Source organism: Astatotilapia calliptera, chromosome 6, assembly GCF_964374335.1.
Source record: "Astatotilapia calliptera chromosome 6, fAstCal68.1, whole genome shotgun sequence".
NCBI classification, from domain to species: Eukaryota; Metazoa; Chordata; class Actinopteri; order Cichliformes; family Cichlidae; genus Astatotilapia; species Astatotilapia calliptera.
The window spans coordinates 32,039,375-32,180,997 of NC_137427.1; the positions used below are offsets into that span (position 1 = coordinate 32,039,375).

Consider the following 141,623-nt stretch of genomic DNA (forward strand, 5'->3'; position numbering starts at 1 on the left):
ACTGAGAGAATTTAAATGCAGATTGAATGTGTAACAAGTAGGTAGATGGAGCGAAAAATAAAAAATGATCAGTTGTTGAACAGTTATTCAAGTAATGTGATCAAAACACATGAATGATCCAAGATCTGGGACAAATATGGATTTACAAACAAACACTGGATCCCAAATTTAGAATCAGTCGTGTCCAGGTTACAGATTAACCCCAGGACACACTGACAACGGCTTTGATGAACTCAAGAGGGAGTTTAAATTAAAAAGTAAAGACTTTTAAAGACTTCAGATTTTATCAAATTAGATAACAACTAGAAATATCTCAAGAGGAAAATGCAGTAATAAATATCTTGATTGAAGCACACGAGCAGATCAACGTACCTCTAAATCATACCAGGGTCTTCACAAAGAGAAAGGTCGATCCAAATAGGGGGGAAAAAAGTCATCAACTTTTGGGAAATTTCAGGGGAAAAAAATCCTAGGATATGAAATCCCTAAACATGTACTAAAGCTTTGGATAATAAAAGATGATGTTTGTGTAAATTTTTAGTCATTGCTGGTCAAACAAAACAATCCAGAAATAAATAATACACTAATAACAAGAACCAACACAAACTTGACTCTAAATGTTAAACAGTGGATGAAGGAGCCATAACCTGAAGTAATCACTTATTACTACAATGATCAGAAAATGAAGGGATAAAACACACGGTCCGAGGCCAGAGCCAGATATGCCACAAGTCAGTTACACTTTACATGTTGACCAGTTAACAGGGATCAGCAGTTGTCCTCCATGACCCACCACCCTGTAAGTAGAAGGCTGGTAATCACTCCAGGCTCAGAAACCCAACTCTGCCTTTAGGCTGCAGCATACAGTAAGCCCTGGCCTCCACAGAGAGACTAAATATCACCGCATCTTCATTTTACAACTCACATAAATATATTTAAATATATTTCAATCAAGTCATCTTATATCTGGCTATATGACATACCTGCACAGAGACAAAATATCACAGCAGTGTTTGTAGTGTGAGCTATAAGTAGACCAGAGTATCAGTGCAATCAAATACACACACCTTCAATTAATCCAACCCCATCACAGCCATTGATGGAGCAAATGTGACACACAAAACCAGTCCCAAACCAGTGCCACTTCCACAACAAACATGGAGATGAATCAATGTAGTCAACATTAGTCCACTTTGTTACAGGGTCATTGCAACACTTTCTTTCATTTTTCAGCTGTTCCTCTGTAGATTTGCTGCTGTGCTTGGGATGGTTGCATGGTCTAATATAGGCAAAGCTTTAGTTGTTTGCACACATGGCCTCATAATTGCCTCTAGAATACTTTGGTATACAGAGGAGTTCATGGTCTACTGTGACTGGAAGGTGCCCAGGTCCTGTGACTCTATAATGAGCCCAAATTATCACCCTCCACCGTCGTGTTTGACAGTTGGTATGAGGTATTTGTGCTCATTGGTTTTCTGTTTCAGTGCATAATGGTCAAACATCAGCTTTTTGGTTGTTCCAGAAGTCTTGTGCCTTGTTCAGATACAAATTCACAAACCTAAATTTCTTCCAAACAAGCCGTACTTGTTCAAGGTTTCCTAATTAAGCTGTGACAGACTTTTTAAAAACTAATTTAACAATCTAAGCAGTGTTGGTCAAGTTACTTGAAAAAAGTAATCAGTAACTAATTACTGATTACTTCCCCAAAAAAGTAATCCAGTTACTTTACTGATTACTTATTTTCAAAAGTAATTAATTACTTAGTTACTTTTTAAAAACACGATTTACAACCTGAATAGGTGATAAAGCGATAGATCTTTCAGCCCAATTCTACTTTTTCTACATAATCCATCCTACAAAATGTAATCCAATGGAAAAGTCTCTTTTTTTAACTTGTTTTATCAGTTTTAATCTTTTAACTTTATGCATCAAGCAAAAATTTAATTATATGCAACATTCTCTGACTGGAAGAAATTTGTTTAATATTTAAACCTATTTTCTGCACATTCCAGCACATAAAATATTTTTTGTGTTTACACTCACTCTTTCAAATAGATGCAAGTAAAACACAGCAGAAAATAAATAAAGTCAAAGACTTAGCGGTCCTGTTGCTCTATTTTCACCTGTAAAGCAGGACTGGGGGTAGGCGGAGGTTTACCCTGGTGCAGGTGTGCCGCGGTCAGTTGAAGAATCCGCGACTTTCTCTGTGAGTTTCCCATTACGTCGTTGCGCACTCGGTGCTTGCTCGGACGTTTAGGGGTTTTTTTCGCTGTAAAAAGAAGTTTTCTTCCCACGCACAATGGACGCTAACGTTTTTGTCACTTTTTATGGAATCAAACTCAAAGTAAGGTCAGTACTTCCACGCTTTAAACACTGCACACTCATACTCTCTCCCACAATCTATATGTGATCCATTGTTGATCTGCACACAGCTGTTGTCACTAACGGCGCACTCGCTTACGTCACTGTCGTGAGACATTCTCGCAAAAAAATCACGGTTTTAGTAACGCAGTAACGCAGCGTTCCTACGGGAAAGTAACGGTAATCTAATTACCGTTTTTGCAATAGTAATCCCTTACTTTACTCGTTACTTGAAAAAAGTAATCAGATTACAGTAACGCGTTACTGCCCATCTCTGAATCTAAGCGACAGCTATAGTCTTAGATGAAGCTCATGGGGTGTTTTTTTTTTTTTAAAGCAGCTCCTTTTAATATTGCACTCTGACCATGGGCGAAGGTTGCTAGGATGTTCACTCTTGGGAAGACCAGTTGATTGTTTTCAATGCATAATGATGAACTACAGTTTGTTTGGAAAGTGCCTCACAACCCTCCCAGAATGCTGCAGACCGACAAACTGCCAGACGTTCAGCTTTCACAGAGGTGCTCACACCTGTTCATGATCAGTCAATCGAGCACCTTCTTATTTCCTATAGAAGCAGTAAGGATGAAGTTAGTTTCCCACACACTGCTTCTCAATCTTGGCCTGACACAGCATCACATGTCACGTGTTGTTGTTCATCTAACATTTTAAGTCCTACAAAGGACCACATTATTTTATTTATTATCATGTCCTTACATGTAAAAGCTGGTATATCAACTGTATCTCAACACAACACTGTGCTCAAACACAAAGACGCACATCAATACAAGAAGAGTTTTAATCAGTAAAAACCAGTGCAATATTTCACATGTAAACAATTGCAGCATGTTAATAATACCTGAATAGTTACATAGAAATATTTAGTGATTCAAGGATTCTTGTAAAAATAGATCAGTTTCACAAAACAACTGTGTCCCCTCAAAAACACACACAAAAAAAAAAAAAAAAAAATCTTACCGATTGTTTCGAGTCCACTTAATAGCTCCAAACAAAACGAGGGGAGCATGTATTCGGCATGAAATTACTTCTCAGTTTTATTAGTAGCCCTCTCCCTGCAGCCAAATTCTGCACCACCAGTACTGCAAATGCATTTTAAAGTAAACAATGGAGGAAAAACATAGCTGTGTTTTACAGATTTCCGGAGAATGTGATGAAAGCTACTCATAAATTCCTAAAAGTCAGCTAGCACTGAACTATAAATGCCAGATAGGAATTAAGATTCAGAGCTAGAGTTGTTATTCAGTGTAAAAGTATGTACTTTAAAGGAATTCCTACCAGTATGTTTTTATCATTTGGATGTTTCATAAAACACTAAGGAAGCCAATCTGTTCATCATGTACACACACACACACACACACACACACACACACACACACACACACACACACACACACACACACACACACACACACACACAACTTAAAAAGACAAGAACTACAAGTATGAAAATAAATCAGGCACATGAACGTGTCACATGAACTATAATGAATCAACGTGAGCCAATGCTGCTTGAATTTTAGGAATTAATGGGGAACGTTTCCAGGAGGTTAGTCATGTGACTCTCAGCTCACAGAACAGCAGGTGAGGTCATCCTGCGAGTTCTTGGAAAGTGCCCGGGGCCTTCTTTCAGAGCTTTATTTGTTTTCAAGTCCAGACTTCCTCAGTGTTTGATTACAATTTCCATTTATGCCTCCAAAGGTTAAATAGACAAATGTCACGAAGTCTGGGATTTTCACATTAAGAGTATCGTAGCCTCCCTTTCCAAGCGAGGTTTTCCATGCGAAACACTGCGTCATGGGTGAATCACTTAAACTCACACTGCAGAGTATATCACTGCTCTTCAAATGTACTAACCTTGACTTTTGGATACAGGTGAGTCCAGCCCATCCATGGTGTTTTTATTTTCTAATAAAGAAACTATCTTGCACTTGGTTTACAGTAATTAAAGGAAGCTTCATTTGGCTGCAGGGTGTGTCCAGATTCTCTTGTTATTCCTTCACAATTAACAGTCGATAAATCGTTGCAAGCGCAGCATCACAGCTGGGAAGTCTGAATTGGAAAGTTGGCACGGAACTTTAAAGAGTTGGACGAGCTCATATGATCACAGCACAAGAGCTGCGTGTTTTTTCTTTCACTGCCTTCCCACCTGTCCTACTCATCTCTCCTTATATTCCTGCCTGACTGAGTAGCAGTGTTTCTTGGAAGATGGTAACTGTCATCTTTTCTTTATTTTTGCTTGTGAGAAAATTTACTGGGCGTTGCCTTTTGCAGTTGAAGAGGATCTCCTCATGTCAGCCTTATTTTCTCACAGAAAATAAGGCTTGTGCTCAGGAGGCCAAATGGCTTCTTTTCTGCTCCGTCTCCTTCCTCTCCACCTCCGCCTGCTCTCTAGCCTCTGTCCTGTCCGTCAGCGCCCTCAGCAGGACCCTGAGCAGTGTGTTCTCATTCAGCAGATTTTCAGAGGCGTCTGCCAGCTCCTGCAGCCGCCTCACTGCCTCACTGAGCTGCCGGCTTTTCTCCCGGTGCTGCTCCTCTAAGCTCCGCCTCTCTCGCTGCAGCTCGGCGTTCTCGGTCTCTAAGGCGTGGGCCTCAAATTTCAGTCGTCGGTTGTCGCGCCATAGTTGCGCGAGCTGTTGGGAGAGACGCTCCCGGGCGTGATGCAGGGCTTGAACTTCACGCTGGAGTGTCAGAAACTCTGACCCAAGGAAAGGACTGTGTCCGGGACCTTCTGTCTCAACAGACGGTTTGTGCACGTGATGCAAAGAGCCAGAGTGCTGCAGGATGAAGCGGAGGAGGTTGGGTAATGTGATGGGAAGGTTGTCAGGAAACTTCACACTAAGGTGTTTTCTTAAAGGGAAGAGAAAAAGAACACAAGAGTGAAAAATATTCTGCTGAAATTCACTGATGAAAGTTTTTTTGTTGTTTTTTTAACTGAGGTGTCAAGAAAGACTAAGAATCAGACGGGTATTTGAATAGGTCTTAAACACATGAATGAAGCCACTTGAAAACTGTTTAAAAAATAAAGGCAACTTATTGCAATGTAATAATTACTAGCTACATTAACAGAGAGATATACAAAGTAAAGCAGCTAGCTTGTAGTAGGCCATAAACCTAATCACTCATATGTGGACTATGAGTAGGACTTCAATAAAATGTATTGTTTTACATTTAGAATGAACACTTTGGCATTTCAGTGTGTATCATTTAAGTTATATCATTATAGTTATATCATTTGCAGTTATAGTTCCACTGAGGCAGTGTGAAGATCAAAGCTCTCTGCATTTATTCTTACCTGTATCTGGGAAAGAAAAGAATAGAGGGAACATGATCCACCATGAACTCCCAGGGGAGGTCATTACGTGCAACATTCACCCTATGCAAAGGAAAAACAAAGCTGGCATCACTTTTTTTCTTCAAAAATGAGGGTCACACTGCTAATATTCTCTCGTATGCTTTACACGCTTAATAAAATAAATATATGGGAAACTGTGTTTAGGTCACCCGGTTTCCGAAATGTTTTTAAAATGTGCTTTTTGTTACATTTCAAAACACAGACACCTCAATCACACATTATACACTAACCTGACACTTTATTAGGTACACCTTGCCTTAATTCTTACTCAGGCTATCATCAAAGGTACACTTACAACCGGGACTGCAGAAAAACTGTAAACAGACAGTAACTGTACCTGGCCACTGTGATGGTGCCATTTCCCTGTAATAATCGGGCCAGCTGGATGATGATGTGGTTGAGAACAGAGCAAAATCCACACCACTGAGTGTAGTAGAACAGCAGCACGTCCTACAACACACAAATTGGCATCATCAGGAGTTTAGCAAACTACCTGCTTCCATAAGTAGAGCACGCAGCATACTAAGCCTCCATTAAAATCACGCTTGCAGCTGTAAAAAGCAGCTGTTTTTATATCTTAATGTTTTTATTTTTAGGTGCATGGAAGTTGCTTTACAGAAATTCTTAAAAGAAATTCAGAATTTCACAAACTGCCTTGATTTGCTGAGGGTGTTTCAGAACGCTTAGTCACCTTTTGAAGGTCCATGACGGAGGGCAGGAAGGAGGAAGTGGTCAACTCTGTGATGAGGAAGCGTGGAGGTGACTGCGTGTGTTCGTCTGAACGCGACGCCTCCTCTTCAGCTCCCTTCCTGTCCTCCTCTCCAACCAAGTGTCTCTGCAAGAGGCTGTAGGGAGCGCTGAAGTTCCTGATGAAGGCCTCTGCAATGAAACGCACAACATGAACACAGAATTAGCCCAAGAATACGATTCAAATGGTAAATGGCCTGTATTTGTATAGCGCTTTACTAGTCCCTAAGGACCCCAAAGCGCTCTACACATTCAGTCATCCACCCATTCACACACACTGGTGATGGCAAGCTACATTGTAGCCACAGCCACCCTGGGGAGCACTGACAGAGGCGAGAATCTTCACTAGAAGAAGCTGGAACTCGACCCAGCGCCCTCATTATACTTTTGATTTATCAGCCACTAAATGTTTGACTTTTGGTCATTAACCTGACTCGTCATGTGAGATAATATGACTTGTGATTTCTTTCAGTATTTCTAAATATCGGACATTGTAGTGAGAGAGCCGCTTGAGTCTATTTTGAGTAGAGTAAGGAAGAGGATCTTTTAAAGAAAGTGGTTTTTTTGGACGATTAAAACGTTGTTACAGGCCAACTTCCTGCAAACCAGACGGCCTGAATTCAATGATTTTTATAACTTTTATGCCAACTTCACACTGTATCTGGCCAGATGTGTGCATGCACCATCACAATGTCATCAAGGACAGATGACTCATCTTTACAAAGGCCCTAAAGACATTTGTAGAAACCAGTGACTGACTGATATATTGGAGGTGGATATTTTCGGCTAATATTAACTATTTGCCAGTGTCAGTATCACCATTTATGACGGCCAATGAATGAAAATTAAAAACGCCAAGGAGACTTGAACAACAACCTTCAACCATGTTATGAGTGTTGCCACTGTATAGTTTGTCTAACAGAGGGCACTCCTCCAGCAGCTTCCCTGTTGGCAACACACACAACAACCAGGTGACCTGAAAACAATTCAATTTTATTTATATGGTGCTAAATAACAACAGTCACCTCAAGGCGCTTTTTATTGCAAGGTAAAGACCCTACAATAACACAGAGAAAACCCCAACAATCAGACAACTCACTTTCAGCAAGCAATTGGCGATAGTGGGAGACTAATAATAACTAAAGATTGAATGCAGAGTGTTGTATAAACACACAGTGGGTGGAAAAGGGTGAGTAAAGAAAAACCACTCAGTGCATCATGGGAAACCCCCAGCAGCCTAGACCTGTTTGAGAAAAACTAAGGGAGGATTCGGGGTCACCTGATCAAGCTCTAACTACGTGCTTTATCAACAATCAAAGTTTTAAACCTTTTTAATCTTAAAATTAGAGAAGGTGTCTGTTGGCTGGATCCAAAGTGTGAGCTGGTTCCACAAAGAAGGGTCCAAAAACTGAAGGCTTTGCCTCCCATTCTACTTTTAAATATGCTGGGAACCACAAGTAACCCACTAGTCTGAGACCGAAGAGACACAATATGGGATTTTGAAATCACCAGATGTCTTAAAAATTGCAAATCGTTTGAGCTCCCAGCTTTTGGGACAAAACAAAACCAGCCCGTGTTACATGAATGAAAGTTGTCCATGTCTTACCCAGAGACTCTGTTAGTGTGGCTGCTGGAGTGTGCTGAAGAACATAATGAACTTCATCCTTCAGGTTCACAATAGCAGCAAACGACCCGTCACCGCCCCTATCATCTTCTTGCTCAAGAGAAGCACTTCTGTTGCCTGATGCTCCGAGCCTGACTGCCAGAGGCCAGTTCAGGGCAACATCCAGCACATAAAACCTGAGTGTCCTGTTGGTTTGACAACGGAGCCCGGTGATGCCGTCTCCCTCCGGCTGAGGGACAGAGAATGGAGGGATCAAGGAAGGAGGAACGCTTTGCATCTCTGACTCCTCTTTGGCTTGTGATTCATTGAGCTGAGGTTCTACTTTTCTGCAGCAGGCACTGTATTGACTAAATGGGCTGTAGCTGTCCAGAAAATTGCTACAGCCCATTGCGGTTGCACTATTAATGGACACGGGGGAAGGGAGCTGGTGGAGGCAGCAGCGTCTGAGAGAAGTCTGAAATATGTCTCCTCCCTGGATCGAGGGAGGGAACAAGCAGTGCAGAGGTGAGGTGGCGAAGCTTGGCCACGAAAGGCTGAGGCACACCTCACACACGCTTGTGCTCGACTGTGGGAGGACAACTGACTGGCAGCACAGTGAGTGGAAGGAGAAACTTTTGTCCCAGCTGGAGTGGTGGCTGTTGTCACAGGAGTGGTAACGCACAGCAATGTCTGCAACCTAGAAAAACAAAATGGGTTAAAAATGATTTAATCTGCAGAACTTAAGGAGAATAATACAGTGTTTAACAACACAATTACAGAATATACACATACAAAATAAGTTCTAATATAAAAAGCACCTGAGGAGGAGGAAGATGACGCTTAGACCCAGCAATATAGCCATCACCATGTCACCCTTTCAAACTCCCTCAAATCCTTATGCTTGCCCGTTTTCCTGCTTCTTACACTGTAAAAGTTCCCTTTACCAGCATACTTAATATTTATTTAAGTCTCAGTTACACGATCAGAGAAACTGACCTTTTTTATTTTTATTTTTTTAAATACAGGGCAGCTAAATGAAGATGGGTAAGCCAGATGACATTAGCTCAGTGTATAATAATAGTATAGCTGCAAATCAAATCTGTAAGAGAATAAAGCGTTTCTGTCATTTCGAAAATGATATTCGTCTGATTTTTTCTGCTCACCTGCTGTAGCGCAGGGCTGGGCTGTGATCCCAGAGGATCGTGCGGCACAAACAGCAGCAGTGCAGGGCCTTTAGTCAGCTCCTCTTCTAACAGGCGAGACTTCGTTCCCGGGGGCTGCAGCCACTGGAGGACCGTCTCACGGTTTTCAAACACCCATCTACAAATGGCCTCAGACGTAAAGTTAAGGTCGTTCCTGGGAAAAATCTTAAACAACAGATGAATAAACATACAGCATCATATACATCCACAGTTTTAAAGTCATTAGTGTTTAATTGCTTTTTCTAGAAGAACCACATCTACAACATGCGTTGACGCTGCTTACCAAAGAGGAGTTAAATCTTCTGTGGAGAAAAACCGTTTCATCCTCTGTTAGTGAGATGGCTCCTGCCACCTGCTTGTTGGTCACGACCCCAAAACGTACAACACCACGGAAATCTGCACCATAAAAAAGAGAAACTTGTGACTTCAACCATTTATGTTCCCTTTATCGTAAAATGCACATTTAGGTTCTCTCTGCTTCAACCACTGCTATCTTTTCGTCAACAGCAGCCTCTCCTCGAATTCTAATCCCATGCTTGACAAGCCAAAATGTTTATCATGTTAACAATCAGCCTTGAAGCTGCGTGATTACTTCTTACCCCTTTTTAGGACCTGCAGGGCAGAGGACAGAAATGTGATGTATCCTGGCGGCTGGGGGGAAGAGTTAAACTGGAAGAAACCCACCACTCGAGGCTAGAAACGCACAAGACGCAGATCATTACAGTTGGCTGCACTCTGTGGGTGATTCAGTGACAGAAGTATAAAGCTCAAATATACCTCGTGATAGGAGAGGAACTCTTCAACATGACCTCTTGATGGGAGGTAAGTCAGTGGTGTGATGACTCTGAGTACAAAACTTTCTATGTATGGAGCCAAAAATGGGCCTCTATACTCTATTGGCCCAAACCTGTGGAAAACACAGATGCTAATAAATATCAACAAATCATAATTAAATTACAATTAAGAAACAAAACATTCAAAGTGTTTCCCACAGTTTTGCATTAAAATACATCTTTAGCCTCTCTAAATATGCGCGTCTATGACTGAAGTTGTGTATGAACAGCCAAATACAAAAGTAAATAAAAAATTATTTCATTCATAAAAGAACAAACAAAACATACTGATTGCTTAAACTCATACATTTCATCATTTCTGGATATGAGCTCATTTTGAATTTGATGGCAGCAACAGGTCTCATATCAGTAGGGTGGGGTCAACAAGAAGCTGGAAAAGTAAGTGGTACTAAAAAAAACCCAACAACAACAAAAACATTTTGTAATCTGCTTAATTTACAATAGGTCAGCAACATGATTAGGTATAAAAGAAAGAGCATCTTCAAGAGGCAGAGTTACTATTCCTATGCTATTAAAACTTCTGAAATAATTTTTCTCTACATAATACTGTGAAGACTTTCACTAGCCCACCCTCTGCGGGACATGATACCCTCAAAAAATTCAAAGAATCTGGAGAAATCTCTGTGTGCAAGCGAAACAGCCAAAAATCAATATTGGATGCTCATGATCTTCAGGCCCTTGGGAGGCGCTGCATTAAAAACAGGCATGACTCTGTCAAAGAAATCACTTCATGGGCTCAGGAGCACTTCCAGAAATCACCGTCTGTGAACACAGTTCGGCTGTGCCATCTATCATGCAAAGAAGAAGCCACGTGCAAACATCGTCTTCTCTGAGCTAACGTTTATGGGGCTTCCCAATTCGTCTTTGTCTGCTAAAGCTATTGAAAGCAAATTCCCACCATAAGTGAAGAGAAGCCCACCGTCTCACCTTCTATAAAACAGATGGATGACGGGGTAGTGATAGAAGCGGTTTTGCTTCCTGCATTTCCCCTGACTCCACCAGCAGTTAACAGCCACAAACTGCACCTGTGTTTGTGTGTTTGAAGAGGCACATTAAGAAACAAAGATAAGCAAAATTATGTGTAGACTACACACAAAATGGTGTAAAATCACACACTGTAATGACTCATGTACTTAACAAACACGCCCATAACAAGTCGACTATGAATTTGCATTTGAGAGAGAGACACAAGCTAAAAATGTGTGAGTGTGTATTTAAGCTGAAGGGAACAGATTTTATTAACTCAACTATGTCAGAGTCACTCTTTACTGCAGTCTGTCAAGCTGCTCCTATAAACTCTTCCCAACACTTTGCGTCACAAGTGATAACATAACACGTGTCCACGTAAGAACAATCTCCAGCTTCCTTAGTCTTTGCCCAGTAAAGCACATCTAAATATTTGATGTTTAAACAATCCTGAGTGGTGGAGGTTCCGTTCACTTGTACCTGTTTGGCCAGCTTCTTAGCGACCTGCTGCACTTCCTGTCGCGCAGCCATAGAGTGAGCACACCATGGTGCATAGAAGAAAATAAAGGACACCTCGGCCACACTCCTGAGACGCTCCACCTGTGAAGAAAAAAACCCTTTCAATCTCACAGAGCACCACAAGTTTGATGACAACAATGCCAAAACATTTAACTGGAGCTTTAGAAACCCTCTTAGCTCTTTCCATTTGTTCTCTTTTACAATTTGAGCAAATGAAGTATCAAACAAAGGAAAATACAGTGAATGCCATCAAGTCTGAATCCTTGAATTTCACCTGGTCAAGCTGACCCAAGTAGAGATCCACCACCGGGGCGTCAGGAGAAAAGAAACGCACCGGAGGCCGAGCTGCTGCCACCACATTCTTAGCACGACTACAGAAATAAATGAGAAGAGTAACGCTGAGGGGTGCAAAGAGATCACGGTCACATAATAAGATCTTGCCAGGTTATTAAATCCATAAGCTATAACTCTGTGTCACTTCCGCGAGATTCGCTGATCATGGCAGTGTGTCCATCATCGGTTGATGTTAATGCTACAGGTAACCTCCAGCCTTGCATACTACTCTGAGTTGCACATATTGGAATATGCATGTGTTAAATTTGGAAAATGAGAGTAGAAGCAATGGTATTTGGAAATGGAGGGTATGCTAAGCTGCATACGAGGGGAGGAAAGGCTATATGTTTGCGTCCACAGAAAGCAATGTGAAAAACTGTGCTGTGTTAAACATTCTGCCTCCCCCAGAGGCTATGCAAAAATGTCTCTACATCGTTACAGGGGGAACAAAATTACCTCAACATGACGAGAAGCAGAATTTGCCTGGTATAATTTGCGTGGAGTCGGTTTCAAGTTTCAGTCTTTGTAGCAATTATCGTCTCAGCTGGGTTTTCGAGAGGACGACTGAGTAACTGCTTAGCCAACAAGTCAATCGTTCAGCAACAGTTGCTACACTTTAGGATTTCAGCACTTTCATTCACCATAACTGAATGACAAGTGGTATAAGCTTTGAAGAACCGTAAAGTTGCAGAGGCCAAAGCTGCAAGATGATGACAGCACAGTGTGTCAGGGCTGTAACCAGATATTACTATTTAAACATTAATAATCTCATTATGATCTCCCTGCAATCTTTTCTGGGTTTTATCTGAAAAAACTGTAAAAAACGCCCAACCTTTCCTTGAAAGATTAAGGCGATGTCCTTAGTTAATCTCATTGTCTACAGTACACGTCAGTTTTAGATTAGCAGCACTAATAATGAAGCCCTTGTTTGTAACTACTGTAGACAACGAGTACCGGTAGTTCATTCACGACCTAACACTGTTACAACGCCGCTCTTCGCTCACCTAAATAACCATTACACTTAGCTTTTGTGTTTTAAGGGGTCTCGTGTTAGCCTGGTCACACACAAGCAAGCTCACGCTGTCAGAGGATAAACAGAAGCTCGTGCCCATGTTTACCTGCACGTGAACTTGACGGCCAAAACGAGCAGGACGCCGAGCACGATAGCCCCGCAGAGCAGATCCGGTCTCCGGGCCATCAGAAACAGCACCTGCCGGAGAGACTGCCGCACCCGGCGCAACATTACAGCTTGTCGTCACCTCTCCGTCCCATTTATACGCCCCGACTACCGCTCAAAGCATCCATTTGCCTAACAGGGGGGGAGGAGGGATGGGTGAGGAAGACTGGTTCGACGGAAACAGCTAACCTGGATTGGACATGAGCAGTGCTGGTGTGTAAGGTGTTCAAATACGGTCAAGCCAACCTTTCTTCCACACGTAGACTTTTCACTTCCGCAACAACGACACCAGGGGCAGGAAGTAAAGTCCTCTACGCGAATAAAACGCGTAGTGCGTTTAACGCTTTAATGGCTGTCTGAGTTTAAAAAATGTCACTGACAGTTAGCTTACCGGATGTTAAAGAGGAACGACACTAGTCGTAATAATTACAATATTTAAACTGGTCCTCGGTAAGCGATTTTATTCCTTTTTCCGTATGGCGCAAAACGCGCTCTTTTCAGACCGTCCCTACGTTGTTATGGCGACAGCCGCTGCTGCTACGACAGTCGTAAAACACTAGGGGGAGGTTGTTTTAAAAATGAATCGATAAAACTTTATTTAAAAGCCGCTTATTTACATCTAGAGTAGAATTATTTAAAGTGCCCGGGACTTGTGACTGATTGTGAGACTGGAGAAAACTCTTTTCTCGTGTTACTTTGCTTCGTATAAAAATCACTGCATCAAACTGATTCAGTTTATCCTAAAATAACTGAACACTGGGTGTGTAAGATTTTTTTATTATTATTAAAAAGGGTCTCTATAGGTAAAACATCACCTGATAAAATGGGTTGTCTTAGTGTTAGAGCTACTTTCTTATTAATCTTCTGTTATTCATCCAAATATAGTAATGTTGTAAATTGTTAGACCATTTTATTACCTTATCACTACTTACTCTTAATTATTGTGATATAATTTTAAGACATTGGCTGTCTTAAATGTCAAATGCTCATAATACAACTAAAACAATACATGTAGGACATGAGCATCACAGTTCTCAGGCTGTGAGCTTGACATTTCATATCTGGGATATCATGTCTGTAGAATATCCGGATCTAGAGTACTGTGCAAATATCTCAAGCTACTACTCTTTTCATTATATTTTGCTATGAAAATGGGAAATGGGGACAGTGATTTATTGAAACATCCAGTATATAAAACAAAAACAGAGTTTGTACATTTCTAATGTATTTGGAAAAAAAAAATACTTGATTTTTTTAATGCAATGTCTCTTGTTCTGTTCTGGCTAAAGATGATCCCACACTCCTTCAATAATGTTGAGGTCTGGGCTCTGGGAAGACGAATAGAGGACTGATGGTGTTCCATTGTGTGTTTTTCCATCCATGTATGCTTTTACTGCACTGGAGCTGTGTGTGGGATCATTGTCACCATGAAAAATTAAGGCATTGCTAAGATCTGTTCCAGATGGAATTCATGGTGGATCAAAACGGTAGTTTTCTGTGTTCATAATTCACTCAATTTTGACAAGAACCCGAGTACCAAGGACTGAAATGCAGCTCCAAACCACGACAGAGGCCCCACCATGTGTTACTGATGGCTGTGCACACTTGCTTTATTTTATTAGGCCTGCCACTTCCTGTTTTTGTCTTCCACTTGTCCAGTTTTATCCAATAGCACACCACGCTAAGACATGCCAGGTATTTAACTAGTAGCTCTTTGATTCAGTTAGTTGGTGCACATGTACAACTCTCCTCCATATCTCTCAAAGTGGTGGGGTTTTTTTTTTTAAGCATTTTCACAGATTCAAGCAAAGAAAGGAAAATAAAGTACTTTTTTTTTTTAGGCAGGAAGTAACAAAGTGCCAAAACATACATACACAATTTAAGTTGTCTCTTATTCGTAGATGAAACACCGATTCATCATGCATTTTAAATCCTTGAATGGTTCCATAAGTGGTTTAACAAAAAAATCTATTCTCCTCTGAAAATGATCAGGTACATTGACTGGACTGCAAATAGGTTTTTGAAAGATCTTCAGAAAGCCTGGTGAATGACTGCTTAAGGTTCCTTTAAAAATTACAAGAAGGTGCCTTGAAAGCAAAATAAAGACATGAGTGAATCAAAACTTTTGCACAGTACTGTAAATTCAGTTATACCCCTAATGTTAATGGCAATTTATGGAATTATTTTTTAGCTTTTACTCACTGACTTTTGATAGTTGATTGTTGATACAGTCTGTGTCTGTATCAGAACTTTGATGACTAAAACAAAAGAAAATGAAAAAAAAACCAAAAAGCACTGAACTCAAAAGCATCAAATATATATATATTTATTTTTGAAAAGTGAATTTCTTCACTTTGATATATTCTGTTCATGTGATGAGAAATATTTTAAAGATTTTTAGATATTTGATTAACTTGTGTGTCATGAAAATCATAAACCTGTATCTCACATTATTAAAATATTTCCTAAGGTAGCAAAGGATTTTAAATCCAGACCCTTTAAAAATGTTGTTTTTGCACTCAGCAGTTGGTTGAGGCTCCTTTCAGAATGAATCAGAATTTAGAAAGTAATTTATATGTGGCTATGAATACTCCTTCAGATTTAATATAAATCTTTATTTTGTAAAGTCTCATTCAAAAACAAAAGAGCACAAATAATAATAATAATGATCATCACAGTGTAAGATTTTTCAGTGCAAATGAACATGTTTAAAAAAAACAAAAAGACCAAAACCTAATTTCTGATTAGCTTGGTCCACCCATGAAATGGAAACGTATACTGTAATTTACTTGAACAATTTTTAAAAAGTGCAACAATATTTCTCAGCAGTGTGAGAAAATAAAAACAATTTTTTTTATTTATTTATTTATTTATTTATTTATTTATTTATTTATTTATATATATATATATATATATATATATATATATATATATATATATATATATATATATATATATATATATATATATATATATATATATATATATATATATATATATATATATATATATATATATATATATATATATAAATAAAAGTATTTAAAAGTATTTAAAAAAAAAGTAGAAGTTTTATGCATTACCTAAACAAATAAAAATAAAAAAACCCCACAATATTAAAAATTTCAAATCTAAGCATCACAAATCTTGTGAAGGCAAATGCTGGAACCGCTGGAACAAACTTCATAGAACATTTGCTCCGCCAGACTGTCTCTGTTTGCACTTGGAAGGGTGCTAAAGCCTGAGAGGCCAAACAGACTGCTGAACTACAAACCTCATTTGACACTCAGTCATGTTACCAAACATCACAGAATGACTTCTCACACAGCTCTGTAGATCACAGAGATCACACTCACAGTGAAAATGTAAGAAATGCATCAGAATTTATGCAGAGTTATAAATACTGCTTCAGATTCTGGATGGATAATCCTGAAGCAGCCTGAGGTTATTTTTTCTAAAAGTAGATCACATGCCAGAATGATATTTGATAACAGATGCAAAAACATGTATCCTTACATGTCTTGTTCCAACTTCACTGACTCTGTATAAGCATAAAAACGCATGTTCTATTGGACTACAGCTATGCCAGGGCTACAAAGCTTTCAGCACCGCGTCGTGATTCCAATCTTTACTCCAGCGAGTGTTTAAACACATCTTATCATTCCGCTTACCACCCCGGACCGTTTAGGCATCGTGGTTTGTGAATGCACTGTTGATGCAAAAAGATCACTGCAGTGATCAACCCAAGTCAGACACTGTTACTCGTTTCTCACCTCATTGCTTTTGTTTCTCCTTCAGTAGTCCGGTGCCTCTATTGTTCAACACAGCAACCATCCGGCAGACAGAGAAACAAATCAAGAACCAAGATAAATTCCCCAACAGTAGATAAAGCCAGTCTTCAATGTGTTTACTGCTAAAAATAAACACTTCTCGTCAACTCATTTGCTGCAAATTGTCCCACATCAATTGGGCACCTCCTCATCCAGTGCAGTCTGTCACAATGCTACTGTTTCAGGGTGCATTAACTGCTGCACCACCAGGTCGATATTAATGATGGGACTGAAGTAGAGTGCCCAGTAGAAGAGGCAGTTGCACACAAACTGCGGGACAAAAGGCCAAAGAAGGGCAAATGCAAATCCCTGAGTTAGCATTTTCCACAAGTGGCTCCACATCATTTGTGGAAGAGTCCTACAAAGAGAGGGAGAAAACAAGTGTCATAAAACCACTACTCAACAGCTATCAACCCAAATCTTGTAATCTTGTACAGGAGATACCAAATCCAGTTCCAGGTAATACACAACAGACAGTATAAAACATGGTCGTAGTCTCTAGGTCTGAAATGTAAAGCCAAGGCAGAAGTGCCAGAAATCTTTCTAACAGCCAGCAGGGGGCGACTCTGGATACAAAAAGACTTGCAGTTGCAGAGAAGTCTGTGCTCCATTTGTTTTCATTAGCCAATAGGTGATGTCACCATCACTACATCCACCTTTTATACAGTCTATGCATACAATGCAGAAAACATGACATTAATACAATGGTTTGCACAGAACTGCAAGGAATGTTTAAGCAGGTCCTGTTTTCCTTCAGCGGGACGTACTGCATGTCTTTCAGATAAGATAATATTTACACTTAACCAGCATTTTAGGATAAAAAAATTGACTTTTGGAGCTGTTGAGTTTCAGTGTTTATATTCCTGACTGGCAGGAATATTCACTTACTGTGTCTGGGTCTTATCAGTCACTGAAATTAAGTAAAAACATTTTTATCTAGGTTCACATACCCATTAATTTGGCACCAGAAAATGTTCCGAGTAACACTAATATGCCTTGTGATGACCAAAGTATGCCACGTGACCACAGTATACACATCTTTTATTTCAACTATCACTTCCTTCTCAAAGTTAGTATAACAAAAGTACAATCTGATCTTACTTTTTGCCATAACACACATACCCAATGACCGTAACTGTATTAATAACTAGATTTTTATTAGAGAGTATTTATCAAACTGTGCAGAACTAATCTGGATTGAGACAGTTTAAAATCTATTTCAGTGTTTGCATAATAAAAACAAGAGCAAAAAGAAAATCACCCAACCCTCACACTGCATTTACCTGATCCTGGCTCTCATCCACAGTCTCCATAGGGCGCAACCTTCAAGGACAGACAGCAGCATGGCATTAACAATGATGAAACGGGATGTCCAGTAGTGAACGGCCAACCAGTCCCAAGCAAACTCTGCGATCAGCTGGTATGGAAGCAGACAGTATTTCACAAGAAACTCTGCCCATTGTTGCCAGCTGGGGTCCACCTAAATTAATAAGTTTTAAAAGAGAAAAAAAAAAAAAAAAAGGGGGGGGGGGGGCAGGAACAAAACATGTAACCTGAATAGTCATATGCATTGCACATGGAGCAAAGTTTAAAGAAGTCTAAACATCTTCATGCTCACAGCGCCGTCTTCATCTAATTACCAGAAGCAATCACAGCATGTAATTTACAAAAGGTCCCCAGTGTTTTCATTTTCAGCTCGTTACAGTATATTACAATTTATTATTCATGTGTCATTTCAGTGGGAAGTTTGTCTGGTTTGTACCTGTGAGCTGACAAAACTGCTCTCCACTGGTTGATCGCTCTCTGTGACGGCTGGACAACAAGTGTGCAGGAAGGGCAGGAAGGTCTCAGAGTAGTCGAACAAATACAAGTAAAAGATTGTGAGACGAGGGGAGCGCTTCAGTGCGTACAGCAAGAACAGAGACTTCCCCGCATTAGCCGCCTGACAGAAACAGTAAAGAGACGGTTCTTTAACTGTGGAAATGCAGATGTGCTGCTTTACCAGCAAAACACAATGTGCAACTTGTAAAGATGTTAATAATACTGAGCATCAGCCATTCTGACGCAGAAGTGTGGTCACCTTGTATTCCCAGAGGTTCTGGGGAGGTTTGACCCCAAGAGCTTTAACTCTTTCCAGTTCAGCCAGAATAACCCGTCTGTGAGCCGGATTTTCAATGCTGTAAGGCGATTTCAACAACTCTTCTTCCCCCAGCATCAACAGGAGCCTGAACCAGAGAAATTATCATATTGATTTTAAAAACATTAATGAATACATTTCTTTAAAAAATAAATAAATAATAATTCACCTTCCATTGACGTTCTCCTGCTGGAAGGGTTCTTTGTACAGCTGGGCCCAGGGACCCAGGTTTTCGAGCCAGGATACAACCTCTTCAGGTGTCCAGTGAGACACGGGCTTAGTGATCAGCAGGTCATGCTGATCCACTGGACCACTGCTCCAGTGATACACCAACACCATCACCTACAAACATACACAGGAACACTGGTCTGAATAGTTTAACCCAGGGGTGGGCAATCTCAGTCCACGAGGGCCGGTGTCCCTGCAGGTTTTAGATGTGTCCTTGAACCAACACAGCTGATTTAAATGGCTAAATTAGCTCCTCAACATGTCCTGCAGTTCTCCAGAGGCCTGGTAACGAACTAATCATGTGATTCAGGTGTGTTGACCTAAGGTGAGATCTAAAACCTGCAGGGACACCGGCCCTGGTGGACTGAGATTGCCCACCCCTGGTATAACCATTACCTCACCTTGCAATAATAATCCAACTTCACTAGATGTCGCTACATTTGTTTAACTTGAACCTGCAGCTGAGTTGGCCCAGTCTATATTTCCACAACAGATTGCCCAAAGCATCCAAAATAAACTGAGGCTTTGCAGAAATGACAACACTTGGTTCACCTAAGATGACCCAATAATCATCACCATGAACTGAGGTCAAAAACAGAACTATGTTGTAATCTGTTTACTTATTCCCTGCACCGTACACACTCAGACATACATTTTCAGCCACGTGGCAAAACACAGGGGGACGTTGTTCCCAAGTGCCTCAATATTACATAATTTTGATGCTTTGGTTAAAAGACAACAAACTAAACAATTACAGGCTTTGCAACATGTAGGGTTAGGAATGTAGTAATGTTTTGATTCTAAAGAGGTCCACAATTTAGAGATGGAAAATCAGGTTATATTCAAAGTAACTTGGCACTAGCAACTGAGACTGAGGAGGACATGCCCTCTGCTAGTCACTTAGGGTACTAGGAGACACATGTTCAACGAAAGCATAAGTAAGACACAAGGCACTTTCAAAACGAAGAGCCGTGTCTACCTTACACATACCGTTTATGAAATCAGCACAAATCCTAATAAAATGGGCAACTCATCATTGCCGTTGCAAGAAAATCCAGAAGGTAATGTTTAAGAGCAAGGAGGCATTTCTAACCTGCTTGTGTGTACTTACAGCCACACATGTGAGTGCAGTTAGGACTCCAGAGAAGAAAAAGCCTGCTCCTTTGTGCTGGGTTGTCTTGGATCTACCCAGGTTGTCACCATATCTAAGATGAGGAAGACAAACATGAAGGATGGGCTTTGTAAAGCTGGCCCAGTTTTATTAAAAACCCAAAATAAATGAAGTACGTGCAAATAAATACAAGTGAAAAATGAAGGAGACGTCAGGCAAGTTGGCAAAGATGAGATCAGTATGGCAAAGGGTCAGCGTTGAGTTTAAAGCTACTTAAAGTCAGTGCCAAACAATGGTGTGTGTGCAATGCTGTGTTTCAAGTCATCATCATCATCATCATCATCATCATCGTTTATTTTTATAGCACTTTAAGAACACACCAGGCAGACCAAAGTGCTGAACAACACAGATCAAAACAACTACCAAATTAAAAATACCATAAAATCATTACATACAATAAAATAAATAAGAAGGTGTCAGTTTCCTACAGAGTTAAACGCCAGGGAATAAAAATAGGTTTTCAATCTGGACTTAAAGACCTGCACTGATGACGCTTGTCTAATTTGGAGGGGAAGGTTATTCCAGAGCATCGGAGTACAGGGTAACCACAAGAAGGACAGACTATTGGAAGCTCTTTTTCCACATAAGCATTTTTCCCAGTTCACAGCCATTTTCTACGATTGGTTTGTGTGCTGAAGCAGCACTCACTCCTGTGACATTACGCAATCTGACCCACAGCCTGATTATGTGGATAAGTATGGCGTCACTGTGTGCAGTGCGATAACCACTAGGGCAAATTTGCTCTCTGTGGAAAATCTACAACACTGAAAATTCAATCCCAAAACATTCCAGTCATGAGTCTCATTCATTCCAGGGTTAATAGATCTCTTTGCAAAGCGTAACGCATGAAACTGCAGCATCTGGAACTTAGTTAAGAAACGAAGGTGTGAGGAGCAGACTGATGGATCATCCATGGCTAAACCTCCTGTTGTACGAGCTTCCTTTGAGTCAGTCAGCATCATACTGAAGGATGGAGGAATTAAATCACTGTATCTGGTAAAGACCCAGCAGACAACTCATGGCTGAGTTAGTGAGTCTGCTCCACAGCCAGTTGTGGCTAGTGTATATCTCAGGGTTAGCTCTTTGGGCTTCTGGAAAGCTGAATTTAAACCGGTCAGATTTCCCAGTGAGCATGATTAAGACCAGGTCACTGTCCACACCTCCAGATGTATCATCTTCCCTGTAGGATTTTCTTGGCAGTGTTTATTTGGATTTTTTGGCACCACCAGGCCATGTCAGCTTTGTAAATTAACAATTTATTCAGAATTGGTACTTCTTGGAGTTGCATTTACATTTACTCTCAGGGCTGCTTTAGCTTTGAGCCTCAGGAGAGCACCAGCTTGTATGTGCTGTCTTTGAAGCAGGCTGTGATGTCAGCAAAAAGGATTAGTGAATCAAATGCTTCACGTTTGTTTGCAGCTTTCCTCTGATTACAGGAAGGTGAGACTGAACCCAGTCTTTGGAAATCCCAGCTTTTCAACATGCATGCAATGTTAGACTGCCCATGGTGTGAAACGTTAGTTGCTAAATGGCTAGACTTGTTTTTAAATTGACAGTCTTCATGGACTTTACACCAATATATACATATATATACCAAAACATATTTGAGAATCAAAGTACCTCTGGAAAGCCAACAAGCTCCGGGAGATTTTGGGGTTTGCTTGGATTTCCGCTTTCCTCCGCTGTACGACCTCACCAAAAAGTTTGTCAGTTGCATCCCTAAAAAGAAGAGGATTACATATGATTATATCAGTTTGATATCTATATCAAACTAAGCAGGACTAACTTATCTCCGCGGAGCACATGAAGATAAACCATCTTGACACAGCAATGTCAAGGAAAATTTGTGGGCAAGCTGATAAATACTTCTTTTCTTTTTTAAATTCAATGGAGAGACGAGTGTCTGAACGACATCTTCGATCTTGGCAGCTGTTTTCAGCTGCATCTGAGCGAGAACATTTCCACATCTTAGGTTGAAACATCAGTATGTCAATCAGTTGTCATCCATTTCTTATAAACCGCACGTCCTTACCACAGATCATTAGTTCCTGGTTACTCTCATGTCAAAATATTTGTGTCTAACATTTGCTCTCGTGTCTTTCAGTAGAACAAAAAAACGGTCATGTGACTGCGAGCTGCGTGTATGAGAGAGAGTGAAAGTGAAACAAATCACAGATATTATTGTAAAAGTGTTCACCTCTAATGTGGATTTCGCTGTGGTGAAAACATCACCAAGCTTTTTTTTCTCCATGAAACATAATCCTAAAGAGATTAGAGTCTTGTCCTAGAACTGAAATGGGGATCTTCTACCACTAAGAAAAAGCATCAAACTTTAGGCTTAATGTACTCAATTTATTTTTAGGATTTACTAAATGACATATCAGCTAGCTTCTTCCCAATCTTATATTGTGCTTTGCTCTTCAATAAGAGGTTATGGTGAAACAATAATGAATGTCTGCTTCTGGTGTAACTGCACACATCATTACTGGTCATCCAAACTTTCCATTTCTTAATAAAGCTAACTAAGCAAGCTTAGTAGAAGTCGCCAGTAAGTCTCTGTGAGATGTGAATAAAGCAGCCAGAATATCAAACATTAACCCACTGATATGGCACAGCTATGAGAAGCATACCTCAGCAGTATGTTGATTTTAGGAAAGCCTTCCCACTTCTCCCGGCACTCTGGGCACTCATTCTTCTGCGAGGACTCCCACCATAGAGCGAGACAGTGCCGACAGAAGTTATGACCGCAGGTCAGGGTAGTAGGGTTGACCAAGATGTCATAGCAACAGTGACAAGAAAATTCATTTTCTGAGATGCCGCTCGCTGAAGACTTTAACTGAGGAGGGTCGGAAGACTCGGATAAGAGAGAAGACTCATCCATTAATTCCTCCACACTGTCATTTGCTGAATTCAACTTCATCTGCTGCAACATATCCAAGTCTGAAGGAGACACAAGGTTAATAAGCCTTAAATCAGAAACTATAACATTTTAGGTTTTAAGTAGGATATGGGTGCAAGCTGTAAATCAGCGGTCTCGAACTCAAGAAATATATTGTGCCCTTGAAGTTAAGTTTTTTTGTTAGGGAGGCCTGAGTTGTATAAACATGTACAAACATGTTGGATTGGCTGTGTTAGTTCAGTGAGAGAATTATTTGTAAAGAAAACAATTTTCACTAGCAGTCAAACACTAATGTGTACACTTATGTCTGCATTAAACACTACTTTTTTGGAAATAGGTGTCGGTGTTTTCTTGTTCGTACTACTTGAGCACTAAAGTGGCCCTCCAATGAGATGACAGTGCCAGCAGTGATCCACGGCTCATTTAAGTTTCAGACCCATGCTCTAAATGCGTCACGTAGAAAAATGTTTACTTTAAAAAAAAAAAAAAGAAGAAGAAAAAGAAAAAGAGATAGCAGTGCTTCCACCAAGCCTATCCTCGGCACTACAATCCAAATATATTTGCCAACAACAGTTCTTTTAACATTTCAAAACTGCATAACTGGATGGCCCTGTGCTTTGCTCGTGCTTGATTTAAGGGGTAAAGCGACCAGTCATGTTTTTGCTCAGTAAACAAATATTTTATAAACGAGAATGTGTTTTTCTGACATGACATCTCGAAACTCAAAACACTGTACAAACTGAAAACAGAAAGTAGTTGGCATTTTCACTGGATTTGACAGCTTTCGTTTCATTTCCATATCACGTTTTTAAATTCTTGCAAAAAAAGTGAACTTGAAAACTCAGTAAATGGCTAAAAATAAATATATCCCCACACATCTGAAATCTAAAGTAATACTGCAAGCATTTAAAAGCAAACATAACCATAATTAGTTGTGGCTGAGGAACTATGATTGAAATTAATTCAAAACTATGGTACTTGGGATAGGATGTCAGCAAGCAATTAAAGCGCGACTTCTGACTTAAAGGCAGCTAAATATGACAAGTACTTAAAAGTCACTTGATTTCCGTATACAAACAGGGGCTCGTGACAGCACTCTGTCAAACAGTGCAACTTATTTGATTTTCAAATAACAAAGGGTGAACCATTACCAAGTCTGAATACATAAACAAAACAGTTTGCTCACTTACTGTGACAGCACGCAGGTACAGTTTAACAGCCCTAGACGTTAGCTTCACTCTCTAATTAGCTAGCTAGTTGCTAGCTATGCGCTAGTTGCACATCGGTTACTGCTGATCTGCAAACATGGGTTAACTACAATTATTAGTACCAAACTGCGCTATCGTTAGCTTCAAGGCTTACATGCTAGTAAGCCAAACTTAGCTCAACAGTACGCGCTGATTGCTAAGTTACTAACTGCTAACTGGTGTGGTTCAGTTGGCTAACCTACAGTTGTTACTCGCCTCAGGACTGGTCTCTGACAGGTGACCGACTGCAGAGTGGCATGACTATCCGGCTAATAACTAGATTTCAGGCTCATTTCGCGAGTACAACTCAACGTATCCACACACAGTAGCAGTTCTCAAGCAGTTCTGCTCTTTCACAGCCTCCTCCTGCAGTGGAAACCCCCACATGCAAGCAACCACAACCACGCATGCGCCTGAATGCGTACCTGCCACCCGCCTACCTCACAATGTCGTCACCGGTCACCGGTGAGGAAGAGGTCCGGTGTCCTCCTCCTGGGTAGAGTGAGAGCTCAATCCAGCAGACGTGACTTTTTTTAACACCTGCGTCAGTTCAGCGCAGATCAGATCCTGAGGCTCATTTTTATTATTCCTCAGCACCACATTATAACATTAAAATACACACAAGCTTTTTACAGAGACCCTGTCGGGTTTACAGTGTGTTATGCTTCTTCATATTATCCTAAATCACCATCATGATGGCAGAGTGGCAGAAAGTACCTGGCACAGTGTAATCGGTTCATTTTATGCTGCTTTCACTCTTCTGCTTTACTACAGTAACCGGAAATAAATGTGCTTCTATTCCCTGGAAACACTGGTATTTTGCAGATTAATATGAATAATAGTGAATATAATCAGACGGCGAATAAGTTTTATAACTCGAACACAATCCGCGTCTAAAGTACTTCAAATTAGTCACAGCCTTTACTTGCTACTTTGAGTAGTAGTCAGTAACTACTTTCTTTTTGTGCTTTTACTTCAGACATCAATTGTGAGAGTTTTATTTCTACATTGTGATCATGTGTGGAAGCAAATGCATGTTTATTTTTTAGGCAATGTAATCTCTCGTGAATAATCTTTTTTCCTGTCCCATAGTTTTTTCTCATCAAAATTTGTCTTATTTCATTTTAGCTTCTGAACTGATTTGAATACTATTTGACTTTGTTTGAGATCTGAGACATTTTCAATAATGGATGCTTAAGTTTACTCCAGTTACTCCCAGAAAAAAGTTTAAATACAGTATTATCATAATGATAAAAAAAAATAATACCAGTTGATGGGAATACAAACTCTAGTCTAACTTTTATTTTAATTCTAATTATACTCAGCTTGAATCTGAGGAAAAAGGAGGAAAATAAAAAATACAGCTCTATTTTCAGTCTACATTGTAGAGGGTGGTTTCGCCTCTAAACAGGAAAATGTGTACAGTCAGGAGTTAAAGTGGGATTCAGCGGGTGGAGGGACCCTAAAATTGGATGTAATGACTCATGACTCAGTGTGTGTGTGTGTGTGTGGGGGGGGGGGGGGGGGGGATCACAAATCACAATCATTTCTATTGAGAGCTCAAGTACATTTTCTTATTGTACAAGCTGTGACCAGCTGATCTGCTCCTCTTTGTAGATGTTCAACCAGATGTCAGCAGATGTTAGTGGATCTCAGCATCAGGGTTAGGGTTAGTTAATTCATATCAATGATACTCTGCTACACTTGATGTAACTTAACTCTGACCATGAAACCACGATCACTGTGCATCAATCAATCAATCAATCAATCAATCAATCAATCAATCAATCAATCAATCAATCAATCAATCAATCAATCAATCAATCAATCTTTATTTATAAAGCACTTTTCATACAAAAAATGTAGCACAAAGTGCTTTACATAGTTAAAAGCAGCCCACCCCACCCTCCAACTCACTCCCCACACTCTCATTAACAGTCACAGACACTGTTCTTTACATTAAACCCATCACAGTACAAAAAACTAACCTGTTTATCCTGCACTAACCTGCAGAGGATTTTCATGTAGCCTTAAATATCACAGTTAGTCTACCTCAGTTTGTTTGGCAGCATATTGCCCCATGTACAGACACAGTAAATGGTTTAGACACATGAAGACTTTAAGTTTTTAATTTCCCTACCTTTAAATGTAACTTCTTATCTTCCTCTCCTGTCCTGTCTCTCTTATCTTTCTCCACCTCTGAGTGAAATACCCTGTGAAATACAGCTGGACCTTTAGCTAGCAACACACTGCACACAAACAGTTAGTATGTTTGCTGATGTTTATTGACCTGATAGAAACACTGCATTTAAAATCACCTGACACTTAAAAAAAAGTCACTCCCTTTATGCTCCTCGTCTTCTGTAGTCCTAGCTACAGTAGATGCTGAAGTATTGCAACCACAAGAAACAAAACAAAACGAAAAACACATCATTTGTTGCATTTTCTTTAGTGAAATCTACAAAAAACGCAAAAGATGGTAGTTTGAGAGGCATAAACGTGTTTTTGCACCAACACGCCCAAAGTCTGCTATCAGATTACAAATGAAATGCTAATGTTTTCAATGTTCTCTGATGAAGAAGATATGGGTGTATAGGATTTCTCAAATCTTTGTGTTCTGTTTTTATTTACATTTGACCCAGCATCCCAGCTTTTTAGGAATTGGGGGTCATAAAATATTATTGTCAAGTAGGAAAGCTTTTGGAAACAATCAGAAATATGGTTCGTCAGTGAACCAGGGAAAGGGTTTTACCTCACATATTTCAACAGGCTACATTTCAGTCTGCAAGTGTGCAGCAGGAAATAATAGTAATAAATTATCAGGAAAGAAGTAAATATGCATATTTGCATATCTATTTCACTTTCAGTGTGACTGCTTATGGTGATGGACAGGTTGATGAGATCAGGCAGGAGTTTCCATAGACTGTGATGTTTGCAGACAACATTGTGATCTATAATGAGTAGGGAGCAGAAGTGAAAGAGTTAAAAGGAAGGTTTTTAAGATGGTAATGAGACCTGCTATAATATACGGTTTGGAGACATTGACAAAAAAGCAGTAGGTGAAGCTGGTGGTGGCAGAGTTGAAGGTGCCCGAATTGTTACTGGGAGTGATGAGGATAGGCAGGATTAGACATCAGAGGGACAGCTCAGGCTGAGCGGTTTGGGGAAAAAGTTAGAGACGCAAGGATGGCATGCGCACAGGAGGGGATAGTGGATGCTGAAGATGGAGCTGCAGTCAGGAGGAATAAAAAGAAGGATGTGGTGAAGGGTTGGGGTATGTCGGATGTGACAGAGGAGGATGCTGGGGATAGGGTGAGATGGAGGCAGATGATCCGCTGTGGCGACCCCTAAAGGAAGCAGCCGGAAGAAGAATGAGAATAGGAAAGATGTCTGAAAAAGTGCAGGGCAGAAAATGGATATTTAATTTTGTCATCTGTCTGTAGAGATGCACACCTTGTAATCACGGGGAGGCAGTAATTCAGCAGCAGCAATTTCAGCGTCGAAGAAGAAGAGGAGGAGGCGGAGTAGAAGAAGAACCGCTGTTTAAAAGAAAAAAAGGGAAAAAAGTGGTGGCGCAACACAGTTTAGCTAGCACAGAGTGCACGGTTAGTTCATGACAGCTGCTCCCATCCGGAATAACGCTTGTACTTAACCCCGTGTGTAGCCCTGTTTCTCCTATGACATCCTTCACAGTCGGCTCCGACCTCGCACTATGTTTGAGGTAACGTGACAGCGTAGCTGCTTTCAGGCTGTTACTGTGCAGCTGGCTGCAGTTTGCTGTAGCTGCTGTAGTTAACCAGTTAGGTAAATGCACGTCGTAAACAGGTTATCCTCGTAGGTCAGGGACACCGTATTACTTGAGAGTGCACCGGTGTGGACTTGATGCTAACCTTCTTACGTTCATGCACAGAACCAATTATGTCATTATAGCTTTAAAGCTAGCTGGTTAGCAAACGGTAATTGTTATTAAACAAGGCAGAGCTGCATTCATTACGATAGTACAATGACTTATACACTGCGACTGACTGATGGAGACGTGGAGGCATATATTCAGCGGCCAAGTGAAATAGTCAAGAATATTTTCCTGCAGGGGATAACGCAAGAAAACGAGACAAAACAAGTTTATTTTGAAAGGCTGTTCAGGTTGCTGACTCTTGGAACCCAAGAAAGGTCTAAACAGAACTTGCTGCTAAACTATTAAACAAAATCTAAATCTCTTGAAATGGATTGTTTTCATTTTACAATTGTATAAGAGAAATATTTTTACTTTTGTGAATTTAGAAACTTGAGAAAGCGTTTTTCTTTTCCCGGACACTAATATATAACTATCAGAATAAATCCAGGTTAATTTTTCAGACTGTGTTAGAAAATATTCTGCAGCACTTAAAACAGAAGTTTAACATTATCCTGCATGAATGCTTTATGGTAGGAAAGGTTATAATTTTACCAGGGTGGAATAATACAGACCACATTACATTTATGTGAGTTGGTCCGGGTCGTCGGGAATTATGTGTGTGCAGTCCACTTGGTAGCCTCATCAGCCTAAATTAATTGAGAAGGGGGGGGAGGCAATATTTGGAGCGTACAGTATTTAGGGGGGGGGGGTTACGTTGAAACTAACAGCAGATTCTTGAAGTCGTTCATACGTCCAGTTAAACGGGTCAGTTAAACTTTTTAGGCTGGGATACAAATCAATTCAAGTTCATGCTCGAGTTTATTTGGTAATTTTAATGCATATTTAATACGTTTCTTGACATTTTGTTGGTTGGTATGGTTGTTAAAGACATATAAACGTTAAATTAGTAAGGTAACTAGTTAAATGGGATTCACTGGTGGTTGTTTCGTTGATGATGGTTGGTTGATTTTAGGCCAGTTTTAACATGTTTCATAATATATCTGCTAAATGTACTCTAACATTGTCATATCGAGGCTGTGTGCTCATCATCTGTGTTCAAAAAACAAAAAGTGAACTTTTAGAGTTTATGTTTGAGGTGATTTCCTTTTCGTGGTGTGTGCGGTTACAGCCTGTGGCTCAGGTGTATTGTTTCTTTATATTATATAATTAATGCACAATTATATAATGTTTACATTACACAGTATTAGTACCAGTATATCAGTATTGCACTTAACGAGAAGTATACAAGAAGAGACATATTTCAGTTATGTTGTTACTGTTGATGTTGCATAATTTGTCCTACAGGGGGCACTCTGAAACGTCTATGTTGGTAACGTGTTTGGAACGGCAGCCATCAAAGCAGATCGAGTTATCCACGACTTGTTATAACAATAAAACAAGATGGTTATGTTAGTAAGGACTCATAAATAACAAATCACAACATATAATCTCTGTGTTTCATCTGTCTGACAGAAAAAGCAGCTTTTATATCAGATTTTTAAAAGCACCAAATATCGGTTTCTGTATTGTTCTTAAAAATCTTATATCAGCCGGGCTCTAGAACATATTATATCAGATGTTTATTCAATTCAATACAAAATGTATTTGTATAGCACATTTAAAAACAACAGAGTTGACCAAAGTGTTTCATCGGTTAAAAACAAAAGAAAACAATAGAGAAACAAATACAGATAAATTAGAAACAAATACAGATAAATAAGAAGACAGTGAATTAACAATAAAAACATAAAACAGGCCTGATGGTACTCATACTGAACTCGAATTAAAAGCCAAACTAAAAAAGTGAGTTTTAAGATGCATTTTAAATGACTGAATAGACTCTGAAGTACGAATCTCCTCTGGCAGATTATTCCAGAGTCTGGGTGCTGCTACTGCGAAGGCCCGATCTTCTCTATGCTTCAATCGAGACCTTGGTTGTGCTAAGAGCAACTGGATAGATGATCTCACTGCTCTTTTGGGGTCATACATGTTGAGGAGTTCGTTTAAATAACTAGGCGCCATATTATTTAAAACTTTAAAAGTAAGTAGAAGAATCTTAAAATCAATACGATATTTTACAGGGAGCCAGTGTAAATTTGCTAAAACTGGCGTATCAATTAGATGTTGTAAGAGTGGTAAGAGTTTTTTTTATTCTTGCCGTCATTAATCTAAGTAGTTTTACTTGTTTAACCTGAACTCTCGAGTCTAGGATGTAACGCCATATTATGTAATCACTTGACAAAATGCAATATCACTTACATTACAGTCATCTTCAAATGCTTCTGGGTATCCATTTGGGCAGATATTTTGAAGCATTACCTAAATTAAATTAACTTAACCTCATTTCAGTGGTCAGTTAGCCATAAAAGCAGATATAAGGTCAGTTATGAAATTTGATAAAAGCTGCTCAAAATGTTCGCTGACTTTTTAATCTAGGTTTGTTTGAGTGTCATCGCTCTCTCTTCTAATGTTTGCATTGAAGAGCCTGTTACAAAATGGGGCAGCACGGTGGTTAGCACTGTTGCCGCACAGCAAGAAGGTCCTGAGTTCAATTCCACCATCAGGCCGGGGTCCTTCTGTGTGGAGTTTGCGTGTTCTCCCCGTGTTTGCGTGGGTTCCCTCCGGGTACTCCGGCTTCCTCCCACCGTCCAAAGACATGCAGCTTGTGGGGATAGGTTAATTGATTAATACAAATTGCCCATAGAATGTGAATGTGAGTGCGAATGGTTGTCTGTCTCTGTGTGTTAGCCCTGCGACAGACTGGCAACCTGTACAGGGTGTACCCCGCTTCTCGCCCTATGACAGCTGGGATAGGCTCCAGCACCCCCCGCGACCCTGAAAAGGAATGGATGGATATTACAAAATGTATAAGTTGCACTTTATTGATGAAAGTATAAAGTTGTTATCTGTTTTATAATTGACCAAAATGGATGTTTAACTGCTGTATTATGTCAAGTAAAAGTATTCAAAATGATTAAGTTATTGTAAATGGCCTGTATTTGTATAGCGCTTTACTAGTCCCTAAGGACCCCAAAGCGCTTTACACAACCAGTCATCCACCCATTCACACACACATTCACACACTGGTTTGTGGCAAGCTACATTGTAGCCACAGCCACCCTGGGGTGCACTGACAGAGGCGTAATATAAAAATAAACAGTAACTTCTGATGGCTTTATATAGCAGCTCTTTTTTCTTGTGTGAAACTTGAGCTGTTGTAGAGTAGATGACCTGTTTTTCCTTCTGTTTGATATCTTAATAGGATCCTGAACTTCAAGATCCTTTATCACTGAGTCTGAATGAAAACTGCAGTGACCAGTCTTCCCCCAAAAAAGCACCAGCAAGCCCCGACTACACCTGTGAGATTCCAGAGATCCGAGTAATCATCAAAGAGGAAGAGGATGGCTGGACTGTGAGTGAGAATAGTGAGTGGAGAATCTTGAATTATAGCTTCTCTTCACTACATGATACACACATTGTTGCTCTTTGTGATTTTTCACCTTTTTTATATATTAAACGCAGATGAGAGCCTCAGCTCAGAGAGAGAAAAAGAGGATGCTTCTGTAGACGGCTGCCTTCCCCACCAGAAAGCGAGTGGCGTGGAGAGCTCTGCTTCATATGGCGTAAAGAAACCCCAGAGAGGATGTGCAGCAGAGAAACGGTTTGAGAAGCCTTGCCCTGCCACAGAGAGCCTGCAGAGACACAAGCTCGCGAGCTCCGATGAGAAACCGCAGATTTCCTGCAAATGTGGGAAGGCATCAGGAAACGTGACTGTACATCAGTGCAATAACACAGGAGAGAATCCCCTCTCCTGTCCAGGACGGGACATGACCCCCGGTCACAAAAGGAACGTGAAATCCCATCAGGAGCGCTGGGACCGAGACCAGAGAGCATCTTTACACACAGAAGAAGAGCTACAGCAGACCGAAACGTCAGCACCTTGCCAAACTGTATGTTGTTTTAGATTTTGTAGATATTATGAAAAGATCAACACATGAAGTTTTCATTGTTTGTTTTTTTAGTCATCTAGCTTACTAAATTTTATTTATGTGTTATTCGTGAATGCATTTATAATGTCCCAGTCGGCCTCGTGCAGGAAGGTGTACATGTTTGTTCTTAAAGATCGGGTCTTAAAACTCATGTGACCATTAAAACTCATCCCTCGTGTTCATGCTGCCCATTAAAAGATCACATTCTGTTGTTTTTGAATATGAGTACAGAATCAGTCCTTGTGCTGTGCGTCTCAAATCAGTTTAGATCTCACAGGTTTAGATCTGACAATCTGCTAGACACGATCACATGGTGACAGTCAGGAGTAAAAACTCCCTTTTAACTGGAAGAAATCTATATTTTGATATTTTACGTTTTTGACTGCAGTGGAGGGACGATGATAAGATGAGGACTTCGTAACATTGCTTACATTATAAACACTTTAGGAAGGGATGTTTTTGTGTGGCGCATACTAAAGGAATGACATGTTGTTTTAAGACTGACTCAAAGAATGTAGCTTTTAATTTTCCCCTACCAAGAGTGGTCCAGCTCTGCTGTGTTAAGTACAAGAAAATGTTGCTAGAAGAAATCCTCAGTGTTTTCTTCAGTTTTAATTCTCTCGTGCCCTTTTTTAAAACTCTGTAAGTCAGGGGTGTCAAACTCAAATACACAGTGGGCCAAAATTCAAAACTGGAACAAAGTCGCGGGCTAACGTTAATATTTATTGAAATATATTTATTCCTCCAGATATAAGAATGAATCTTTTCTTATGGACTCAAACACATTTTGCTAAAAAACTGAATATGGAACAAGCAAAGCTTAATTCTAAACAATATATATATTAGCTATATAATACCAGTAGGCCAGCTCTAATAGTAATTTGGTGTGGCTTCGCGGGCCAAATGTAATTAGGCTACGGGCCAAATTTGGCCCGCGGGCCAGAGTTTGACACCTATGCTGTAAGTGATTGCTTCTTAATGTCACGGTGTAGTGCTGCTCTGTTGGAAGCTGTATAAAAACAAAGTGAATTTTGAATTTCCCACTATTTTTCAGACCTTGTTTTTTTACCTTTTTTCCCCTTAAAATTTAGAAATAAAATGCTTATTTGTCCTAAGTTTTGACTGCATGACTTGGAAGTTCCCCAGTGTGAGACTGCTTTTTATAGTTTTTAACTTTTGAAACTAAAATTGGATCTTTTGGGTTAGATGGGAGAAAACAGCAGTGATAAGTGTGGTTAGTTGTATAAATAAGACATGCATTTTGTTATATTTAAATTAGTGGTAATGCTGGAAAATCTGTGCACTTATATTCTTCTTGCTATGTTTTGTACGTTGGGATATTAACTCCCACCTCTTACATGCAGTATTGTCACTGCACTGTGTGTAAATACAGAGAACACTTTCCTTTTATTCCAAAACCCAGCTCACGCTGACGTAACACGCTCATAAATCTGGCCCTTTGGGTTCAAAATACTAATGATGACTTTCCACGAATATGCAGCTACTCTCTAAGAGGCTTCATTAATCTTGGCGTTTTTGCAGTTGAATGTTTGATGGCTCCAATTTGAAATGTCACATGCGTTAGGGCAGAGGATGAGAATAGGAAGTTGTTTTTGTGTGAGGCCCTTTGTTTCAGTCGGTCCAGTGAGGTCCGGTGTTTTTGGACAGTGACACATTCTTTGCAGTTTTGCCTTTGGATTTGAAATCAAGCATTCAATATGTGATTGAAGTGCAGAGTTTTAGCTTTAATTCAAGAAGTTTAACAAAATTATGTCTTTAACTTTAAGAAATGCAGGATTAAAATCATTTGACAAACTAACATAATCCTAAATTTAATGGTTGTTTTTAATACTTGGATAACAATTCTTTGCAGTCATGACTGCCTGAAGTCTGGCAGCCACGGACATCACCAAATGCTGTGTTTCCTCCTTGAGAGGCTCTGCTTGGCCTTTACTGCAGACACCTACGGGTGTTGGTTGTTTGTAGGTCTCTTTGTTTCAATCTGGTCATTGAGGAATGTTTCATTTATTTGCATTGAAAAACATTTGGGTTGCTTTTGCACTTTGCTTTGAGTATTAATGATTTACACCGTAAAGCACTGTTCAGTCAGTTTTGCAGCATGTGGGTGAATCTGAGCAGACAGTGTAGCCCTGCACACATCACAATTCATCCTGCCCCTTCTATCAGCGGTCACATTATCAGTAATCACCTGCTTACATTGGTTAATGCCATAATATTGTCTCCACCATCATCATTGTTTGATAGATGATGTGGTATGCTTCAGATCATGAGCTGCTTCTCTCTTCCATACTTTTCTCTTCCTATCATTCTGGTACCAGTTGAGCTAAGTTTCACTCAAAGCTTTTTTTTCGGAACTGTGGAGACTCATTTTGATGTTTTCTGGCTGATTTCGTCTTCCTGTTCGTGAGTGTAAGCAGTGGTTTGCACCTTTCTGTAAACCCTCTGCACTGCATTCATGTAGGCAGAAGTTGTTTGCCTTAACCAAGGAAAGGATTCGTCTCATAAGTGTATCTATCAGGAGGCTGAGGCGTAGCGCTGGCCATTTTTCCCTTTTGGACTCAAATAAAAGGATAGCAAATACAAATTCAACAATGATAAACAACTCCAGAAACTTTATCTGCCTAATTTGTCATGGAATAACAACATAATGGACCTTTTGCTCTTAGATTCTGACAATGGGAAACAATGTATAAAATTGGATGGCTATAATTTCTACATGGTTAATGCAATGCTTTGGTTTAAACCCCCTGAATTAAATCTGCAGGTCTGTACTTCAGTCTTGATTGTTTCAGTTGAAATCCACCAGTAGTGGTGTAACGAGTAAACATGACAAAAACTGTTTCATTGTCCAGAACCTGCAGATAACTTTGTCATTCAGTAGCTTCTTCGCTTCCTTGTGACAGATGTGCTCTGACGTCGTGAATTCCTTTTAGCTCTGTTTTCTGTTTTTAGAATTCTCCTAAACGTGAGCACCCGAAGTCACGCGGGCTCAAGATGGCATCTGAAAACTTAAACGATCAAACGCTACATTTGACTGTAAGACTGCATGCAGGGGAGGAGGAGGAGGAGGTGGGCGAGGAAGAAGAAGAGGAACAAGATGAAGAGATTGGAGGATTAATCAACTCTGATGGAGAAGTGGTTGAATGGGATTCTGGTGAGTTATCAGCACCGCGGGTTTAATGAAAACCCACGACTTCTGCAAACAATACTCATTTATTTACACAAGGGTCCTTCCTTGATTCTGTTTCTCATGTGAATTTGTAAGCTTATTGGCTAAAGAATATCTTAAATAACAGAAGAAATGCATTAATAATCTTTCCCAGATACTCACAGCACTCATAGTTTGCATTTAGTTTATCACTACATTGACATTCCTTCTTTGTCTGGATTGCAGACTGTCAGTTTTTTCTTTAACCTAAGGTAACTGTTTTGATTTTTACAGCAGGCAGCTCTGACCGAGGCTCTGATTGCTCAGCAGGTCCTCCGCCTAGCAAGGTAATTCATTTTAACACAGTTTATCAGTTTAATGTCTAAGATTGGGTAATTACTGCATCTCAGTCACCACGGGAGTGCTTAGTCTTGTAGTGTCGACTGTTGGTGTCATAAATCAAATCAAAATTGCTCATTTGCATCTGCAGCACCACTCTTTGCCTCCTGCCCTACACACACCTACTGCCACTGAATAGTTGGGATGTTGTACATACAGTAGTTTAAAAACTGACTTTACAGGTGGGCTTCTGATGTTTTTTAATGATTGTGATCATGCAGGAGTCTCAGCTGCGAGGCCAAAGCCAGAGAGACAGCAGCAGCCCGACGCTCATCATGGAGGTTGTTTCTGTGGGGGAAGATGAAGAAAGGGAGGACGCAGAGGAAAAAACAATAGGGGCAAAGATGAATGCTGCCTCCCCCTCATACTGTGGTAAACACAAGTGAAGGAAAACCAAAAAACTGTTAAATAATCATCACATTTGGTCCTGAGGTTATTTTGTTTTGCACTTGTTAGCAGAAAAAAGACCAAGAAGAACTAAAAAGGTTCCAGTAGTGTATGTGGAGAACTCAGACACAGAGCTAGATGTTCCTGCAAATGCTGGTGAGTGACATGAAGTAAAAAGGTAGCACTCGTGGCACATTCAGAAGAGATGGAAGGAGTGTAATAGATTTCTTTTCCGCTTTTTTCTTCATCCGAAAGCAAAACGAAGAGGCAGAAGAAAGATTTCTCGAAGTCCACTGTTGCCAGCTGAAGACTCAGAGGCAGATGCAGGAGGTCAGTGAGTGATTCTTGTGTTTTCTACTGCAGCTTAACGTATGTTAACTACTCTGAAGTTACGTTATTATGACTTCATAAGTCATAATTAGTCTTTTTCTTTATCTTAAAGTATCACAGCGTACCCGAAGAAAGAGAAATTTGCATGCAGCAGCAGAACCGGAAGAATTAAACTCAAAAAATACCCGCCGTGCTGCTGGTAAGAAAAGAAAAAAATAAGCCTGACTCTTGAATATTACGTCCAAACTTCAGATATTTGCTTATATCCTATAATTCCTATAATTTATAATCCTTATCTTTATAATCTCTTCTGCTATTTGCACATTCTTTACTGTAAATTCCTAAGTTAATTTGTAAATTTTTGTAGTAAACTGTAAATTGTAAATATTGTAAAACTTTTCTTCTGTCATTTAATGGTCGGGCATTGTACAGCTACAAGCATTTCACCCCCATGTCATACTGTGTATGGTTGTGTGTGTGTGACAAATAAAATTTGAATTTGAATTATATGCTGTGATTCTTAAAATCTATGACTTAATTTTTTCAACAGCAAAGCGACCGTATAGACAAAGGAAAGATACCAAAACATCTGGTGAAGCAGAAGGAGAGAACATGGCTGTTTCACCAGGTAAGAAATAATAAAATTACCTAATCAGTGAATAACCAGCTCAGTGTTCAGCTGAGGTACTAAAATGGTGTTTTCTGAAAACCCAGAAAAGCTTTTCTGGTTCAATGCTCATTTAAAAAAAGACCGAGGAAAAGTGGAAAAATTTTTGTGGTCAGGCAAATTGAAATATGAAGTTCTTTTGGAAAATATAGATGCCACGTCCTTTGGACTAAGGGAAAGGGACCAGGCAGCTTGTTATCAGCTCTCAGTTTTAAAGCCTGCTGTGATGCTATGTGGCTGCATTAGTAACTGTTGAATTGTCAGTTTGTGCATCTGGAAGGGCACCATCAGTGCTGAAAGGTATAAACAGGCTTTAGAGCAAATTACGCTCCCATCCAGAAATCGTTTTGAGGGAAGGCCTTGCATATTTCACCTCAGGTCACACATGCTCCCAGACTCTGTTAAAAGAAGAGAGAATGATACACAGTGGGAAAAACAGCCCTGTTTCCCACTGTATCATTTCAAGAAATATGTTTCTTGACATGATACGTTTCCTTAGTTCAAGACATTTGATATGTTTTCTAGGGCTGTTCGATATAACGATATATATCGGCTGACAATATAAAAACATCTAACGTTTCATTTTACGCTATTGTTTGTTTCGTGGTGTCAAAATAAACCGTTTACAGCAATATTTTTTCATCTTTTTGATGGTCACTGTAGTGGCTATATTAATTAAGTTCTCTCTTTCTCTTATACTTAATATAACCACACTACGGACGGACAAGCGCCTGTTTTTATGCGTTGTGGTTAGCAACAACAATGGTAAAACCATCGTATGTCCGCTTGTTTATTTTCCACATAAACCTTTCACAATAAAGCTCAAGATCCTGTTGAGACTTTTCAAAATAAACTGAATCACGTGAAAAAGCAGATTTTTTACGGATGAGAAGTAAAAAAAGAGCCGCCAGGTGTTAAAAAATAAACCTTAGACTCAAACGTTAGAACAGGCTTTCCCCCGCAGCACGCCGTGTAATAAATACACGTCGTGTAATAAATCCCAGTCGATCAGGAGCTTGTGAAATACTCAGTCTGGCACCAGCAACCATGCCACATTCAAAATCACTTAAATGACCTTTCTTCCCCATTCTGATGCTTGGTTTAAGCTTCAGCAAGGCTTCTTGATGATGTCTACATGCTTAAATGCATTGAGTTGTTGCCATGTGATTGGCTGATTAAATATTTGCATTAAGGAGCAGTTGAACAGATGTATCAAACAAAGATTCTGGCAAGTGTATAGAGTATAAGCTTTCTAATGATAATTTCAGTGTAAACAGTTTGGAAGCATTTAAAGACAGAATATTATCTGAACATGTCTTCAACATGCAACAGAAACAGGCCTTTAGAGTCTCTACTCTTTCTTTATATGCATAATGAGTGTAGGGGTAATGAGATCTGTATATAAATATCTTCGGGCCAAAATGTTGCTGCTTCTGTTTTTCATTCCTGTAGGTGTCAGATATGTAGGATTGGTTTGACTTTGAACAGATCGTTTTGAAGAAGACTTCAGTTTGTGAGCTACACGTCATGTTTGAGCTTTAAAATAGAAGCCTCACCTTGTAATTTCCTCTTGTTTTCCATCTCCATAGACAAGAAGCGCCCTGGCAGAAAGATGATCTGTGTACCAATTGAAATACCTCCTGAGCTCCTGAAGAAACCCAAAGAAAAAATGGAGTACCACTGCTCAGTGTGTGGCAAAGAATTCCCACATGCCTACAAACTAGAGCGACATGAGCTGATCCACACAGGAGAGAAACCGTACTGCTGCTCCATCTGTGGCCGTGGTTTTAACCAGAAGGGAAATCTCAAAACGCACTACAAAGTCCACTTAGGTGAGAGCTGCTAACAACGCAAATATAATACTTGACAAGCCAGAAGCATTGCATTGCACTGTTGCAATACAATGGTGGCATCTTTCACTACTTTTAACATTGGCACTGTGTTTTATTTGCTCCAAATGCATTTTTATCTTGGAACTGAAGATGCATGATTTATAGTTTTTCAGAGCAGCATTTGCCATTTATACTGCTGATAGATTTGTCTTGGTCATTAACTAGGAAAATTGTAATGATTAGTATATAATAATTAACCAATTTAAGTTTTGATCTCCTACCTGTTAATCCTATGACCTGAGTTATTTGCACTTTTACCCCAATGTAAAAGTGAGGTAAGCCTAAACTTCTATGAACTGCAGAGGTTGTTATACCTCAAAGCAAAAGAGTAAAACATGGTTTGAATCTTCCACTTCTCTGTAGGTCGTAAGGGTGCTGTGGATTTTGATGATGAGGTGAATCCCATAGCGTCAGAACTCTCTGAATATTTAAAATCCCTGCCTGGCGAGTCCAGGATTCGATCATCCCTCCGTTGCCTGGAATGTGGAAAAGACTGTGACAGTCATTCAGCTTTGCAAGCACACCACATCACTTCACACACTCAGACAGTCTCTGAATCAGGCCCCATCAAGCCCGGCGCACCACCTCTTCTCTTCTGCCGCCGCTGTGGCATTCAGTTTAGTGAAAAAGAAAAGCTGGAAGAACACATGAAGACCCACATCAAGGAGAAGCCCTACTCCTGTCCCGACTGTGGCAAGAGGTTCATTAACGAGAGTTACATTCAAATCCATCAGCGCATCCATACTGGGGAGAAACCGTTCCTCTGCTCTCAGTGCGGCAAAGGATTCCATACTGCCTCCTCCCTCAAGCTGCATGAAATGCAGCACTCCGGGGAGAGACCGTTTGCATGTTCCATTTGTGGGAAGACATTTCGGATTAACTCTTACCTAACAGCGCATTACCAGACCCACATTAAAGACAGGCCATTCATTTGTAGCATTTGTGGAAAAGGCTACTCCAGAGCAGAGGAATTGAAGGTGCACCACAGACTTCATACCGGAGAGAGACCCTACGAGTGCGGGGATTGTGGGAAGAGTTTCATTTATCGTCAGGGCCTTCGGCAGCATCAACGCACACATGCTGGAAGACGCATCGGGCCAACCAGACAGCTTGGTAGACCAAAACAGCAGGCCAGGCTTGACATCTAACACTTAATCTATCGATGAATTTTTGTTGTTAACCGTGTTTGAAAGTATTGCAGTAAATTGTGTTTTTCTTCCTTCCATTCCTCACAGCTGCAGAAAAGATGATTACTGTGTCTAAAAAATGTACACCACAGACTTCCTGTGGGTTGCCAAGAGTTTGACAGTTTGTTGTGTGGTTTTTCTTCTATCCATGTTTTCTAATTATGTTTTTATTTACCACCACTTGTAGCTCATCTGTATAAATTTGAGTGCCTTTGTAACCTGCATGCCAAATACTAATTAATGTTTAAAAAAAGATCATGCACTATATCCTTGATATTTTAAAATCCATGTTGATGGAATACAGACATTTTTAAGAAACAGAGATTGTTTGTTTTCTGTATTTGATATGGCATCTTCATATCAGGCTACAGGCCGAATTAGACAGATGGTTTCTCTCAAAAGCTCCACCAGCCAGGGTGCCGGTTTGGCTCAGTGGGTGAGCCAGGGATGAGTTAACAGTAGGGATGGGTACCGGTGTCCGGTGCCATGATGGCACCGGTTCTGACATAAACGGTAGTAACCAGACCGAAAAGCAGCGCACATTTCGGTGCGCTTTTTCGGTGCTTTTTTTCCCTGAGCTGTGATACACTTCTAGCCAATCATTTTACGTTTCCAAGGATAGTAGGCGGGTCCAGGTACTTTCGTTCTTTTAGAGCAGAGCTACAGATTAAAAATGCCCACGGCGAAGCGGTCAAAGGTCTGGCTGTACTTCACAGCAAAATATGCAAACTCAGCAGCAACAAGTGCTTTAAGCTGATACTGTCAAAGGAGGTAACACCTCGAATCCGATGAAACACATGGCGACGCATAGCGTTTTTTTAAAAGCCGAGAAATGCGCCGTATTTGATAGCTTGCTGCGAGACCTCACACCGAGCGCATCTACTGCGGGTGTGGTGCCTGTTATCGGACCCAGATTTAGCAGCATCCCCCAAAAACACGAAGAGGAGAGTCCTGGCCCCTAGCCCTGCCAGTGTAGCAGATGTGATGAGGATGATGATGCAGCAGCAGCCGTGCTTCTCTGCGTGAGTAGCTTAATGTTGTTTGTGTGTAATTTACGTTGAGTAGGCTCACCACGTTATTACATTAATGCAGGTAGTGAACTAGCAAATCTCATCATAGCTACATGCGGCTGTCTTCTTGTTTGATGGCAGATACTCCCTTCACCCTGGCCAAAAAGGCTAAAATGACCAAAGAAAAAGAGGGAAACGGCTAAACATGAGAGGTTTTTGGACAAAGTTTGTGTTTTTTCCATTGTTTAAGCACTGCTTCCAGCCAAGAGTGATACCATATATGCCCCATAGCTGCAGAAAAGGCTAACATTGTTATCTTTTTACAAAAAACCAGCTGAACATGAGAGGTTTTTGGACCAATTTTGTGTTCTCCATTCTTTAAGCACCGGTTTGAGCACCGTTTGAGCACCGGCACCGTTTCAAAAGTACCGATTTGGCACCGGTATCGGATAAAACCTAAACGATACCCATCCCTAGTTAACAGAAGCTATGACTCATTAAACTTGGCAATATTTTCCCAGTCTTCTATTGTCCAACTTTGGGAAGCCTCTTTGGACTGTAGTCTCAGTTCCTGCTCTTAGCTGGCAGGACTGGCACTCATTGTGGTCTTCTGCTTCTGTAGCCCTTGTGCGTCAAGGTTCGGGGATGCTCTTCTGCATACCTTGGTTGTAATTTGTGGTTATTTTAATTACTGTTGCCTTCCCACCAGCTTGAATCAGTATGACCATTCTCCTCTGAGCTTTGACATCAACACAATAGTTTCAGTCAGAGAACTGCTGGTCACTGAATATTTTCTCTTTAGTTGACCATTCTTTGTAAACCCTAGAGATGGCTGTTTGGGAAATCACAGTAGATGAGTAGTTTTTACTGAGACCAGTATGTCTGGCCCCAACAATCTTACCAGGTTCGAAGTCACTTAAATCGCCTTTCTTCCTCATGATGTGTACATGCTTAAATGCAAGCTGTGGCGACATGATTGGCTAATTGCGTTTTATGATTATTACTTTTACAGTGCAATCACCACACAGTTATACTTTTGGGGTCTTATTGTCAGTAACAGGAATACAATAAATATTCTGAGAACGCACACACACTTATCTACATAAATAAAACACAGACTCATTCCATATCAGCTGACCAAATTTTAAAAAAAATTCCCAGCCTCACTGAAGGAAACGGTTTCCAAGGCCTAATCCGTGGATCGACTTCCTTCGAGGCGTGGACGTCTATCAGCAGAGAATGTACCTTCACCTATCAGCAGAGAATGTCCCTTAGTCTGTAACACAGTCAAATATATTCTCAAGTAATATTCAAGCATGCCATTCAGCGTGTTAGTACGAGCTCGGGAGCAGCTTGGGAGAACAAGAAAACAGAGACTGCTTCAGGTTGTCTTCCCAAATTGACTCAACTTTATTCACAAGTACAACAGTTTATATAGAGGGTAAAATTCATGAGACAGCAGATTATCAGTTTAAACCAGTACAGACCAAGATAAGGCAGCGTCTTCCTGCCCATGGGTGAAGAAGCATCCTTTGTGTAGTGTATCAGTTCAGCTACAATTGTGATTATCTCAGCGACATATTTTCAAGGCACAAAACGAAGAGTTCTTACATTAGTGAAATCTGAAACAAACCATTTGGCCTCAACAGGCGTCTCCTAAAAGATTAAGAAACTAATGTAGCTGAGGGAGTGATCTCTGTGGTATTTCAACCTTGTACCAGCCTGTGATTCTCACACATCAATTCTTGGGTCAAAGAGAAAAATAACTAAAACAAAGGGGCTTTATTGAATGACAGAGTTTTCCTGCATAATGTCACTATAAAACAATATCCAGTAAATGCTACCATGGTACTAAAATACCTAACACTCACCATCTCTGATTTGGCTTAAAACATTCCAGGATAATGATACACTTCTTATTAATAGAAAAACTGCCCAATTTTAGCTCTCTAACGTTATTAATTTGTTCACTAAATGCAAAAACAAAACTACATAACTGCATAAATTTAACATCAAATCCATGTAATTACAAAGATATTAGAACTTTAAAAAAGAAAAAAAAAACATTCATATCGCACTCGAAGAAGACGCTGATCGTGAACGCGCTCCGCTGCCCCTGTTCTCCGCGCATGCTCTCTTTAATCGCACCGTCAGGAAAAGTTTGCAAACACAATGGCTGAGGAGCAAGCTCAGACATCAAACGAAGAGCCCGTTCCTCTGTTCCTCATAACATCAAACACGGCACAGCAGAATAAGAGAAAAAAGCTCGCAGACAAAGAGCGCGTTGAGGAGGGAGTGTCAGATGAAGCCAGGATAAACATCGGAGCCGCTTTTCAGAGGTGGAGGGAGATACGGGAACTGAAAGGGTTCAAAACTGATGCAGAGTTCGCGACATTTCTGCTGGACAGGTAATAATACCCCTAAATATAATGGTAATAATAATAGCTCAGCTTCATTTCGTTTTGCTTCAGATAAAACACAACATACTGACTGAAATGACGCATATCTTGTGAGTGATGTTGCGGTGGGCTAATGCTAGCTTGTTCCCAGTACTGAGGTTTGTGATGAGCGCGTGAGTGTGAGGGGTTGTGTCAGGAAGGACATCCGGTGTGAAAAACAAAACAAAACTGCCAAATCATACATGTGGAGCTACAAGATGTGAATAAAGAGCAGCATGAGCTTTAGAAATAGGTTCACTGAGCTAAAGCTGAGTGAACCTAACCATTAATCATATGTTGATTAATGGTTTTCTTTCGTTTTTGATGTACTGCAGAATATTTTTATAAAATCCCAAGCCAGGAAAATCACCTTCATGTTTTTCTGTGTTTTATCTTCAGCTAATTTGACACAAAGGCATCTGCTGTGATGATCACACCTTTGATAAAGTCTTGCAAGTGTCAGCTTCCTTTTTATAGATACAGAAATATGTAAATGTACTGATCTGAATTATGTTTCTGACTATCTGAGGCAAAATTTCCCAGATGCAAATTGAATTGAATCGAATCGAGGATCGAATCGATTTGGGACCTTGTGAATCGGAATCGAATCGATTCTAGAAATTAGTGACGATACCCAGCCCTAATAGTCTCCTTTGCATTAAAAAAGACGACCTTCTTTCGGCTGCACCCTTTAGGGGTCGCCACAGTGGATCATCTCCCTCCATCTCACCTAAGCATCCTCTGTATGGAAATCTCATTCTTTATTATCTGTATGTTTCTGATGTAACCCTCCTTTATCTGGGCTTGGGACCGGTGTACACTGGCTTATGCACTCACGTTGTGTTTCAATAAATGGAAAAAGGAAAAAGAACATGAACATGAATCAAGTTGGAAAAACATCATGAAGTCTAAGAAAGTTTTTGAGTTGTTGACATCATACTCAAATTAATGGCACATAAATATTTCATTAACCGCAATACATTTGATTAATTGTGCAAATGTTTGTTATTCAAATAAATATTTTTCCCACACTTAATCTGTAATATGGTAATTGTTTGTAACCATAGACTGTATATCAAAGATGGATGTAAGCACATCACCCAGTGCTCTGGAACATTGCATTTTGAAGCCTCAACGTTAACGCTTTGGCCATCATTATGTAAAGCAGAATTCAAAGTACATCAACTGACCCCATTTGTGGGCATTTATCTATGCAAAGTGAAGGATTGTGGGTATCCCTCCTACACAGTTGTCCTTCCTCAGCGTGTAGTGTGACAGTGATCACCCTATGAAGAAGTAAAATGCTGAGTGATTGAAAATTTAGAACAGAGAAGAGAGAGTTTACCAGGCCTAAACGTGAGGTTATAATGTTTTTGTTTTCCATGTTATGAGTTAGCTCTTGCATACTATGCTTTTGTGCAATTATTTAAATAATTAGTAACCAGATGTAATTTTTCTGGATTTTAGTTTGACCTCCATGAATTGATTTTCTGCAGAGATGCTGACTTTGAAAAGGAAGAGCTGAGTTTCAGTGAAGCAGAAAAACCTTCTGCTCAGGTTTCAATGTCAAGGTATATGTTTTTTTTATTAATAGTATTTATTAGTTGTTTTTTTTTATTAATTATACTGTTGTCACAGATTATAATTTCTAGGTCAGACATATATGCATACCTTGTACAGTTAGATCCTGTATTGACAGACAAAGTTCAATAAAACAGTCATAATCTGAATGAATTGCAGACTTTTACGGTTTTTTAAAAAGTAGTACATTAGCAGAATTGCAGAAGTTTTTCTATACAGTCTTGTATTTTTCAAGGTCTCATATGTAATTGGACAACTTCACACTACCGTAAATGGAATGCTTATTTTTAATGAGTGAAAAGTCAACTTGTCCAAAACAAGTATGCATAAAACTGCAAAGCTATTTGTCATCCCTCAAACTTGATGATGACTTCAATTTCATCGTAATTCCCATACACACAATATTTACATCAACTTATAAGTCATTGAAATAATGTTCGTTTTCCTTTGCTGTAGTGTTGACCGTGCAGAGAACTGGGTGTGTTCTCCGGGCGAGGACAAAGATGTTTCAACATCAGAGGATGAGGATGGCGTCAGTGACAATAAGGATGAGGACTACATCCCTCCAGTATACATTCAGTAAGCCCTTCATTTAAAAGTTCAGGTTCATGAAAAGTTGTTTCATTTTTCTCACTGTCTTCCCTGTTCCTCCAGCAGTGGCAGTGCCAGTAAAACTAACATGCACTCGGATGCTCCAGAGTCTATCAGCAAAGGGGACGCTTCACATGAAACTGCAGAGCCAATGGAGCAGCTGCCAGGGGGCATGGAAAAAACGAAAGTCCAGAGTGAGGAGTATTTACTGCTGACTGATTTAAACACCAGCAGCAGTTGTGTGAGATTAGAAGGATTTCATATAAATGTCTCTGGGTCGGGTGCATCAACAGATCGTTATGAAGCCTGGTCTTCACTGATAACTTAGTTTTTGTTTGGACCAATTTGTAGGATAGATATTGTGTACAGCATCCACCAAACAAACCTAGTCTTACTTATACCTGCTGTTAGCATGTGAGTGCCCAGGTCATTTTGGCTGTTGCCTAGCAACCACAATGTAAATTTGTCGTTTCAAAGTTGGCAGCAACTCTGAAATAAGACAGTGAACAAAGTCAACGGAAGATCACACTGATTATGTAAATCTCTGACAACTCTGTCTTTTAACTTTAGCATAAGTGTTACTTTGACAATATGAAAAAAAGTCTGAGTTACAAGCCTTTCAAGCACGTGCAGTGGGTCAGAATTTAGCTTTTTAAGTCGCCATATCGAGATCGCCCCGTGAAGTTTTCTCAAGATCAAAAGAATATTTAACAGATCTTTAAAGGAAGGAAGTTACAGTTTCAGAGAGTCACTGGGCTGAGTGGGTGCACTGGGTCCTAGTATGCAATAAATGGGGATTATTTTCAGCTTTCTGTCATGTAATGCTGCTTCTGAATTAAAAACACTGGGGCCATGTTGGTTCAGCCTCTTTATTCACGACAGAGTTCAAGCCAGTATTTTAAAAATGTTATTGAACACTTTTACACAGGAAAGGCAAGTAGGCCTTGAGTTAATGTAACCTGACAAAGTTTTTTACATATCTTTAATTTTTCTTTTTAAAATATGTTTGCTTGAAGTATTGAGTAAAACAATATTACTATAGCAAATCGGTTTATTTAAATATGCTGTAGTTTAAAGAAGTTGTAGTTGTTAACAGCGCTGATAGTGGATTTCTCCAAAAAAAAAGTTGACATGTGCTATCCTCCTGAGGTTTTCTTTGTTACGATGGCAACACATCCCCACAAGTCACTGGAGAAAAGTTAAACACCAAAGTCGTCATTATTTTCTCTGTAACTTGGTGCCTATAATGTTATGCTGATTTTTGTGTCATTTGTTCCTACAGGAAACAGGCCTCATCATCAGCTTGGAAACCAGGAAAGGAATGCTGCCAACAAACACCTTCAAGTGAGCAAATTTACACCTTATAGATTAAGACTTCTTAAACTGTTGATAGCTGTGCACCTATTTAAGGAGGCGGGGTGTGATTCAGGGCTACACAGAAAAACTACATCCATTAAAAACATTTGCACAGCATTTTTAATGTGTCTGTTCAGAGGATGGACCTTTTTAAAGGGACCTACACTATTATCAGTGATTACAAGCTCCAAAGTTTTATTATTGGACTCTCATAGAACAGTTTGGAATGATTCATGGTTCAAAATAATCCCTGTTATTTTATACTTTAAACCGGGTACCCGGGACAGGCTTACTGAAGTCTTACCTGGATCCAGACTCAGGGTATAGGCTTGGGGACAAGCATTTGGTTGCTCAACCTGAAAAAGGATGATGTGGGTCCATCCTCTTATGGGCCCACAACTCACAGAGCAGGCCATAGGTGTTCGGTGATCTGTGGCAGTCAGAGGCGGAGGCCCTGGCTCTCTGATCCTTGGCTTACAAATCTGATACGTGGCACGTCACCTCTCTGGTGGGGAAGGAGCCGGCGCTTTTGTGAGATACCAACTAGATGTAGCCAAGCTCACCTCAGTCCATAGCTCAGGCTCTGGAACCAGTTCACAGATAGATTGGGGAGAGCTGAAAGTAAAAGCATAGGTGTCGATTCCTTTGAAGACTGGCTGGGCTCTTCCTTAGAGGTAGGGCAAGGAGCTCGGTCATTCAATACTGCTACTCCTCCACATAGAAAGGAGCCAGTTAAAGTGGTTTGGGTATCTCCTAACAGGAGGAGACCCTGGAGTATTGTGCAAATATGAGAGCATGTCGGTTCAAAACCCAGATGTATCACCCAGAATGAATTGTGCCTTTCGGAAACACCCACATGTTGAAGTACCGCAACTTCAACATGCAGCGCACCACAGCGAGTAGTTCTACATGTTGAAGTTTTTGTACCAGATGCACAACCTCAAAAGGATCTGTGAGTCCTCCTGACATTGTTTGTTTTTTGGGCAAATATGATAACCACTCCACTGTGGAGCCTTTGCTCAGGCAAATGCTGACAGTTTAAAACTTCATGTGTTCACAGTGGAAAACAGAGGAAGGCCACGGAGCTGAAACACAGGAGCAAGATCATAGAGCAGCACCTACAGGTAAGTTAGACTATTTTATTTTGATGTCATATTTTTTCTTTATAAGATCCGATCCACAAGACACATAAAAATATCCTCTGCTGGCCATAAAAGATTTTTAAGGTCGCAGAAAAATCTCTTGATGTTTTGATTTTTGCATATAAGCGTGATTGAATCAGAAGAATGTTTTTATCTCTTTAATGCAGCAGTAATCTAAACAGAGTTTTGCTGCTAGTGCTCGATGCCTTCCATACTCACACTAATGTTCTGAATATTATTATTTTCAGGTATTTATTTTTGTTCAGGAGAATTTTTAGGTGCGAGTTCAGAATCCACCAGTGAGCACACCGGCCTCGCTTACAAGACCGAAGAGATAAAACCGCCGCAGGCGCTTCGCAGACCGAAGAAGATCTACAAGTGTCAGACCTGTAGTAGAGTGTTCCCTCGGTACAATGCACTGCAGCGCCACCTTGTGATTCACTCGGGAAAAAGACCTTTCAAATGCTTTATATGTGGGAGAGGATTCACCCAGAGTGGAAACCTCAAAACACACATGAAAGTTCACAGAGGTGAGAGGAACCTCCTGCTGTGCTCAGGACACTTTAACCACAAGCAGTCATGTGATTAATTCAGTTGTGCTCATGAAAGCATCCGTTGAGTTTCTCCTCTTGTGTATCACGATGTTTCTTCTTTATTTAATTGCCCATCTGTATCTATCAGTCACTGTATTTGTTCCTCCTCACAGGTGAGCTTCCAAAGTGGACCTTAGTTCAAAAGAAGAGCGAGCCTAAAGAATCGCCTGCTACAGTTCACGTGTGTGGGGAGTGTGGAATGGACTTCCCTGAGAAACATCAGCTAGAGGAACACCGTGAGACTCACAAGAAACCCTACGCATGTCCCGACTGCGGCAAGAGATTCAAACAGGAAAATGGCGTTAAAATCCACATGCGGCTCCACTCAGGAGATTCCCTTTTCTTCTGTTCCGCCTGTGGGAAACACTGCACTACGGCTAAAATGCTTAAAATACATATGCTCACTCACACCGGAGAAAAGAATTACCATTGCGATCAGTGTGGGAGGGCGTTTTCACGCTCTTCCTATCTAAAGTTGCACCTCAGAACTCACACTGGAGAGCGACCTCACCTGTGCTCGATCTGTGGTAAACGTTACTCCAGAGCAGATACTCTTAAAGCCCACCTGAGAGTTCACACTGGAGAGAACCCGTACACGTGTAAGATGTGCGGGAAGTGTTTCTATTATTATCAGGGTTATCAAGCACATGTGAAGACTCATAACAAGAAGCCCAAAAAAGCTACAAGACCTCTGGGGAGACCAAAACAACAGCTGATAGTGGTAAATAATCAATAATGGGATTTTAGAAAAATAAGAAAATATTAAATTATTTTTGTTATATAATATACCTTTAACTCTCTACAGAGAAATTTCTGAAGTGGTTGGAGAAGCAGTGTAAATGTAATGTGTTTTTTAAGCACAGTTGCTGTTATGTGACTAGAACTGTGAAGACAATAAATCCTAATAATTGTTCCTGTGTGTTTTGTAATTGTAGTCTTAACAAACTCTTAAACTTAATGTTGATTATTCCAGATATTGGAGACTTAGTGGATCTGATACAAGGATTTGCCATTAAGCCAAAAGCTTAATCCAGTGAAGCTAGAAATATCACTGTTATTTGTTTTTTGTCCTTGGAAACAATCAGCCAATCACACCTGAACGTGAGGTTAGCTTATCAATCACATTACAGCAACTTAGTGCATTTACACTTGTCAAGATGGCCTGCAGAAGATCAGATCAGGAAAGAAATGTGATTTAAGTGACTTTGAATGTTGTGTCCTTGTTGGTGCCAGACAGACTGGTCCGAATTTGTTCAGAAACTGGTCTACTGGGCTTTTCCCACACATCTAACCCTAGGGTTTACAGAGAACTGTCTGGAAATGACTAAAAAGACTAATAGTTTTACTTTGAAATTCAGATTGTAGATTGAATTTGATGGAAAGAACAAGAAACCATGGATCCATCCTGCCTTGCATGGAAGGATGGATGCTGGTGTGAGCATCATTTAAACACCACAATCTACCTACCTGAGGGGGTTCTGACCAGGTCTTGTTGACTTGTAAAAGCTTATGGGACATTTTGTATTTCACCATTTATTAACTGCACAGAGAAGGCATTGTTTACATAGTTAGTTTTCTTTAAGCAAAAAGTATTATTAAAGTTCTTTATGTCCTCTTTTTTGGAAATCAAAATATGGTCACCCTATCCAAATAGATCTTTTGAAACCTAGTCTTGAGGTTTCAAAATATGCAGTACATCTTGATGTCTTGAAAGGGGTCACAGTGACTGCATCCACTTTTAATATAGAGTCTATGTTAGAGCATAGGGAAGCACTTTCATCCATAGCCATGATTACTTCCATGTTGCTGGCCAGTATGCTCTCAATATAGTTATAATTTGTACTCTTTTTTTAAATTTAAAATACCCTGTCGTTATCCGGTACCCAGAAAGTATATTTATTTCCTTGAAAGCTCCCATTTGTTCTGCCGTCGATTTCTCTAACCAGGGGTTTCTCTGAACACCAGCAGTGCGAGAAGAACGCCGGTTCGTGAACGCGCCGCGCACCGCCTCTACCTTGCGCATGCGCTATAGCTCCAAATCTTCGGGAAAAGTTTACAAACAATGGCTGAGGAGCAACCTCCAGCATGCGACGAAACGCCCGTCCCCCTTCTCCTAATGCCAGCGAACACAACAGAGCCAGTTAAAGAGAAGGTTCCCGACAACCAGCGAGCTGAAACGAAAGCGTTAGCCCGAGACAAAAACAGACTAAACATTGGAGCTGTTTTTCACAGGTGGAAGCACGTACGGGAACAGAGAGGATTCAAAACAGATGCAGAGTTCGCCACATTTCTGCTGGACAGGTAGTTACCTGTGCTTGAATCGTGTTTAAGGTAGCTAAGATGTCAAATGTAACACGCCGTGCTCTATCACTGTCGTGTTGTAGTCAAGCTAACGTTAGCGTCATCATAAAGCTAAAGTCACTGAGTAGCATAGGGGTTTGGTTTTGTTTTAACTATGAGTATCTGGTAGTAGTCCAGCTGCAGCCACTGACCGAGTGCTGTGAGATGGGCGTTTCCTGATTAGGCTCAGGGGGTGTGTCCTGCAGGATTTGCGACGCAACAGCTAGACGGTATAGCGAAGAGGGAAGTGATTGGTCCCTGGCTTGCAAAGCACATAGGCACACAAAGGTAGTTTCTGATTTAACAGTTACCGGAAAAGAAAGTAAAACAAATAAAGTACAGCAGTGAGGGTTTTTATTTTTTTTTGTATTGCTTTGTTTTTTTTTCTTTAAAACACTGTTGGACTTTTTAATTAAAGCTCCGAATGATGTTTGAAACATTTGTTCAGTTTGTTAGTGTGTCTTTAAGCAGCCTTTCTTTACAAATCAGAAACTGTTTAAACAAATAAACTAGTCCAGATTTGGTCAGTGTAGTAGTTTTTGATCTCGCTCTGATGTGGGCTGTGAGAAAAGAACATAATAAATGCCTCCATAACTTAGAGCGATGGTTTCAGCTGTGTTAATAGTTAACCCTCAAATGTATGTTGCACTTCTACAAGATTTACAGTACTATGTAAAAGTATTTGCCGCCTCCCTGATTTCTGAGAATTTTACATATTTGTCAAATGTTGAAGAGTTGCATCATCAATACATTTTAATATTAGACAAAGATAACCTCAGTTAATAAAAACACAGTTTTAAAATGATGATTTAATTTATTGACAGTATTTCTGAATGGAAAGGTTTCAGAAGCTGTGACCACATGGAAATGGCACACAACGTGACACCTTTAATTTAAGTTATGCTGGGTGCAGCTTGTTGAAAAGCAGCGTGTGCAAGCCTGCACTGACATGTGAAACAGGGTATAAAGCAGCGTATATTGTGTTCATCAGTGTTTTATTGGGTCGTAACTGTCTAATAATATATTTTGCATTTTACAAAATATGAACAGGACAGAGGAAATTACTTGTTTTCCATGTGAGTACAAAGGACATGGTTCGACATCAGAAGAGGAAACGGCAAAAGGGGATGGTTGCTATGATGACAGCGATGATCAGGATTACGTTCCCCCTGTACATGTTCGGTAAGCTCTGAACCAGAAGTTTGTATCAATAAAAATGACTTTTTTTTTCATGACCTTTTCTTATTCCTACAGTGCTGGCTGCCTGAGTGCTCCCAAGTCGGTCACCAAACAGGTCCCCGTGCATGATGCTGTAGATGCAGAACAAACAGAACAGCCACCAGGAGCAGAAACAATCCACGTTCAGAGTGAGGACGGCAACACTGGTCATACTGGATTCATTATTTAGTCATGATTTTCTGGAAAACGGTCAGGTTTTCTGTGTAACCTTGTTAGTGGTTGTAATATAATAATGGGTTTGTTTATATAGGAAACAAGCCTTACCATCTGCTTGGAAATCAACACAAGGTTTGGAGAAAATGCATCCTGTAGATGTTTAAAATCCCACCATTTCACAGCAAACACTGCTTTCAAGCAAGAGAATTTAAAGCTCTTTGTGTGTTCACAGGATCAGGAGCAAAAACCTGAAAACACCTGTTCAGCAGATCAGTCTTCCCGGACACCAGGGGCTTCCTCCAGACCTCCGTCGTATGAGCTGGAGCTCACGCCATCTGTCTCACATCACAACGTGCCAAAGAAAATAAACCGGAATGAGACGAACACTGATGAAAATCCCAGTGAAGACCACAGACCTGAAACACAGGATCACAGCACGGCACCCACAGGTGATGGAGTGTTATTAAAAAGACTGACAGACAGTACATGTGTTGCATAAGATGAAGCTAAAAATCATGTTCATGTCTTGGGCTTCACCAACATTCATTATGAAAGATGGTCCTTCTTTTTGTGGTACACATATGAATATTATTTTGAGCTTCATTTAATTTGTGGTTTAACTTCTTGCCTTCTGTTAGAAAGATATCAAAAGTAACAGACAGTCGATTTTCTGTCTTCTCCTTTTTTTATGCTTTATATGTCTGAAAACTATTGAAATAAGAGAAAGATCTACACACACTTTAATATCATAATTTGATTATAAATGGAAACCATACACACACAGTGCATGCAGTGCAACAACTTCACACTGATATTTCTGTATTTTGAGGAGAAACTCTCACTCTAGAACCTACCAGTGTACAAAGCTCCCAGGAGCTTTGTAAACCAAAGAAGACGTACTACTGCCCGACCTGCGAAAGAGTGTTCCCCCGGCACAACGCCCTGAAACGACACCTCGTGATTCACTCGGGAAAAAGACCTTTCAAATGCTTCATATGTGGGAGAGGATTCACCCAGGGTGGAAACCTCAAGACACACATGAAAGTTCACAGAGGTGAGAGGAACCTCCCGCTGTGCTCAGGACACTTTAACCTGTTTCAGTTAGATGTTTGTGGCAGTTGAAAATCCTCTTTACTCATCTTTTACCGAGCTGCACAAAGAACAGTTAAAAAATGTATGGACTGCTGAGTAGACTCGACTGGTATCACGGTTTTGTTGAATACCTGGGTGTTTAGGCATTTTGATGTTTTGATGGTTTTCAGTACCTTCAAAAATACAGCTGCTCCTCTTTCAAATACTGATGTTAAGGTGATGCATTTTGCACGGCTTGTGCCAGCAGAGGGCAGTCTCTACTGGTCGAACAAGCATGAGCTGTGTAAAGATTACAGTCAGTTTAATTTTTAAAAAAATAGTGTTCACTCATAAATAGAATAACATCTTCCAAAAAATTGATGCACTCTCCTAAACTTAAAAAAATCCATTAAAAATGCATGAGAGCGGACGCCGAGTTGTAGATGCCGCCATGTTGCCCCACCAACTTGACTATAGTGGGCGAGATAGACATCGCTGCTCCACCTAATCTCATTGTGGCTGTATGTTGTTAGAGACCAACCACATTTGTATTAGGCCAACAGTCGGGGAGAAAAAAACTCATAGGTGTCCTTTTAATTGGTGTCTGCAACCGTTAGATTCAAGATAAAAAGCATCATAACTTGCCGACGAGAACAACAACAATTTTCCAAGAGATATGATGATGAGAACGAACTGTCTCTCTTGCCCAATCCCTCGAGGCCACCTGCGTAGGCTGCGGACTGTTGATCTTCGCCTAATGGGCGAAAGGACACTTTCTCAGGCTGAACTGGTATGCCAACAGCTGTGCACATTGGCATACCCCCCCATGTTGCTTGTCTTGTGTTTTTATGGTGTTACGATGTGATATTTGTGCTTTTTATGTGCTGGAGTTTTTGTCTTTTCCTCATGCTGACTCCTTTTAAGGATCAGTATGAGCAGAAATTCTTTTTTTTCTCCTGATCTGACCTTTTGTTTTATACATTTCATTGTTTTTCCTTTTGCTACCTAGCCTGACCTGTCTCCCTAGCGTGAAGTTGTGTATTGTAAGTACGGTCGGCAAGGTTTGTTATCTCAGTTGCAGGCAACTGCAACTGAGAAACAAATGCATTATCCAATCCAATCCAATAACTGTGTTTTATCATCTGAGAAAGGGTGCCAAAGAAACAAAAACATAAAGGAAAGAGAAAACATGATCAGCATCTGGACAAAATGTCATCTTCTTCCTCCTCAACTCTGACCTCTAAGCCGTCAGCAGAAGTCAGGCCTTTTAACACATGAAAATATCCGTGAACATGCTTATTTATTCTCAATATTGTCACAATTAATTATTGTCAGCAGATTAAATATGTGATCCTCCCGTCTCCAGACAGTGAACAACACTGATAAACAGTTTGATCACAATCACTGAGCATCAGAGTCCAACAAAGTCAAAGAAAGTTTCACTAATCCTGGCTAACAGCAGCTAACAGAGGTTAACAGCCGCTAACAACAGCAGCAGCTTACCAACAGAAAAGTTCAGGATATCCAACAACTCGCCTAAGTATTGCTATCATTGTATAGAGGTGAGTTTCAATGAGTCATTGACTCATATCGGACTACTTTTAAAAAGTATTTTTTAATTCAGTTGACTGCAGTCAGCAATCTACTAGTGAGATTTTACACGCTGTACCCTTACTTTATTCAACTGGGAAAAAAACAAAAAAAATCATCCAATTAAAAACAATTACATCATCTTCGTTCAGCCAACTGCTGGTTGGTAGTTTCCACATAGCAGGATGAGTCATCAGTTTCTTCAGCAAATGTAATGAGAACTTAGTGTGAACTCAACAAAACAATCAATGCCTCGACCCAAGTTTTTCAAGCAGAGGCTCTCACTGTGTAACATCATGAGCAATTTTATTCAGTTCACCTGGCTGTGAACTTGAGGTTTTGTTTTTTTTGTTTGTTTACTTTATTTTTAATTGTGTACATGCTTGTATTTTTCACAGGAGAGTTACCAAAGTGGACATTAATTGAAGAGAAGAGCGAGCCTAAAGCATCTCCTGCTACAGTTCACATGTGTGGGGAGTGTGGAATGGACTTCCCTGAGAAACATAAGCTAGAGGAACACCGCGAGATTCACTGGAAGCCTTTCGCATGTCCTGACTGTGGGAAGAGATTCAAACATAATAAGAGTGTTAAAATGCATATGCGCCTCCACTCAGGAGATTTACCTTATCTCTGTTCAGAGTGTGGGAAGACTTGTGTCACGATGGAAATGCTTAAAAAACACAAGTTAACTCATACCGGAGAAAAGAACTACCACTGTGATCAGTGTGGGAGGGCATTTTTGCAATCTTACAACCTCAATTTGCACCTGAAGACTCACACCGGAGAGCGATCTTTTCTGTGCTCGATCTGTGGGAAACGTTACTCCAGAGCAGATACCCTAAAAGTTCACCTGAGAGTTCACACCGGAGAGAACCCGTATGCGTGTAAGATATGTGGGAAGTGTTTCTATTACAATCAGGGCTATCAAGCGCATGTGAAGATTCATGACAAGAAGCCAAAAACATCCATGAGAACTTTGGGGAGACCGAAACAGCAGCTGATAGTGGTAAACAAACAGTAATGTGATCAAGAACATTTACAGCAGTCTGAGAAGCCTTTGATTATTAAACCTAAACAAAGACATATACTCCTTTCTGTTAATCTGACTTCTGAGCTTCAAGAGATATATGCATACTTATGAATGTGGCACAATGGCATTAATCTGATGTTTAATAATTACCCTAAAATGGAGACAGGATTGGTCAAGATTGTCTGATCCATTGATTAAAGTCCCGTAATCGCACATACAGTGTGGCCTCTGTTTTAAAGAGCTGATGACAAGCCTCTAACCTCGTGCATTATGTATGGCAATTGATTTATCTTTATATCTCGCAAGTAGTATGCAATACTGTGCAAGTACAGTGTCTTGTCCCATCAGTGTTGTAATGAACGTAGCAGTCTGTTGTCACTTTAACAGATTCATCAAGCCAGCAATGTTACATATCCAGTGTCTGAAAAGAGTTAATTTGAAATAAAATCTCTCGGATGACTCAAGTAGAAAAAGTATTCCTGTAGTATATTTTGTATGGTCACTTCCATTGTCCATAGTTTGGTCAATGGTTCTTAAAAAAAAAACAAGTTCTTTGTATTTTTGGTTCATCCAAACTTGATCGTTGGATTAGAGTTAATGAAACATGACAATGAGCACATTTGAAATGTGGTGGATTGGGAGAGTTGCATCACGGATGTGCAGCCAACATATCTGCAGCAACTGTGTGATGCTATCATGTCAACATGGACCAAAATCTCTGAGGAATGTTACAAACACCTTGTTGACCTTCCTAATGTTGTAAATCTGCTCAACATTTGGCAATAAAAACCCTTTCTGATTCTGATTCTGATTCTTGAATCTGTGCCACAAAGAATGAAGGCAGTTCTGAAGGTAAAAAGGCCGTCCAACGTGGTACTGAAAAGGTGTGTTTGGCTTCCAGAAAGATTTTAGGTTATCTTATGCATAGACTTTCTAACCCAGGTACATTAATGTTATTAAAGCGATAGGCATGGTCATAGTGCATAGGTAGGCTTTGAACAATGCTCAGTTGGTACGGAGAGACCTGAAGTGTGCCAAAAATATATTCCCATGTCATTACATCATGCCAGGATGGATGCTTTCATGCGGTTTACAACAAGTTCTGACACTACTGTCCAAATGAAGACTTGTCAGATCAGGCAACATTTCTTCAATCTTCTAATATCTAATTTTGGTGAGCCTTGATGTCAGGAGTGACACCTGGTGTGTTCTTGAAAGCTGTAACACAACCGCTTCAAAATGATAAGTGTGCATTCAGAGATGCTCTTCTGCATACCTTGGTTGTAATGAGTGGCTGAGTTACTATTGCCTTTCTAGCAGTTTGCAGCAGCCTGGTTATTCTCTTCTGACATCAACAAAGCATTTTCACCCAGAGAACTGCCGCTCACAGGATATTTTCTCTTTTTTCTAACTGTGTCCAATTCAAAAACACTTAAATTGGCTTTCTTCCTCATTGAGTTTGAAGTGATTTGATGCTCTTCTTCAACATGTCTACATGCCTGAATGCACTGAGTTGTTTCCATGCGACTGGGTGAATTTATATTTATAAGTTGTTGACAAGGTTTACCTAATGAAATGGCCAGCACATTATTCACATGCATTTGACATTTGCAGCACTTGAAAAGTAAAAAAAAAAGTTGTATGTAAATAGAGACATAATTGAATGCGTCATAGCAGAAGCTCGTGAATGTATTAATCTTTGTATGTTGCATTTATTAGTGCAGTGCAGCAGAGAATTCCAATAGTTACACCTGTGCTTGACGATCCTCTTCTATTTGAATATTTAAGGAATGACTGACTGCAGTGCGGTTTTAACACATTTCAAAACGGTTTTGCATGTTTGCGAATTGACAAAAAAGCTCCACGAAATGTTATTACCAAGGCTTTTATTTTGATTTAAAAGGCCAACCGGAAGTTCCGACGATACTTGAAGCTAGAAGCTAAAGCTAGAAAGGTTGTCATCAAATCCAGACGCTTATTTGCCGTAACTCATTAGTTGACATTAATTTGACACTGTGTGAACACATGAACATGAACCCAAGGGAGACGTAGAAATATTTCCAGGTCGTCTCCATAAACTTCTGTCGAGCGACTACTTTTTTACCTGGGGGAAAAATCTATACAGAGGTTGGTCAAAATGTCTATTGTCTGTTGTTAAGTGTTAGCTAGCTGAGTTAGCGTCGTTTGCAGAGCTTAGGGGGAGTCTGCGCAAATCTATCACTTTTAACGTCGGAGCATGAGACGGTGGGACCTGTTATTAGTTGCTGAATATCGGTTGTAGCTTAAGGGGGCTGATAGCTACCTGCTAAGATGAGCATAGCTGGTAAACGTTAGTGGCTAGCTGTTTAATAACAGTAGATGGAGGCAGAGATGGTGGCTGACCAAAGCGCTGGTCACCGCCGCGTCACGACTCACAGGCATCATTCAGCCTGAGGTCAAACTGTCTGTACTACTGTGTGCGTCTGCTCCGGCTGAGATGGCTATTCATTGCCACGACTTATATACACCAACAGGTCAGTCAGTCAGGCTGCTGCTTAACTTAAGTCAACATTAATGTGACACTTCATGGATGAGACAGATTAGCCCCTCCGAGCTAATGCTACTGAGCTAGCCGAGACACTCAGTTGACACAGATCTATGAGTACAGCTTCCCCTACTGCAGACCACTTCAGAGCTTGCTGAATTATTTTATTTATTTATTTTTACACAGAATTCACAGTAATATAGGTCACTGAAGAGGCAGCTCAGATTTAAAGGCCCAGCCTGGTTCACCTCCTCTACAGAGCAGCATCTAAGCTGCCCAAGTGTCCTTGAGCAGGACGATGGAGGCAGTTTGCTCACTGTGACAAGAATGCCTTTATTACTCAGATCCATCTGTCGATGGATCTAAGCTTAAGCAGACTGCAACTAAATGAAGAGAACATCAGTCACTATGTGAGCCCCAGTGGGTTATTTGTGGCATTAAATGAATCAACCTAATGAGGTAATCACAGCTGGGTTAAATAAAAATCTGTGGCTCATTATGAAATGTAATAACATCAGAAACAACACTGTAATCATTTGAGATGCCCCACTTGTGAATTTATGTACCCATACTAGTTTTTAATACCAGTGTTTTTTTTCTTTAGCTGTTATTCCGTCTTTTGTGCCAGAGAAATTAATAAATCTTCATTTAAAAAAAACAAACAAACATCTTTCTGCTCTCTGTCTTTGAACATTTAGCCACCACAAAATTGATGACACAACAGATAAACATCGGCTACTGCCAACAGTAAATCTCATCATCTGCCAATCGCAGTCAGCAAGAACACTGGCCAAGGCCGATGTCTGCCTGATATATTAATGCATTTGTAATACACATCTATTTTATTGCTGCCAGTATGTCATGCTTAATTCTGATAAACATTTAATCCTAATAAGAAGTACCTTGAATATGGTTTCTTCAAAGAAATATGTTTTCTGTGTGGTCTGTGCTTGTAACATTTGTAATCGTTATCACCCAAGTAAACAACTTATATACACACAATAATTTTTTTCCTTTTCTTCACAATGTGCTGATCCAAATCAGGAAATGAGAGAAAATTATATTTATGATAAATAAAACTACTCAGGAAGCCAAATCAGGGAATTATGTTTATATGTCCCTTTGTAGTGTAATGCTAAAATACTTGTTATGTTTTTGCTCTCATTATTTCAAATACATGTTTTAGACCTATAATATAGGGGCCAAAAGGAAAGAGTCTAAAACAAGTCTGATGCTTTTAGCCAACTGCAGACAGTAGTTTGGTGTGAACTATTACTTTGGTGTTTGTTTACTGACAGTTATTCACCTTTATCAGGCTGTATATTTGAGAGATGGGCTCTGAAAACCCAGAAGACTTTGGTTCAGTTGTGATCCTTACTGAAGATGATCAGCAAGAGATTGGAGGGCTGATCAACTCTGATGGTGAAGAAGTGGATTTCTCAGATCTGAGTGAGTAAAAAAAACAGCAAAAATTAACCACCGACAAGAAAAATAGAAACTAGCGATGTTTTAAATACTGTGTGAGTCATAGGAGTTTTGATTCTTGTGGTTTGTGGTGATTTCCTGTGTGAGGCATGTACCTTCCTTTATTATTCAATGTAATTCAACACAGTAGCAGTATAACTGTGTGCTGAAAATTGGAAGTTCTCACGTTAGGCGCATTTGTTAATCTAATTAACTGGACAGAGAGTGTCATCTGTGCATGTCCTCTCCTCATTAATGGCCTATCAGAAAAGGCATTTTTGGCTTTCTTTCTCTCAGATTTAGTTAGTTTCAAAGAAAGTACAGTTTTACACCTGCAGTGTTTATTCTGTTTAAAATCAGACTGTGGTTTGTTGCAGTTTGTTTGTGCAGATGTGAACATGGTGATCGCACGCTGGTGTGGATGAAAACAGCTGGACCGAGACCCTTGGTCTCAGTTCAATTCCAAACAAACTGTAAAGAGTTTCATTTATAGCATGAATGCAATCTGACCCAGCTACCAGATATATGTTGCAAGTTAGAGCTAAACACTTCCCTTTAGCCATGTATGCATTGCATTCTGGGATGCGGGCGGGTACCATAGTACATCAGTACGGCCTATTAAGTAGCTGTGATATGAGCATAAATTCTCCATGTTCTCCACTCATCCAGAACACAGCACCTTCTTCCTGTATTTACTTTCAGGAAATAAGTGGACTGGATATTGTCACGTGGTTTGTAGTGATACATTTGGTTCCTCTGTGTGAAAAGAAACCAAATCACAGGAAAAAGCTACAAGTTTACAAACTCATAAACTGATTTACACCAGAGTAAACAAACTATAGATGGAAAAATGCTCTAATATACTTCTCAAGAAGAATTATTTCCAAAGGTCCTGCAGCTGCTCCGATCTGCCACTAGTTTGTCTTTTTGTTTTTTTGAAGAAGCATAGCCTGCTTCTGAAATTGTTAAATAAATTGGTAAGAGAAAAACTAAAATAAATGAATATAGCCACTTTTGGATTTTGGCAAAAACAGTAGTGATAATGTTTGATCTAAGATGGGGAAGAATCCATCACTTTTGACCATCTTCACAAAGTGTGTCTGAGTTTATTAGATAATTACTTTTTTTTTGGCAATCAGCTCAGTTGGTTCAGAATTTTAATGTTGGTCATGAATCATGTGACTGTGTATTTGGTGACGATCAGAGAGAACTATGCGATCCATGATTAGTTTGACTAGTGAGCAATCCTCTTGCTCTCATTTTGATTGCTCAGTGGCTGCTAATCAGCCGGCCCCGGTGCTTCCTGTCTCGTGTGTCCATGTCTGCAGGCTGGTTACGTTGCTGTTGATATCCTAAAGCTGTCTCTCCAGAGAGTCTCTTCCTCCACGGTAAGACAGATGCCAGCTTCACTGACAGAACTTATTGTACGGTCCAAATGAGGACCATCTTCAGCAGCTACATTCGAAGGACGTGGAGCTGGAATCTGTGTGCAGGATGAAAGCTCATTGGAGAGGCTACTGACTCTATTGTTTAATTTTTTAGTTATTTGGTAACTGTTTCAAAATTAAATATTGGCAGTTCCCTCGCCCAGTCAGCTTTATAGACAACATCTGGTAACCTGATTTCTGAAGTGCTTCTAAGCATGGTGTTAGTTGTTCACACAGATTCTTGGTTGCTGATCTGTTCTTTGTGTTTCCACAGGAGTGAGTGCCATCCCCGGTGCCATACCTGCAGATGCTCCCTCAAAGACATTTGGTCCAAGTGAGAATGAAAAACCGCCTTCTCTTCACACCTGCTCAGTATGTGGGAAAGACTTTCCTTATGCCTCTAAGCTTCAGCGTCACCTACGTACTCATTCGGGAGAGAGGCCTTTCCCGTGCTCCATGTGTGAGAAGAGATTTCCAGAAAAGGGGCTTCTCATGATCCATGAAAGGGTTCACACTGGGGAAAAGCCATTCCCTTGCACTTTCTGTGAGAAAAGATTTGCCAGTCAGGGGGAGCTCCGGCTACACCGGCGGACACACACTGGTGAGAGGCCTTACCACTGCTCCATCTGTCTAAAGAGCTTTTCTCGTCACTGGCACTTGAAAACGCACTTGGAGGCAATGCACTCTGAGGTTGTTGCAGGCTTTACGAGGAAGAAATTTCCCTGTTCAGACTGTGAGAAAAGCTGTAACTCAGCTGCTGAATTGAGGGATCATCAGAGGACTCACACTGGAGAAAGACCCTTCCAGTGCTCTTTCTGTGACAAACGCTTCGCCTTGTCAGGTACGCTTGTAAGACACGAGCGCCTCCATACTGGCATCACGCCTTACCACTGCTCTGACTGCGGAAAGACATTTGCACAGCAGTGGACCCTGACCACACACATGCGGACTCACACGGGAGAGAAACCCTACAGCTGCACGCAGTGCGATAAGTCTTTTGTTGCTCCTGGAGAGCTTCGGAGGCACACCAGGATTCACACTGGGGAAAAGCCATACACCTGCGCAGACTGTGGGAGGCACTTCTCATTGGCAGGAACTCTCAGAAACCATAAACGGTCATGCACACAGAGCAAGAAGGAGTCAGATACAGAGGTTGTGTCAGACTTAGTTCGGGCTGCAGCTGAAGAATCTTCCCAGCGAGATCAGGCCAGCAGCATCAGCTCTGAGGTAGTGGCAGTACACAGATATTCAAAAGTAGTATCTCTGTGTTTTATTTACTTCCATTTCTTCTTCTGAAATTGTGTTTTTAGGTGTCTGTCAGTCAGACTGTGCCTTGTGCAACTGAGCCCACTTCCTCAGAGGGTTTTAAAAAAGCAGCTCAGTGTGAAAATACCCCAGAAGGACCCATCGGCCAGCCGGACGACACTGCTCCCACCCCACATATGAATGTAATCGTGAAAGAGGAGGAAGAAGAGGAACCATTGTGCGGTAAGTAAACATGACATTCCAGAGTGTCTTTTTACGCATTAAGAGGAGTGTAAACATGTTTGATCAGCAGTGCTGTTTTTGTGTTGTTGTTGTTTTTTCCCAGTGGAAGAAACTCCAGAGCAGGTGTCTGTTGGTGAGGACTGTACCATACCAGAAGAAACTGAAAAGCAGCGTCAGGAAAGCACCACAGAAATTAGTATTACAGTAAAGGAGGAAGAACAGCAACCTCTCAATAGTAAGAATACACAACAGCAAATCCTACTGCTGATGAGTAGTCACTAACTGGGATGTGGGTAACTAGGTTATCTAATATCCCTCTTCCACTAGTATCTACTTGACTGGGCTCGACTCGGTTTTTAAGGTTTCCCATTAGGAGGTAGTACCTGGTAATCAAATCCGTCATTTTTGAAACCTGGCAACAAGGGAAATGGCCACACAAAAAACAATACAGTGGTACCTGAATCTGAGAAAAAGCCACACACTGAGCAGCATCATTTTGTCATACTCCTTTGGTGTGGCCTTTGGCGGACCTTTGCTGGACCTTCGCTGGTCCTTCGCTGGTGTTGCTATAATGACTCCGAGTATACTAGGTGGTTCTCGATTGTAGTGGAAAACAACCAAAACCGAATCAAGTCGAAGTTGAGCCACGTAGGCACAAGTGGAAAAGGTCTATGTGTTTTATAAAGTGGCTGGGCAAGAATGTGTTCTTTATCCCAGCTTTAGAGCAGCATTAAGTAACACTATATAGCAGTCGTTTAAAGAGGTGGGGGTAATTATAGGTTATTGTTGCACATAATTCTTCTGGGCTTTGACTTTCAATGGTGAAAGCTGTTGGGTGACAGCCTTCACTTTTAAAGCAACAGCAACATCTTAAACCAGTAATTTTACTTTACAATGTAACAGGAAACTTGTTAGGTGTAATTTAGCTAAATATGATGCTTTTCCATTTTAGAAATAACAAATGGCAGACACTGCATCAAACTTATATTCCAACATACAATATCTAGTAGCTTTAACTTTTTGTTTGTTCTTTTTGGTGGTTTCAAATGGCTTGTTTTAGCTCTTCATATTTACATTTCCACAGTGTCTGGAAAAGATCCCGAGCGTGTTGCAAACAGTGAAAAAGAATGCCCTCCATCACCGCCAGTGCGGGGAGAGTCAAATAACAACATACCAAAGAGCTCTTACTGCTGTGGCCTCTGCGGAAGAGACTGCCACAAGATGTCTGCGCTTCAGATCCACATGCGAATTCACTCTGGAGAGAAACCGTACCGCTGCACCTTGTGTGGGAAACAGTTCACCCAGAAAGGGCAACTCAAAGGTCACTATAAAGTTCACACAGGAGAGAAACCGTTTTCCTGTCCGGACTGTGGGAAGAGCTTCGCCCACTCGGGGGCCATGAACAGACATCGGCTCACGCACACAGGAGAGAGGCCCTACCACTGCTCCGTGTGCGACAGGAGCTTCAACCAGTCTGGCCGCTTGAGGGAACACGAGAAAATCCACTTAGGTGAGAAGTTTGACTGTCCTGAGTGTGAGAAGAGTTTCACACGAGCTTCAAGCCTAAAGAATCACTTCAGGCTCCACACAGGAGAGAGGCCGTACGGCTGTGACATCTGTGGGAGAGGCTTCAGCCGCTCACAAAGCCTGAGGCTCCACAGACGAAAACACGAGCAGATTCAGACCGAGGAGGAGTCTGCGTTCAATATGAGGAATGATGACTTATCACACAGCGATGATAACTCTCCAATTAATATGTGCATAACAGACAAGAAAGATGGATGATGTATTTAAAAGACATGTACCTCTAGTATTATTAAGACTTCAGACAGTAAAACAGGAACAAGGTGATGTGGAAATAAGGGACTACCTCTGTGATTAGAACTTTATTCATACTTTTGTGTGGTTTTTCACACTAGGGATGTGCAGCACTAGTCGGGCAGGCGACTACATGTTGCTTTCCTCACTAGTCATCGCAAGAAATGTTAGCGCTATAAGCAAAATATTCATATTTCTTAATGTATAATGCCAGTAAATTGTTCTAAGGTGTAGGTGTTATGTAGGAGTGTAGCCCCAGCAGCACGCCTCTCTTTCTTTCTGTGACAAGAACCTGAAAGCAAGCAATGTGAAAAACAAGCAGACGACAGACGCACTAACCAGTGCGGTATGGAAATATTTTGATCTTTTAAAAAAGTGAACAGCTGCGTGTAGGCCATGGCAGAAACTGCTACTGGAGCGGTGCATGAACACAGTCTGCACAGACGTGTGGACGTTTACCTGCACGGACAGAAACATTAGCCACACTTGGTAAACTAACCTTGTACACTAACGTTGTGTGGGCAGTGCTAGACACAGCTCAGCATACATTTCAGCTGCATTATAATATGGATGAACATTTAAAGAATGTGATTAGCTGTTTTAAATGGGTCTCAAGTACACAAGCAGTATATGTGCGTCTACTAGACTGAAATTTTACTGTCACAAGTTTTTTTCTCAGATTGGTTTGACTGGTCCGATTTTCTTTTCATTAGTTTTTTTCCCGAATTTACATGAAAATAATACTAACTTTAAAAAATGTAACTCCCTGAAGAGTGTAGACAGGCTTCTAAATAGATACACACCAAGTAATGTTCAGTAACACCAACCAAACATATTTCTACTAATTTATGTAACATCTTGGAAAGTGTTTAAAATTCTATATATTGGAGGTCACTTTTACCTAACTCTGTCACTGATTACCTGTCCTGGAGCCACTGGAATAGTCCACTCACACTTATTATTATGAGTGACTGATTTAAAAGTCTGTGATTACACTTGTTTTTCATGCAGTATTTGTTATCAGGCTAATAGTGTATGTGGAAATTTGGTTGAAATTTTTTGTACTAAGCGTTATAGTGGCCCATTAAGCAGTTTAAGAATCAGGTGAATCTGAACCTTCTTTCAGACATTTAGCCAGAAATGAAACTAAATGTCATGAAATAATCAACAATGAAGCCAGTCTTCTGTAAGTGGCGAATGCTTATTAAGTCTTGTTTTCGATTGTTACTTATTAGCCAGATAACAATTCGGGTTCACCTGATTTTGTCGTCTTTTAAAGGCCGAGTAACCGACATGATTAAAGGTACCATCCTCTAATTCTGTGATGCTAAAGGCAATAATTTGAAGCCATGTAGGTGGTTAATTATGCCATGTGCTGCCTCTGTCTAAATGTATGGGACATGTCATGTTGAACAATAAAAGTTCTAAACACTACTTTGTTTGGGATTTCAGGGCCTGAATATGCTAGGGCAGGTTTAATATTGTAGTTTTTGCAAAGACCAGAACGATGCAGTTTATGGCAAACTTAAAAGAACCTTGCAGTGACAACATGTGGAATAAAGTAACATGATTACCAGCTACAGTGAACAAATAATATAATGCATATGATTCGGAAAAGCAACGTTCTACAGTGAGTGAGTATGTTTATTCTGGAATATATTTTGATCATTTAATTTGAGCCCCATTAAGCTACTTAAGCAGGACTGTATTTTTTTACTTTATTTATTATTTTTATACTTTGCAAAGCAATTATCCAACACAATATTCTGTTTACACTATTGTGCATCACAAGTTTCACAAATGAAAATCTGTAAATCATATTTCTCCACCTGAGACTAAAAATGTTTCAAATTGGGACAGCCATTTTTCTACTTTTTTTTTCTTCTTCTTCTTAACTGATTTTCCTTTTTTTTCTTTAAATTTTTTTGTTTGTTTGTCTGTCTGATTCCTTGAAATTGGGAACATAATTTGAAATTTTGGGATACCAAGCTGAAATTTTGCAGTAATAACTTGAAATTTTTACTCATGTTTTTTTCAGTCATGATAGATGTTGGTCATCTAATCGCCTTCACATATTGCCACCACTTTCACAGAAGTCCCAGCTGCTCCTAAAGGCAGCACCGCTGAGAGCAAGCGTTCTTCTGACCAGTGTTGGGAAACAAAAAATTACTAACATATGGTCGGTAATTTTTATTTTACCGACCATATATATATATATATATATATATATATATATATCTCAACACGAGATATTTGTTTGTGGAGCATAAAGGCTGTATGCTCAAAGTTTGTTGGAGGGGACTGCGTCAAACGGAAGTTGTTGGAATTACGAGGTATTTTGAAAGCGCCGTAGAGATAAATAAACGCACACCGCGCCGAGCAGGCTGTGGTGGCAGAGGTTATTAACACTACGAAAAATTTAGCTTCGTAACGCGTAATTTAAAGCTAACTTTGGGCTGTATATTGCACCTCTGCGCCTGCAGAGAATAAAGCATATCCGGTTGGACGTCGCTAAAGGTGACACTCCTGTCTGTAAACGTTTGCTAAACTTAAGACTGCTGCTAAAGTAAGCTAACGCTAACGTACGTAACCTTAATGAAAAACAATAGCGTACCACTGTAGCAGGCTAGGGTGAACAGCTGTTTTATCTATTGCTTAACACCTGTAAATAAATCTCGAATGAACTTAGAGGCCGTACGTCTCCTAGGTGAACTTTGACATTCACGTGTATATCTACGCAGTAGCTAGCTAAAGTTAGCCACAAGTTGTTCAGGACCTCTCATTCGTGTGACTGGGAATAACACCGCAGCTTGGATTACGATATTAAAATATAAATTTCATTAAGTTCATTTCTTTGTTTATATAAGCTAATATAACTGCAGTTAACGCGTATTTTCCGCATGTGTGACCTTTACTTGAAGGCTAAACTTGCTGCAGTTCAAAATGCAGCATGCCCAGTATATTAGTCACGGAACAGCTGGTGTATGGTGGTATTAGGCACATTAATTGTGACATTTATTACAGTTGAGTAAATGCCTAAATCTTAACCCTAATGCTTAATAAACATTAGACATCGCAGACACTGTAGTTTGTTTGTATATTTTTTCCATTGTGCTCATTGCATTGAAATGGGAGAAACTAAGTTTCACTTCACTGTTTGTCATGCACGTCTTCCAGCAGCTTCACACAAAGGAAATGAATCGTGGCTGCATGTCTCGACTGACTTTGCTCTCCTCTGTCTCTCACTGTCATAGACTCTTATTGCCACAATGGTTTCCTACAAGAAGTTGAATCCTGAAGATGTCCAGTTTTCCAGCGCAGTTTTGTCAGAAGAGCCTGTTCAAGGCGAGGCTTCAGTGAGTTAGCTTGTGTTTATGAATCTGTTTGTCATTTTATAATCCGTAGAGGCTTACAATTTTTACGTTTTAGTATATTATCTCTTTCATTAGGATGACTCACAAGAATTAGGATCTTTATGAGGAAAGTCTGTATTTTACTGTATCCAGTGCTGAAACTGGATTTTTACTTCATTCCTGTGTTTCAAGGCGCTGGAGCCAGAGGACGCCTCATTGCTTCAACGTGGACCTTCATGCTCCGTCACCACGGGCCTCCTGGTGATCGGCTGCCTCCTGCTGGTGCTCTGTGGAGCATGGCTACTGGGTGCTGTGTTATGGCTGCACACTCCCAACCAACAGGAGCATAAACCGCCACTGCCGGGCCCAGGACAAACACCGGGCCCCAAAGTGCAAACATCAGCGAACGATACTGCTGCCTCTTTCCGCAGTGAGACATGCAGTCTGATACCAGAGGCGTGGAGGTTTGATTGCTACCCTGAAAGAGGGGTGGTTGTGACCCGAGAGCTGTGCGAGGCAAGGAACTGCTGCTTTATCCCTGCGTCCACCGCTTTCTCCTCTGCCAGTCGCCCGTCAGGGAAAAATGGAATCCCTTGGTGTTTCTATCCTTCAGAGTTCCCTTCGTACTCGCTCGTGTCACTAAATGACACGCTGCTGGGACAGAAAGCTACGCTCGTGAAGGAGGTGAAGACGTATTACCCTGGAGACATCCTCACCATAGAAGTGGAGATGCGTTATGAGACGGACAAGCGGCTGCGTGTCAGGGTGAGTAGAGGTTTCACATTTAGTCATGGAAAACATAGAAGGGCAAAATTTTGGAAACTTACAAGTTGATGAATACATTTTGCTCATGTTCATGTATTAAAGAGCCTTTAAAACTTATAATTCATGCTGCGTTTTTGCACTGATCTTCTGTTTCTGTGTTCATTTTCTTAATTGGAGGAAGCGACAGACCAATAAAAGAATTAGTATTTGGTTTAAATAAAAGGGTATTATATAAAGGCTGTAATTTGGAAATTGGCACGGGCTAAACTGCCTTATAGTCTTAAATAAACATGATTGTTGGACAGCGATAGTTAAGAAACTTTATATGAAATGACTGAGTCACACTGTAAGAAACCTAAATGTGGAAAAAAGATGGGCAGATGGACTTCCAGTGCACACATCTGTTGATTCTTGCTTTGCATATAAAACAAACATGTTGACCTTTGCACTGTGATAATTTTATTGATTAATATTCATGACAATAAAGATAAGAGAAACTACACCTGTCTATTACAGATGTAAGGAAAATTTGCTCTCCTTTGCATTGCATTTTTCATTTCATCAGGTTCAAATCTAATCCTGTAAATTTGCTTGATTAATTAAGTTGTTTTTTTTTTTTTAAATTCTGATAAAATGTTTGTAACAATTACTGTCAGTTAACCACAAATTTTTCTCCATCAAGATCACCGACCCTTCAAGCTCACGCTTTGAAGTTCCCATCTCCGTCCCCACTGTCACCAACAAGACAGAAAGCCCAGATTATATCATCGAGCTCTCAAAGCAACCATTTGGTCTTGTGGTGAAGAGGCGCTCAACAGGAGCAGTACTGTAAGTCTGAGCTGAATGGGACATTCTGAAATGTGAGGAATAAAATATCTGATTCAGAGGGATTTTTTTCCACTTGCGGCTCTGTGTTGTAGGTCTCATTTGGCTTACGTTGAAGAAAAGGGCTGTAGTTAGATTTCCTCATTCATATACATATTGGATACTCTTAACTGTATATATGTATTCAGTTATGAAATAACAGTCTCATTAATGCTTGTCCAAATGTTTCCTGTTAGTCTGAACACCACTGTGGCGCCTCTCTTCTACGCGGATCAGTTCCTCCAGTTCTCCACTTCCCTACCTACGCAGTTCATTTATGGCCTGGGCGAGCATCGCTCCACCTTCCTGCACGATGTCCACTGGAACACGCTCACCATGTGGGCTAGAGATGTGCCTCCAACGGTAACCATCAGTCACAGACACAGCTGCTGTGTGATCCCTCAGATGTTCACGTTAATATAGTTTTTGTCAGTAAAATGATCAGTTAGTTATTCTGTCTGATCATCTTTGATACTTTGCTGCCATGCTCTCACGTTTGCAGTCAGTTCACAAAGCTGTTGCAGGCTGTCTTTGGAGGATGACAGGAGGCTGAATTAATTTTGTTAACTGGCTGGATAAAACTGCAGATTACATGAAATGTATTGTAATATCTTTGCATTCTTCTTCCGTACTGTAGGAGCAGACAAACCTGTATGGGGCTCATCCATTTTACCTGGCAATGGAAGATGGAGGGAACGCACACGGCTTCTTCCTGCTGAACAGCAATGCAATGGGTAAGTCTGTTAGTCACCCTAATACCTTCTGGTTTCACAATGTGCAATAGGTCACATACACAAACACTCAGGAACAGCAGAATAAAATGCTTAAGCTTACAAGTCAAGTTCACATGACAGCAGCTGACTAAGTTAAGCAATTTCATAAAAGCAGAAGTTACAAATGGACTTTCCAGTGTGTGACAATAAACTTCATATCATACTCAGATGTCATATTGATTATTCAGAGCTTTGCCAACACAAACTGTAAAACGATTTGCAATGTACTGAAGTTTTAATAAGATTTGTTTCATTTTGCCATTGAACTAAGTTATGTTGAAAATCACCTTTAGATTATTATACAGACCTCTGTTCTTTTCTGCGTTTGTTTTCTGTGTTGTTCTTTCACAAACTGAAGATGTAGTTTGGAAATGAGAATGATCAGCCTAATATCTTACTCTATTTTCTTCTAAAGTGCACGTTTCTTTTGATGAAAAATGTCTCATCAGTTTCTTATCTGTTTTGTCAGACGTGGCCCTCCAGCCTACCCCGGCCCTTACCTGGCGTACTATTGGTGGGATCCTTGACTTTTACATTTTCCTTGGTCCTGATCCTGGTTCAGTGGTTCAGCAATATGTGGATGTTGTAGGTCAGTAGTAGCACTGTGATGAGATGCACATATATGTAGGCATGTGTACTGCACCCTGATCCATGTTTTCATGGGAGAAAACCTCAAAAATCAGACGACCACCCTTTGAGCAAACACTTGGCAAAAGTGGGAAGGAAAAACTCCCTTTTAAGTGCTCTACTGGGGTGATGCAGTACTATAGTACTATGTCAAGATAAGATGGAGCCTGATTATTCAAGACCTTGTATAGACTTATCACCTCGTGTGATAAGTAGGATTTTAAATTTGAGTTAGGATTTAACAGGGAGCCAATGAAGAGGAGCCAGTACAGGAGAAATATTCTCTCTTTCTGGTCCCTGTCAGGACTCTTGCTGCAGCATTTTTGGAACAACTGAAGGCTTTTCAGGGAGCTTTTAGAACAGTCATATGAATGACAGTAGTCCAGCCTAGAAGTAATAAATGCATGAACTAATTTCAGCATCACCCTGAGACAGGATAATTTTAGAGATGTTGCACAAATGGAAGAAAGCAGTCCAACATATTTGTTTAATATGTGCATTGAAGGACATGTCTTGGTCAAAAATGACTCCAAGGTTCCTCACAGTGTTACTGGAGGCCAAAGTAATGCCATCTAGACTAAGAATCTGGTAAGACAGATGATTACTCTGGAAATATCTCACATTATAAGCAGGAAATCGGAGGTCATCCAGGTTTTTATGTCTTCATGACATTACTGTAGTTTAATCAATTGCCGTGTGTTATCTAACTTCATGGATAGATGAAGCTGGTTATGATCTGTATAGCAATGAAAATGTATTCTAGGCCTGAGAGAAGCATGTGAAATGTAAACAAACTGGTCCCAGCATAGAACCCTGTGGAACTCCATTATATAAATAACTCCAGCCTTTTGCCTCTGTCACCTTGAGTTTGTCCTGTTTTTGTTTTGAGAATCGCCGCTTTCTTTTCATCCATCTTTGTTGACACAGGATACCCAGCGATGCCAGTCTACTGGGCCTTAGGGTACCATCTCTGCCGATGGGGCTACGACACGAGTAATTCTACGTGGGAGGTTGTCAAGAGCATGAGGAATTATGGGATACCTCAGGTAATTTCTTTTGTAGTACGTGTCAGTGTTTTTAGTTTTTGTTCTTTTGTAATTAACCCTAAACATATGCATTTCTCTTAAGTAGCTTTAGGATGAGTGAATTCATTTTATTATTAATAATAATGAGTCTGTTTAATCGCAGGATGTCCAATGGAATGACATTGACTACATGGACAAATTTATGGACTTTACATATGAATCAAAAAAGTTTGACACACTACCTGAACTGGTCAGGGACCTACATGCTCATAACCAACGCTACGTCATGATCCTGGTATGCAAACACACGTGTACTTGGTCTCATGTGTTTTGTGTCTGCTTTGGCATGTGAGTGTTTAAGTGAGTTGTTTATTAATCCTTCAGGACCCGGGTATCAGCAGCACACAACCCGAGGGCTCATACTGGCCCTTCGATGAAGGTGTAAAGAGAGGAGTTTTTATTAAAGATGCTGAAGGGAAAACGCTTATTGGGAAGGTGAGACATGAAGCCACACAACCACATTAACTGAGCCATGTTCTGTGACGCAGGATTAATGAGTTAGGGAAACATGTTGAGCCTAGAGCCTGTATATGATGGTGCTGGGCTTTCTTGTTCCAGAGTAGATTTAAGTATTTGTGAGCCCCACTTTTTCATTGATTCTTTTGCTGATGAAATAATCAAAGTGCACAGTAGATACTTAGCAGAGATGTTCGTTGTTGTGCGTCTTGTTTCACAGGAATTTTAAGCATAAATATGCCTGGGCCTAATCTGCTGCTAAGTCAGTATTGCTGCTATTAAGATGTTTTTATTGGTATTTATCACAGAGAATATTCATTCCTTCATTATGGAGGCCATGTCAGACCTGAATACACTTATCTAATGTTAATATTGAGAGTGCACCCAGGGGTAAAATAAATACTTTCACTGATGAATTTACAGGATTAACAGTTTTCTGCAACATTCCCCTCTTCTCTACTTTGATGTACCTGTGTTGTGTTTTGCTGTAATAAGTCTTTACATCCTTTATCTCTCCTGCTGTTTCTCTTGACTGATTGGGCAGAACGTAATTGGTTCATTTTGTGCAGAAGATGCAAATAATGCATCAGAAGCCTGCTTTTATTTTAGCATGCGCAGAGACCCCGGGCTTTCTTTGAAAGCTGCTAACTATCATTGTGATACCTGCTGTCTCAAATCAAATCCCCAATCAAAGAAAGCAGAGTTACACTGAACCAGCTTCTTACTCCACCAGTTCTTCGATCACTTAAACCCATGTAGACGTCACTGATTCAGAGGTTTTAATAGAAGTGTTCAGTGTCCTGACACAGAATGTGAGAATCCATAAACGTTCTGTCTTGAGCATGGAAAGCGACCTACTCCTGACCAGGTTATGTTAAACATAAGTTACCATGGCGATTTAGCAAGACAAAAAGAGAGCCCCGTTCATGTACCAGAAAACTCTGACTTTAGGCTCATCACAGCTCACTCACTCATTAATCTGGGCGGTACTACAGTAGCTACAGTATAGCTGAAAGCTTTTGAAAGTTCTCCAGCTTCATTAGCTCTACGTAATTCAGCTGGACCGGTTCTTAAGTGCAGCCTGGCGAGCCCAATAATAAATGAACATGGTTTTGAATGTTAAGCATGAATTTAAACTAAAATTCTTTCTTCCCGTTTCCAGGTGTGGCCTGGTCTCACGGCATATCCAGATTTCTCTGATGAAGTGGCACATGAATGGTGGTATGACAACCTACAGATGTTCCACGATAAGGTGGCGTTTGATGGATTATGGATTGTAAGTATGAGAACAGTGCAGGCTGTTAAATAAGTAATCACTGACTCCTGCCTAGATGTCTCCTTATGATTATTTAAAGATCTGACAACACTTCACTTGGTTTTAGGACATGAATGAGCCATCAAACTTCCTGGATGGATCGACCAGTGGCTGCCCAACAAACAATCTTGAAAACCCTCCTTACACTCCAGGTAGGAGATTGGATCTACAACAGAGATCACACTACAAACATACAATACATTTGGGTTTCATGGGGTCTTCTGCTTTCAGGTGTACTGGGAGGTTTGCTGAGAGCCAAAACCTTGTGTGCCACCGCGCAGCAGAAGCAGTCCATACATTACAACATGCACAGTCTGTATGGACTGATGGAAGCTAAAGCCTCTGCAAGGTTTGATGCTCTCAATACTCGGATGTACACACGCAACGGAAATAAAACACTACAATACTTCTTCATTACACACTTTGTCTTGTTGTTTTCACTTCCTCTCTGTCCCCGTGTTCAGCGCTCTGAAGCGAATTGTGGCAAAGAGACCTTTCGTGATCTCTCGCTCCACCTTCCCCAGTCAGGGCATGTACTCTGGTCACTGGCTTGGAGACAACAGGAGTCAGTGGAAAGACCTTTACACTTCTATAGCAGGTCAGAAGTTCAGCAGATACAGATCATACACACTGATGCATAAACGACGACACTGTGGCTGATCTGTTGTCGAAAAACTGCTTATTTGAATTCTTGGATAATCTCTTCTATTATTTATCATTTTGGATTTGAGGATGTTTCGTGTGAAATTGTCCGTCTCATCGTTGGATATTTAACTCCCATTTCCTTCTGTGCAGGTATGCTGACCTTTAACCTTTTGGGCATCCCGCTGGTGGGAGCAGATGTCTGCGGCTTCAGCGAGGAGACGCAGGAGGAATTGTGCGTCCGCTGGACTCAGCTGGGAGCTTTCTATCCGTTCACACGAAACCACAACGCCATCAGCATGAAGGTAAGAGTGTCCTCTTCAGTTTATCACTTACAGGTTTAGCTGTGCTTCTGAAAATTGTACTTATTTGTTTATTTATAGTTTCGTGATGACACCTGAAACTTTTACATCAGTGTTTGTTTTGTAGCTTGAGACGTCATTTGGAGAATCTAAACATGTAACTGCATGTCTACTAATGGATTCATTTTTCTATTTTGCATCTCCTACTGTGTGTGGGGCTTATTTTTGTGGTTTTACAGCCTCAAGACCCGACAGCTTTCAGCCCGCTTGCTCGCACAGCCATGAAGGAGGCTCTGCTGCTGCGCTACTCTCTCTTCCCTGTTCTCTACACTCTCTTCCATCACGCGCATGTGCACGGACACACAGTGGCTCGACCAATAATGTTCGAGTGAGTAGGAATCCTAAAAGCACAGATTTTCATGTATTCCGTGTGTTTCCGGGGTGCATAACTTTACGTACTCAAAAGGTTTCCCAAAGACGTGAAAGCCTACGGCATCGACAAGCAGTTCATGTGGGGGAAGAGTTTGTTGGTGACACCAGTGTTGGATCCTGGAGTGGTCTACGTGGATGGTTACTTCCCTGAGGGACTGTGGTACGACTATTACACGGTGAGACTCTGTGAGCGATAGTGCGAGGACAGAGCGTATGGTGACTTGATCAGAGTGCTTATATCATGTGTGTTCCTTTACTTCCCAGGGCGACTGTGTGACCAGTAAGGGCGAAGAGCTTCAACTCAATGCGCCTCTAGATAAGATCAACCTGCATTTGCGTGAGGGCTCCATTATACCAACACAGGTAAAAGGTTTTTCAGCTAAAACGGTCCTGTTACAATGCTGGATGCTCAAATTAACCATGGGCAGACTTTTAAATAGTACAGTCAGAATATGTGGCTGTAATCCCTGTAAACCTAAGGGCATCTTACACTGCAGTTTGTTTACTCGAACCAAAATCTGTCATTAAAAAAAAAAAACGTGAGAATGTTCAGTCTGCTGATTGGCCAAGTGCGTCTGAGGCGGGAGCAACAACAGTAAACAAAGGAAGTGTTCTGTGTTCTGGATGAGTAGAGAACATGGAGAATTTATGCTCATTTTACAGCTACTTGATTGGCCGTACTGACCTTCACATATGTATGGTACTCTCCCAGATCCCAGAATGCAAAGCATGACAGAGTGGGTACAGGAGCTGCTGTAGCCTAAACTTGCAGCGTGCACCTGCTAGTTTGTTCGGATAGAAGTTGGATCCTGTTCACACCATAAACAATCCACTCTGCAGTAGCACTCAGCAGTAAAAGTGGCAAAGTGTAAGAGAACAAGGTGAAAGCTTTGCCTTTAACTCCAATATTATTATTTTTGCAATGAAATTTAGAACAAGTTTACCAAAGTTTGAAGGAAATTTAGGCTAAAATGGGACTTTTCACGCTGAAGCACTCAACTTTGCTTCACATTACCTTGGCCGAGGTGAGAATGCAAATGTCTGACTCAGACTGAACATCAAACAGTCTTTAACCTGCCAGCCGGTCAGTAAACCTTGTGTAGCAAGCAGCACAGACCATACTGCACTGTGTAAGGGGGAGGCAGCCCTACCTCGTCAGCTTTCTCGTCGAAACCCCACAGAGCGTTTCCAGAAGTGTCAGCGTGTCTGAAACAGACAATCTCCCGTTGTGTGCTAGATATGAAGGGAAAGCACATGCATATCTACACTTGTCGCCGATATCTATCAGTGCATATCTGGCAGGGGTGTCCAACTCCAGGCCTCGAGGGCCGGTGTCCTGCAGGTTTTAGATGTGTCCTTGATCCAACACAGCTGATTTAAATGGCTAAATTAGCTCCTCAACATGTCCTGAAGTTCTCCAGAGGCCTGGTAACGAACTAATCATTTGATTCAGGTGTGTTGACTCAGGGTGAGATCTAAAACCTGCAGGAAACCGGCTCTCGAGGCCTGGAGTTGGACAGCCCTGATACATGGTTTATTGGATTTTATTATTTGAACCTTTTGAAACCTCTGCATCTCAAACATAAAAATATAACATTTAATCCAAACACATTCAGATGTAATTCACACAAATTATGCCAAAAAATTTTGTTAAATTTTTTTTGTGCTATAAACGATGATATCTGTGGCTCCATATGCTACCTCCTTGTGTTGGACTTTTGCCTTTTAAAATAACAAACAAACTCTAAGTCTGTGCTGAAAACTGAAGAATGCTGAAAACCGTGTGTGTGTGTGTGTGTGTGTGTGTGTGTGTGTGTGTGTGTGTGTGTGTGTGTGTCTGAATTTGTGATTCTACTGGTCAGACGTGTGTGTGTCTTCCACTTGATTCACATTCATGTTTTCTCTCTGTGCATGTTTGAACAGGCGCCCAACCTGACCCTGTGGGTAAGCACCGGTCAGCCTCTCCACCTCGTCTCAGCTCTCTCTCAAGATGGTTCAGCCAGTGGAGATCTGTTCTGGGATGATGGAGAGACCATCGACACCTACGAGACCAACCAGTACGCCTACATCATCTTCAGCATTGCTCAGGTGCTCACCTTCATCTATTTTGTAGAGTACAGTAATCTACCCTGCGTGTTTGCTCCAGCCTACTTTATCTGACTTCACACATCATGCCGCTGCTCGTGTAGATGAACTGTGTCTGGACCTGTCTAATTTAGCTGTTTTCAGAGAATCTCACCCGTGTTGTTGAAAAATGGTTTGAGCTTTTTTTATTACCTTATTTTGTAGAACACAATGACATCCCAGGTGCTCTCTAACCACATCGAGGCGTCATACATCACTGTGGAGTCGGCCTCCTTCTATGGTGTGACGGAGAAGCCGAGCAGAGTGTTGGTGAACTCCCAAGATGCACCGTTTACCTACAGAAACAACCAGGTGAGGTTCTGAGTTATGTGGGGTCTTTTTTGTTTTTAGGTTTGGAAAAAGAAAACGGTGACACATCATAAAAAAACTTAAAAAGACTGACAGGGCAAACAGAGAAGTGCACATGGTGAATCAAGCCTGCAGAGCATCACAATTATGTCAACAGAGAGAAGAAGCGAGTCTGAAATCAGTTTCTCATGACAGCGACCTTTCTCAGTTTAACAGACTCCACAGCTGGAGACAACCACATCAGCAGCACAACAGAGAACTCAAGTATCTACTGGGTTTTCCCACCTTTGCAAAAGAGACACCCCCCCCCCCAAAAAAAACAAAAAAAACAAAAACCTGGTACCTTTGGTTTTTACCGAAAGATGCTTCCTTGTTAAAGCTGCTAGGTTTCATAAATCAGCCTTGTTTCAGTTTCTAACACAGGATGAAACTGTACCCAGTATTTCCATCTTTTTCCTCTTCCTTTATTTTCAATTAAAAATATTTTTAAATTAATTTGATTGTTACTTTACACGTTTGTCACACAGTGTGTACTGTGAAAGCTGTCATTTTTTTTTTGCATTTGGGCATTAAATAATTAATTTGATCAGTTATTTCGAGAAATGCAAAACTTTATGATATTAGTCCAGCACAGAAAAACTGGCAGCAACATGTATTTAAGGTATGAAATGTAAATGTGGTTATCTTAGTTTTATATTATAGAATTTTCTGATGGCATTGTTATAGATGGACAAAAAGCAGTGATTTAAAAAAAAAAAGATCAATAATATTATTGAATAAGTCTTGAATAAAATATCAAATTAGTAGATTTTAGATTTAAAACCCTGTATTACTTGTGCTCATGAAGCCATGTGTTATTGCCATGGTGTTCTGTAGCTTTAATGCAGACAGCAGATAGTGTTGGCTTTGGTTTCACATGAAGATTCTCTCCAAACAGTAATGATGCTTTCCTTCCTCTCTGCAGGTGTTAACAGTCGCTGATCTGGGTCTCAGCCTGAGTCAGAACTTCACCATCAGCTGGATGTAAGCAGCTGTGAAGCCACAAGCTTGCACAGCGCACCATCTCCAAGAATAAGAACAGCCATTTCTTTCAAATTATTTTGGCTCTTGACTCAAAGACACTCGATGCGAAATAGGGATGTCGGGTAATTTACTTCATTGATGGTCGTCGCCCTTTAAAGAGCAGTATTTCACTTAACTCTTCAAACCTTTCCTTGGGATATGCCTGTATAGCTCTGCAGCAAGCGTAGAAATGAAATCACTGGGGCTCAACATTTTCACCATTCAGATGTCCTTGTCAGTGTTTCCACATCTGCATTGGGTGTCTTGCTCGTAGGCTTCGTAAGGGAGGGATTCACTTAAAAAAGATCACAGCTGCTGACGTCAATGCAAACGCGCTTGAATACAAAGGTTGCGTGAATGTTAAGAGTTTATACCCGATGATTAGGAATAAAGAGCCAAAGCAAAGTGTCCGTCAGTTAGGAGTGAAATTTAAGGTACTCAGGAGCGAGGGGGTCATATTGTAGTGTTAATATCATCCTAATGCAGGCTTTGCACAATTAGTCAAAATCGCCTTCCTGTGCTCGGCATGCTTTGAAAAGCTTGTCATCACTGACCAATAGCAGTTTAGACGCAGCTTTAATGTCTTTGGAAGACCACTCTCTTTGTGTGTATCTGATTTATATTATAGTTTGGTCTGGGTAGTCTATACTAAGTTAATGTAATCAACACTGCATTTTTAATTTTACTTTTGTTCCCTTTTTTAAGTCCTCGTGAGCAGAAAAATGACGTGCAATAAATGAGTGAGATAAAATTAGCTTCCTTAAAATGTGACAGCATAGTTCATCATGTAGTTTGTTCCATGTGCTTGAAAGTTGTTTACAGTCTGTTTTGCACTAATTAGTACTGCAATATAGGACAGGTGGGTGTGCCTTATGATTCCTTTTCTTCTTTTTCTTTGTTTTTAAGCATCTCTGCTTTATAACGTCAGCCCCTTTTCAACGCTGAAGACCATATTACTGTTAAACACAAGAAGGACTTTGCTGATTACAAGTGTTGTACAATCATTTTACTGTGACTCGTCACTCTGACAGAGCAGAATACAAATGAAAGCTAAAACTTGTTTTCCTTGTTTTTAGATCAGCACTGTTCATTTCTGCCTAAATTTGAAATTGATTTAGTACATTTGCCGTGAATTAGTATTTCTCACGGATTCTTGTAGACAGCACTGGAAAAGAATATGCTGACAACGACATGAATGCGTGTTCGTGTGATGTACTCATACTTCAAGTGTCACCAACAGTTTGCAGTATTTTATTTTGAAGGTATTATAAATTTTATGTGCTCAAATTGAATTTCAGTTTGACTTTTATTTGAGTGTAACATCAGACAATAAAACATTTCAAAATAAAGAGACTTCCTGTTTTATTTGTTTGTGTTTTAACTTGATGTACAGTTTTGAGGCCTTCTCTTATAAAGTAGTGAACAGATGTTTTTTGTATTGCTTCTTGAAGTGCTGAAGTAAACTCGCCAGCAGAGGGCACGGTCTCCCAATGACCAGGACAGGACTAAGCAAAGTACATCCTATGTTCAGTAGGTTGTAGAATCACATTCAACAGCAAGAACTTGAAGTAATCAGTTTCTCTGTAACTTTATCAGTCTCGCGTCATGTTGGAGGAATGCTGTCCCACTCGTTGCAGTGTTACTTCATTTCTTTGAGATATGTGGACATTGGTTTATGCACAACTCTCACAGCATTGGAGTCAGCTGAGGTATTTGGCTGAATCATTGAAACACCTTCATCCTTCTGTTTCTCACCTGTCCTGTTGCAGATTTGCTGCTGTCATCAGGATCATTATCCTGTTGCATGACCTAATTTTGGCCAAGCTTCGATTGTCAGATAGACGACCTCACATTTGACTCTAAAGTCCTTTGGTATACAGAGGAGTTCAAGGTCAACTCAATGACTGTTAGCTGCCCAGGTCCTGTGTCTGCAGAAGAAGCCCAAATCATCACCCCTCCACCACCATGCATCACACTTGTTCTAAAGTTTTGTTTTTCAGCAACTCTGTTGCTGTACACTAAAGCCAAAAATCTCTACTTTGGTCTTGCATGTCCAAAGAAATTTGCTCCAGAGGTTTTTCCTGTTTGTTCAGACACAATTTGGCAAACCTAAGCTGTGCTGCCATCTTCTGACTTCTAAATAAGTCACACTTGTTCAAACCTTTTCCTGATTTAACTATCATGAAGTTTAACATTTAGCATGTTAACTGAGGCCTGTAGATTCTGATATAACAGAGTAGCTCTTGGGTGTTTTGCAGCTTCACTGAAGGTTGCACAATTGTGCATCTGCCAGAGAATCTGCTTTTATAAAGGTACTCACACTTGCTGATGATCACCTTATCAAGTGCATTTGATCAGCACCACCTGGCTGCTACTTACCACCTTAATTATTATGGAAGCAGTAAAGGTGTGCTTATAAGGGACTACAGAGTCCTGTGGAGTCCTTTTCTTCCACATGACTGTAACTGTGTAATTGCCACTCTGGCAACAGAGGATGTTTCTGACACACTTTGTAACATGAGAAGAAAATAATACATTCTCACCCCTCAAAACCTCACCGGGAGTAGCACTTTATCACTAGCAAATGTTCAGTAAGAGTCATTGCACATTGAAATATTTCTTATCAGGAAATGACAATTGTTCTTAACTGAAACTGTAAGCTGTACGGTTAATGTTTACCTTATACTTATTCATAGTTTGAGTGTAGCTATAAACAAGGTTGAGATCTGTGTATGTGTGTTTGTTCAAATTATAAGGCCACTCTCCTGTTCCTCCTCTTATTTTCTCATCCTGCTGCTCTGCTTTTTCCATCTCTTTCTCTGTAATGCTGTTTCCCTTTAAAACCCTCATTGCATCTACAGACTAGACTAGACTCTCCACTCTATGAAAGTCAGAAGTTATTTAGATAACAGTCTCAGGATGTCCGTCATTAAGATACCGGGGTCATCTGAGGACTCTTATAAATCATTTTGACTCTTAAGAGTTGCATGTTCTAGTACGTGTTTCTCACCATAACAAACTAACTGGAAAACATCATGGAAAAGGAGCCCTGACGCTACGCCAGACCTTTGACCGGATCTCTGAGTCATGACAGTAAACTATTGCTTCGTTGTACCAACAAAAGCTCCAGAAAGTGAAAGTAACAATTGCATGCTGAAATTGTCCTCCATTGCTGATAAACTAGGCTTGCAATAGATGTGTTTTTATTGGCTGTGTGGAAATGTTCACAGGCTAACTGTTTCCAGATGGGACTTTGAGGAGAGCACATATATCATTCAGCAAAAGGGGGAGGAGAGAGAGCTCAGAGAAAGAGCAGCAGGGGTCTGTCAAAAGCATTCAGCTCTACTGACGAGGGCATTTCCTGTCTGGATTTGGGAGGATTAGGCATTCATGCGTAGGGGGGTGTTTGTATGCTTTGCATGTGGAGAGTGGGACCAACACACAAGACTTTTTGTGGGATTCTTGTCCGTGTTTGATGTGTGCAACTTTGCTTGTAGGGCAAACAGTGATTTAGTGTCAGTTGTCTGAGGAAGAAACTTGGAGCTGCTAGATTGTGTTCCAGTCGGGCTTTTCTGAATTTCTGCTTTGTCACATTAAAGTTTTGCTGTATGCTACATAAAGCAGAAACTGAATTTAAAATAAACTAGCAGTGTTACTGAGAAGGCCTTGTTGCGTATAAAAAAAAAAGGAAGAAAAATCTGGAAAGTCATAAAAAGAAGTTAAATGCAGCTTCATTGTTCACTTCGAACGTTCCTTTGCAGCTTGCAGGAGATATTTTTAACAGTAAGAGTTGCTGACATGGGACAGAGACAACACCAAGCTCTTTTTTTTTTTACTGCACTTGCATTTGTTTCCAAGACACTTGACCCGTTGCCTACTGGTGGTGGTCAGAGGGTGGCTGTGGCTGCAATGTAGCTTGCCATCACCAGTGTGTGAATGGGTGGATGACTGAATGTGTAAAGCGCTTTGGGGTCCTTAGGGACTAGTAAAGCGCTATACAAATACAGGCCATTTACCATTTTTACCATATTTCTGTTCACTCTACAATGCTGGCTATTATGTGAAGTCTTGTTTTTTGACCTGACTCTAAAGATTGTACAGGTTTCTGTGCAGTTTGTTTTCAGCAATGAAAAATCAGAAAAAAGAGGAAAGAAAGTCACACATGGACGAGCCTCTGTGCTGTTTAGTATGTCAAAAATGTTGCATGTTAATGCTTCACTCACCTGACTTTCCTGAAAAGGAAAGTAGATTAAATTAGTAGATTTTGACTGATGGTAGACGTGTATTGAGCTAAATCTGACCTGGTGGTGCTATGAAGGCACCGTGTTTCACACACAGACACATTAAAGTTGGATGTGTAGTATGGTAGGTCTGAAAAGTGAAGCCTTAAACTTGCATTCTTTTGGTTTGCCAGCATATGGTTGCAAAAATTCTTTGGGTTGTACTGAGGTTTTGCAAAAACATGGCATTTTGTGGTGGTATGGATCAAGCCAGTACAGCCTCAGACACACCGGCCTAGAGACTGGTCTGCAACCACTGCTTGTGAGGGAAAATGAGTATTCCCTGACTGTTTGCTGGAGGTTGATGGCAGTCACTAGAGAAATGACTGATAAACTTCCAGTTACACAGGTCTACAGACCAGTAATGGATCACCCCCTGACAACTACCTGTTGATAAGAAAAATGTGTTTGCTAAATAGTCAGCATAAATTTCCCTATTTTTGCTGTCGGTTGAAGTGTGTATGGAAGTGACGAACACTACAACTACTCCATGAGTTGTAGTGTAAAATACTACGCACAACAGAAATGGGCACCTTTTGGCTTTACAGTAAAATTTGAACTTTTTGAAAGATCCCTGCTGTAGCCCTGAGGTGCAGCGTTTACTTTGAAGGCTACCATTCTACATTTCTGTCTTGCTCCGAAACTTTTCAAGATTTACTTCTGCTCAGCTAGTAGTTAACAAGCCTTTGTAGACAAACATGGAAACTGCATTCAGCTGTGTCAGTCAGCTTGGAGCCAAAGCTATCGCAGTGAGGTTTTTGGTGCAGCACCTCCTTCACAACTGGTTTCACACAGCCAGAGCCAGCAACTTGCCAACCTTTCCAGTCTTGGAAAATACGCTTTTCCCAAGGAACCAGTGGTTTGGTATCATGTCCAACATGGCTAACAACTCTTGTAGTCTTCAGGAGAAGTTTAAGGAAAAAGGGAATTGGCTTTCTTGCTCTTTGTCCATGGTAAACACTTTCCATGGGCTCAGTCACTAGTTTGCTTGTGGATGCATTCATGGTATCGCGTGAGAATCCCTCTGATGCACTGCAAGATATTTCAATCAAAACCAGGAATGTGAATCTTGTGCTGGCAGCAGATAAAAGTTTATTCTCCAAAATATCACCTGGCATCAGAAACGTATGTGAAAGTTAGGGCTGCTCCAAGTATTCTGCAGGTTGTTGTTGTTACTCAGGGGCTGTCAGTTTATTTTGGTAAGACTTTGAAATCTGGTCTTGCTCAAAGGTGTGTTGAAAACTGCTCGGTGACAGTTAGCCCAACATCAAGCCAAGTGTTTACTTCATTATCAGATTTTGTCTCCTTACTTTTGCTTTCTGTTTGCCCTCTGCTATGTGATTCATGCTCACATTGTATCACATCATCTGCTCTCTGCACAAGCCAACTTTAGCCTGAAAGTCCAGTAAATTCCACCTATCAAGCTGAAAGATTTCCTTGATGGTCTGAAGCTTGGATTCATTATTCGTGATCTGAATGGCATCCATTTAACTGTTCCCGTGAAAAACTCGTATGCTGCAGGCAAGCAGCATCTAACTGTGAAATTCAGGAGGAAAAAAAACCTATTTGACCTCAAACAGAGAGAGGAAAAAGATGATTCAACACACATGGAGTACATACAGCTGACTTCCCAGAAAATCCTCTTCATGGGAAATAGTAAGCCAAACTAGGGGTGGCTGTAGCTCAGGAGGTAGAGCAGGTCATGTGCTGATCGGAAGGTTGGTGGTTTGATCCCCGGCTCCCCCAGTCTGCATACCAAATATCCTCAGGCAAGATGCTGACTTCCCAAGTTGCTCTCTGATGCATCCAGCACTGAAAACCATAGAAAACAGTGCTTACGTGAATGTGGCATGTTGTATAAAGTGCTTTGAGTGCTCCAGGAGAGTGGAAAGACGCTATATAAGAATCAGTCCATTTACCAATTAACCAGAGCAGTAGTCAAGAAAATGAAAGTTTGGTTCAACACAAATTGTAAGTGTAAGAATATAACCCTTTTTTAAATGTTAAGTTATGCCAATGAATGTCTGAGACATGTTCAGAGGTGCATTATGCTTTACAACTAAAAGCCACAGTTTCACTATCCTTTTCTGGTTGGAGGGTGAAAGCTAGACATGTCATCTCCAAGAGATGTGCTTCTACATCACTGCTAGAGGGTGGAAAAAACCCCACATTCACAGCTTAGAGTCATCAAAGTAAGGCGTTAATCATTACCTTTTTTTTTTTACCTCTATTTTTGGTTTCCACCAGTTGTTCAAGACAAAAACCAGCTCGTAAAAGCTCCTCTGCCACTGAAAATAATGCTCATATAAAAACCGTGACCTGAATCATGAACGAAACACAATGAACCAAATCAGAGAGAGCTCGGAGGAACTACCGCGTTCAGCAATAACTATGTTTGAGAGTTAAGGTTCAGATGTGAATGTATACAGCAACGCCTATGAGAATCTGAACACCAGCGACTGGAAAATGAGACAGAGGTGAGATTTTTTTTAATCTTGTGCACACAAGTTAGGAGCTCTGCATCTGTAGATTGAACAAACTCAGATTTTAAGGGTTTGTTAAAATGCTCCAAATACAGACAAAACCAAGGTTATTTTACTCTGCTTGAAAATCTCAGTGACAGTTTAATATGTGGTGTCTAACCAGCTGCTTACTCTGGATGTCATTACTTTGTGCCCCTGTAACATTGCAGGGAACCTGGCAGTGATTTGGAGTAAACATGCTCATTAAAGAAGTGTGTAGGTGTGCCTTCTTTCATCTTCAACATTGCTAAAATTAGAAACATCCTGTGTCAGAGTGATGCTGAAAATCTAGTTCATGCATTTGTTACTTCTAGGCCGGACTGTTGTAACGATTTATTATCCGGATGTTCCAAAAACTCCTTGGATTCATGAGACAGACACCCTGTCTATTATTAAAATTAGTCTTGAAAGTTCTATTTTGGCATGTAGAGCTGGATCAGCTGATCCTGAGCCATCCCTTAGTTATGCTGCTGGTGCGCTTCCCTTGATGGACTCAGCATTTCTTGGCCACACCCACATTTTCCACACATCACGTGGCTACATGCCATTACTGCATGCCATACACTTTATTTTAGACTCTGCTTTTGTTTCTTTGTTCTCTTCTCTGCCCCCTCCCGGAGCCTGGTTCTGCTGGAGGTTTCTTCCTGTTAAAAGGGAGTTTTTCCTTCCCACTCTCAACTATTGTGAACTGATGCAATGAAAAAAAGAATTGAAATGCAGATCAAATTTGGGTAAAACAGAACAGAGACAGTGGGAAACTGTTCTTTTAAAACTCTCTCTCTCACACACAATATAGGAAATCATGTCAGCAGAAAAAAGATAATCATATTTGCCTTGGATGCATAAGCCAGAGAAGACACAAAGGAGCTCCTGACCTCAGGAAGTCACAGACTTACTCTGAGTGCTGGGCCCAAGCCAAGATACACGAGAGGATTGTAGCAGGAAGGGCATTCAGTGTAAAATCTATGCCAAATCCAAACATGTGGATCCATCCATCCACAGTGGTGACCCTTTAGACAGCAGTGGAAAGTACCTTTAATACCAGCAGATACAGGTTATACTGTTTTTGTTTTTAACAGAAACTTGTATCTTATGATCAGGTATTGCTGCCTCTATCATTTTTTCTCTGCATCTAATTTAACTGAATTCTTTTAAGAAGCCTGGCAGAAAGGTGGGTGAAAATGGATCCTTGCACGTTTGAATGAGTAAACCCGGCCCTCTGTTCTTTTGTCTTACCCTGCTGGATTTTGCAGGTGTCAGGTAACTCAGTGAAGAGACTACACCCCTCTCCTTCAACACACCCAGCAGACAGAACAAGACCGGGCAAACTGACTTACACAAGAATAAGCCACACCTAGCTTTCACTCTTTATCCCCTTATAACTAAAATAGCTCATTACAGACATTAGGTACATACTGGGGCATGTGTTCCTGTTGTTAGGTGGGATGTGGGTACTTATAGATTTTTGTTTGTTAAGCTCAGGGTGGAAATCCTTCAAATAGCTGCAAGTTCCCAGTAATGTTTCTGGGTATCTGTGGGAGTCTAATGACCTGAGGTCACATTTATATTACATACTTAACACATGCAAAATTACACATGATGGTTTTCTCTTTGTGGTTTCTACGTCTTCTCTGGAACAGCACTTAGGGAAGTAAGTAGAGGGCTACTTTTCTCTTTGTATAAATTTGGATTTATGACTTGGCTTTATAGCAGACAGGCAAACACAGACAGATGCAATAGATGTGGGTGAATTAAACTAAATGTTGATATCGGATCGATACTTTACGGTCAGTATGTAGCCTACTGAATTGTAATAAAATATTGTTTTTAAACTCACAAAATATACCTCAAATATGCACTATGAAAAATGTCTGAATATAATAACCTTTTATTGTTGACTGTCACATCTGTTTTATTCATAGCCTACAACACATTTAAAATACAGAACCTGACCAAGTGCTTTAAAATTTACATTCCAGCTCTCCAAAAAAACAAATTTCAAAATATATGAAAAGCTGAAAGGTGTGTTTTGTTGTGTTAACTAATTATTGTGGAAAATAAAAATGCCAGTGGTCATTAAAATCTGTTCAAAATTTGCAAATTGATGATTCATCTCATGTTTGTAGGTTACAATTATCGGTATTGGTATCGGTACACTGGCCCTGTATTTGCTTGGTATCGGATCCCAGAATCTGCGGTGTCACTTGGCAGATGAACACAAAGAGTTAAAGGACAAACTCCACCCACACCATCGCGTCATCGTCGACCTCTCGCAGGTGTCACGTCCAGGTTCTTTCCACTTAACTCAGAGTCAGTGAGGTGATTCACACAAACGCAAAAAGACTTTCCATCCCAGCTTCCCGGATAAGGCGTCAGTCTGGGCTTCTGTGGAAAGTTTCTAAAGTTTTACTTGTTGGACGCTGAGGAGCGAAGAAAGGAGGGAGCTCTGTGAGCGCTTCCAGAGGCACTGCTGCGCTCTTCACACGGATCAGTCCGGCTCCGAGCTCCGGGATGGCGGCCGTGAAGGCTCTGCAGCAGTGGTGCCGGATCCAGTGTGAGGGCTACCGGGATGTCTCCATCACCAACATGACCACGTCCTTCAGGGACGGACTGGCTTTCTGCGCCCTCATCCACAAACACAGACCCGATCTCATGTGAGTACACCTGGAACAGGACCGGAGAACGAAAGCAGGAAATAAGTGAAACTTATTGGCTGCACTCCTGACTTGTCTGTTGACAACACAAAACTATTTTCATGGAAGATTGAAGTCAGTGATTTTGCTTCCGAGTTTAATGGCAGAGTTTCGCTTTTTCTCCTTCTCTTTGTGTTATTTTGTCAGACACAAATCTGAACATTTGCTGATCTGTAGGAAGCAGGAGACGAAGCTGAGCTGTGACCCAAAGAGCGTTGCAGAGACGGTCACTTATGGTTTTCTGGGGGGTGATTTCAAGATAGCACTATTACATATCTGCACTCGATTTCAATGCTCAGCATGTCTGCGTAATGGAATTGGGCATTTTACAAATCCCTGTGACTGCTGCTGGCCACATGTGTCGTGTCCAACTTTGTGATGATCTGTCCTCAGAAACGGTCCCATTTTAAACTATGTGCCCTTGATAAGTTCAATTCGAGTCGCAACAGAAACTAAGTTTTGTAATGTCATCATCACAATTGGACAATGAGCTACATTATTATGTCTACGTTTAGAGTTAGTTGTACTTTTCCAGTACCTACTATAAAAATCTGAGGACTTGCACTCTTCACTGCATAAGATTTGCAAGATTGATGCCCAAGCCTCTAAGCAGTATTTTCTCATCATCTTTAACTGACTCCTGGCCAGTCACTCTCGCAGAGATGCCTGCTTTTGTTTCAGCAAGGCCATTTGACAGAAAAGACACAGCTGCTGTAATCGCCTCATTCCAGTATTTATGGCGAGCCAAAGCAGAGCGAAGGCGCTTGCCATGTTTACATGAGCCGCAGCAGTAAACAGAGGCTGAAGGCTCAGTTTCAGCGTGCTCAGTCGTGACCGTGTGATTAATGCAGGATGAACCTCATGTTAGTTTCAGATCTTCAGCGTGGGATCAATGAGGCAGGTGTCACGCTGCTGTTGTGATGTATGCAGAAGTGAGTCAGCAATGCATGACTGCATAACACATGTTAGTCTGCGCTGCTTCAAAACTGAAGACTGCAGGAGGGAAGTTGATTTATGTGTTTTGTAACTTCTGGGTTTTTCCTGCTCTGTTGCAGCAAATTTGATTCGCTGAAGAAGGACGATGTCTATGAGAACAACAAGCTGGTAAGACACGTTTCCATTCTGGATGCTCACACTTAACTTTTTTTTTTTTTTTTTTTTTACAAACTGATTTCCTGAATCCAACAAAGGCTCCCTTAACCCTCCCCCTTTTTTTTATTTTGTTCTTGAATATGACAATGCCAGCTTAAGACTGAAGCATGTCAGCAGCTATTTGATGGATTGAAATGAACTTTTAATATGAACATTCCTGTTTTGGAAATAATGAATCCCTCAGCCATGGCTACTTTGTAACTGACCACACAAGCTTGCATTGTCCTCAGTTTCTCAATCAGACCCAGCCCTCATTCGTCACATCTAGTTTTATAAAAACCCAAGATGGTGAAGGTCAGAATATCCCCACCAACTGGTGACTGCATGCACTGTTTACACAGAGTCTATGGTTCTGCATTGCCATCCTGTAGACTCTTAGTATTGTTAGCAAAAATTATAGAGTTTATTGATTTATTTAAATAATTAAAGTAAAGCTGATGGACAAAAATCACCACCCTAGTTATCATTTATGATGCGAGTTAATAAATCAGTCTGTTTTTTGAAAACCAGTTTGCTCTGAATGTAACCTGTTCCAGTCCCAGCCCAGAAAACTATAAATACGTCCTCAGTTACAGGAGCAGGACGCAGAAGGGCTATTTTCCAACCACTGTCAAGTCACTAAATAAATCATGACTTGTTCCTTTATTTACTTTTGTTTTTATTCCATTGCCAGACAGATGCTCTTATTTTTGCCTTTGCACATATCTAAAATATGGTGATGCCATGTGACAATAAATCTGAATCTAAGTCTCAATCATAGACTGTATATAAAAGATGACATCATCCAAGGCAGCCATGTCATCATTTAAAAAAATAAATCCTTAGCTGTATCCACAAACTGTAAATAAAAGATGGACACAGCCACTTTGGCTAATGAGTTTAAGCTAGTTTTTGTTGAAGCTGTTTTCGTGGTGTGTGGTGCTGTTTGCTCACCTGATGTTAACTTGTACATCCCATTTATGAGTGAATTCAGTCAACGTAACTATTGATTTCTTTTTTTACCTGCGTGTTAGTTTTCCAAATACTTTCAGCGACATCTGCTGATCCTTATCAGTGGATGGGGTTTTTGGCAAATATCAGGTGGTGATGATGGTGAAAACAAACAGAATGCCAGCGGTGGCTGGTGATTAGTCCTCTTGTTTGTTGTGAAACAAAATAAAAGTAACTCTGCCATCTGTGTCATTAGAAAGCACAGGTATATTTGTTATTTAGAAAGGATAGCATGACTCTCTCTTTTGTGAGAATGTCCTGGCCAAGACAGACAGCAGAAAACCAAAACAAAACCAGTCTCTGTGGGATGAAGAGTAAAATATAAAAACAGACACAATTTATAACCTCAAACATCAGTGGAAATTGTCTCGGGCCAAAACACAGGGCCCAGCGCCATCAGACTTAGTTGATTTTCATCCTTCCTCCCTCCAGGAGGAGGAAGCTGCAAATATGAGCGTTCTTTGTCCAAATTCAGTGTGAACATTCAGGAAAGACTGAATGAATAACACTTGGAAATGTAGACAATAACATCCCACGCTCCTTTCTTTTTTGATGAATGTAGGTCAGTAAGAATGAGTGAAGCAAAGCGAGAATAGCTTTTATAATGACACTGATAAGCTAGACCATCTGACCTGAGTATACAACCTCGAATCGTGGGGGAAAGCTTTAAGGTTTGTAATCGGTCTCAGTGTTTTATGACCCAGCATACATGCAGTATACAGCATACGTGATGCGTGCATATAAATAACATCCAGCACTGGTGTAAAAGTTGAAGCAGCCAGTGTCTGTCTGGGCTCAAAAGACAGATCAGGCTGGACTCTGAAGTAAAAATACAGTTTCATTTTCAGTTCTTTCACCAGTTGTTGAACTGTGATGACTCTCCTCTATAAAAGGAGTCATGAGTTAACTCCACTTCATAGCCCTGGACTTTAACTCTTTTGCCCTGTGACGTCTGCTAGGGAAAACCCTTGTCTCTCTTTTCTGTCATATTTCAGGCCATGTCCAGAACAAAGGTTTGGATCAGAAGTTAGTGAGGATGATCGGCTTACTAGGACTACCCTTGTAAAACCCTGGTACCTATGCAATGGTCTTCAAACCACAGCTTTATTGACGGTGTCAAAGCTCGACATTAAGGGTGCGGGGGGGATAGTTAATGATACATGAAAAGTTCAGTGTTGCTTATCTGACATTGAAGAACATCATCATATTTATATAACCAGCGAGGAAGCAGGTAATCTTCGTGGGGTAAATGAACCATGACCACAGGAGCCACACCTGTGCCCCTGATAGTGTTTGAGATTTACAGCTGAGTGTGCAGCTCCTCTACACAGATGAAGCTCAATACTCCAAGAAAACAGACTTTAAGTTAGTCAGCTTGAGTTTAAGACACAACTTCGGTTTACATCAGCACCGTGGGATCTTGGGTAATTGTGGAAATAACGTTCAGCATGGGCGAGCAGAGAAGTGGTGGCAAAAAGCAGACTGCTTCAATGCGGGCACTTTGCATTCTTCACTTACTTTTTCTTCACAGATTCTTCATTGTTAGACTGAACTCGGGGAGTGCCAAGAGCTCGACATGTCAAAACGCCTGCTCTTTGGGCCAGCAGAGAATAAAGCTAAAGTGCGGGAACTGTTTGACGCTGCTCTGGGTTTCAGCTCAAAGCTGAAACAACATGTTGGGCAATCGAATAAGAAAACGCTGTAAGAGATTAACAGGGCACAGCAAAGTAAACAGCATCTGAGTGGCTCTCTTCATTATCTGATTACCGATTAAACAACGACGCTGGTGCTCGTTGGCCTGCCACTGCTTGTTTCTTCCGTGGAATTGCTGGATGTTAGTGTAGTGTGCAAATTCTTGATTTATTTCTCACTAGTGACTCACATAAAGGGTAGAGGGAATAGAATTCAACAAAATCCGGGTTGGTGATTTGTATTTGACGTAGATAGGAACAGTAGAACAATGAAAATGGTTTGTTCACACTATGCAAACATCTCTTCCTCTTTCAAATTAAACTTGTGTTGTCTGCAAACCTCAGAGAATGCATGCATTTTTGAAACAAATGCCCACCTTTATCATCTTTTGCTTTTCTTTGGGACATCTAAAGAACACAATCATGTTTGGTGTCCTTAAAGATCTAGAAAGTCTTTCATAGACATCACACAACGTAAGCTTTTATGATTTATAAGTGCATTGCATTCGTCTAGATTTAAAACCCAAAGTCTTGTTTCTTTTCTCACTGGATAAAACTGGTTTTATCTGCAGGCGTTCAGTGTTGCAGAAGAACAACTGGGAATTCCAGCGCTGCTGGATGCAGAAGACATGGTGGCACTTAAGATTCCTGACCGCCTCAGCATCCTGACTTATGTCTCCCAATACTACAACTACTTCCACGGACGCTCCCCAAGTGAGTATTAAATAAAGTCTTACTGTATCCCTCTCTGTCCATCTGCACACATCTCATCTGTTCATCTGTCTTTGCATACAGTCGGTGGAATGGCGGGTATAAAGCGTCCAGCCGACGGCCCCAGCGATGAACCGTCAGGGAAGAAGAACCAGGCTGTGACGTCTAAGGTGTTTCCCTCTTCTAAGCCTGCCAGAGAGAACAGCCCTCCCCCATCCTCCAACATCACAAAGCCACTTCCTTCCCCAAATCAAAACAAAACTTCAACACAGGTAAAATTGAATAGTTACTATTACATTTCTAAATTGGGGCGGAAGTCTAAAAGTACCGTATTTCCCGGACTACAAAGCGCACCTGAATATTAGCCGCACAAGCTAAAATCAGGGGAAAATCCTGTTTTGTACATACATTAGCCGCACCTGACCAAAAGCCGCAGGTGTTTCAATGTTGACTTATCATATGTAAGAGAATATGCACAAAGGGAATTGTCAGGAAAGAGATGGCTGTTTGGAGACACACCCCTTTTATTAATATTTTGAAAAACAAGTTATGGGTACATATTTGCACATGTAGTACATAACAGCAACCTACAGCACACCAGAAAAATAGATTCGGACTACCTTTTAGGCTCAGGTGCAGTGACACGGCTTTAACAAGAAGAAAAGTCAGTCATTCACCATCTTTCTCTTCTTCCTGCGCACTAAAACCACCAAAGTCCTCTTCTCCAATGTCGGAAACGAACAGGCTCAGGATGGCTTCGTCATCCACTCTCCGCTTCTCTCCTTCGTTGTCACTTTCAAAACCAAAGAAATCCTCATTGTCAGTGTCAGAGTCGAACACCCTCAGAAGGGCCGTGGCGGTGTCCTCCTCTCCATCATGCAGCAGTCCAGCCCTTCAAAATCCGTTGGTGATCGTGGATGTTTTCGCACTTTTCCACGCTGTCAGAATCCACCGGTGGAGTTGGGCATAACTTGCTTTTCGCACGTTTATCGCCGCTCGTCATCCACGCCTCCCGCTGAACGCGTAGCGCTACTTTGAAGTTTGTTTTTCGCGCTACTTCGTACGGCACTACGTTTCCTGGCGGACGGACATGTGACTAACATACCACTCTTGAACCCCGATCCTTCCGCCAGGCAACGTAGTGCCGTACAACAGCGGAACAAACAAAACAAATCGTCTTACGATATCACAAAAATCATGGAAAATCCATAGAAAAGCCGCACCTGACTAAAAGCCGCAGAGTTCAAAGCTTGTGCAAAAAGTAGCGGCTTATAGCCCGACAATTACGGTAATTCATTTACGAAATACTGACCAAGGTTGTGTACGTTCATCCACGTCAACGATGACCAAATAACTACAGACAGGTCACTTGGTCTGTGTCAGCAGATGATTACCATGACGTCAATGTAGTTACTTTAAAAAAAAAAAAAAAGGCCCACATTGCGTGACATCAGTTAGTTGTAACGGCTGAAGTCCCCTCTTGTCCACACTCTTTTCTCTCTTTCTTTCTTCTAGGAGGTTGTGGTTGGAAAATCTCAGGCAGGCACCCTGAGTAGCACATGTGCATCCTGTCATAAGCACGTTCACCTGGTGCAGCGACATCTAGTGGATGGGAAGCTTTATCACAGGAACTGTGCAAAGTAAGATGATAGGAATGCTAATGTTGGCGCCATTTAGGTCCATTATGTTTATTCCAAGTCTGCCATTAGAACAGGGAAAGACTGATTTGTGTAAGAATGCTAGAGAATTATTATACTTATTTTAGTTTTTCTTATTAATTATTGTATTTGTAATGCCTCTATATAACTCAGTTTTTATTTTTTAATCGCTTGTATTAAGAAAAACGGTTAAAACAACTAAAAAATATTCTAGTTTTCCTTTCTCATACAGTTTAACTAGTTTAATAATTGAAAAACACATTTAAATATTTCAGAAGTCTCTTAATCAGATAAATCCATGGATTTTGTTAGCTATTGACTGCTAGCTCTGCCGCTACCTAGTTAAACTTAGCTAGTTTCTTCTTAGCAAAGACTATTTTACTTTTCTCATTAAATAAAAAGCTTAAATTGTTTTATTGTTTGTTCATTTTTTGATATATTGTTTTTTGTTTTTTTTTACATAGGACCTTAATTTGTCCTGCTTTTTCTATCATGAGGAAAAGAAAAATGAGTAGCTTTAGCAAACTAGCCAGAACACTGTTATTGCTAAATGTAGATTTTATTTTTTTTTTTTTTTGTAAATTGCAAATGTTACACATTTCTATGAATTCAGAATGTTCATTTATTAACATAAAATGTTGAATAGAGTCAAATTGAGCTTAATTTACGTTTTGAACCAATACAGTCTTCCTGTAGCTTGGGTTTGCAGGTTAGCATCATTATAAACGAGGTGTATTGAGGCTAAAATGGCACCAACCGCAGGTTTATGTTCCTAGTTTGTGACTATGTTCCCTGTTGTAACCTGTGTGTGTGTTGTACTTTCTCTCTCACAGGTTGCTGTCATCTGCAAACACAAGCACGCCTCTTCAAGATTTGACCCCAAACTCCTATGTTTCCAAATTCACTCCTCTTAAAGACTCGAGTAAACACAGTACACCTGCTCCTACTTACACATCCTCCAGTCTGAGTCCTTCACGGGTGTCGGAGAAACCCACCACTCCCAAGTCCACTTCTGCGTCCCCAGCCCCCTGGGCTACATCATCTAACTCTTCGGCCAGACCCACAGCTTCACGTGACACTACTACCACTGTGACCCCATCTATCAACACCAGGCCGGCTGAAACTCCTCGACCCTCGGCAACCGCTGCCAAGACACTCCAGTCCAAGCTCAAGTTCTTCCAGGAAGATAACACGGCAAAGGTGGAGGAGAAAAAGACTTCAACCTTCAATGTGGACATAAACAAAGGCCAGAGTATTGGTGGTAAGGCACAACAGGCCACGGCAGGGAAAGCTGTTACTGTGGTCATAAATGTGGGTGGTACTGGAAAAAAAGAGGTAAATGAAAGTTTGGACAAAGGTGGGAATACAGCTAAAACAACTGGCACTGGCTGGAAGGTGAAACAGGAAGACGAGAGTAATAAGTCAAAAGCATCAGCAGCAGCCTTCATCTCCAAAAAACTGTCTGAGGAAAACAACAATAACAACAAAAAGCAATCGTGGGCGACTACAGTACTAAATAAAACTGAGAAGTAAGTAATCTAACTTGAGACTCACAGAAACATGTGATTACACTTTGTATCCTGCTCTACCCTGACCTCTACTGGTGAAGAGAGGCATTTAAGTTGCATTCTTCACCTCTATTTAGATCTCAACCTAAAGTCGAGACACCAAAGAAGGAGAAAGAGGGAGTTGGCGGGAAGGTGAAGCTGAAAGTGAACCCATCGATCCTGTCTGACCTGCAGTTTGAAGACACCACGAACTCTTCTGAGAGCCCGGGCAGTCAGAGCGGGCTCAAGGCCAAGACTGCAGACAGGGCACCCTCGAAGACGGGCAGTACATTACCCAACACATCAGGTTAAACTTACACACTTTACAAGCAGAGAGTTGATACACAAGGTCTCGCACACACTTTTGACACACATTTGACCTCTGACCTTTACATTTCACATCTGCCTTTCTTCCAAGTTGACCCTGAAATGTGTTCTGTCTTTAAAGAAAGTATTGTTGAGAGAAAGAGAACAAGCTGCCTAGTTAGAAATCTACTATAGTATAATTTTATATACAATAATCTCAAGTTATTTACAAATCAATACATATTATCCATCACCTACTCCTACATTATGTTTGTGTATAAAATATGATTTCCTTATATATAAATGCTGCCCAGAGAGTGAGCTGCCTTGGTTTGTACTCCCACAGTGCTTCTTATTAATAATTTTATTAATACTGTGTCTCTAATCTGCTGCTTATATGCTTATTTGGGAGCTACTTTGGGTGTAATATCATCCTTGGCTTTTGTGCATTTGCTGTCATTGTTGTAAAAATGCCATTTAACAAATAGCATTTACAACCAAACAACAGAACTAGGAACTGACATTGACTAGTGGATGTCTAATGAGGGAACTGAACTGGTTTCAATTGTTTTTTTTTTTGTGTTTTTTTTTTTTTTTGTTGTTGTTTTTTTTCCCCGCAGCAGTGAAGGAGACTGAGACTCCTGCAGACTGGAGGTCGAAGCTCAAGCCCGTCTCCAAAGAAACCAAGTAAGACTTGTTTGATTGATTTAATTGATTCTTACTTCTTATGCTTCTCGTTGAGTCCTTTTCCTTATTGACTTGTGCTCCTGATAACAGCAGGGAGTGTATGTACGTGGGTGGCCTCTCAGCATATCGACATCGTGAGGCATTAACTGTATGAGCCCCCCCCCCTCCTCCTGATGTCCTGTCCATCCATCCATCGTGCGATCCAGTCTTTCATCCGTCTCACCAAACATTCCTCCCACAGGAAGCCTGTACCTGCTGCTCCTCCAAATGTCTCGGCCATCATTTGTAGTCAGAGCTTTCAGTCTCTCCTCTTCCGCCACATGCATGCGAGCCCCAAATGGTGTCGGGACTGAGTCGAGTCCTCCGTGGTGCAACATATGCTCAGTGCTTGGAGTTCCTTTTCCACGAATGACCTTTCCTCTCGCTCTCATGAATCAAAACTGTAGCAAGACGGGGAAAGAGTCTAGTCGTAGGTTAATCGAATCCTCTCCATTTGTCCCTCTTCCCGCCCACAGGCCTGCTGGCCCTTCCACTAAACCAGGGTCTAATGAGGCTCCGAAGACCTCAGAGATTTCTGCGAGGCCTTCCTCTCAGTTTCCCAGCCTGAGTATTTCTGTCACTCCACCGAGATCAAAGGGTAAGAGCGTGGTCATAACCAAACATTTACAGGAAGAAGCCTTCCTAACAGTTTACTGTGAGTCGTGCCTTTCTAATTTTTATCCGTTCTTAGCTTTGTTGGTTGATTTATTCTCTGCTTTTTATCTCCACCTTTTTTTTTTTTTAGGATTACAGGAGGGTCTGAAAGGGCAAACAAAGAATGGCACCAAGTCAGAGACAAAGAAGGTAGTGGGTCTCTGAAAATAAGTTTGCCGTAGCTTTTTTTTTTTTTTTTTTTTTTTTTAAATGAGCATGTCATTCATGCACTTTTCTCTGCATCTGTTTGCGTCTGTAGATGAAGCCAGACTACATTCCCAAAGAGGACATCACGAAGGAGCTTGAGGAGATTGAACAGAATTTAAACGAGCTGGAAAAGAGGGGAGTCGATCTGGAGGTGAAGCTGCGCAAATGCGAAGAAGGTGGGATGCACGCGCCAGCTGTGTGTTTTGTGAAGGCTTTTCAGTCAGGACGTGCTGTGAATGTAAGAGAAATCTTAATGTATGTGTCTGGGATTAACTGTGTGCTCTGTGTTCCTCGTCAGAGGGTGACGATGACACTCTCACGGACGAGCTCATGGTTGAGTGGTTTGGTCTGATCAGGAACAAACAGTTGGCCATGCGTCGGGAGTCTGAACTGGTCTACATGTGAGTAGACACACACACACACACACACACACACACACACACACACACACACACACACACACACTCTCACTCAGGAAGGGGGCATGCCACTATTTAGCGATTAGTGAAACAGACTTGTGGCCAGAAGGTTGACAGTGTGAATTCCCAGTGTCCTCCCTCCTCCGAGTCACTGCAGGGTGTCCTGGAACTAAGCAGCTAACCTGCCTCACCCCTTCCACCCCCACCAACCCCCGACTGTCTGCAGTGTCCACACAAGTGTTGAAGCACGACGCTGCTGAACACAACAGCGACAATTCCACTGAAAATACTAATTTGATAAATAAATGGTAAAGACGGATATAACACTGACTTGTAGCTATAAAGCATTTCCAGACATTTTATTAGGTACACCTTGTCCGTAATGGGTTGGACCACTTAATCCACTGTACTGGATTAAGATCCTGTGACTGCGGAGGCCGTTTGAGTATAGTGAACTCGTCATGTTCAAGAAACAAGTTTTAGGTGGTTTGAATTCTGTGACATGGTGTGTTATCCTGCTGACACTGGTTATAAAGGGATTGACATGGTCAGTAACAATCAGTAAGATGGGCTGTGGTGTCTACACAGTGCTCAATTGGTACTACTTCCACCATCAGCCTGAACTGTTGAGACAAGGAAGGATGGATATGAGGTGCTGTAAGGGACATTATTACTGAAACGCTCTCACACACACAACTGAAACGCTCTCACACACACAACTGAAACGCTCTCACACACACTACTGAAACGCTCTCACACACACTACTGAAACGCTCTCACACACACTACTGAAACGCTCTCACACACACTACTGAAACGCTCTCACACACACTACTGAAACGCTCTCACACACACCACTGAAACCAGAGGCATTTCTGCTGAACAGGAAGTTGTTTCCTGACAAGGAAACTGATGGAAAAAGTGGTATATTTCAAAACACTACAAGGATTTCTACTCAGCAACCTGCTAGTACAGCAGTCCCCAACCTTTTTTGCGCCACGTAAACAATATAAAAAATAAAAAAACGATAAATACCATGAAAACCATAAATAGAAATGTGTTCGAATTTTTGTGGAGGAATAAAACCCATTACATAGAAAGATCTCAGCTTGTGAAGGGATACAATAAAGGTGGTATCAAAACTCCAGAATTGGAATTTATGGTTGGCACCCTTAGAATTAAATGGTTAAAATCTTGTCTGTCACAGCCAGACTCTACTTAGCTCCACATCCCATGATTCTTGTTTAATAAAATAGTATACAGGATTAGACTTTATTTTGAAATGTGATTTTGCGGCAAATAAAATCCCCATAAAGATATCAAACTTTCCAAAACAGACGTTACATTTTTGGGAAAATGAGATTTACCCACAACTTCTCCCCATAATTCAACCTTATGGAATAATAGGGTAATAACACTTAATCAAAAATCAATTTTCAAGAGTGACTGGTTTGAACAAAAATATTATATTCATAACAGATTTGTTGGATGATAACGGTGTCATTCTAAGTTACACAGACTTTTCAGAAAAATATTGTCTAAACTGTTCTCAAAGAGAATATAACAAATTTTGTGAACTGGTCCCACTGCCTCTGCTTCATTTGATTAAAATTTTTATGATATACAATAATTTCTCATCAGTGCTCCCAAATTTATTGCTAGGGCAATGTCAGCTGTTTGATAAAAATGCAATAAGAAATTTGTTAGTAGTTTCTTCAAAGACAAAATATTTCATAGTTACAACAGAATGGTTACATGGCATGGTTCTAATTTAGTTATTTCATATACACTGGATAAAGCATACTAAAAATTTATGAAATAGCCTATTCTACCTAAAGTTAAAGAAACACACTTTAAACAAAACTAATACTGTGGCAGAATTTCTAAAAAAAGAGATTTGGCTTTGAGGTGGATCAGTGTTCTTTTTGTACTGATGAAAATGAAACCCTAGAACATCTTTTTTTTTCCTATGCCCTATCACACAATGTATTTGGTGCAACTTAAAAAATTGGATTTCCCTAAATATTAATGATGTGCCACTGTTTGAATTACATCATAATTTTTTTTATATGGATCATCTAGCATTGGATGTCTCAGACATTATTAACATCATCATACTTGTTGAGTATTGCAGCATCGACAGCGATCAACTCGAAGGAAAATGACGACGGAGGCAAAAATGTCCTTAATATTTTTGGGAACTTTATTCCTGATCAACATGCGGTAAAACTTTTCTCATGGGTGCCATTTTCGTTGTGGTATACTTTTTTTTTTTTTTCTTAGGGGCGTGATGACGCAGCATCCGTGCTCTTACAATGAAACAGTGCCTCCTTGTGGTGGCAACTAAAATACTGTCTCTGTTAAACCACAGTAACCATAATGCAGTTAAACACTGTACAACATGAGTACACACAATGAATATCTTAACAATACTTTTGAGTAAATATCATATCCATTGTGCTAAATGGAGGAACGCTAAGCCTTCTCTCCCTGGTTTTATTGATGATTTTAAGATATTTTTCTTTGCTAAAAAAAAGACAAAAAGCACATATGCCAAAAAAATAACCAGGATAATGCACGTCTCCCGCTATTCTAAATTTTGACTTATGCTGAGGCTAATATATTGTTAAGTAATGCAGCTGTCTCACTAAGGTCCAGAATCGATTTGTTCCACGATTCGATTCAATTCAATTCGATTTGATTATGGGGAATTTTGACAGTCAGAAATATTATAATTCAGATCAGTACATTTACATATTTTTGTATTTAAAAAAAGGAAGCTGACACACGCAAGACTTTATTAAAGGTGTGAGCATCACAGCAGATGCCTTTGTGTCAAAGTAGCTGAAGATAAAGCACATAAAAACATGAAGGTGGTTTTCCTGGCCTGGGATTTTATAAAAAATATTCTGCAGTACATCAAAAACGAAAGAAAACCATTAACATATGAACGTTACCTCTCACGTTACAGCGGTTTTATTAGAGACACGGCTAACATTTTGCATTTTGCATAATTTTAAAAAGTTTAAATTTATTCAGTATTGAACGGCAGAAATTAGGTTTTCTTTTCGGAAGTATGTAAAATGAAAAAAAAAAAACAGCGGCCGACTGCGCTGTAAACAACAGTAGACTTGTGCATAACAAGCAAGCGAATAATACAGAAAACAGATTTTTAGACGGGAAACTGTTCTTGAAGTACAGAGAGAAAGAAAGAGAGAGAGAGGGCTGTGCATGACGTGCGATTTTATCGTGGTGGAAGCAAAACAGTGAAGGAATTCATGACGATGTTTATGTGAAGCGCAGTTTGGATCTTCTTTTGCTGCTGGTTCAGTCAATATTGTTTGGAGAGAGATAAAACTAACAGCTTTAGAATTGGCGTGAAAACAAAGCGCGGACCTGCCGACAGATCAGAGTCAGCGAGCTGTCGGCTTTCAGCCCCGACCGTGTCCGTGCTGTCGGGTGAGAAAGGCGACATCTCACTGATTCTGATCCGCGGGTCCGCGCTGTGTGTTTACGTCTTTGTGCAGAAGCCGTACCTGCTCTCATTTACTGTCTTAGCTGTTTGGTGGTTGTTGAAATTTTGTCAGGTTTCACCAGAGATTCTGGCATTTCGGGTAAAATAAATTTATATTAAAAAATCGATTCAGGATTTTAATGAATCGATTTCACGTTATCCAAGCCAGAATCGATTTTAATCAATAAATCGATTATAAAAACCCACCCCTAACTAACAGGTTGCTGAGTAGACATCTGTGTAGTGGTTTGTTTGAAATCTAACACTTTTTCCTTCAGTTTCCTTGTCAAGAATTAACTTCCTGTTTAACTGAAATGCCTTCCTGTTCAACTGAAATGCCTTCCTGTTCAACTGAAATGCCTTCCTGTTCAACTGAAACGCCTTCCTGTTCAACTGAAATGCCTTGGTTTTTCAGTAGTGTGTGTGTGAGAGCGTTTCAGTAGTGTGTGTGTGAGAGCGTTTCAGTAGTGTGTGTGTGAGAGCGTTTCAGTAGTGTGTGTGTGAGAGCGTTTCAGTAGTGTGTGTGTGTGTGTGAGAGCGTTTCAGTAGTGTGTGTGTGTGTGAGAGCGTTTCAGTAGTGTGTGTGTGTGTGAGAGCGTTTCAGTAGTGTGTGTGTGTGTGAGAGCGTTTCAGTAGTGTGTGTGTGTGTGAGAGCGTTTCAGTAGTGTGTGTGTGTGTGAGAGCGTTTCAGTAGTGTGTGTGTGTGTGAGAGCGTTTCAGTAGTGTGTGTGTGTGTGTGAGAGCGTTTCAGTAGTGTGTGTGTGTGTGTGAGAGCGTTTCAGTAGTGTGTGTGTGTGTGAGAGCGTTTCAGTAGTGTGTGTGTGTGAGAGCGTTTCAGTAGTGTGTGTGTGTGAGAGCGTTTCAGTAGTGTGTGTGTGTGAGAGCGTTTCAGTAGTGTGTGTGTGTGAGAGCTAAAATTTCAGTAGTGTGTGTGTGTGAGAGCTAAAATTTCAGTTGTGTGTGTGTGTGTGAGAGCGTTTCAGTAATAATGTCCCTTACGGCACCTCATAGATGGATCCATGCTTTCATGTCGTGTACCCCAAATTCTGACCCTACTCAGGGCTCGCAAAATCACTAGCCCGACGTCCCGGAGCTAGCAATATCTCCGGTCGGGTGACCAAAATCTATCTCAGCCCTGCCCGTCGGGTTATTATATAGCCCGACGGGCGGGGCTGAGATAGATTTTGGTCGCCCGACCGGAGATATTGCTAGCTCCGGGTCGTCGGGCTAGCAATTTTGCGAGCCCTGCTACTGTCTGTCTCAGCAGAAAGTGAGACTCAAGCCAGGCGACATCTTCTATTGTCCAGTTTTGGTGAGCCTGAGTGAACCGTAGCCTCAGTTTTCTGATCTTAGGTCACATGATCGGCACCCAGTATGGTCTTCTGTAGCCCATCAGTGTCAAGGTTCTCTGTGTTGTGCATTCAACGATCATCATACCTCGGTATGTAACAAGTGGTTATTTGTTGCCTTCCTAATGGCACGAAGCAGTCTGGCCCTTCTCCTCTGACCTCTTCTCCCAGAGAACTGCCGCTCACTGGATATGTTCTCCTTCTCTCTCATTCTCGTGAACTTGAACTTCAGCAGGTAGTTTTTTCCATACCTAACTCCATTCAGTTGCTATCACGTGATTGACTATTTGCATTAGCGACCAGATGAACAGGTGTACCTAATGAATATGTACATAGTACAGTATACCCTTGTCAGCCACTTCATTGGGTACACCTATATTTTTAACAGAGTGGAAACTTATTCTTAAAGCTTTTGTGTCAATATGTCAACAGCTAAGGAAACAAGAACTGAGAATCTCAGGGGGAGGTGGAGGCCAAAACAGAGCTGTTGGGAGTCTGAATGTCAGATTTACATTTGTCAGGTGGCGCGAGAAGACTTACACACCTGCTGGATGCGTAAACATGCATCTGTTGCCAAATGATGTTTGAAAAATTCTGACTAAGATACAGAATTATCCCAAGAACTACCAAATATGGAGAGGATGACGCAGTGGTTTTCTAAAAACGTTGAAAGTTTCAGATGTGTCGACAATAACACGCGAGGTCTCTGTGAATGTGTTTAAGGTGGACCATCTTAACCTGCTCTCTAAAGGATATACTCTTTAATAAAGCCGTGAATTAGGTGTCATCTCTATTTTCAAACATGTGCAGTGGAAGAACCCAGGAGCTGGAGGAAGAGCAGCCCACTGTTGAGCAAGAGCTCAGGAGGCTGATGGAAAAACCAGGTGAGGTTTAGGGATGAAACTGAGCAGAGTGCACAACAGGGGGAAAAGGAAAACCGACCGCTGATCTGAGCATGAAATGTGTGTGTGTGTGTGTGTGTGTGCAGAACATCTGAAAACATCCTGGGACAGGAAGAAAGAACAGGAGCTGATGAAGAAACTGGTGGCGATTGTCAACGATAGAAACGCTATCGTGGATGGTCTGGATGAGGACAGACTCAGGTGTGTGCAGAGTGTGTGTGTGTGTGTGTAAAAAGTTTGGATTTGATAATGTTTAACTCCAAACAGAGTTAACTGCTTAAAACTCAAAGATATTAAAAGCATCGCACGAGATGACTGACTATACTTCTTATCCTGTGTCACTTCTGTGACTGTAATCTATCAGCAAATCAACCATGTAGCAAATGCATTACAAATATAACAGTTTTAGTTGTGTATTGAGGAAAATGTCTTGTATTTATTATTTACTTTGTCTTAAATGTAGCAAATCAGCTTAAGCTTGTTCATCAGTACTTTTGAAACAGCTTAACTAGAGAAAAAAAACAACTTGAACGTCGGCCCTCTGGGACACTTTTTGGCTTATTTTGACATTTTGTGGACTAAGTACGACGTAATGAAACTGATTATTTAAATTGCTGTAAGTGTAGCGTTCAGTTGCTGACTAACCTGTCTGTCTTCTGTGTGTTTCTGCTTCATCTTCTCAGGGAGGAAGAGGAGGACGAGCAGCTAAACAAGATGATGCTGGATTTCAGTGAGTGCCCGCACCACCTCCACAGCCCCCCCCCCCCCCCCCCCCCCCAACCACCCTGTTCATTAGTTATCATAACCTCAGTGTCACTGCAACTTAGTTGGCTTATAAATTATCCAATTGAGGATTTCCATCATGGACACCTCTAATTGAAGTAGATAGAATTCTGTGTGTGTGGGGACTCGTGGTGCATTTTTCTTTTTTTTTTTTTTTTTTTTTTAAGGGTGCGCCTGGGCAATGTTTTCATCTCGTTTGATCTACTGACTGCTAATGGAAAAAGCATCAAACAAAATGCTCCCCCCTCTCTTTTTGTCAGCAGCGTCCCTATTAGACAAATGGATAATGCAGCTGCTTAATTTGACCCTCTGATAGAGCAGCGTTGGATCCGGCTTCATTTGCAATTCATGACCGGCAAAGCAAGGCTGAAAATTGAGGAGATTTATTGAACTTCAGTGAAAGGTCATTACATTGCAGCGAGCGAACGCCGACCGTGGGCTAAAGACTAGCCATTTCAGTTTTAATGTATTCATAAAGTTAATGCCAAAGTTTCACAATTCGTTCTCACTCAGAGTGCAGTTGTGTGTCCGTTTACACACACGTGCCGTGTCCCATGCGGTGGAGATGTGGAAAATCACCTGCTTTCCACTGGATGGCAGGCGTCAGGACATCCGTAGTGGTGACTAAGTCAGACTTTTGTGTCTGCAAGATGGCTGCAAATGTGGGGCTTTCTGAATCACGGTGCAATATTAAAGACCCTTAAATGGGCTCATGAAAGGAGCTGTTTAATTATGTATACAAAATAAAGCCCACTTAATAATACAGTGACATTTTAACATTTTTATCTGTCCCCCAATACTTAGTCACTCACAAACAGCTCCTACATGCTGTTTCATCCTTTAAAATCATTTTAGCCAAACTACATTGGACTTTCTAAATAAATGCTCAGAAGGATTAAAGTTGCTTTTCGGGGATATTAAACGATTTACTTTTTTCAAAAACACATTTACAATTCGCCATCTTGTGGGTGGCTCAGTCGCCTGAATCATGACTACTACTGTGTGAACAGGATGTCTGTCGATGCTGATGATGCTCAGACTCTAAATCTCTTCAAGAATCAGGTCATAGTGCAGCTCTGTGCCTTTAGCCTATCGGGATATTTTACTTATATTAATTATTGGCAACAACCCTCTTAGTTTACCCCCCATTTTGAACAAGTTGTTTTAACTCTTCTTCCTATTGAGGCAACTTTCTGCTGATTGACTGTCCCTTGCAAACAGAAGGTCTGGACAGAAAGTGGGTGGGGCTCCTGCACCTACATTGAGAGCAAATAAAGCCAGTGACACTGAAACATGAACACAGTTTGTCTCACAGGATTGTTTGAAAACATGAAAATTCACCATCATGACAGTGTGTTCTTAATGCAATGTAATAACTGTTTTGTTTTGTTTTTTTTTCTTTATAAAGTAAGAATTTGAATGATGTCTCTCTCTCGCTCTCGCTTTGATCACACAGACATTAAGAAGGAAAAGGAAAAACCAAAGAAGGAAAAGTCAAAGTCTCCGATGTCCAAACTGTTCGGCTGGGGAAACAAGAAGGAAGCGTGATACTCTGCAAAGCCCTGCTGTTGTTGCTGTTTTCTTTCAGTCTTCCTTTGATGTTTGCGCTGCTTAACGTCAGTGTGCTCAGCCTGTGATTTGCGGGATAACACGGATGCTGCGTGCGTTTGAGTGTACAGCATGTGCGAGCATGTGCAATCTGTCGTTCTCGGCACTTGTTGAAAGATGCCCTTCCCTCTGTCAGCTGTGTCACTCAAGATCTGACGCTTCTCCTGCCTTACTCCACTGTGTACACACACACACACACACACACACACACACACACACACACACACACACACACACACACACACACTTACAGCATCGAGGGGTTAATGACTCACTAGTCGTGATGTGATTGGGTTCAATGTTCCAGTTGTTAGTTTTAATCCCCTTCTAGTCTTAATCTGTCTCCTTAATGCTGAGACACACACACACACACACACACACTTGCTGTCTGCTTACATCTCGCTGTTTGTGCATCTCATTGAAATGTTGCTTGTATACAATAACACTGATACAAGTGGGAGTCAAAGTCCTTCAAACCCATCGTGAAACAAGCCACATCAGCAACGTCGGGGTCGCTGTCTGAGTCTGTTTACTGCATTTGGACAGTGACCACTGTGCTTCTTTAGCTATGTCTTAATGATATCTAATGGCGTTTTCTAGATGAGTGGTTCCCAAAGGGAGGTCATGGGAGTAGGATGTCTGAGTCAGAAAAGACACAGTCACTACAGATAAATATGAAAGCTGTAACGAGGGCTGCTTTTATGGCTCAGTAGAGGGAAAGGATGCGTGTGGTTTGCGTCATGTGACCTGAACGTCTCATAAATACTCAGTCGTTTGCCCGTTTTTATTTGTTTTTGTTTTTATTGAGCGCATGAAATGCATGAAGTGGTCCACATTGGACCTTGATTTGTACATGTTTTAATAGTTCTGAGCCAAACTGACTGTGTACTGTCTGAGTGCCATAAATTGATGTAATTCTGAAGCAACTTTTTAATTGTTTTGTGTGTTATGACCAGATGTTGTGTGTATGTTTATGCTCTCATCCCCTTGGTGGCTGTCTGACTATTAAAAGGAGAAACTTGCCTGGGTTTTAAATTAATTGCTGTTTTAAATATTCTTACTTTAATAAAAAGATGGTAAAAATTAACGGGCCGTGTTGATGTAGTTGGTGAATGCGGTGCACAGTGAAACTCAAGTATTAGTAATAAGCATGCCTGGGTCACCACTATGGCTCACCTGGTTTAGCTGGAAACCCATCCTATACTGAAGGCTGGACCCCTCGCTGTAGGGGCCTGGGTTTGAGTCCACCTCAGACCATTTCCTGCGTGTTGTTCTGCCTCACTTTCATGTCTCCTCTCTGCAGGATCCTATTGAATTGGGGGGGGTAATTTATTTAACCAAATAATTTGACTTTATTTTTATTTTTTATAATGTACTGAATCATTTTCATTACCAAAACTAAACAAAGCAAAGTGAAGTGCAGTGTCTCTGTAAAACCACCAGGAGGCAGCATGGGCCTTGTCATGTCACCCTCGCTCTCAGTATGACATCCGTTTCATATCAGTACAGGCACCGATTAAACAGGTTTAAAAGCACATCACAAACACGAGGTTGCAGGTTTATCATTTGTAATAATAATAACAAAAGGCTGTCAGTTTTCTTTAGTTATCTTCATTTTTCTATTTATTTTTAAGAATTCTTAGAAAATTGCAAAGCCAAACAAGTTAATGGAACCAGTTTCACGTCAACGGGTCAGATATTTCTCGCCTCTTTCTAAATTAACTTTTACTGCTTGAACACAACAGAAGCTGCTTAATTTCTGTTGTTCAAATCATACACTTAAAAAGAAAGAAATGCAGATTTCCTGACCATGCATTCTAAGCTGCTGCGGGGTTTATTTTACTCTTTTATATCGCAACAAATAAGACACATATTTCTTGCAGAGGACAAACAAAATGTCCTTTTCATTACCAAGCGGAAGCTAGCGTGACTGCAACTCTTTGTGTAGCTGTAGCTATCTAAGGGTTTTGGGGCCTCAGTTTAACCTCCTAGGACCCGAACTCTTCCACAGCATGCATTTTTAATTTCTCTTTGATATTTGGGCATATTGGGGCCCGATGAATGTAAAAACAAAGAATTACCAGATTATTGTTTTCTTTTACCTTATTTTTGTTTTTAAGAAAAATAAGAGCCACATATGAGGATATTCGTTTAAATTTTTGATAGAACAGTAGCAGTATAATGTCCTCGTAAGTGGATATCAGGCTCTTGTAGAGTAAAATTGAATATTTTGGTCTAAATAACCCAAAATGTGATGTCCACATATGTGGACGCCAGGTCCTAGGAGGTTAAATAATAAAAGAAATAGCCATAACTGCCTCCACATCAGCTACAGTATTCAGAATGTGCAGAATCCTCACAAACTTACAGCTTTCCAAAGAGGCCATTGTAGATCCAAAGTACACTGGTGAACACAATGCACAGCATTTGATTTATTTTCCATTTTTCAGATTTTAAGACACACACACACAAATCTTCTGGTCTCAAACTCGTTTTGTATACAAAACAAAGCTCTGAAACACAAGAACAATTTCTCTGCCACAGTTAAAATATCCATTTAAAGGAGTGAAGAGGAGAAGGAAAAAAAATACAATAACAGCAGAAAAGAGCAGGGAAATTGACTTCGAGCTTTCTTGTTTTTTTTTTTTGGCTTTTTTAAAAGTCTGTTAGTGTGAAAATACAAAACTGTGTAATCTTCCTCTCTCTAAAAGCAGCATCTGTTCCTGTTGTTATGTGTGAAAATGTTTGTTGATTCCTCCCTCAAACCGTGATAAAATGTTCCATCACTACGCCGCTGTGTGTCTGAATCAATCATGTCTCTGCTTAACTTTGGAACATGTTTATCTTTCGTGATGTGTGGAGGGGAGGGGGGAAAATTTGCCTTTAAGTCGACTCGGCGAGGTTACAGCTGTAACACGGGAGACTTTGAGGTGGCTCATTTACATAACACAGTGGGCCCTCGCGTACTTATTCACGCAGACTTTTTACACAGTTTAGTGAATTTCGGCGAGGCTCGACTCTGCTCTGACATAATGTGACTGAACCATTCACGGCCCCTATCTCTTTAATCCATGTTAAAGTCACATAAAGTCGACGTTAGCGTACATTCAGCCTGTTGGTACTGTTGTGTCACACTCTTTTGTACATTTTTCCTCACTTTTTTGTTAAGATTAAAGAGAAGCTGTGTTTATAATTTGACACACTGTGGACATGCTACTATTTCTCTTAAGTGCTCTGTGACTTAACTCGCTATTGCTCGTGGTGAAGATGTGATTCTGCTTTCAGCTCGACTCAACTTGTCAACATTTTCTTCTACCATGTGTGCATTGTCTTATTTAAAACCCAAGAAGCCTCAGTTTTGGGAGTTGAACTCTCTTAAGTATTATTTGACGCAGCCCTAAAGGACAACTTTCAGCACTGAAAATCCAAACAAATTTAGAAGGAGCTAAAGCTACAAAAGGGAGCCAGTCTCCATTGACTCCAGTGTGAAATTGCTCACCTTTATAGCGTTAAAAAGCATATCTACAACTTGGTACAAAATCGTCTTGGCCTGTGTTAACATATTGCTGACACCTAATCGCTAAACATGCAACGTGAAATTTTCCACCATTTTGAATATGTGAAGGCCCAATTACAAAAACCTGGAGACTTGTCTGCGACCATCGACCAACAACCGGATGCTAGAGGAAAATGTGTATTCCTTGACCATTAAGTGAAAATTTTGTTACGATTACTTTGGTTGCAAGCAGGTTGCTGTGGTCACAGCAATTAGCCCTGAGCATGCCATCTACTCCTTGAGTGGCATTGTGTGAAAAGTGGAACGAAAACTGGAAAAAGATTTTTTTGCCTTCAAAGTAAATGTTGCACCTTTTGCTGTGGCAGTGAGGCACAACTTTTACTTTAAAGTTGAATGTTCTCCATTTCTAGTATGTTGCAGTGTTTTTTTTAAAGTTTTAATACCACTTTGTGGTTAATTAACAAATGTTTGCAGATACTTGCTAATTAAGTATCAATGTCTTCCATGCAAACTACATGTGACCACATCAATCTGATACTGCAATCATGAGGAATTTTTTTGGTTCAAGAAGACTCATTGCAACTGATTTTACGTAAAGACAGCTAGCTTGCTAACAAGCTAGTTAGCATTAGCTAACAAATTGACACTTAACATTCTTCTGCATAAATTAACTTCTGGCTCCTAAAATGCAACATGGTGGGGGCCAAAACATTACCACTGAAGCTTTGATGTATGGAGTTTAAAACCAGTGGATAACGTCCTGGTTACTATGTCTCTTTTATTGATTACTGTCTATCATAGCACAGCTAAGATGTATCTTCATGATAACCTAACCAATTGTGAGTTAAAACACAATACGCCATTATTTTTTTTTCTTTGATAAACTCTAACACATGATCTATGTATATACAATATATATAAAAATATATGATTTCTTTTGCTCTCCAAAAACCAATATGGCGTAGGCCCCCACAGCTGTATTGTTCAGATCTTACTCTGCTAACGAATCTGCCTTTCTTTCAGCGGGTGTGAATCGATCTGCCCTACAATTGCTTTTGTGAGATCTTAAGATGTGTAATTTCCTCTGTGTATTTATTTTGGTGAACTTCACAAGATTTTTTTTTTTAAAAAGCGGGAGGTCATAAAGCAGACCACACGAGGAACTTAGGGGTGCTCGACCTCACCCTGCTTGCAGTGAAAAAAAAATGCTGTAGATATTTAGATGCTTGGATACGTTTCTTTGTTTTCACACACAGCAGCGCAATATGTTCCGCTCTGGCAAAACGGTGAGAATAAGGTGTAAAAGTGACGACAGATTTAAGCGCGAGACAGATTCTAGCATGTAGGAAGAAGCTGATGTGAATGGAATCTGTAGCAAAATGATTTTTTAGAACTGGTGTGAGGCGTATAAATATAAAGCAGAGCCAAGCGGTTGTGAGTGAACCGTTGCTTCTGATTTGTTTTTGTCATTTCCTTTGTTTTTGTCTGATTCGCCGTCTTCATGTTTCGACAAAGAGCTTATTCTTAGTATAATTGTGTCTTTGTGACAACACTGCTGGAAAAGTGATCATAACCTAGGGACCCCCCCCCCCCCCCCCCCCCCCCCCCAAGAACCTCTGGATGTCGCCCGTGGAAACCCTTTGCATGTGGTCTCCAACACAAACAGGCGCACATGTACAGTAAAAACTTGCACACAAACTTGGTGGTGATGGTGACAGGAGGGAAAATCATTTCGGGGTTTGGGTTTAGGTCTCCCTCTTTGTGTTTCTCCAAGTGTCTGTGAAAAACCAGCAGGGTAATGATCAGTGTGTGAGTGTTGTGTGTACACATCAGCTCTTCCACGGATGGATACTTATGTTTCTGTGAATGAGTAATGCGAAAGACAGAGAGGATATGTGCTCAATGAATCACAAACACCATCTATCAGGGTAAATATTTCCACTCACATTTTCAAGCTCTTTGAAAGCTCAAATATTGGTCTGATAACTTGTGTCTCTTAAATTTGAAAGGAGACGTTTTCTTTTCCTTAATTAATTTTTGGCTTTTGACTTAATGTGGCAGCCACAAATTGTCAAACCATTTTATTAATGGAGCACACAGTCTTGCATGAACACAATCCGACTCTATATAGATACACCACATTACATTCGTTTAGTTATCGCTTAATTACGCAATTCCAAAAGCTTCGGACCCACATAGCTTTTTAACATGGGACACATGAGATCATAGAGAATCATGAAGACATGTTTTAACATGCTGCACCTCTCATCAGCATCTGGTTAAAGGTTAGGCCTGAGAATGGCACATGGCAATGTGGGATTCACACATCTTTCAGTGGTCAAATAACTGCGGCAGCATGTCCTGTCAACCTCTATCAAACCTTGGTAAAAAACAAACAAAAAATAAACTTGTGGTGAGATACCAGTAAAGATCTTTAGATGATTATGCTGTTGATGACAACCGTTTGTCCTGCAACAACACTGGCTGGAAGTCCTTTGATTTTCTTAGCGATTGTTACTTGAATTGATTTCAGTTAGCAAAGATTTTAAAAGTTTTAAAAGGCCCAACTTTGACTTTGAAGGCAAATGGTCTCAGTTTCCTATTAACATTGTACCTTTTACAGTTTTGCAACTAATTGGTGAGTAGTTGCTGACTGATTGCAGACAAGTTGGCAACTATGAGCAACAGCGCCAAAATGCTAGTGAACAAAACAAATGGAAAGAGGTTTTAAGTGCAGAACCATATACCTATTCACAACCTGTTTCACCTAGCAACAGCAACCTCCCACAACTACTTGCCAAGTGGTTGCAGAACACATATTTTTCCCTAGCAACCAGTAGTTACCATGGTGAAACCACTGCTGGCTATGACCTATCCCTAGGCGTGTGCTACAGGGGTTTAAGTCCTATAAATTATACCACATTCATGTCATGTATATTGTGAGGTTTACTGAAGAAGAGCAGTACTTGAAAAACTCACCAACCATCACATACGACTGTTACAGTATTGAAATTAGACTTTTTGGGGTAATTTTCACACCTATAGTTAATTTACCCTGGTCCAAATCAGTTGAGGAGTCTTTAAACTTGCAGCTTTTTCCTATGGTTTGGTTTGTTTGTCTCACAGCAAAAAACTGAATTCTAAGCGAACCAAAATGTGTCACTACAAACCACATGAGAATGTTCAGTCTCCTATTTGGCCAGATGTGTCTGGGGCGAGAGCAACAAAAGTAAATACAGGAAAGAGGTGCTGCGTTCTGCACGAGTGGAAAACATGGAGATTTTTCATTCATTTCATGGCTAGGCTAATAAACTTTGCACATCTGTGGTACCTTCAACATCCTAGAATACAAAGTATACCTGGCTACAGGAAGTTTGTTTTAGCTCACAGTTGCAAGATACATCTGGCAGTTGGTGCAGATCAAGGTCGGATCACGTACACCATAAAATTTATTTAGAACCACACCTAGACCGCCTCCGTCAAAGCAGTCCAGATTGTGGTTGCTTTGGTCCATTCCAGGCTGTGATTACTGTGTTCACACCTGCACAAACAAACCACAACGAGGGAAAACTAACCAGAGTTCAATTTAAATGAACTAAATGGTGCAGGTATAAAAATACCCTTAGTGCAATGAAAAGTGATTGCATACTAGGACATATTCCTTAAAGAAACGTGTATCATCCCAAAAGGGAGAAGCAACAAGACAAGAAGATTGTAGCTGCCACTGAGGATGAGAGATCATGATTTTCTTAGCTGTCACATAATGAATGTGACATTAAAAGAACAGTGTCATGATTGTGTGAAGGATCATGACTAGCTGAGGCACGTATGTGTAACAGCAGTTGAGTGAGTTTAATTGATCTGGACCAAGTGAAAGAAAGATACCATGCTGGTGGTCTGCAGCTAGCAGAACAGAGGATAGTCCAGATGAAACAGCATGACTTCAGCTCTCTCAGGGTGCGTTTTCTACTAGAAAAGCTGCAGTTCTGGAACAGGATTTGTTTGGGAACCCTTGCGTGAGGGTGCTGCCTCACCAACCTCACCACATTTCCACCAACTTGGAGTTTTCTTCTTTCTTTTTTCCACAGGGAATATGGGTCAGGAAAAAACACAAGAGCTTCAATTTTTTTTTAAAGAGAGCACACATTAGATTCAGACTAAAGAACCACCATAAAATACACAAATAAAATAAAAAATGACACCAAGGGAAATTTAGACATGTGAGCAGGAGGTTTTATGCAATAAAGAAGTGATTTCCAAGGGAGTGTTAGGAGATTTTTGGGAGACTGAAATTAGATTTCACTTGTGAAATATCCGAAAATCGCATTTGAGTATATTGTGTCAATATGTCGCTTATGACATGTCCAAAAATCCATGTGTATTTATGAATTTCCCCCCTTTTACTGTAGTGCTCATGTATGATAGATATATGAAATGCGCTGTTTGAAAAACATGGCATGATTAAAATAATTACAGAGGTCCAAAAAACAAACCAAAGGACCCAGCGTGGCCCAAAAGACCACTTAATATGATTCTTTACCTTCTAAATATAGGCAGTTCGGTTAAGTAAACTGGCAATGTATGCCAAGTGTGGTGTATGTGTGAGTGCAGAGTTATTGTTAATTGAGCTGAACTGAGATCAGCAGCAGCGAAGGCTTAATGCTGAAAATGAGAGAAGCACTCGAGTGGCTATCGGTATCATAAAGGAACAAAAGTGAAGGAGGAGAGGGAGGGAGGAAGGATGAAAGGAGATGATTTGCGGCGTTAATCCAAATTGAATTACGCTGATAACATCTCTTTCTTCTGCCTTTATTTTGTGTATTATTTCCCCCATTTCATTTCAAACACCCACTTTACACCTTTTTGTTGCACTTAAGAGTTCCTCGAGACAATATGAGACACAGTTTGTCTTTAGTTAGAATGACAACATCTGCCCGGCCGCTCGCAACAAATTTCCTTAAAATCACACAGCTAGTAATGAACAAACAGCAATCAGTAGGTATTTATTAGTCCCTCTTTCCACTCATTTTCTCTCACCCACTCTCTGTTAATAGTGTAAATTAGCATATAAATGAGAGATAGCACGTGATAGAAACCGCCCTCCTTCAATCGGTCCATTGGGACTTATGATTATCTCTTTCTCCTCGTTTTTTTCATCTCTCTTTATTACTCTTTTCTTCCCCTCTGTCTGCCTTTTTTGTCCCCCACGACTACATTCACTGAGATTCATTTTAGTCTTTTCTTCTGTTCCTATTCAAAGGACGCCTTTTGCTTTTATTAACCCGTGCAGTTTAAAGTGAGTCACTCGTTCTGTTTGCGATTATTTGTTTACCTGGATGTGTGTTCTGCCTGACACTGTGTGCGGTTAGTTTAAGTGCACCTAATTGCTCCTGACTAATTAGTAGATGAGTTGAGGCATTTGGGAGATAGAGAGCACACAAACACGCACGCAAATGTGTATGCACGCATACACAAACACATGCATTTATAGCACCTCTTCGTTCGTGTCCTAAGTGTTCATCTGTTGTTCCTTTCCTCCCTTGGCTTTGTGTCCCCAGACAGTTGAAGGCTGGCGATACGCAGCAGGAGGTGTTAATGATGTGAGGGCTCTGTGTTCTCTGCTGGGAGCGATCTGTTGTGTGTTAGCTGCTGTCTGTCACCACACGAATGGAAAAACATCTTCATAGTTCATATGTGTGTGTATGTGTGAGCGAGTGTCTGCTTTTCCACTTTTCAGTTGCTCTGCATATTAAAAATCATGAATCTCCCGCCTGCCCTCGCTGCCAAACAACACTTGAACAACTTCGTCTGCGCACGAGCAAGCGCACGCGCACGTGGTCGTTAATTTTTAGTTGTGGGGTCTTTGCCATGAGCCACAGTTCCCCTTTTTTTTGTAATTCAGATTTGTTGGTTGCATTTCCAGTTTTGCTGGATGCGTTTGCGCTGTGTTTGTTTTTGCTTTGCTGTGTGGCTGTATGAGGTCACGTTAGCCTCTGTGACAGAGGGAGTATGGCTAACACTGCTGTGGCTAATGTGTCTGTACCTATATGCAGCAATTTTGGACACTGAGAGATAACAGTGCTTTAAAAAAAGAAAAAAAGATAAAGTCAGCATTCGCAGGCTGGATGAGCTGAGTAAGTCACACACTCGTCAGACTGGAGACAGCAGTTTGCGATGTTATGATTGTTTTTTTTTTTACTCTCTTTTATATTGTTTTAAATTTAATTTTCACTTGCTGTCTATTGCAATAGTAACACTATAGAAAATAGTGGTTGGAGACCGCGGTACAACCAAAGCAATTATGACTGTGTGCAATGGTCATTGAGCTGACAGGGACCGGGCCTGTGAGCACTTGCAGTCAGTTGCTGTTTCAAAAGCAGCTTTGTTGCATCAAGAGTGAAATCAAACGGCAAGAAGATGGAGACAGTTTGGGGTTGAATAGGGTCAAGTTGGCAAATGCATGCAATCTGTTTGTGATAAAACAGTGCAGTAAACTGACAAAGATCCCAAATCTGTTGCAAATTTGTTGCTGTCTACATTCAATTCAATTTTACAAATGCAGAACCAAATCACAACAACATTTGCCTCAATACAGAAGATATACAGAGAAAACCCCAACAATCAGAAGAGACCCTGTCGGCAAACAGTTGGTGACAGTAGGAAGGAAAAACTCCCTTTTAAGAGGAAGAAACCTCCGAAGAGGGGTCAGAGTTCAGCCTGAACCTCAAGGAATCAAAATTCCTTCACAAATAGTGCCTCAGTTGCTTAGCTCAGGCAACTACTTTGTAGACCACTGAAAATACTATTTGTGTGGATGCTTTAAGCATCCACACTATTGAGTTCCTCTTGGGACTTCCGTACACTTTTTGGCACTTAACTACTTCCACAATTTTCAGCCGATTTTCAACGTTCAAATTTTAAAATATTCTGCTATTTCTGCTAATTCCTGCTATGTCTTTTGGTATTTTTCACTATTATACTTTTTAAAATATTAAGCTTAATTTGTCCCATTGAAATGAATGGGAAACTTCTGCAATTCTGCTAAAATTTGCTTGTTTCTGAAACTTAACTACTTCCTCATATTTTCACGTAGAACAACCATTCAAACTTTAAAATGTTCTCAAATTATTGGGCTATTCATGTATGATTCAGCTTTTTCAAATCTTTTACCGTTTTACTTTTATGCCTCTTAAAGTTTTGAGTTGCAAAATTGTGATTTTTCACAAAATACATGCGTTGTTATGGTTGCTGTGCACTTGGCTTCCAGTGTGCCACTGAAGGTTTTGCAGTCTTCTCTTCATGTCCGAACAACTTCTTGCTACTTGCTCAATCTTCACTCAACTTCCACAAATTATACATCAAAACGTAGGTATTTTTGATGGGTTTCCGAAAATGTCACTATCATTGTTGTGGGATTTATAGAATTTTGGCAAATCTCCTCAGACCAACACAAAGTCGCAAAACTCTCCATAGAAAGTCAATGGAGAGCTTGTTCAAAATCACCGCTTGATTTCTGTAATGAGAGGCATATTCGAATCGTCATATCTCCTTAACGAAGCAAAGTTAAGACATAAGGCTTGTCCCAGTATATCTTCAGACACTCCTGACGCTCACAATTCAAGAATTATTTTCTCACCTATTACCGTTCTGAAATGAGTTAGACTTGTTTGAGGGTAGGAACTTTGTCCTTCGCTCAGATTTCTTCAGATTTCAAACTCTGGAAATGAACCACTTTTTTCTCTCGTCATATCTTTTTAATGGATTTCCACAGAGACCTGAAAATTTCCATGATTGTTCACCAAAGCCTGCTGTCTCTTACGGTGAAAGAATGATATTGATACTCCAAATAGATTTAGAGTTAGAAAGCGTTGTTTGAGGGCAAGTCAAGGCAGTTTTTGCTTTGCTCTACTCAGTTATGGTGCATTAGAAGTCAATTATCTTTAATAATTCATATTTTAATGATAAATTGTCAACACTTTAAGATTCCCCCATCTCTTCTGAACAAAACGGTGTAAGAATGACCGTTCTAGCCCCTACGGTTAGGAAATTATGGTCATTTATTTGAGGGGAGTCGTCATTATGAGAAATAGACTGCAAAAATCCTGTGTCTCTCTGTGCTGCGTGCACCTGTTTTGGCGGGAAAAAGTGCACAGGCTCTCTGATTGGTGGATTCAAATTCAGCAGCTCCAAGGCTGCTTGACTGAGCTAGAAACTTACTTCTCTCTGTGTGTGTGAGTGAGTGAGTGAGTGAGTGAGTGTGAGAGAGAGAGAGAGAGGAAGCCTTTTTATGGGATGATCTCATTGTAAGATTCAAATTCAATATATTTAGACTGGTTGACTGAATTGGATCTTGTGTGTGTCTCTCTCTGTGCATGTGTGTTTCCATATGTGTCCATATTTGTGATTGTGTGGCTGTTATATTTTTTTTTGCCAATTTTTTTCATTTAACAAGTATATTTGAGGGACCCTTAGCATGTTCAGCATTTTTTCAGCTGTCCATTTTGCTTTTCCAATTTTTCTGTTTAAGTTATTACTATTGTGCTAAATCATACTATTTCTGCTATTTTATAAGATTTGTGCTAAATATAGTATTTCTGTCAAATTATAGTATTTGTGCTAAAACATAGTATTGATTTAAAATTACAATATTCATAGTTCATCACAGTGTCTCTGGTAAATCACAGTATTTCTGCTCTGTTGTACTATTTTTCTAAATCATAGTGTTTCTGTAATGCTTAAGTATTTTTGGCTAAATATATTCTTTCTGTTATCTTATACTATTTCTCCTAAATTCTTGTATTTTTGAGAAGTTATCATGTTTCTGGTAAGTTACAATATTTCTGCTAAGTTCTGCTATGCTATTGTATTTCTGCCAAGTATTATGTTTCCTCTAAGATATTGCAGTTCTGCTAAGTTATTCCATTTTAGCAAAGTTCCTTTGCTTCTGCAAAGTTTTTACAATTTCTGCAACTTTTCAGCTTTTTCAGCTAGTTTTTGCATACAGCTTCAGCTTTAAAGCATCCACACTGCATTTTCGCAGGAAATGCAAATCTTTCTAGTTTAAATTAGTTTATATTACCAATAAAGAATGAAAACAAAATTAGAGGTTATCATTGGTCCACGATAACGCTGCCAAAAATATTTAGGTTACAATGTTTTGGTCTCGCCAACCTTGATTGAATATATGAGCCAAGCAAACCAAAATTAACTCAAATTATATCAAATGTTCAGCAGCTGGAGAAGTGAATTGTGTTTCCTATTCTTAGTTGACAGGAGCGGGACCTGGTGTGGCCATCTGCTGCTGTAGCCCATTTCCTTCAAGGTGTAATGTTGTGTGCATTCAGAGATGCTTTTCTGTATACCTTGGGTGCAGCAAGGTAATCTTGACCATGTCTAAGGGCACTGAATTGCTGCCATGTGATTGGCAGGTTAGAGGTGTACAGTGTTTAATGAAGAACACTTGAAGTATAACTCTGTCAGGTAATGTGTATAATAGTCCAGAGCTGTAGTGCATGTGTGCTTAAGAGCTGCTCCATGACTTAATACTTGCGATCTTGGAGACGCCGAGCGTCTACAGAGATACAAATGGGCTAATGTGTCCATCATCGGGACGATGAGTTTCTACTAATACTTTATGCTGTCTTGCCATTTTCCCTAGATAAATATTCAAAGTTGGAGATGGGTTATGAACACACACACATGCACACACAGGCAAGCAGAATAAATGGAGAGTAAACATTTGAATAGTCTTAATTATTGCCTCGTGAAAGCATTTTTCCAGTGACTGAACAATGAAGCCGTGCCAAGTGAAACACGCTTTGGCACTGTAGCTTTAAGAGAGAAAACCAAGCAAAATGATTTATCATGCTGAGGAACACTGGCGCTTCTGTTTAACCAAACTGAGACATTTTTCTTTTCTTTCTTTTTTTCCTCCGGTCTGCCGCTCACTGCTTTTCCTTTTTTATAAGTATTTTTTGTTTTAGCAACCTGGTGACGTTCAGTCCACACACACACACACACACACACACACACACACACACACACACACACACACACACACACATGCACAGCAGTGATGAGGATGTATGATGCTGGACTGAGTGAATTAAAATGAATCAGAGTGTTAGACCATTGTCTGTTGGCTTCTCCTCTCCAGGAAGAGAATTACAAGACACACACTCAAATATGTGCACACACACACACACACACACACACACACACACACACACACACACACACACACACACACACACACACACACACCAAACCCTTAAGATCCGACACCCTTTCAGATATCCGCATTAGACCCTATAATCTAATTCTTGGCTATCGTCTTACAAATCTAATCATGACACACCACTCATATTCAATATCACCAAACCTCCAGCCTTTTAGTTTGGCCTCTCAAACCACCGTGTAAAAGCTTCATCATGGGCCACGGTGATGAAATTAGCCCCTATTATCCCCCCTCTCTCTTTCTCTTCTTCTCTCCAACTCTTACTCGCTCCATTCTGTCTTACTTGAAGGAGTGTGCAGATTTAATTTACAGCAGGACTCATGAGCCACTTAGCGCAATCTCTCTCTGTGTGCAAGGATTGATTGATTAGGCCTTATCTTGTTATCTGGGTCTGTGGTCGTTTGATAGGCCTGTTTGTTCTCTCACTAGTCTCTCAGCCTTTCTATCTATATCCCTTTCCTTCATGTAATTTCATGCCTCTGTCTTCTATTTAGCGCGTGTGTGAGTGTGTGTGAGAGAGAAATGGCCTCCAGCTTCTCCGTCTACTTTTCCTCCAATGTGGGAATCAGACACTGATAAGGACGGATTGTCTTGCAAGATCAGAATTAGGAAATTACACGTTTCTCTGTCACAGACTCACAGCCACCCCTCCCTCCCTGCTGGCGGACTGCGAGCTGATATTGTTTCTCAGAATTTGCTCAAATTTCTCAGCTGTAATGACTGGATAAGTAAATACTCCACTGATGCTGCTTCAGGCCAGAGACATCAGCATGTTCACTGTGAGGACACTGTTTGTTCACTGTAGGTTTTACCTTTTTTTTTCTAAATGTCATTCATTAATTTAATTTAGTAACAAATCTTTCACCATCAAGGGTTGGATTTGGATGGAAGCTCTGAGATATATTGTGTCGGGAGCAGGTGAAATGTAAGATAGAAAAATATAATTCTTCTTAGTACTTTACAAAGATTTGCCACATAGCAAGAAGAATGATCCAGCCATCTTCTGTGACGCCCAACCAATCATAGGAGATGAAGGTCCTGCAATTGAATCCACCATCTAGCCAGGGCCTTCGGTGTGGTGTTTGAATTCTCTCTGGGGTACTCTGGCTTCCTCCCACAGTCCAAAGACATGCAGTTAGTGGGGTTAGGTTAATTGGTGATTCTAAATTAACCATAAGAGTAAATGTGAGTGCCACTTGTAGTCTGTCCTTGTGTTAGCCCTGAGATTGGCGACCTGTCCAGGGTGTACCCTGACTCTTGCCCTATGGTAGCTGGGATAGGCCCCAGCCCCCTGCCACCCTGATAAGGATATGCCAAAGAGAATTGAATTACATGTTTGACTGTTTGTTATTAAACATAGATTGTTTCAACTAAATTTTTCCACTGAGTGCCATGTGAGGGCTAATGGTTAGACCGTTACTGTCACAGGCTAAACTAAAACCACTGGCAAATAGTTGTGCAGTGGTGCTTTGGTGAAAACTAAACCCTAATGTGAGTGCTGAACTGGGACCAGAGCAGAAAAAAATCCTCAGATAAACAGCTTAGATTGACTTGTTGCTTTTTATTTTGCATTAAAAAGCATTTCATTAGCTGTCAGTCACCATCAATATAATTCCCAGACACGCTCTCCTTGAACATGGTCACCATCTTGCAACCACATCACAAGGAAAATATGTATATTCTCCAACTGGTTGGTGAGTGATTTCTGGAGGTTGATGGGAGCTGCTGCAATATCAGTTGGTAAAGATGCTAAAGTCGCACAGGCCTACAGACTGATCAGTTATCCAACAGGTGATCACAGGTCACTAGGGATTCCCTAAACAGTTGGAGAATATGGTGGTTAATCTAAGATTTACATCACTACCTCAATCCCACGCTGTCAAGCTCATTGCAACATCGCTGGTCTAGTCCAATCATCTTACTGGCTGTACCATAAATCTCACAGCTCATTGGTCATTCTCCCTTGCAGACGCCTTTTTGCAACCCACCTTCTCCCCATCCCTGCCTCTCCCATGTTACTCAGGCTCCATCCAAGCCTTAATCCTCACCTCCACCACCAGCGTTTAGATTTCCGGGGTTCTGCCGTAATTCCTATCACCACAGGGATTCCATTCTGCTGGGATGGGCGATCGTAATCTAATCGCCAAATAGTTTCATTGAATTATGTAACATGTAAATCATGTTCATGTTCTTTCTAATGATCTCTCCTACTACCAATCAGCTAGTAGTTAAAGAGTGTTTGAAAAAAAGATGTTGAAAATAGTTTGGAGGTGCACAAGAAGGTGACCTTGAATGGGAGATCGGCCCTTTGTTCACATTTGTAATGTCTGCCTCCACCTTACTCAGTATTATCAGTGCAGCCCCTCTTCTTGGTAGTCAAGTTAGCAGATGAATGGCCATTCATGCACATAGGGAGAAACTACAATAATTAATTCCCCTCTCAAATCTATAAAAGTATACACACTACTACAATAAAAATTATGGTTAAAGGATATTATCAAAACTTTAGTACTAAAGAGAGGAATGCAACGCCTCACGGGCACAGACACATACGTAAAAATGAAAAACAGCTTGCCAAGTATAGAAGTTGAGATTTAATTTCACACTGTAAGCACAGAGCACAGCATGCAGTAAAAGACGGCTTATTCTGTGAAGCCAAGAATGCCTCAAAAACAGACAGTTTATTTAAATGTGACAGTAACAAACTAGTTATAAACGGTTATGGGCAGTAATAAACCTGCCCTCCATGTTTAAAACATGTAGAAACTGTGCTTAATGGTAAATAAGTACCAACAATGTGACTAAGAGCTGTACATCCAGCATCTTTTCATTTCCAGAGCACCAAATACTGCTTTCAAAAGCGCTGGTGCACTAGTATTTGACCCACTCAGTTAACAGGTTTGTGTGTTTGTAGGAAGGGTTACTGTTACAGTATAACGAGTCACCAAAATGGTGAAAATCTGATACAGAAAGGTGTTAAAATAAATCGAGTAACTGAAGTTTTTTATGTGAGATTATAAAAAAATAACTAGTGAAAGTAGCTTGAATGACTATGCTTGTTAAAATGGATTAATTTTAAACCACGTGGTGCATTGCAGCCCTGACTTTGGCAAAGACTAACAAACTTTTCAGGACTTTGATTGTTTTGACCTGACAGGCTTGAACCCATCATCGCCTCTCCTGGCTTGAAATCTAAACTCAGCTTCCGTTATGGCACCTAAACTATACCCTTCCTCACCCTGCCACTCCCTCTTCATCAGTCCTGGCCACCTGCACTGTTCATCTTCATCCACTCCCTTCATGAGAACACCCCACCTCTTCCAGTCTCCTGCACTTTTCCCACCGTCTGCGCCAATCTGACTCATAAACACACTCATCGACACAAACACACACACAGAACGGAGCGGCAGGTTCTCTCTAATGACGTCCTCGGAGTATAATTAGTCTGGCCAATTAACAGCAGTAACGATGCTTGCATTCATTATGTCAAATTACAATGTGCTGACAGAGTGTCAACTCAGCTACGTTCACCTGCTGAGGGAATCTGCATGCATGTGTATGTGAATGTGTGTTTTGCTAGTTTATTAAATCCTACTTCATCATCCCAGAGATGAAAAATGTCCAGCTCATTTTTTCATTGCATTCACGTGCACACACACACACACACACACACACACACACACACACACACACGCTTTCAATTAATACACTTGAAGCAGATCTATTATTCTGTTGCCTGTTGTCGTGGTAATGCTCCAGTGACCAGGAATAAGGCCTGTGAAACCAGTTGGATCAGTACATTGCTTTATTAAATCACGGATATTGATTTTATGTGTATGTGTGCATGTGCACAGTGTTATTAAATGCTATATATTACGATGAGTGAGATGGGACAGTGGCCCAAGATTTTACACATGCTCATTAACATAACACTGCTGCATATGAGAGAGCGGTGTGGACAACAAAGACCGGAGGTGGATTCATCTTAATTAGCATCTCGGGCCTCTGGAGGTAAAACCGCTCTGGTGGGAACCACAGCAACACACAAACACATACATGGAAAACATTCATATTTGTTAGTGAGAAATAAAAGTGTGAAATTAAAATTGTGCTTAGGATGAGTCTATGGGTATTATTAAAATAATTTACTTAATTAATGCAATTATGGCCTGGAGACTGGGCTTTCACATGGTGATACTTCACTGTACATTACTGCGTTCTTATTACAGAAACATGAATGCAGTTACAGTGGAAATCCCTGGACCTACTTAGTAAACTGCTGGGCAGAAAATTAGCTTATATTTCTATTACAAAGTATAGAATAAACTATTTTATATACATCCATCCATTCTCTTTTGCTTATCCTTGTCAGGGTCGCGGGGGTGCTGGAGCCTATCCAAGCTACCAAAGGGCGAGAGGCGGAGTACATCCTGGTCAGGCCCACAGGCTGATGCGGGGCTGGTATATGATGAAAAAAAGCGCACCAGATAGGAAATAAAAACTTACCAACTCTTAAAACTTAAACCCTCTCGTGACCATTAAAATCTAGACTCCGTTTAGACTCCTATCACCATATAGATGTTATGAATCTTAGAACAGTTTATAGGCTAAATGGCATGAAGATTAAACTATTTGTCTAAGGAGTTTGGGAGCACACATGCAGACATGGATCTGCTATGATCATTAGAGAATGATGATACTACTTCAAAAACCTAAATGGACACATACATTGAATTTTTAGTTCACTTTAAAATGTTTAGATTATTGAAAACTTGTTAACAGAATAGGAAGAATGAATAGCTTTGATATTATATCAAAGATTTTATGTATTGTGTTGCAGGGATGGCTACAGAAGTTAGCATGCTAACCAACTAGCCTGGTCTGTACCATAATAATAATTATAATAATAATATTAATAATAATAATAATAATAATAATAATAATAATACATACATACATACATACATACATACATACATACATACATACATACTAGGGGTGCAACGATACACAAAATTCACGGTTCGATACTTTGGTGTCACGGTTCGATATTTTCTCGATACAAAAAAAATGTTCATTGTAAAATTACAATCATCAACTCAAATACTTGGTTCTAATTGAACAGAAATTTCTATGAACTTGTAAGAACTGTGTAGGACATGAATCAGTCTGTGTCAGATCCTGAATTTGAAATTTCCACTGAAGTCACGGGTAAGAGACAAGTGGAACCAAGATCGAGGCCATTTGCTTTTTGAAGTTTGCAAAGACTGCTAAATTTTGCCAGTGGTAGTTCACTCTTTGCAACATAGTAGCTGTTCTAAAGAGATTTTTCAGGTTTATTTTTAGTATGTTATTTGCAATTGGTGTTTGTTCTGGGAAAGATATTGCAGATGAGCAATAATGCATTTCTTGCATTTCTCATGGGTTCTAATGGTGGCCTTTCTTAAAATTACTGGTCCCAGTAACAAAGGCGCTTGTCGACTCAGAAATCGAGAGAAAACCAACAACACATCTGGCAGAACATTATGTTATTTACACGGGTGCACATAAGTGGTCCGCATGTGCGCATTCGCTGTCAAAATAAAAGACGCGCACCAGATAAGAAGTTGCAACGCGCCTTTGCGTCCATATAAAAAGCTCTCTTTTTGTCCGCTAGAGTGGGATTTTCATGGCACATTCCGCACCACATCTCTGTGCGTTCATCATTTGTTTGAAGCCAGCTCACCTCCCGCAACCACTTTTCTCGTCATATTGCAGCCACAGAAATTCGTTTGTCCATGAAACCATAAAGCTGCACTTTCTTTTTGCCTTATAGTCTGATTTGTCATAACTTTTGCATTTTGTGGTAAGCTTTTCTTTGGCTGTCACTTCTTCACCCTGACCTGTCTTATTTGGCTCAGCAGAACTAAAATATATATCCTGCTGCTTTTACACACACACACATAACGGTCAGCGATTCCCTGCGCGATCAACCTCTCACATGTTTAAGCTTGCTGCGGGAGATTTCACTTGCAATGTTTGCATAGTAAGCTAACGATTGATAAGACGATGTCAGAGGAATTGGTGCGCAAATTATCGTCACTCACCAATCAGTGCTGTCGCTCTCTATACACAGGTCGCGCGATTGCAAAGTGAAAGCAAAAAACAAGCGCAAATTCAAACGCGATTTCAATATGTCACATATTGACAGTGGCTCATCGATGCCAATGACATAATTACCCAGCTACATTTCCGAAAGAATGCAAAAGCATTGACATATATTTTTCCTTCCTACGATAGCCCGACGGGCAGGGCAGAGATAGATTTTGGTAGTCCGACTGGAAAAATCGCTAGCCCCGGGACATCGGGCTAGCGATTTTGCAAGCCCTGTATCTGATTGAGGAATCACTCATCTTTGGAAAAGAGAGTTTATTACAGAGAAATGGCTCTTTCCAAAATAAAAGCTATACTATACGCTTCTTCTGGGCTATATTCTCAGCAGCATATTGTAGCGGGTCAGGGCTGTTCTGGGTTCTGTTTGTACAGTTATGTTTTGTTTATGTTGCCATAGTGACGGGTGACGCCCTCTCGCTGAGACGGTGTGTCCTTCCGGGGGCAGAGGGCGCCCTGTGTGTTGTTGTTGTTGCTGTGCGGTTGCCGCGCTGAGCAGTTAGCTAGCGGCAGCGTTCTTCTGCAGATGTCAATAAACGGCTGTGCTCCCAGGCTAGCTTACGGGAAGCAAGACCAAACGACACCTCCGTCTCCACCTTGTCTGAGCTCGCCACAATATTAAACATATCAGGTCCCCATAAGGAGAATCATGTGCTAATGGCTGTCTAAATGACTCGGGTAAAGTTTGTAGCATGCATGCTTGTTGTTTTTGTCTTCTTCCACTTTTCTTTGCACTAGGATGATGTTGGCGTAAATGTGCAGTCATATTCGTTGTGTTCCCACTAGTGCTGTCAGCGTTAATCTCGTTGAAATGACGTTAACGCCACAACACGGCAAATCTCCGTGCGTAGGGCTAGACGGCCAACACGTTAATGAGCTAACTGCACTAACACACTAGTGCATGGCACATCCAACATACTGTTTTACTTTAGTCCATGACGCGCTTACCTTCAGGGTCATATGTCACATGAAAACCAAAATAATTCCAAACGCCAGATCTGAATGAGGGTGGGGGAGGTTCAATTTTCCATGTTGCAAGCAGAGCTTAACTTCTGTCTCGCTAGCTTGCCCTGCGCTCTTCCTTCTGACGATGCTGTCTGTGTTGAGCGCTCAGTAGATCTGCGCTCGACAGTGCAGCCTAGGCGGAGTAGTCGAACGCAGATTCACTGAGCGCTCAACACAGACAGCATCGTCAGAAGGAAAGTTGATAAAATAAATTACAAATTTTATATTGTTCGATACATATGCGTACCGAACCGAAAGCACTGTATCGAACGGTTCAATATCGATACGAGTATCGTTGCACCCCTAATACATACATACATACATACATACACCATAGTGTAGCATTACTTTGTATCTCAAAATTAAACAGTGAGTCAAAGCTTGAAAGAAGACGTGTGCCTGCTCAAAGACTGTATTTCTATATGGTTGTAGCCTTTAGTCAGTCAGACTTAGGTATAAGCACTGAGTGAAACAGTAAATGCATTGGGATATGGCTGCTGGAGAGCAGGAGTAGCCTACTTATTGCAGGACTTATGCTTCCTCATGCAATGTCTTGCAACTTCTCATCCGACACCAATGAACTGGTCCATTCAGAGATTGCGTAGCTTGTCCAGCAGGTCATCGTGCAGGTTGGACTTTGAATGAGTTCTGAGTTGTAGCAGTTCCTGCTAGTCATGAAATACTGAATCCGCTAGCCACTAAAATCCACAGGCTGATAGTACGTTCCGATTGAAGCTGGAAGTCAGAATTCATGAGTTTATCGAGAATATCAGAGCAGTCCCACCAACCCCAACATTACAATCTAAGACTGACTGCAGTGCACCTGCATATTAGTAAAACTGTAAAACTGCCCTTTGCTTTTCTTTATTCCATCAATGGGCCTGAAGCAGGATAATTTTCCATGCTTCTGAAAAAATTCATTCAAAAAAGCATTAGGTGCATTGACACAGCCTCCAAACCTTCCCACATCCCAATCCAATCAAGCATCTGTCTCTGTGGCAACCACTACAGCACCGCAGCCAGTGGTCCTGTGCCCCTCCTCTGACAGGCCAGAGCCTTTCTGTTGGCACGAGGGGACCTACACAATACTAGGCAGGTGATTTTAATGTTGTGGTAGATCAGTGTACACTTGATCCTAGTGAAGGACAGAGACCTGAGTGGACCTATGATAGGCAATTAGCTCGTGAAGCAACACAGACATGCACACAAAGGCCTTGGCAAATACACAAACACAACTCCACACACATACACACACACATCACAAGAGGCAGAGCTGGCTTGCTCTCTTGATAGGCAATTAACTTACTGCAGACACCTCATCAGCATGTGAACAAAAATCCCCTTTTAATCGGACACACAAACATGCATACGCACTTCTTCGCAGCTTTGCATATGCAGCGTTCATTGCAGCATTGACATGCAGCGCGAGAGGGAGAATCTGTTCCCATTGCTGGCGCCTTAGCATTGCTAAATTTCAAATGCACATGCACAAAGAATACGCGCACGCACACACACACACACACACACGCACACACACATATATACGCACTCATCGGTGGGATCAGGGGGCAGATGATTCCTCAGGAGTCCTGCTGAGTTAAGTAATCACACTCGAGTGTTTAATAACTAACGAGAACCTGATGATGCTCTTTAATTAACACAACGCTAATTGAAGAGGGCTGGCGAATCACAGCTCTCAGTCCTGTCTGCTCTTTGAATAATTAGTGAGCAAAGGATTGTAGGCACCAGCTGTAGGTTAGTCAGAGGCAGCTGATGTGCACCATGGATATTTATGAGAGGACGTCATTATTGCCTAAAAGCGACAGCGTGATGGAGGTGTTTTTGTTGCGATTGAAGGACTCAGAATAAGCTTGGAAGTATTTACGCCCTTACTGCACATTCAAGTCTGTTTTCACGTGATGATTAAAACATCCTTAGTGCACTGGAATTGGAAATGCTTTCCTACTCCGATAAATTGCCTGCTGTGAAACAGGCCACCTGTGTCTCACGGTGGTCATGAATGTACTAAAGGCAACTGGACAAACTGTCACTTTAATGGAAATAATGCCCCTGATGGTTATGGGTCCAGAGCTTATGACCACACTGCAGCACTGTGAGTTTTGCAAAAATAAAACTCTAGGCATGAGGGAGCTTTCACAAATATTAGCTTTCAGTGGATTAAAAAATGGCCAAAATAGAAAGTGTAAAAGAAAGTGTAAAAACTGACCTTATTTGCAGTGGTATCATGTAACTTTTGGATGTTTGGCTATGGCTGCAGACATTTTTCAGTTCCAGATTGGGCACTGTGCTTGTTGAAAAGGTCAGCAAACCTGACCACATGTTTGAAAGAAAAGCAAAAACCATAAAGACTATAAAACAGGCATTCACGTATTCAAAATATTGAATATCAATTGCATTTTCTTTTCATTGGTCAGAAACACTAAAACACAGCTAGCTGCTTAGCCACGAGCTGGTCCACAAACAGCAGGCTACTCTTGTGTTTTCTTATCCATCCATCCGTTTCCTACCCTTCTAATCCAAATGTAATGCATAAGTTGCAATTGTGAAAAACAGGTTCAAATTAAACCTGTTTTTCGAAGACGTCAACTGCTTAACATCAAGTAACAAGAGGAGAGCCTTCCCAATCCTTTGTTCAACACAGGTTTTCATGTTTCACAGGCTACATGTGGAACATGAAAACAGCCATAATTCACGATTTACCGTGAAAGCACAAAGATTTGGGGAAGAGTTTGCGTAAGAAGCTGATCTCTGAGCTTGTTGGGCATCAAAACTTTGCCCAATCCTTCTTGTGTCGGCCTGAGAAGACGTTCAAGTTCCACTAGTTTGTCTCCAATAAATTAGGGCGAGAAGTTTGGAGAAGTTTCATGTGGCTGAAAGATGGGGATAGGAGAAAACATGGCAGCATGAAGGAGAGGATTACTGTTTTGTTAATGAGGATTATCATACAAACCGGTGAAAGGCAACTAAGCTGAGCTGCATCGTCATCAAACCGATTTAGTTTTCGTCTCCTATTTAGAAGGATTACGAGACAATGTTATTGTAATTACAATTGTTTAAGCAATGAGACCAGCTTTATAGCTATTCTAGTCTGTTGTTATTTTACATTGCATGGCTAATATAGTGGCAAGTGTTTGTGTGACGGTTTACTAATCACGTTATTATGTTTTATATATCTAGCTGACTTAATTTGGTTAATTTTGCAATGCTAACAATGTTACAAAAATGCAAACATCTGTACTGATTACTCACTTTAGCAAGAAAAAGATTACCCTGAGAAATTTCCTCCATCTCTCCTCCTTCCTCTATCCCCCCTAGAAAGCTGCTTCTGTCTGTTTATAGGTTTCATGTGGGAAAAGGACAATGGTTTAAATAGAGGGGGGATTTCAAGAGATAATTAAGGAGAAACGAACAGGGAAACTATTGAAGGAGGAATGGAGGAAGGATTGGGAGCAGAGAGGATAACGGAGGAGCGGAAGCTACCTTTGTTGTGTCTCAAACAAGTGGATCAACTTAACTGCTTCTGAAACACCATGAATATGTATTATATCAGGTTATTCATCCAGCACCATTGTTTCCTCTTCAAATTATATCCCAGCAGAAGAACATTGAGTGAAGACAAAAGAAAACTGGTGGAAATAAAAATGTAACAAAAACAAAAAAGAGACAGAGCGGTTGTTTTTATGTCCACGCAGGTTCTTTTGTGGCATTAGAGTACTCTTCAGAGATGACTCGCTTTTATTCCTCCCAATAATGCTGTCTTTTGATGGTAGAAGTCTAATTAACATCTATTTGAATAATCTGATTATTCATAAAAAAAATGTTGGCGAGAAAGCAGAAATATATAGCTTAAATATCTTTTGTCACCATTCACTAATATACCAAAGGTAATATGTGGAATACTTAACTTAAAACCTCATTTGAACACAGAGGTAAAGCTAATTAAAGTGTTTGTTACTGGCTGGTGTCCCTACATTTAAATTTAATGTGAAGACTTGGCCGTAATGCATCTCAGCCCTTGCATTCCCCTATGCAGTCTTATTTATTGAAATATATTGTATTAAAAAAGGTTTTAAGCTTACTAAGATCGTAAATAGTCTGTTTGATACTTAAAAAAGTCAAGTTACAATTACACACAGAGTTCCATAAACTTTATAATAATAAAGAAAAGAAGAAAATAAACTTACTTAAGTAATTACTTATATTTTTACTTACTTACATTTATAGATAGTCATGATCCTCAGTGAATAGATAAGATCCCAAACAACTTCTTGATACCCTGACTTTTGAACTTTAAGAAGCTTTGAGTGTTCCTCTAGCCAGCATTACCAAGCTAACACCATGACATTAAACCTTTGCTATTGCTATTGTGAGTATGTTAGCATGCTTACATTGGTTTAATAGTGTAACAGAGCTGCTTTGCAGCATGCTTTGGTGTTTTAGAGGATTAATAAACGAAAGCTGAAGAATTGTGTTCACATCTGGGCCTCTGTACTGCTAGCCTTATGATTTTTCCTCATACATATAGTTAACTAACACAGTGAATACACAAATAATTTTTAATGAAGAGAAAAGTGAAGAAAAAAATCTGGTTTGTCTGAGGAGGAAAAAAATGAGTGGCATTTACTTAAAAATGAGAGTGATTTAAGATTTTTCACAATTTGTTACAGGTTAGGCTGTTAGCATTAGCTGTGCTGTTAGCATAGAAAAATAAACAGGTCAGCCTTTTTTTCAACTTGCTCTTTATTTTGAGACTGCAAACATCTGAGCTTATTGTGGTTTGACAGACATGTGACCGATAACCATGTGACATTTACTTGCTTGCCATTTTGAATGATCATTGTGATAATGCAGGATCAAATGAATAAACCAGTCACATACAGGGTTACAGACTGGCCTGTGACCGATTGTGATTTCTTTGCAGCTGATTCTTTAAAAATGGGCATTTCTTTCTTATTTATATTGGGATTGCGGTGAATTAATTTGCAAGAACATTTTTAGCAAAGGGAATACAGCTAAAAGCTAAGATAATATTAAGTTTATGTTGTTCTGTCAGGACGAGCATCAAATCTAAAAACAGATGCAAAATTATAACGTAAATCTCAGACACCGTTGTCATAAAGCTCCTCGACTATCAATTAGTATGTGCATCTAATGGCTGCAGTTGGCTAATGTAGCTGAAAGCTATGATAGTTTCAATATCAGTGGAGTAACTCTGTCTGTAATACAGGCGTGTCCGTCTCTCATTAAACTGAGTGGATCTGGGAAAGCTGAGAGGCTAGCAGCTTTTTGTCTAATTGTTGCGCATGTGCATTGATAAAACACCGTGTTTGACGGTAAGAACAAGGAAGACCAGAGTACAAGGCAGGATGCCTCTGGTCGCTTTTTACTGCTCTGAGGTCAGTTACGATGTGTGCTTCGTGTGGAAACACAGCTAGCTTTAGCAAGTAGACGAGCTTCAGTGATTTAGCATCGTAATAGATGAGTTTCTGCTTGCTAATCACCTTGGCTAACATATGTAATGCAGAGAAGAGCGTGACCACTGTTCAGTTGTACACTGACAAAAAGACTTTTTCACGTAGAGCCTGAAAAAGTTAATAACTCCTTTACTAACTTAACAAGGAAAGCTGTAACTATAATGGAGAAGTGGCAGTTCTGACCATGTCCGGTCAGGCAAGTTGATTAGGTGCAGGCCTGCATTTCTAAGCTCATGACAAACATTTTTTCACAATTATGTGGTCTTCACAGGACAGCCACAACAAACATATTGTAACGATGGTTAAGTGTTACTGGACAGTGACATGTTGGTTTTCTCTGCACACTGTTGTTGTTCCTTTAAGATTCATGTTTGGTTGGGCTGCAGGAAGTAGTGAGGGTGGTGTACAGGAAGGGGTGGGGGGACCTGGTTGTTCTGTGTGTGTGCCAGGCTGAAGAGAGGTGTAGTTCGAGAGCGCTTCCCCCTGAGTTAACAACCCGCTGGCTTATGTGCCGAATAAACGGACAAACTGAGACCCCAACCGTCTGGTTCTTGTGAACGTTACATTGGTGTCAGAAGTGAAGAAAGAAAAAAGAACCCCAGAACGCCCGAGACCCTGTTGCCGGCGACGCTTGCCGTTACGAGACGAGGATGTTGCCGGGCAGGATTAAGAAGGAGACGGAGGAGAGGGAGGTTCGTCCGCGCTCGCCCGCCCATGGAGTGAGGGAAACGGCGCTGCGGCTGTCTGCCGAGGCTGGATTTTCTCCAGGTTTGACTAGGCTCGGGAACTGTTCGCACAGCGGCCGCGATTCCGGCGGGAAGGAGTCGACCTCGCTTGGCGCGCCGTCACGTGATGTAAACAAACATGGCGGCGCCCAGCAAGCTGCAGCGAATATAAAAACGCCTAAGTTCAGCGGCAAGACGCCATGGGAAGTGTTTATCGCACAGTTCGAGCTGTTAGCTGTTGCAGCTGGCTGGTCTGAGGAACATAAAGCTCTCCAATTGGCTTTGTGCCTGTGTGAGGATGCAGCTGCATGCCTGCTGCTGCTGACCGAGGAGCAGAGGGGAGATTATAATGCTCTGGTCGGAGCACTTCAGAGGCGCTTCGGGCAGTATAACCAACCAGTGCTGCTGAGGTCGGAGTTCCACAACAGACGCAGATTGCCAGGTGAGCCCCTCCGCATTTTGGCCCATGAAGTCGAGTGCCTTTGCCGGAGGGCGTATGACAGCATGCCACCATCAGTGCAGGCGGAGTTAGCTCGGGACCAGTTCCTGCAGGCCCTGAGCCCTAAAGAGCTCCGCATGCAAACTCAGCTTGCTCGGCCGGCCACACTCAGTGCAGCCCTGGAGCTAGCGTTGGAGAGGGAGATGCTTGCAGGATCCTCTGGGGGCGCTGACGACGCACACGTGGTGAGGGCTGTGTCAGCACCTGTGGAACAGATGGAGACGCCAGCGGGCCTGTGCAGTTTGGTGCAGACAGCTTCGCTGCAGTCGCCTTCCCCTCGGGCTGGCCCACACCGCCGACCTCAGAGCTGCTGGGGATGTGGACAAGTCGGACACCTCATCAGGCAGTGCCCCAAGCTTGCAGCGGTTCAGGGAAACGCCCACGGGCCCGTGTAGGCGGGAGTACACGGGCCTGGGAGAACGACATCCCCACACCACCGCCACCTCCACCCGGTGCGGCCATCACTGTGGGCTGGACCCAGGTTGGCGGCTTTTGCCATGTTCCAGTGACGATTGCGGGGGTGTCCTGTACGGCCCTGCTGGACACGGGATCCAATGCAACGCTGGTCCGACCCGATATTGTCCCAACCGGAGCTGCTGTACAACCGACTAACGTGCAACTTAAGACTGTGACCGGTGATCTGGCCCCAATGAGAGGGAAGGGAGTGTTCCAGTTCAAGGTGGGGGACCTCGGTGTGTCTTATGCTGCCTGGGTGGCTGACGTGCAGGACGCCTGCATCCTTGGGCTGGATTTTTTACGAGCCATTGGTGGTGTACTGGACTTAGGCAAAGGCCTCCTCGTACTCCCTGATGGGAAGAAGGTGCCGCTTATTCCTCCCCCGGTCTGCACAGCATCTGCCGCGGCGTCCACCTCCACCGCAGAGACCCCTGCAGACCCGCCAGCAGAACAGCGAGTGGAGGAGGAGGAGGAGGAGAGGCTCTCAGCAGTGAGGAGTATCTGGTCAAAGAACTGTGAGGGGCTGACTCCACAGCAGCAAGAGAGTCTATGGCAGGTACTAAAAGAGTTTAGTGATATTTTTGCCCTGAAAGAAAGTGATGTTGGCTTGACACACTTGGTAGAGCACGTCATTGAGACCGGGGATGCCCAGCCTATTAAAGTGCGCCCCTGCCGCCTGCCCCTGGCTCATCAGGAGGCTGCAGACAGGGAGCTGTGTGAAATGATGAAGGCGGGCATCATAGAACCATCTGATAGCCCGTGGGCCTCCGCGGTGGTGATGGTGCCTAAGAAAAAAAGTCCTAGGATGCGTTTCTGTGTGGACTACAGACCACCCAACAAAGTGACGAAGAAAGACTCTTACCCCCTTCCCAGGATTGATGAGTCCCTCGACTTAGTAGCCGGGTCCTCCTGGTTTTCCACCCTGGACCTGCGGAGTGGCTACTGGCAGGTGCCACTGTCCCCGGAATCCAGACCGAAGACAGCCTTCTGCACTAACAGGGGACTATGGCAGTTCAAAGTCCTGAGTTTTGGCCTTTGCAACGCTCCTGCGACCTTCGAGAGGCTCATGGACAGTGTGCTGGCTGGCGTCCCACGGCAACGGTGTCTGGTTTACCTGGATGATCTTCTAGTGCACGGGAGCTCCTTTGATGCTGCCCTGGATGCCCTGAGACAAGTGTTGGAGAGGGTGGCGGCTGCAGGCCTGAAGCTGCATCCCGACAAGTGCCACTTCATGAGGAGGGAGGTGGAGTTTCTGGGCCACAAGCTGGGTCGTGAGGGCATCAGCACTTTGGAGGAAAAAATTCACACCATTACCGAGTGGCCCACACCAGCAGACCAGAAACAGCTCAAAAGCTTCCTAGGACTGGCGTCTTATTACAGGAGGTTTGTGAAGGGCTTTTCCTCCATAGCCGCACCACTCTTCCACCTGCTGCAGAAGGACCGTGACTTCATCTGGACCCAGGACTGTCAGCAGGCGTTCGACACCCTCCGCAGATCGCTGACAGAGTCCCCAGTCCTTGCCCCCCCTGACCCCGCCCTGCCTTTTGTCCTGGACACTGACGCAAGTAATGTGGGGCTGGGAGCGGTGTTGTCGCAGGTTGGACCGGAAGGGGAGAAGGTGGTGGCGTACTTCAGCCGGGTCCTGAACAGGAGTGAGCGGCGCTACTGTGTCACACGACGAGAGCTGTTGGCTGTGGTGGCGGGGGTGAGACACTTTAAATACTACCTGTGCGGCACAGCATTTGTTGTCAGAACTGATCATGCTGCCCTTCAGTGGCTGATGTCTTTCAGGGAGCCAGAGGGACAGGTGGCTCGCTGGCTGGAGGAGCTCCAAGCCTTCAATTTCACCGTGGAGCACAGAGCAGGGACGCACCATTCTAACGCAGACGCCCTCTCTCGCCGCCCATGTGCTGCAGCTGGCTGCCGTTACTGTGAGAAGCGAGAGGAAATAGAGCAGGAACTCACGACAATAGACGGAGCAGCACAGCTCGCCTGCAGGGTTCTTCTGGTGGTGGATGCAGCGGAGTGGAGGGCACGGCAGGAACAAGACACAGACCTGCTGCCGGTCCTGCAGTGGCTGGAGAAGGGGGAGCAACCCCTTTGGGATGAGGTCACTGGGTTTTCCATCTGTACCAGGGGGCTGTGGGCCAAGTTTGCAGCTCTCAGGCTGAAGGAGGGGGTGTTGGAGCGTGCCTGGAAGGATCCTGCCACGGGGGAGGAGAGGTGGCAGGTTGTGGTGCCAAGGTCGCTGAGGTCAGCTGTGCTGGGAGCCTGCCATGGGAGCACTGGCTCTGGCCACTTTGGGGTCTCCAAGACTCTTCGCCGCCTCCGCCAGGGCTATTACTGGGGTCAACAGCGGAGGGATGTGGAGGACTTTTGCCGCAGCTGTGATGCATGTTCCTCACACAAAGGGCCACAAGACCAGTCCCGGGCTCAGCTTCAGCAGCAACCAGCAGGAGCCCCAATGGAGCGAGTAGCTGTGGACGTCATGGGCCCATTTCCTCGCACAGACAGAGGAAACCGCTATGTTCTTGTGGCCATGGACTATTTTACCAAGTGGCCGGAAGCATACGCCATCCCAGATCAGGAGGCTGAGACGGTCGCTGATGTATTAGTGGAGGGGATGTTCAGCCGCTTTGGAACAGCAGAGACCCTCCACAGTGACCAGGGGCGTAACTTTGAGTCCAAGGTATTTGCTGCCATGTGTGAACGCCTTGGGACTAAGAAAACCCGCACCACCCCACTTCACCCCCAAAGCGATGGGCTGGTGGAAAGGTTTAACAGGACGCTGGCCCAGCAGCTAGCCATCCTTACCTCAGAACACCAACGGGACTGGGATTACCATCTTCCCCTTACCCTCATGGCCTACAGGTCGGCAGTGCAGGACTCCACCCAATGTACGCCTGCCCTGCTCATGTTAGGGAGAGAGCTGAGAACTCCTGCAGAGTTGGCTTTTGGGAAACCCCCGGACGCGCCAGAGGCACCACCGGGCCGGGACTACGCAAGGAAGCTGCAGGACCGGCTGGATTCTGCACATTCCTACGCCCGAGAGCAACTGGCGAAGGCAGGCCTGCGCCAAAAGAGGAATTACGACATCACCACTAAAGGGAGGCACTTCCGTGCTGGGGAGCTGGTGTGGGTCTACAGCCCAAAGAGGAAGAAGGGACGGTGTCCTAAACTGGATAGCAGCTGGGTGGGGCCTTGCAGCGTCCTAGAGCGAGTGGGGGAGGTTGTTTACAGGGTGCAGTTGCCTCCTAGGGGGAGGATAGTAGCGCTGCACAGAGACCGGATGGCCCCCTACAGAGGACAGTCCCTCCCCTCCTTTCCAGAGGGACGTGTACAGAGCGTCCATGACCCTGCTCAGAGGGGCCCCCGACCGGGGCTGCGTTCCCCCCCCTCGGACTCTTCACCCCAAAGCCCCGAAGCTCCGCGTCCTCCTCAGGGGCTCAGGAGGTCAAGGAGGGAACGTAGGCTACCGCCCCGCCTCAGAGACTGTGTCGTTCCCTTGGGGACGAGGAACTTATTGCTGGGGGGGCAGTGTAACGATGGTTAAGTGTTACTGGACAGTGACATGTTGGTTTTCTCTGCACACTGTTGTTGTTCCTTTAAGATTCATGTTTGGTTGGGCTGCAGGAAGTAGTGAGGGTGGTGTACAGGAAGGGGTGGGGGGACCTGGTTGTTCTGTGTGTGTGCCAGGCTGAAGAGAGGTGTAGTTCGAGAGCGCTTCCCCCTGAGTTAACAACCCGCTGGCTTATGTGCCGAATAAACGGACAAACTGAGACCCCAACCGTCTGGTTCTTGTGAACGTTACAATATGCTTTATAGAATATGAAGCTGTAAATTAAACAGAATATAAAGTACTTAGAATGAGCTCAATCTTAATAATAACAAATACTTTTAATTAAGTAGATATTTATTCAGCTAAAGAAGTAATACTATTTTACAATTCAGCCAGGGAGGAGTGCTGAAAATGATGTCCATGTGATCGACTTTATTTTGTTAAATCAGCAAATAGTGAAGGAAAATTGATTAATTAAATTTAATTAAATTTTTTTGGTGGTGGTGCTCTGCTTGCCTTTCTGCAAAAGTCACGGCACGCCACTGATATCCAGGGTTGTTTAAACTTGGAATATGAGCTATTTTCTCCCTGCAACCCTGTACAAAGTAGTAAACAAACACAAAACGATAACTAGCACGATAAAATATTTATTAAATATTGATTTATGTTAAAAATGTTTTCAATATGCACACAAAAGAACAGACTAAAGAAAGGGACTACCTTCCCTAAATCAAACAATGAACATGGGAAACACACACAGATATTCACACTACACAAGCAGAAACACAATAATGTAGGTAGCACTCACCTGGAGGGAACAGAGGAACAAGGGGCTAATTAGTGATGATGAGAAGTTAATTTAGTCAGACACCTCAGGTAATAGTCTCCCCCCTCCTGTCTTCGGCTTCCTCTTTCTCACCTTCTCTCTCCCTAAGTTGTTCCCCACTCTGCATCATGGTTTTTGCTTTCCGCCCAACCAATTTTCATGTTCAGACAAGGTGTCAAATGTTCTGTTGTGTGCTTTTGTATCCCTTTAATATGCTTCTCTCTCTCACTTGCACTCCAGGAAACACACATAACCGTGCGTATTCCTTAGAGATCGGAGAGGCTGCAAAGCAGGTGAGATTGTCAAGTGGACTAAGTGGGAAATTGCATTATTTTCTGCTTTGACATCGTTGAATTGTATTGTGATGTGTGTGTGCGTCTGTGTGTGAGAGAAAGAGAGCGGGGAGATGGATCCTGAGCTAAATGTTTGCTAGCAGGTGAGCCTGTTGTTGACAGATGGTGTTTGTGAGAGAAGCTCGCTCCCTGCAGAGTCTCACCCCAGGAAAACGCTCATGCTAACGCAGACAGGCCCACAGTACGAACACACACATACAGTCACACTCACGTACTGTACTTGTACATACATAGAGGAGTAGCACACCGTCACAGGGTCTGAGTGGATTATAACCTGTTCAATTTGTGTTGTTCACAACCAGTTCACAACACAACCAGGTGAGACAGACCACAGAGGGAAAGAGATACCAAGACAGTGAAGAGAGAAAAATATAACCAAGGAGATTTATTAACACCATTGTGTTTATAAAAGAAAGCTGCCTTTTGCATAAAGCACTGTGCAAAAGTCTTGAGTTGACCCTCATTTCTTCACTTTTTCTTGAGAAAATGAGAAATGGGTGCAGCGTTTTATAAAAATGTACAAACATACATAGTAATACAGTATACAAAAAACCCCAGCTTGCATGATTAGTGAAACTCAATAATGAGTATGAGCAACTTTATTCTATGCAAAAGCGACTGCTCTGTCACTTCTTTGTAATTAAAGGAGTCTACAGGAATAGTTCTCCAGGCTTCTTGAAGGACTTTCAAAGCTCTTCTTTGGATGTTGGCTGCCTGGATTCTGTTCTCCATTAAGATGATCCCACACTGAGGTCCAGGCTCTGAGGAGGTTGTAGCTGTGTCCCAAAACTTAGGCCGCATCCTTCGGAGGACCCGGCCAGCTGTGTGAAAATCCCGGAGGAATCCACCTGATGGATTAATAAAGTTTTATTTAATCTAATAACTTTGATCTCAGCCAAACCGATTTACTCCGGAACAAATAAAACACAGAAAAAAGCCAAACAATTAAATTTTAAGTTATCCGAGTGACTTATATATCATGTTTAACCTGAGTAGCGAAAGACAGCGGGGGTCTGAAACCGATGAAGCCGGGAGTCCGCTGCTCTCACCGGCTTGAGTGACCATTGAACCCCCCCGGCTAGCTATGGAGCGGGTGGGTAACAGACGTCTCCGAAAACATCGGAAACATCGAAGTTTACACAGCTACATTCACGCCTGAAAATATGTTAAAAGTGTATTTTGTGACCCAGAAAGCTTAATAAGAGTAATATTAAAACTTAGTAGCTGCCGCCATTGTTGGAAACTGGAATTGGCTGGGCCACACTATGAATTCTGGGATATGGTGGGCCACGAAGGATACCCGACCCATCCTTCAAATTCGGGGAAATGAAGGGCGCATTTGAAGGAGTTAACGAATTAGGACAGCCTTCGTTGCCTGGCTGTGATGTAATTGACCTTCAAATGCGGCCTCCGAAGGATGCAGCCTACGTTTTGGGACACAGTTAATGTATGTGTTGTTGTTTCAAACCCTGCCACTTCTTCTTTTGCCCTGCACTTGTTCAGTTTCTTTAGATTTTTAAGAACACAGCATCAATCTATGCTAAGTATTCAGGTAACAGGTGT

The 141,623-nt window shown here is 41.2% G+C and overlaps 8 protein-coding genes and 1 long non-coding RNA gene across 25 annotated transcripts; 6 read left to right on the top strand and 3 right to left on the bottom strand.

The window, feature by feature from the left end:
- Nucleotides 1-4,396: 4,396 nt before the first annotated feature.
- txndc11 (thioredoxin domain containing 11) lies at nt 4,397-13,517 on the bottom strand. Of its 2 annotated transcripts, XM_026171662.2 has the most exons (14): nt 13,379-13,517; nt 13,074-13,264; nt 11,897-11,993; nt 11,584-11,703; nt 11,065-11,162; nt 10,061-10,190; nt 9,883-9,976; nt 9,567-9,679; nt 9,245-9,448; nt 8,085-8,778; nt 6,423-6,610; nt 6,069-6,181; nt 5,672-5,752; nt 4,397-5,226 (listed from the first exon to the last, which is right to left on the bottom strand). In XM_026171662.2, the coding sequence occupies exons 2-14, from the start codon at nt 13,196-13,198 to the stop codon at nt 4,707-4,709; spliced, it is 2,577 nt and encodes an 858-aa protein (XP_026027447.2). In that variant the 5' UTR covers nt 13,199-13,264; nt 13,379-13,517; the 3' UTR covers nt 4,397-4,706. The 2 variants fall into 2 exon arrangements, with proteins under 2 accessions (XP_026027447.2, XP_080159285.1); XM_080303159.1 differs by having other exon boundaries at nt 13,074-13,408.
- Nucleotides 13,518-16,924: 3,407 nt separating this feature from the next.
- On the bottom strand, nt 16,925-25,189 carry LOC113024517 (bifunctional apoptosis regulator). Of its 5 annotated transcripts, none has more exons than XM_026171665.2 (9): nt 25,085-25,189; nt 23,129-23,438; nt 22,119-22,217; nt 20,439-20,532; nt 19,269-19,441; nt 19,043-19,187; nt 18,725-18,904; nt 18,246-18,442; nt 16,925-17,320 (listed from the first exon to the last, which is right to left on the bottom strand). In XM_026171665.2, the coding sequence occupies exons 2-9, from the start codon at nt 23,428-23,430 to the stop codon at nt 17,128-17,130; spliced, it is 1,383 nt and encodes a 460-aa protein (XP_026027450.2). In that variant the 5' UTR covers nt 23,431-23,438; nt 25,085-25,189; the 3' UTR covers nt 16,925-17,127. The 5 variants fall into 5 exon arrangements, with proteins under 5 accessions (XP_026027450.2, XP_026027451.2, XP_026027449.2 ...); XM_026171666.2 differs by having other exon boundaries at nt 25,070-25,187; XM_026171664.2 differs by lacking the exon at nt 25,085-25,189 and adding an exon at nt 24,861-25,002.
- A 2,614-nt stretch (nt 25,190-27,803) lies between these two features.
- On the top strand, nt 27,804-40,879 carry LOC113024524 (uncharacterized). Of its 2 annotated transcripts, none has more exons than XM_026171687.2 (12): nt 27,804-28,365; nt 31,802-31,964; nt 32,062-32,489; nt 35,502-35,703; nt 35,992-36,044; nt 36,318-36,468; nt 36,556-36,639; nt 36,739-36,813; nt 36,926-37,012; nt 37,364-37,441; nt 39,070-39,312; nt 39,736-40,879. In XM_026171687.2, exons 1-12 carry the CDS (start codon nt 28,357-28,359, stop codon nt 40,518-40,520), a joined length of 2,358 nt encoding a protein of 785 aa, XP_026027472.2. In that variant the 5' UTR covers nt 27,804-28,356; the 3' UTR covers nt 40,521-40,879. The 2 variants fall into 2 exon arrangements, with proteins under 2 accessions (XP_026027472.2, XP_026027471.2); XM_026171686.2 differs by having other exon boundaries at nt 27,809-28,365; nt 36,553-36,639.
- A 314-nt stretch (nt 40,880-41,193) lies between these two features.
- Nucleotides 41,194-50,183, top strand: LOC113024531 (uncharacterized). Of its 3 annotated transcripts, none has more exons than XM_026171703.2 (8): nt 41,194-43,977; nt 45,504-45,578; nt 46,045-46,167; nt 46,246-46,373; nt 47,462-47,523; nt 48,596-48,659; nt 48,926-49,207; nt 49,384-50,183. In XM_026171703.2, the coding sequence occupies exons 1-8, from the start codon at nt 43,742-43,744 to the stop codon at nt 50,004-50,006; spliced, it is 1,593 nt and encodes a 530-aa protein (XP_026027488.2). In that variant the 5' UTR covers nt 41,194-43,741; the 3' UTR covers nt 50,007-50,183. The 3 variants fall into 3 exon arrangements, with proteins under 3 accessions (XP_026027488.2, XP_026027487.2, XP_026027490.2); XM_026171702.2 differs by having other exon boundaries at nt 41,210-43,977; nt 46,243-46,373; XM_026171705.2 differs by having other exon boundaries at nt 43,837-43,977; nt 45,475-45,578; nt 46,243-46,373.
- A 33-nt stretch (nt 50,184-50,216) lies between these two features.
- LOC113024529 (uncharacterized) lies at nt 50,217-57,501 on the top strand. Of its 5 annotated transcripts, none has more exons than XM_026171696.2 (7): nt 50,217-51,571; nt 52,661-52,792; nt 52,865-52,995; nt 53,100-53,137; nt 53,238-53,454; nt 53,835-54,059; nt 56,065-57,501. In XM_026171696.2, the coding sequence occupies exons 1-7, from the start codon at nt 51,333-51,335 to the stop codon at nt 56,685-56,687; spliced, it is 1,605 nt and encodes a 534-aa protein (XP_026027481.2). In that variant the 5' UTR covers nt 50,217-51,332; the 3' UTR covers nt 56,688-57,501. The 5 variants fall into 5 exon arrangements, with proteins under 5 accessions (XP_026027481.2, XP_026027483.2, XP_026027482.2 ...); XM_026171698.2 differs by having other exon boundaries at nt 53,853-54,059; XM_026171697.2 differs by having other exon boundaries at nt 52,865-52,977.
- Nucleotides 57,502-58,612: 1,111 nt separating this feature from the next.
- On the top strand, nt 58,613-66,851 carry LOC113024527 (uncharacterized). 2 transcript variants are annotated; one of them, XM_026171691.2, is made up of 6 exons: nt 58,613-58,823; nt 60,536-60,669; nt 62,386-63,338; nt 63,422-63,599; nt 63,703-63,834; nt 64,684-66,851. In XM_026171691.2, the coding sequence occupies exons 2-6, from the start codon at nt 60,552-60,554 to the stop codon at nt 65,382-65,384; spliced, it is 2,082 nt and encodes a 693-aa protein (XP_026027476.1). In that variant the 5' UTR covers nt 58,613-58,823; nt 60,536-60,551; the 3' UTR covers nt 65,385-66,851. The 2 variants fall into 2 exon arrangements, with proteins under 2 accessions (XP_026027476.1, XP_080159286.1); XM_080303160.1 differs by lacking the exon at nt 58,613-58,823 and adding an exon at nt 62,013-62,072 and having other exon boundaries at nt 60,561-60,669.
- A 903-nt stretch (nt 66,852-67,754) lies between these two features.
- Nucleotides 67,755-80,875, top strand: gaa2 (alpha glucosidase 2). 3 transcript variants are annotated; one of them, XM_026171678.2, is made up of 21 exons: nt 67,755-67,934; nt 68,672-68,773; nt 68,963-69,535; nt 70,218-70,363; nt 70,597-70,762; nt 71,037-71,133; nt 71,642-71,761; nt 72,727-72,845; nt 72,988-73,119; nt 73,209-73,319; nt 74,503-74,616; nt 74,723-74,807; nt 74,887-75,004; nt 75,120-75,253; nt 75,451-75,602; nt 75,839-75,987; nt 76,066-76,207; nt 76,296-76,394; nt 77,955-78,119; nt 78,321-78,467; nt 79,429-80,875. In XM_026171678.2, the coding sequence occupies exons 2-21, from the start codon at nt 68,687-68,689 to the stop codon at nt 79,489-79,491; spliced, it is 2,919 nt and encodes a 972-aa protein (XP_026027463.2). In that variant the 5' UTR covers nt 67,755-67,934; nt 68,672-68,686; the 3' UTR covers nt 79,492-80,875. The 3 variants fall into 3 exon arrangements, with proteins under 3 accessions (XP_026027463.2, XP_026027464.2, XP_026027465.2); XM_026171679.2 differs by having other exon boundaries at nt 67,856-67,983; XM_026171680.2 differs by lacking the exon at nt 67,755-67,934 and adding an exon at nt 67,979-67,999.
- Nucleotides 80,876-88,200: 7,325 nt separating this feature from the next.
- On the bottom strand, nt 88,201-93,714 carry LOC145429522 (uncharacterized). Its single transcript, XR_013909768.1, has 2 exons — nt 93,592-93,714; nt 88,201-88,992 (listed from the first exon to the last, which is right to left on the bottom strand). It is a non-coding gene; the product is annotated as an uncharacterized LOC145429522 (long non-coding RNA).
- On the top strand, nt 88,840-108,260 carry micall2b (mical-like 2b). 2 transcript variants are annotated; one of them, XM_026171688.2, is made up of 16 exons: nt 88,840-88,982; nt 90,077-90,125; nt 93,427-93,568; nt 93,650-93,837; nt 95,081-95,205; nt 96,057-96,752; nt 96,869-97,077; nt 97,697-97,763; nt 98,279-98,400; nt 98,548-98,606; nt 98,716-98,839; nt 98,962-99,064; nt 104,756-104,829; nt 104,934-105,048; nt 105,531-105,577; nt 107,087-108,260. In XM_026171688.2, exons 1-16 carry the CDS (start codon nt 88,840-88,842, stop codon nt 107,176-107,178), a joined length of 2,355 nt encoding a protein of 784 aa, XP_026027473.2. In that variant the 3' UTR covers nt 107,179-108,260. The 2 variants fall into 2 exon arrangements, with proteins under 2 accessions (XP_026027473.2, XP_026027474.2); XM_026171689.2 differs by having other exon boundaries at nt 97,700-97,763.
- Nucleotides 108,261-141,623: the final 33,363 nt, after the last annotated feature.

Excerpts from the sequence above, each read along its gene's own strand:
- txndc11 (XM_026171662.2), bottom strand. The coding sequence starts at position 13,198 with ATGTTGCGCCGGGTGCGGCAGTCTCTCCGGCAGGTGCTGTTTCTGATG. Across the intron at positions 9,680-9,882 it reads CCTGCAGGTCCTAAAAAGGG|ATTTCCGTGGTGTTGTACGT; the intron begins GTAAGAAGTAAT and ends TTTATGGTGCAG. Across the intron at positions 6,611-8,084 it reads CACACTAACAGAGTCTCTGG|AGGCCTTCATCAGGAACTTC; the intron begins GTAAGACATGGA and ends GTTTCATTGCAG.
- LOC113024517 (XM_026171665.2), bottom strand. The coding sequence starts at position 23,430 with ATGTTGCAGCAGATGAAGTTGAATTCAGCAAATGACAGTGTGGAGGAA. Across the intron at positions 22,218-23,128 it reads AAAATCAACATACTGCTGAG|GGATGCAACTGACAAACTTT; the intron begins GTATGCTTCTCA and ends TCTTCTTTTTAG. Across the intron at positions 18,443-18,724 it reads GCAGTTTTGTCAGCTCACAG|GTGGACCCCAGCTGGCAACA; the intron begins GTACAAACCAGA and ends TTATTAATTTAG.
- LOC113024524 (XM_026171686.2), top strand. Across the intron at positions 31,965-32,061 it reads CTGGACTGTGAGTGAGAATA|ATGAGAGCCTCAGCTCAGAG; the intron begins GTGAGTGGAGAA and ends TATTAAACGCAG. Across the intron at positions 37,013-37,363 it reads AAATACCCGCCGTGCTGCTG|CAAAGCGACCGTATAGACAA; the intron begins GTAAGAAAAGAA and ends TTTTTTCAACAG.
- LOC113024531 (XM_026171702.2), top strand. The coding sequence starts at position 43,742 with ATGGCTGAGGAGCAAGCTCAGACATCAAACGAAGAGCCCGTTCCTCTG. Across the intron at positions 46,374-47,461 it reads GGAAAAAACGAAAGTCCAGA|GAAACAGGCCTCATCATCAG; the intron begins GTGAGGAGTATT and ends TTGTTCCTACAG. Across the intron at positions 48,660-48,925 it reads TCATAGAGCAGCACCTACAG|GTATTTATTTTTGTTCAGGA; the intron begins GTAAGTTAGACT and ends TATTATTTTCAG.
- LOC113024529 (XM_026171696.2), top strand. The coding sequence starts at position 51,333 with ATGGCTGAGGAGCAACCTCCAGCATGCGACGAAACGCCCGTCCCCCTT. Across the intron at positions 52,996-53,099 it reads GAGTGAGGACGGCAACACTG|GAAACAAGCCTTACCATCTG; the intron begins GTCATACTGGAT and ends TTGTTTATATAG. Across the intron at positions 53,455-53,834 it reads TCACAGCACGGCACCCACAG|GAGAAACTCTCACTCTAGAA; the intron begins GTGATGGAGTGT and ends CTGTATTTTGAG.
- LOC113024527 (XM_026171691.2), top strand. The coding sequence starts at position 60,552 with ATGGGCTCTGAAAACCCAGAAGACTTTGGTTCAGTTGTGATCCTTACT. Across the intron at positions 60,670-62,385 it reads AGTGGATTTCTCAGATCTGA|GAGTGAGTGCCATCCCCGGT; the intron begins GTGAGTAAAAAA and ends GTGTTTCCACAG. Across the intron at positions 63,600-63,702 it reads AGAAGAGGAACCATTGTGCG|TGGAAGAAACTCCAGAGCAG; the intron begins GTAAGTAAACAT and ends GTTTTTTCCCAG.
- gaa2 (XM_026171678.2), top strand. The coding sequence starts at position 68,687 with ATGGTTTCCTACAAGAAGTTGAATCCTGAAGATGTCCAGTTTTCCAGC. Across the intron at positions 75,988-76,065 it reads GCTCGACCAATAATGTTCGA|GTTTCCCAAAGACGTGAAAG; the intron begins GTGAGTAGGAAT and ends CGTACTCAAAAG. Across the intron at positions 78,468-79,428 it reads TTACCTACAGAAACAACCAG|GTGTTAACAGTCGCTGATCT; the intron begins GTGAGGTTCTGA and ends TCCTCTCTGCAG.
- micall2b (XM_026171688.2), top strand. The coding sequence starts at position 88,840 with ATGGCGGCCGTGAAGGCTCTGCAGCAGTGGTGCCGGATCCAGTGTGAG. Across the intron at positions 93,569-93,649 it reads CTTCCACGGACGCTCCCCAA|TCGGTGGAATGGCGGGTATA; the intron begins GTGAGTATTAAA and ends CTTTGCATACAG. Across the intron at positions 95,206-96,056 it reads TATCACAGGAACTGTGCAAA|GTTGCTGTCATCTGCAAACA; the intron begins GTAAGATGATAG and ends TCTCTCTCACAG.